We start from the raw sequence: 106,275 nt of genomic DNA on the forward strand, positions 1-106,275 counted from the left end.
ATAATACGAAGAAGTAGTGGCACAGGCTGCAGCCAAATTAAGTCTATGCTTGTTTACACCCATCTGTCGGGCAGACCTCCTCAATGACGTCACGTACCTTTCTATAAAAACAAGGTACACCCAACTACTGAAGAAAACACGCATAATAATCTAACTGCAAAAACTAAAGCAGGAAGCAGGAAGCACCAGTGACTCTGTTAATAAAAAAGTGGTCAGATGACACAGATGCTAAGCTACAGGACTGTTTTGCTAGCACAGACTGGAACATGTTACGGGATTCTTCAGATAGCATTGAGGAGTACACCACATCAGTCACTGGCTTCATCAATAAGTGCATCGATGATGTCGTCCCCACAGTGACCGTACGTACTTACCCCAACCAGAAGCCATCGATTACAGGAAACATCCGCACTGAGCTAAAGGGTAGAGCTGCCGCTTTCAAGGAGCGGGACTCTAACCCGGACGCTTATAAGAAATCCCGCTATGCCCTCCGACGAACCATCAAACAGGCAAAGAGTCAATACAAGACTAAGATTGAATCGTACTACACTGGCTCTGACGCTCGTCGGATGTGGCAGGGCTTGAAAACTATTACAGACTACAAAGGGAAGCACAGCCGCGAGCTGCCCAGTGACACAAGACTTCCAGACGAGCTAAACCACTTCTATGCTCGCTTCGAGGCAAGCAACACTGAAGCATGCATGAGAGCACCAGCTGTTCCGGATGACTATGTGATCACGCTCTCCGTAGCCGATATGAGTAAGACTTTTAAGCAGGTCAACATTCACAAGGCCGCAGGGCCAGACGGATTACCAGGACGTGTACTCCGAGCATGTGCTGACCAACTGGCAAGTGTCTTCACTGACATTTTCAACATGTCCCTGACTGAGTCTGTAATACCAACATCTTTCAAGCAGACCACCATAGTCCCCGTGCCCAAGGACTCTAAGATAACCTGCCTAAATGACTACCGACCCATAGCACTGACGTCTGTAGCCATGAAGTGCTTTGAAAGGCTGGTCATGGCTCACATCAACAGCATTATCCCAGAAACCCTAGACCCACTCCAATTTGCATACCGCCCCAACAGATCCACAGATGATGCAATCTCTATTGCACTCCACACTGCCCTTTCCCCACTGCCCTTTCCCACCTGGACAAGAGGAACACCTACGTGAGAATGCTATTCATTGACTACAGCTCAGCATTCAACACCATAGTGCCCTCAAAGCTCATCACTAAGCTAAGGATCCTGGGACTAAACACCTCCCTCTGCAACTGGATCGTGGACTTCCTGACGGGCCGCCCCCAAGTGGTAAGGGTAGGTAACAACACATCTGCCACACTGATCCTCAACACGGGGGCCCCTAAGGGGTGCGTGCTCAGTCCCCTCCTGTACTCCCTGTTCACCCATGACTGCATGGCCAGGCACGACTCCAACACCATCATTAAGTTTGCTGACGACACAACAGTGGTAGGCCTGATCACAGACAACGATGAGACAGCCTATAGGGAGGAGATCAGAGACCTGGCCGTGTGGTGCCAGGACAACAACCTCTCCCTCAACGTGACCAAGACAAAGGAGATGATTGTGGACTACAGGAAAAAAAAGAGGACTGAGCACGCCCCCATTCTCATCGACGGGGCTGTAGTGGAACAGGTTGAGAGCTTCAAGTTCCTTGGTGTCCACATCACCAACGAACTATCATGGCCAAACACACCAAGACAGTCGTGAAGAGGGCACGACAAAGCCTATTCCCCCTCAGGAGACTGAAAAGATTTGGCATGGGTCCTCAGATCCTCAAAATATTCTACAGCTGCACCATCGAGAGCATCCTGACTGGTTGCATCACCGCCTGGTATGGCAACTGCTTGGCCTCCGACCGCAAGGCACTACAGAGGGTAGTGTGTACGGCCCAGTACATCACTGGGGCCAAGCTTCCTGCCATCCAGGACCTCTATACCAGGCGGTGTCAGAGGAAAGCCCTCAAAATTGTCAAAGACTCCAGCCACCCTAGTCACAGACTGTTCTCTCTGCTACCGCACGGCAAGCGGTACCGGAGTGCCAAGTCTAGGTCCAAAAGACTTCTCAACAGCTTCTACCCCCAAGCCATAAGACTCCTGAACAGCTAATCATGGCTACCCGGACTATTTGCCCTGCCCCCCCACCCCATCCTTTTACGCTGCTGCTACTCTGTTAATTATTTATGCATAGTCACTTTAACTCTGCCCACATGTACATATTACTTCAACTACCTCAACTAGCCGGTGCCCCCGCACATTGACTCTGCACCGGTACCCCCCTGTATATATAGCCTCCCTACTGTTATTTTATTTTACTTCTGCTCTTTTTTTCTCAACACTTTTTTTGTTGTTGTTTTTTATTTATTTTTATAAATGCACTGTTGGTTAAGGGCTGTAAGTAAGCATTTCACTGTAATGTCTGCACCTGTGGCCAATAAAATTTGATTTGATTTGATTTGAACTGCACTGGAATACTTTGTGACAAATGTATTGTAATGTTTGTAGATTTTCCTATATTGTTTTACTTCCACTATTGGCCAGCTCAGTTTCAATTTCAGCGTTTTCCTCCTTGGCCATCATATATTTTATAAAGGATAGCAATCAATGTATCTATGCTCTGGACTTGCATTTTGTAAAAAGTTGTTCATTCAATCCCAGACATAGCCTTGAAAGAAAGGGAAATGTGCTACCTCCTACCCGGACAGTTTCTGATTGATAGAGGCTTCTCTGGTGAAATAAATTATTGTTGAAGGTCAAGGCTGTGTTCAAATAGTAGCTGTACAGTGCTGTATGTGCAATTTCACAGGATTTGTTTTAGAGTGGGTGAGAAGGCACTGTGTTTGCAAGACAACCTATGGCGATTGACTTTCTGTCTCTAACGTGTCATGGTGAGTCATCTCAAAATGTATATTTTGATGGAGTTTCTTAGATGTGCCTCTGACTGCAAGGCAAGGGTCAGAGGAGAACACTGTAGTAAGCACTCATCACATAAATGTAATCTGCACAAACATATTCTACAAACCCACAATACAAGGCGAGACTACACTACTTGAGACACACAAATCATGTTTTGTAGGTCTTGTAAAATGCAACTGCTCTGTAAAATGTCCACCAAGATACTCTTAGTTCTCTGTTTGGTACCTGAAACATCTTCCATAAGATAAGTGCCAGTGTGGCACACCCAATAACTTACAAACTAAAGGGCCACCACCAGACTGTTTTGCTGGTTGGCTGCATTTTATTATATGCCCAGTAGATGGTGGCAATGGGCTATTCATATGCGTTGGTGAAGTGTGTTGTAGTGACAGCATTAGGACCAAGGCAAATACAGTGGTAGTTATAGAACTGAACAGGACAACAAAAAGGAAACTTGAAATACCTTAAAAGTGTAATTTGCTTCGAATTAGGCCAATCGTTTTTTTTTTCAATCTCTTACCATTCCGACCCGGCTTCTCTGTAATATCACTCTCCCCCCTCACATCTCTCAGTGTTTCCTGATTTTACTACTTCCTGTCCATTTCCTTCCATCTTTGCTTCCATCTTACCCAGACAATGCACACTGATTTAGTTTATGGTGATTGTCCTGGGAAGAAGATAAATGAATGAGACATCATTACATTACGCGTTTAGTATGTGCAAACATTCAAAAGTCCAGGATTCACTTGGAGCCACAGACTGCCTCCTCCCATGTCTTTCAGATGCCAGACTTTAGGAGGTTGAAAAGTACTGATCATTATGGCGTGGGAGTGAAACCAGCAGCTCCAGTGTCCTTGTGGGAGTACAGTGTGGGGGTCTCTGGGGTTCTGCTAGCCTCAGTGAAGGGCTCCTCCTCCTGGATGCTGTGTATAGGCCTACTCCTATTTGGAAGCCTACACGTGCAGAATGCCACGTAGCCTGTGGTGTGTGTAAGTGTGTGCTGCCAAGATGCAGTTCTATACTCTTGAGTTGAGTTGAGTAATCGAAACCTGCAGTGTATGAAAGAAAAAACATTGACATTTTATATCTTGATGTTTATTTGTCTGCAGTGTAGAAGTGGCAGCCTAGTTTCAAATGCTTGGTGTAGTTGGAAATTATGAACACAAGATAATTTGACTGATATTGCAAAGGGGATGTAGATTGGGAAATGGTGACTGGATAAAATACTTGAGGGAGTAAAACATGTTGGGGTGTATGTGATGGAGAGGAGGACATCATAATAGTATCACCACTAAGCAGAGCAATTTGAACAAGGATGTTTAGAGGTAGGGAAAACATATCCCACTAGGCACAGACGTCATTTCAACGTCTAGTTTTGATTTACGAAATCACGAAATTCCCTTACGTTGATTACTTTTATAAACTACAATCAGTTTTTCACTCATCACATATATTTATTTTTTTATTTTGTATTATGTGTAAACAATGTTGATTCAACCTGTTTTTGCCCAGTGGGATATCTTTGTCTTGATATAGAAAGGTGAAAATATCTTAAACACTGGTATATTTCTTCCACATATCCAAACAGGATGGCTCTGATCTACCAGTTGAAGTTGTTTACCTGAGATATTACGCTGTAGTTGATGTCAGCTCCTGCTGCCTCATTTCCTACTGCTGACAGAAGTTTCTAATCCAATACTTTTTAGAAGTTGCAGTGATTGAATAATTCGTAGTGTGTCCACTAGGATGTCTGTGCCCAAAGTCGGAAAGCGAGAATTCGAGCAACGTGGACAAAGGAACTTGGCTAATGGCTTGCATATGTGGTTCCACTGGCTAGGGAACACTGTGCAGCCTTTCCCGGAGAGAGAGGAGTCTGCATGGAGCGATTCAATGAATTACTTGAAAAACAACAGTGGCCAGTACAGATGGTTCTGTCGGTCTGCTGTTCGGTGGAACAGAGGAACCAACCAAGAAACACCTACGCATATTTTCACTTTTTGGGGAACTATTGGTATGCTGAATCATAAAAGTCTTGGCAATGACAGCCAACTAATCAAATCATGTTAAAAACATAATCAAAATGAATAATCAAAATTCCTTCCCTCCTTTTTCTCTGGAAAGATAGGCCACCTGTTGGATTTGACTGGAAATAGGACTCTACTGCTATAGCATATACAATTAATGGGAAAATACATACCATTTTATATTTGAATGCTTTAACAGCTGAATGGAAAACCACGTTTATAAGAGTACTAGCCTGCTCCAGGGAAAAAACTATAAAAATATGTACGATTGTTTACGTGTCTTTTGAGGCTGCTTTTGTTTATGCAATTAACATAATTTGACACTGATATACTTTCCAGGAAAGTACTTCTACCCATACAAAAATTTATTTGTTGTGGCAAACCTCCCGCAAGTTTGTGGCAAATGTTCTCCAAACTACAGTGTCTTCAGAAAGTATTCATACCCCTTGACTTATTCCACATTTTGTTGTGTTACAGCCTGAATTCAAAATGGATTAAATTGTTGTTGTTTTTCTCACCGATCTTAACACAATACCCCATAATGAAAAAGTGAAAATGTGTTTTTAGACATTTTTGCAAATTTATTGAAAATAAAATACAGAAATGCTCATTTACATAAGTATTCACACCCCTGGGTCAATACATGTTAGAATCACCTTTGGTAGCGATTACAGCTGTAAGTCTTTCTGAGTACGTCTGTAAGAGCTTAGCACACCTGGATTGTGTAATATTTGCCCATTATCCTTTTAAAAATTCTTCAAGCTCTGTCAAATTGTGTGTTGATCATTGCTAGACAGCCATTTTCAAGTCTTGCCATAGATTTTCATGCCGATTTAAGTCAAAACTGTAACTAGGCCATACAGGAACATTCAACGTCGTCTTGGTAAGCAACTCCAGTGTATATTTGGCCTTGTGTTTTAGGTTATTGTCCTGCTGAAAGGTGAATTTGTATCCCAGTGTCCTCTAGGATTTTGCCTCTGCTTAACTCTATTCCGTTTATTTTTATCCAAAAAAACTCCCTAGTCCTAGCCCATAACATGATGTAACCACCACCATGCTTGAAAATGTGAAAAGTCGTACTCAGTGATGTGTTGTGTTGGATTTGTCCCAAACATAACGCTTTTTATTCAGGACATAAAGTTTATTTCTTTGCCACATTTTTTGCAGTTTTACTTTAGTGCCTTATTGCAAACAGGCTGCATGTTTTGGAATATTTTTTATTCTGTACAAGCTTCCTTCTTTTCACTCTGTCATTTAGGTTAGTATTGTGGAGTATATACAATGTTGTTGATCCATACTCAGTTTTCTCCTAACAGCCATTAAACTCTGTAACTGTTTTAAAGTCACCATTGGCCTCATGGTGAAATCCCTGAGCGGTTTCCTTCCTCTCCGGCAACTGAGTTAGGAAGGACGCCTGTAGCTTTGTAGTGACTGGCTGTATTGATACACCATCCAAAGTGTAATTAATAACTTCACAATACTCAAAGGGATATTCAATTTCTGCTTTATTTTTTATTTTTACCTATCTACCAATAGGTGCCCTTCTTTGCGAAGCATTGGAAAACCTCCTTGGTCTTTGTGGTTGAATCTGTGTTTGAAATTCACTGTTCGACGAGGGACCTTACAGGTAATTATAGGCGTGGGGTACAGAGATGAGGTAGTCATTCAAAAATCATGTTAAACACTATTATTGCACACAGAGTGACTCCATGCAACTTATTATGTGACTTGTTAATTTTTAATCACTGGACATTGATCACCGGATATTCGGCCAGTCTGCACAGCGCGTTATCGACCCAGCGCGTTATCGACCCAGAACATATCAGTTTTTCCGCCGGAATCACTGAATCACTGGACCTTTAACTCCGGATTCATCGCTACCAGCTGGCTACAACAAAACGGACGTAGCACACGCTAGCCGTGGCCTCTTACTTACTAGCGCTTCACCACCGGACCTTATGATAACTCAGCTATACAGCTGATATCTGCTGGACTGTTCCTTTTTACGGTACTACATCCTGTTTATGTTTAGCCTCAGCCCAAACATGGTTAGTTTATTGTTGTTTCGGTTATTTCTAATTGTACTATATCACTGTAGACCCCCCAGCCTAGCTAAACATGCCTTAGTTAGCTCCTTTGTTCCTCCCCCCATACACTCAGAGACCGACTCAATTGATGCCTCTAGAGATACTATCTCTTTCATTGTTACCCAACGCTTAGGTTTACCTCCACTTTACTCATATCCTTCCATATCCTTGTCTGTACATAATGCCCTGAATCTTTTCTATAACACCCGGAAATCTGCCCCCTTTATTCTATGTACCCAACGCACTAGAAGACCAGTTCTTAAAGCCTTTAGCCGTATCCTTATTCTAGTCCTCCTCTGTTCCTCTGGTGATGTAGAGGCTAACCCAGGCCCTGTAGCCCCCAGTATCACTCCTACTCCCCAGGAGCTATCATTTGATGACTTCTGTAATCGCAAAAGTCTTGGTTTCTTGCACATAAATATCAGAAGTCTACTTCCTAAGTTTGAGTTATTCACTGCGTTAGCACACTCTGCCAACCCTGATGTTCTAGCAGTGTCTGAATCCTGGCTCAGGAAGGCCACCAAAAAATCTGAAATTTCCATCCCCAACTATAACATTTTCCGTCTAGATAGAACTGCCAAAGGGGGTGGAGTTGCAATCTACTGTAGAGATAGCCTGCAGAGCTCTATCATACTATCCAGGTCTGTGCCCAAACAGTTTGAGCTTCTACTTCTAAAAATCCACCTTTCCAGAAATAAGTCTCTCACTGTTGCCGCTTGCTACAGACCCCCCTCAGCCCCCAGCTGTGCCCTGGACACCATATGTGAATTGATTGCCCCCCATTTATCCTCTGAGTTTGTACTGCTTGGTGACCTAAATTGGGATATGCTTAATACCCCAGCCATCCTACAATCCAAGCTAGATGCCCTCAACCTCACGCAAATTATCAACGAACCTACCAGGTACAACCCTAAATCCTTAAACATGGGTACCCTCATAGATATCATCCTGACTAACATACCCTCTAAATACACCTCAGCTGTCTTCAACCAGGATCTCAGCGATCACTGCCTTATTGCCTGCGTCCGTAACGGGTCCGCGGTCAAACGACCACCCCTCATCACTGTCAAACGCTCCCTAAAACACTTTAGCGAGGAGGCCTTCCTAATTGACCTGGCCCAGGTATCCTGGATGGATATAGATCTCATTCCGTCAGTAGAGGATGCCTGGTTGTTCCTTAAAAGTAATTTCCTCTCAATCTTAAATAAACATGCCCCATTCAAAAAATACAGAACTAAGAACCGATATAGCCCCTGGTTCTCCTCAGACTTGACTGCCCTTGACCAGCACAAAAACATCCTGTGGCGTACAGCATTAGCATCAAATAGCCCCCGCGATATGCAACTTTTCAGGGAAGTTAGGAACCAATATACACAAGCAGTCAGGAAAGCAAAGGCTAACTTTTTCAAACAGAAATGTGCATCCTGTAGCACTAACTCCAAAAAGTTTTGGGACACTGTAAAGTCCATGGAGAATAAGAGCACTTCCTCCCAGCTGCCCACTGCACTGAGGCTAGGAAACACTATCACCACCGATAAATCTACAATAATCGAGAATTTCAACAAGCATTTTGCTACAGCTGGCCATGCTTTCCATCTGGCTACCACTAACCCGGCCACCAACTCTGCACCCTCTGCTGCAACTTGCCCATGCCCCCCCCGCTTCTCCTTCACACAAATTCAGACAGCTGATGTTTTGAAAGCGCTGCAAAATCTGGACCCCTACAAATCAGCTGGGCTAGACAATCTGGACCCTTTCTTTCTAAAACTAGCCGCCGAAATTGTCGCAACCCCTATTACTAGTCTGTTCAACCTCTCTTTCATAACGTCTGAGATCCCCAGAGATTGGAAAGCTGCCGCGGTCATCCCCCTCTTCAAAGGGGGTGACACTCTAGATCCAAACTGCTACAGACCTATATCCATCCTGCCCTGCCTTTCGAAAGTATTCGAAAGCCAAGTTAACAAACAGATCATCGACCATTTCGAATACCACCGTACCTTCTCCGCTATGCAATCCGGTTTCCGAGCTGGTCACGGGTGCACTTCAGCCACGCTCAAGGTCCTAAACGATATTATAACCACGATTGATAATAGACAGTACTGTGCAGCCGTCTTCATCGACCTGGCCAAGGCTTTCGACTCTGTCAACCACCGCATTCTTATTGGCAGACTAAATAGCCTTGGTTTCTCAAATGACTGCCTCGCCTGGTTCACCAACTACTTCTCAGATAGAGTTCAGTGTGTCAAATCGGAGGGCCTGTTGTCTGGACCTATGGCAGTCTCTATGGGGGTGCCACAGGGTTCAATTCTTGGGCCGACACTTTTCTCCGTGTATATCAATGATGTCGCTCTTGCTGCTGGTGACTCTCAGATCCACCTCTACGCAGACGACACCATTTTGTATACATCTGGCCCTTCATTGGACACTGTGTTAACAAACCTCCAAACGAGCTTCAATGCCATACAACAATCCTTCAGTAGCCTTCAACTGCTCTTAAACACTAGTAAAACTAAATGCATGCTTTTCAATCGAACGCTGCTAGCACCCGCCCACCCGACTAGAATCACCACTCTCGACGGGTCTGACCTAGAGTATGTGGACAACTACAAATATCTAGGTGTCTGGTTAGACTGTAAACTCAACTTCCAGACTCACATAAAGAATCTCCAATCCAAAGTTAAATCTAGAATCGGCTTCCTATTTCGCAACAAAGCCTCCTTCACTCATGCTGCCAAACATGCCCTCGTAAAACTGACTATCCTACCGATCCTTGACTTCGGCGATGTCATTTACAAAATAGCCTCCAACACTCTACTCAGCAAATTGGATGTAGTCTATCACAGTGCCATCCGTTTTGTCTCCAAAGCCCCATACACTACCCACCACTGTGACCTGTACGCTCTTGTTGGCTGGTCCTCACTACATGTTCGTCGTCAAACCCACTGGCTCCAGGCCATCTATAAATCACTGCTAGGCAAATCCCCGCCTTATCTTAGCTCATTGGTCACCATAGCAGCACCCACCCGTAGTCTGCGCTCCAGCAGGTATATCTCACTGGTCATTCCCAAAGCCAACACCTCCTTTGGCCGCCATTCCTTCCAGTTCTCTGCTGCCAATGACTGGAACGAATTGCAAAAATCTCTGAAGCTGGAGACTCTTATCTCCCTCAATAACTTTAAGCATCAGTTGTCAGAGCACCTTACCGATCACTGCACCTGTACACAGCCCATCTGAAATTAGCCCACCCAACTACCTCATCCCTATATTGTTATTTATTTTGCTCTTTTGCACCCCAGTATCTCTATTTGCACATCATCTCTTGCACATCTAGCATTCCAGTGTTAATACTATTGTAATTATTCTGCACTATAGCCTATTTATTGCCTTACCTCCATAACTTGCTACATTTGCACACACTGTATATATATTTTCTGTTGTATTTCTGACTTTATGTTTTTTTTTTACCCCATATGTAACTCTGTGTTGTTTTTATTGCACTACTTTGCTTTATCTTGGCCAGGTCGCAGTTGTAAATGAGAACCTGTTCTCAACTGGCTTACCTGGTTAAATAAAGGTGAAATAAAAAAATTAAAAAAATTGTTAAGCACATTTTTACTCCTGAACCTATTTAGGCTTGCCATAACAAAGGGGTTGAATACTTATTGATTCAATTAATTTGTAAAACTTGCTACCTACCAAAGTTTTCAGGCGAGTGTCTGACTTAATAATTAAACTTTCTCTAAACTAAAAAATGGTGTTAGCTAATTAATGCCTAGTTAACAATGTCATGTTTTATGTGATAGAGTGAAACACATTTTGTTGATACCAGTTTCAATCTGTCAGCGCCACTGACTGGCTAGCGCTTAGCTAGCTGGCTAGCGCTTAGTGAGCTAGCCAATGTTAGCTATCATATTTTTGCACAATTCATGTGATAGCTAGCTAGCTAACTAATGATTCGCTTAAACACTTATATTTTTAGGTGAATACATTTCTGTCTTTTAATACCAATATGGACATCAATATGCTAGTGTCACTGTTCAGTAGCATGTTAGCTAGCACAACAGCTAAGGTTATAACAATATGAGCTTACTTGACATTAAAGCAAGACTTTCCTTTGGAGATGGATACCCTTCCTCTACCCATTGTGTTGGAAGATACTGTATTGGGAGGAGGATGCATCAACACCATGGAAAGATGTTTGTGGTGCACTCCCTCAAAACACTTTTCTTAGGTGATAAATGAGTGTGTCATCTTCAAGCTTGGTAAGGTATGCAAATGCTTGTATTATTCTCATAAATGTAGCCCATACATTCATTCTTTGTAACAATTAGATATTTCATTGCTTTGAACTAGTAGCTAGCACATCTTGATCATGTGTTGTTCCTAAAAAACTGATTTAGGCCTTCAATCAATCTGAGGACAGAGAACTATATGTTCACCAAGTCAAAGCTTCTTGCATGCATGGCTTTGAAATGAAAGCTAACATGAATTCATTTTTTAATTGCCATATTAGGCATAACACATGTTTTTGTTGGTTTTCTTCCACCCAAGCCTTATACACCTGAGTCAGGAAGAAAAGACAACTAGTAGACAACTATCTCTTAATGATGAAGTCCCCATTCTAGATTGAATATCATAATTAGTTGATTAGTTTGAACTAATTGTGTTGAAGCTTGGCTGGAGAAAAATCTTGTACACTGTGGCTCTCTAGGAACAGTTGGCCACACATTTAAAGGTAGTTTTAGTAGGCCTACGTCCCAGTTTATGTTAGATACATCATTTTATTCGGCAGGTAGCTTAGTGGGTAAGAGCGTTGTGCCAGTAACCGAAAGGTCGCTGGTTCTAATCCCCGAGCCGACTAGGTGAAAAATCTGTCGATGTGCCCTTAAGCAAGGCACTTAACCCTAATTGCTCCTGTAAGTCGCTCTGGATAAGAGCGTCTGCTAAATGACTAAAATGTAAAATGTAAATGTACAAGGCAGAAACATTGTTTTCTTGCTGAAGAATCATAGAAAGCCAGTTTCAGTGGGAAGCATAGAAACATCAAGGACCCTGTTTTTCCAAAGCCGAACCCGCCCATTAGCTGCTGAGTCTACCTTTTAAGATGCCAAAATATAAAATGTTTTCAGTAGTTGTTTTCAGTATCCTAATTTTGTTTTTGTTTTTTCTGATTGTTTCAGTGCATGCATTCAACAAGCTTTGGATGAAGGACTTCCACAGGGCCGCCATCTCCAAAGTTCACTCAAAACGTCAATAGTTCTGAACTGGGTTTGATTTCATTTTTTCTGTTTTAATTATTTCAATGTTGTTAATTATCTTTTAAACTTCCATTGGTTGAAAGCTATTGCTCAGTTATCACTTGGCTCATGTAAATTATGTAGTTGCCCCTTTAAATTTCCTACGGTCAACATCATCAGAGTGTTCAGATTTCTCTCATGTAAATTTTGTAGCTACATAAAAATATGAAATGAACAATTTATTTGTGAAATATCCAGTCTTTGCTCTTTTCTTCATTACCATGCTGATGATTTCAAGTTGTATTGGATTTATTTTGATCTGTTAAGACATTGAATACGTTGTTGAGTATATTTTGTACATTTAGTGTGTTTAGTTTAGTTCTCTGTGAGAAGCAAGTTCATTTAAAGTTATATGTGATTTGGTTTATGTAGTTAACACCCATCAACCAAAAACCTTATCTAATTAGCATATTCATTCTGAGTTTGCCACAAACTTGCTGGAAATTGGCCAAAGGTTTCCCACAACTGTTTGTTAGAAGCCTGTTTTTTCGGTAAGGGTACTGTTCCTTTTGAGGGCCCTGTAAATTGAAGTAGATCATTGTATCCCCATAGTTGTCTTTGTTGCTTATTTTGGATTGAACTGTGTATATTGACTATATCCAATGGCTACTCCACTTCACTGGATCAAATATCTGCTATTTAATTCCAAGACAGTTTGAGGGCACATTTTGGGGAAGTGAAATAATGCCTCTTGGCTCTGATTTGCCTTTATAGAGCTTACACAAGGAATTATGTGAAGTCATGTGACGCTTGTCGGAAAGCAGATGTGCAAAGCAGACTATTTTATAATTCAGTACTGGCTGGCCTATTCTATGAAGTTGGATTTTTCCACAGTGTGTGATCTATGTCAATGACAAATTCTAAGCCAATTTAGGCAAAAAATACAATATGGTAATTTATTATAATGTTAGGAGGTTATAAACAAGTGCTTCTTTCCAGATTTCCAGATTTTGTCTCTTTGTGTGGTTGATGAAAAGAGCTTTGTGGACACATTGATTAGTCTTTCTGCAATGTACAATACTGTTTAATTAATGATGACTAATAGAAAGTGCCCAGTGTCCAATGGAAAACATTCCTATTACAAAACTATGTGACAGATAAGAAAACAGATGCATTACATTGGTTTGCTACAATCTGTCCCCTAGTGTAAAATGTGGGTGTGGATATAACATGGCTCCCTTAGTTTCAGGATTCTTAGTGTACATTGTACTGTATGCATTTTGATAGTGTACAGCAGTGTTGGCTGTGGATTGAGAGATTAGATTGTGTTGTGTTCTGATGATTTTTCATATGGTACTGCAGTACAGTCGTGGCTACTGTGGTCAGTCATGTATAAAAATGGCTAGACAGAGAAAAATGAAAACCATTGATTAAGATTTCCCAACCATATATTATGTCCCTAGGCCAAGTGTTAACAACAGGCAAGTGTTTTCATTGGCATACTGCAAGGGAAAAGTAAAGGTCTAGATTTGTCCAGGGCTTTAGGGGTCAACGTGGTCACACTGTAACCAGAGCAACAATGAAACACTCCCAAGTGAAAGAACACAGAGACCTCAATGTGTTTATTGCATAGAATAACTGCTACATAAAATCATATTGCAAAGCTTGAAAATAAGAGAATCACATTGCCAAAGAAGGGCCAAAAAGAAAGACGGTATTGGAAAAGTATAACTGGAATATTTTGTTCAGTTTTAGTTCATGGGACTCGGGAGTGGACGTTCCAATGACATGTTGTAAACCCAACATGCAATCCTGTTTACGTTTCAGAGCTTCTCCTGTGAGAAAGTTGATATGCAGAGACCATTTTGGCACAATAGGTTGCACTTTTGTCAAAGTTCATCCAATAGAGTAAGTGCTATTTGTCATAACATTTGCGTTCCTGTTGATCTGGCTAAGGAACTTGTTATTTTCTTATCACATACTATGAGAAATAGGCCATCAGAATCTTCCCAACTAATGTCTGACTATAAAATACTGTGTGTGAGTGTGTGTGTGCGTGTGTGCGTGTGTGGTGTTTTCTCCCAGGATATTATCCTGGGTGGGGTAATTGCAGAAAGGCATTGTGACTGTGATGATGTGCTTTTACTGTGATGTGTTTTTCCAAGACCGAAGCAGTCATTAGCAATGTCCACACATCAGTGATTCCACCTTGATTACCCAGACTGGTCTCACCATATTATAAGTTGTGCAAATTTGTACAGTATTGTACCTTTTGCAAATTCGTAACATATTGTACGAATTGCCATTTGTAATATATCAGGGTGACATAGGTATTTACTGAGGGACCTGTTGAAATGTTGATTCATTGAGCCACTATGTATCCTAGATAAATGTATGTTAAAGCAAATTAAACATTCATATTTCATATATAAATGATGAATATTTGTCATTTTACTCCATGGTTAGTAAAACTACACATCTGCACCTCTTTCTAATAACAAAACACAAAGCCTTATGTCAGTGTCACGCCCTGGCTTTGGGGAATCTTTATGTTGAGCCAGGGTGTGGAGTTTCTGTTACATTTTCTATGTTTTAGTTTCTAGATCGTGTGGATCTATGTTGGCCAGGGTGGTTCCCAATCAGCGGCAGCTGTATCTCGTTGTCTCTGATTGGGGACCATACTTAGGCAGCCTTTTGGCATGTTAGGTTGTGGGATCTTGTTCCGTAAGGTGTTGTGTATAACCTAGGACTTCACGTATCGTTTCGTTTGTTGTTTTGGTTCGTGTGTGTACTAAATAAAGAATGTACGCTTATCACGCTGCGCCTTGGTCCGCTTCATCTGTCAACGATCGTGACAGAAGATCCCACCACCAGAGGACCAAGCAGCGTGCCCAGGAGGAGAAGAGGGCGATGGCTCAGGTGGGCGAATGGTGGTCATGGGAGGACATATTCGCGGGCAGAGGGCCATGGGCAAAAGTAAATGCCCAGGCAGGAAAGGAGAAACGGCGCCAACCGTGCCGACGACGGACACGCGAGAGGCAACCCCAAGACATTTTTTTTGGGGGGGGGGCACACGCCGTGGACGACGGGGCTGCTGGAGGCAGCTACAGGGCGAATCGGCGGACTAGGAGAGGAGGCCACCAGGTTAGGGGGCTATTGGTCACGAGGGAGAAGGAGAGTGTAGAGGCACGGCGAGAGGAACTGGTTAGGCAGCAGAGGGAGCGGAGGTTTATGAGGAAACCCAGTCCCGCTCCTCGCACCAAGCAAGTGGTGTGTGTCACCAGTCCGGTCCGGCACGTTCCTGATTCCCGCACAAGGCCAGTGGTGTGTGTTCCCAGTCCGGCCCAACCTGTTCCTGTCCCCCGCACCAAGCCTGTGGTGCGCGTCGTCAGCCCGGTCCAGCCTGTTCCTGCTCCCCGCACCAAGCCAGTGGTATGCGTCGCCCGCCCGATCCGGCCTGTTCCTGCTCCCCGCACCAAGCCAGTGGTGCGCGTCGCCAGCCCGGTCCGGCCTGTTCCTGCTCCCCGTACCAAGCCAGTGGTGCGCGTCGCCAGCCCGGTTCGGCCTGTTCCTGCTCCCCGCACCAAGCCAGTGGTGCGCGTAGCCAGCCCGGTCCGGCCTGTTCCTGACCCTCGCACCAAGCCTGTGGTGCGCGTCGCCAGCCCGGTCCGGCCTGTTCCTGACCCTCGCACCAAGCCTGTGGTGCGCGTCGCCAGCCCAGTCCGGCCTGTTCCTGTCCCCCGCACCAAGCCTGTGGTGCGCGTCGTCAGCCCGGTCCGGCCTGTTCCTGCTCCCCGTACCAAGCCAGTGGTGCGCGTCGCCAGCCCGGTTCGGCCTGTTCCTGCTCCCCGCACCAAGCCAGTGGTGCGCGTAGCCAGCCCGGTCCGGCCTGTTCCTGACCCTCGCACCAAGCCTGTGGTGCGCGTCGCCAGCCCAGTCCGGCCTGTTCCTGTCCCTCGCACCAAGCCTGTGGTGCGCGTCGCCAGCCCGGTCCGGCCTGTTCCTGTCCCTCGCACCAAGCCTGTGGTGCGCGTCGCCAGCCCGGTCCGGCCCGTTCCTGCTCCCCGCACCAAGCCAGTGGTGCGTGTCGCCAGCCCGGTCCGGCCCGTTCCTGCTCCCCGCACCAAGCCAGTGGTGCGCGTCGTCAGCCCGGTCCGGCCCGTTCCTGCTCCCCGCACCAAGCCAGTGATGCGCGTCGTCAGTCCGGCACGGTCCGTGCCTGTTCCACCGGTGCCTGGTCCGGCACTGGTCAGCTGCTCCACTCCGGAACCAGAGCAATCCGCTCCACCGGTGTCCAGTCCGGCACGGCCCGTGCCTGTTCCACCGGTGCCTGGTCCGGCACCGGTCAGCTGCTCCACTCCGGAGCCAGAGCAATCCGCTCCACCGGTGTCCAGTCCAGCTCCGGCCAGCGGGACCAGACCAGGGGCGCAACGGGGGGGTAGAGAGAGAATGGTGGTCACGCCCGGAGCCGGATCCGCCTCCGAGGCGGAATGCCCACCCGGCCCCTACACTGTTGTAGGTTGGTTGGCGCGGTCGCAGTCCGCGCCTTTGGGGGGGGGCTACTGTCACGCCCTGGCTCTGGGGACTCTTTATGTTGAGCCAGGGTGTGGAGTTTCTGTTACATTTTCTATGTTTTAGTTTCTAGATCGTGTGGATCTATGTTGGCCAGGGTGGTTCCCAATCAGAGGCAGCTGTACAGTGGGGAGAACAAGTATTTGATACACTGCCGATTCTGCAGGTTTTCCTACTTACAAAGCATGTAGAGGTCTGTAATTTTTATCATAGGTACACTTCAACTGTGAGAGACGGTATCTAAAACAAAAATCCAGAAAATCACATTGTATGATTTTTAAGTAATTAATTTGCATTTTATTGCATGACATAAGTATTTGATCACCTACCAACCAGTAAGAATTCCGGCTCTCACAGACCTGTTAGTTTTTCTTTAAGAAGCCCTCCTGTTCTCCACTCATTACCTGTATTAACTGCACCTGTTTGAACTCGTTACCTGTATAAAAAACACCTGTCCACACACTCAATCAAATAGACTCCAACCTCTCCACAATGGCCAAGACCAGAGAGCTGTGTAAGGACATCAGGGATAAAATTGTAGACCTGCACAAGGCTGGGATGGGCTACAGGACAATAGGCAAGCAGCTTGGTGAGAAGGCAACAACTGTTGGCGCAATTATTAGAAAATTGAAGAAGTTCAAGATAACGGACAATCACCCTCGGTCTGGGGCTCCATGCAAGATCTCACCTCGTGGGGCATCAATGATCATGAGGAAGGTGAGGGATCAGCCCAGAACTACACATTTACATTTACATTTACGTCATTTAGCAGACGCTCTTATCCAGAGCGACTTACAGTCAGTGCATACATTATTATTTTATCGAACCCACAACCCTGGCGTTGCAAACGCCATGCTCTACCAACTGAGCTACATCCCCTGCCGGCCAAATCCCTCCCCTACCCTGGACGACGCTGGGCCAATTGTGCGCGCCGCCCCATGGGTCTCCCGGTCGCGGCCGGCAACGACAGAGCACGGCAGGACCTGGTCAATGACCTGAAGAGAGCTGGGACCACAGTCTCAAAGAAAACCATTAGTAACACACTACGCCGTCATGGATTAAAATCCTGCAGTGCACGCAAGGTCCCCCTGCTCAAGCCAGCGCATGTCCAGGCCCGTCTGAAGTTTGCCAATGACCATCTGGATGATCCAGAGGAGGAATGGGAGAAGGTCATGTGGTCTGATGAGACAAAAATATAGCTTTTTGGTCTAAACTCTACTCACCGTGTTTGGAGGAAGAAGAAGGATGAGTACAACCCCAAGAACACCATCCCAACCGTGAAGCATGGAGGTAGAAACATCATTCTTTGGGGATGCTTTTCTGCAAAGGGGACAGGACGACTGCACCGTATTGAGGGAAGGATGGATGGGGTCATGTATCGCGAGATCTTGGCCAACAACCTCCTTCCCTCAGTAAGAGCATTGAAGATGGGTCGTGGCTGGGTCTTCCAGCATGACAACGACCCGAAACACACAGCCAGGGCAACTAAGGAGTGGCTCTGTAAGAAGCATCTCAAGGTCCTGTAGTGGCCTAGCCAGTCTCCAGACCTGAACCCAATAGAACATCTTTGGAGGGAGCTGAAAGTCCGTATTGCCCAGCGACAGCCCCGAAACCTGAAGGATCTGGAGAAGGTCCGTATGGAGGTGTGGGCCAAAATCCCTGCTGCAGTGTGTGCAAACCTGGTCAAGACCTACAGGAAACGTATGATCTCTGTAATTGCAAACAAAGGTGTCTGTACCAAATATTAAGTTCTGCTTTTCTGATGTATCAAATACTTATGTCATGCAATAAAATGCTAATTAATTACTTAAAAATCATACTATGTGATTTTCTGGATTTTTGTTTTAGATTCCGTCTTTCACAGTTGGAGTGTACCTATGATACAAATTACAGACCTCTACATGCTTTGTAAGCAGGAAAACCTGCAAAATCGGCAGTGTATCAAATACTTGTTCTCCCCACTGTATCTCATTGTCTCTGATTGGGGACCATACTTAGGCAGCCTTTTGGCATGTTAGGTTGTGGGATCTTGTTCCGTAAGGTGTTGTGTATAACCTAGGACTTCACGTATCGTTTCGTTTGTTGTTTTGGTTCGTGTGTGTACTAAATAAAGAATGTACGCTTATCACGCTGCGCCTTGGTCCGCTTCATCTGTCAACGATCGTGACAGTCAGACAGTTATATAACTTCAGACAGTGCAAGAAAAACATAACACATGGTTTTCTGTTATCCAACTCTGGAGCAGATCCATTTGGAGGGTTGGTGTCACGTAGCCTATCCATCCATTTCTTGCATGAGCACCGGGCTTGTCTAAAAACGGAATTAGAAACTTCAAATGTTCAACTCCTCCTACCCACTCTTAGCGCATCTGCAAACCTCGGAACAGAACGATGTGAGGTTGCGTGGATAATATAGCAACAATACTGATGCAGGTTTTTCAGGATTTCATTTGGTGTAAATTAGACTTACTTTAAAAAGTAATTGAATGTACTTTAGTTTCAAAGGGCAAATGATCGACCACAGAAATTTAAATATTTGTAATTATCAGTCATAATCTATTTAGTTGAATTAATTGTATCATGGGCGCGTGTAAATTTGGCAGTTTTTACGCGTGTGCGCACGTATGTTTATTCATTTGGATACTGCAAGCTGTCCAATCTCAGCGACATCCACCAGAGACAAGGCCAGTAAATAACCAAGTGCCAGGTATACGACAGACAATACAATGGGCGCACAATGGTAAAGTTTTTAGCCTTCTGAGTCACGGCTCGGAATATCGACCACCAAAGCAAAGAGGCGCCAATAAAGAGCAGGAGAGACCTGTCACCATCATTAGCGATGGGGAAGCCAACAAGCCTTCTGACTCCTCAAGACAGCCTCCCTCATCTACCCACACAGTGTCCGGTGCAGGAGCGCGCCCGCGCTGGCTACCACCTCAAGTTCCAAGGCCCCCGAGGGGACAAGGGCACCAGCATCAGGATGTCCATCCAAGTGGCCATGCAGAAACTAAGGCAAATGGCACGACGAATGGGACACAGGACAAACCGTCCCCATCGCCGAGAAGAGAAGACATGATGGCAGGGGATGATCCTTACAACCCATACAAGACCTCAGATTCAGATAATCCTTACTACAATTACTATGACGTGTACGAGAGTCCCAGGCGCAGAGAGAGACCTGGATATGGCACAGGGTACCATCAGAACGGTAAGAATGCGGACTATTGGACAGCATGTTTGAAGGGTTGGAATTTGGAATGCATTTGCTGCAGTGCCAGAATAACTTTTCCAGTGTGTTATAGATTTTTCTTGATATTACAATAATTTGTGATTAAAACAAATACATCCCCTCTAGGTCTGCCTGATCTTGTGCCAGACGCATACTACATTCAAGCCTCCGTATATGTCCAGAAAGTTCCTATGTACAACCTCAGATGTGCAAACGAAGAGAATTGCTTGTCAAGGTATTATTGGAACAAACTCTATGGGATTTAAAGAGAAGGTTATTGTCCAACGAGTCAGAATGTGTGTGAGTCGTAACTCTTGAGTGTTTGCGGTTTAGGTTTAACGTAGAGCAGCAGACACATCCCACTGGGCGCAAACTGGTTGAATCAAAGTCAACGTAATTTCAATGGTGGAAAAAGTACCCAAATGTCATACTTGAGTAAAAGTAAACATACCTTAATAGAAAATGACTAAGTAAAAATGAAAGTCGCTCAGTAAAATACTACTTGAGTAAAAGTATGAAAGTATTTGGTTTTTAAGTATCAAAAGTAAATGTCATTGCTAAAATATACTTAAGTATCAAAAGTAAAAGTATAAATCATTTAAAATTCCTTACATTAAGCAAACCAGACGGCACGATTTTCTTGATTTTTCTAGTTTATGGATAGCCTGGGGCACACTCCAATACTCAGACATAATTTACAAAGGAAGCATGTGTGTTTAGTCAGTCCGCCAGACCAGAGCCAGTAGGGATGACCAGGAATGTTCTCTTGATAAGTGTGTGAATTGGACCATTTTCCTGTCCTGCTAAGCCTTCAAAATGTAACGAGTGCTTTTGGAAGTCAGAGAAAATGTATGGAGTAAAAAGTACATTATTTTCTTTAGGAATGTAGTCCAGTAAAAGTAAAAGTTGTCGAAAATAGAAATAGTAAAGTACAGATACCCCCAAAAAACTACTTAAGTATTACTTTAAAGTATTTTTACTTAAGTACTTTATACCACTGCGTAATTTGTCAAGGTATTGTGATGTGGAATCTGCGGAAAATACATTGGATTTGAAAAAGTAATCAACATAAACTGTTGTTTTGAGGGTGAAATTTCGACCACAGAATTATGTCATCATTGTAATCAATTTTCAACCTTGTAGAAAATAGGTTGAATTTGTACCTTTGAAACAATGTCACATCTTCAAAGTTATATCCAATATAAACAACACAACAGTAAACATGTCATCCCCCACAAATGATGCACCCCCCCCCCCCCAAAAAATAATAATAATAATAATATATATATATATACAATAGTCTGGCAGCACCTCCTACTGGAGAATTGATCTGTCTACAGCTATCCATTTGGTCTCCCATCCACGGTTTTAACCAAGCCCAGCTTAGCTTCTATATTTGTAACTGACTACTACCAATTTGAGATCGTGAGAATAATTATTGAAAGACCTCTTTATAACTAAATATATTCACTGTTGCAATCAAAGTCATTCCAAGGGGTAGGTTTAACAGATCAAATGAAATGTAACCATACTTTATAAGTCATATATAATTAATGAAACAATTTAGGCCAATGTAGCATTTGCAAAGTCATCAACAGCTATTGTTTCAATTCAACCCAGGGTTCAACTAAAAATAGACAATAAATATTGTGCTTCCCACAGTTGTGTCAAGTTGGCTGGATGTCCTTTGGGTGGTGAACCATTCTTGATCCACACAGGAAACTGTTGAGCATGAAAAGCCCAGCAGCGTTGCAGTTCTTGACACAAACCGGTGCGCTTGGCTCCTAATATAATACCCCAATCAAAGGCACTTAAATATTTTGTCTTGCCCATTCACCCACTGAATGGCACACATACACTACCGTTCAAAAGTTTGGGGTCACTTAGAAATGTCCTTGTTTTCGATGAAAACATACATGAAATGAGTTTGAATAGGAAATATAGCAAAATGCATAGGACATGTAGTCATTGTCAAGGTTAGAAATAATTATTTTTAATTTAAATAATAATTGTGTCCTTCAAACTTTGCTTTCGTAAAAGAATCCTCAATTTGCAGCAATTACAGCCTTGCAGACCTTTGGCATTCTCGTTGTCAATTTGTTGAGGTAATCTGAAGAGATTTCACCCCATGCTTCCTGAAGCACCTCCCACAAGTTGGATTGGCTTGATGGGCACTTCTTACGTACCATACAGACAAGCTGCTCCCACAACAGCTCAATAGGGTTGAGATCCGGTGACTGTGCTGGCCACTCCATTATAGACAGAATACCAGCTGATTGCTTCTTCCCTAAATAGCTATTGCATAGTTTGGAGCTGTGCTTTGGGTCATTGTCCTGTTGTAGGAGGAAATTGGCTCCAATCAAGTGCCGTCCACAGGGTATGGCATGGTGTTGCAAAATGGAGTGATAGCCTTCCTTCTTCAAGATCCATTTTACCCTGTACAAATCTCCCACTTTACCACCACCAAAGCACCCCCAGACCATCACATGCTTGACAGATGGCATCAAGCACTCCTCCAGCATCTTTTCATTTGGTCTTTGTCTCACAAATTTTCTTCTTTGTGATCCGAACACCTCAAACTTTGATTCGTCTGTCCATAACACTTTTTTCCAATCTTCCTCCAGTGTCTGTGTTCTTTTGCCCATCTTAATCTTTTCTTTTTATTGGCCAGTCTGAGATATGCCTTTTTCTTTGCAACTCTGCCTAGAAGGTCAGCATCCCGGAGTCGCCTCTTCACTGTTGACGTTGAGACTGGTGTTTTGCGGGTACTATTTAATGAAGCTGCCAGTTGAGGACCTGTGAGGCGTCTGTTTCTCAAACTAGACACTCTAATGTATTTGTCCTCTTGCTCAGTTGTGCACAGGGGCCTCCCACTCCTCTTTATATTATGGTTAGAGCCAGTTTGCGCTGTTCTGTGAAGGGAGTAGTACACAGCGTTGTACGAGATCTTCAGTTTCTTGGCAATTTCTCGCATGGAATAGCCTTAATTTCTCAGAACAAGAATAGACTGACGAGTTTCAGAAGAAAGTTATTTGTTTCTAGCCATTTTGAGCCTGTAATCGAACCCACAATTGCTGATGCTCCAGATACTCAACTAGTCTCAAGAAGGCCAGTTTTATTGCTTCTTTAATCAGCACAACAATTTTCAGCTGTGCTAACATAATTGCAAAAGGGTTTTCTAATAATCAATTAGCCTTTTAAAATGATAAACTTGGATTAGCAAACACAACGTGCCATTGGAACACAGGACTGATGGTTGCTGATAATGGGCCTCTGTACGCCTATCTAGATATTCCATAAAAAATCTGCCGTTTCCAGCTACAATAGCCATTTACAACATTAACAATGTCTACACTGTATTTCTGATCAATTTGATGTTATTTTAATGGACAAAAAAATGGCTTTTCTTTCGAAAACAAGGAACTTTCTAAGTGACCCCAAACTTTTGAACGGTAGTGTACACAATCCACATCTCAATTGTATCAAGGCTTAAAAATCTTTCTTTAACCTGTCTCCTCCCCTTCATCTACACTGATCAAAGTGGATTTAAGAAGTGACATCAATAAGGGATCATAGCTTTCACCTGGATTCACCTGGTCAGTCTATGTCATGGAAAGAGCAGGTGTTCTTAATGTTTTGTACACTCAGTGTATATACAGGGTCAGTTCCAATACCATATTTACAATTTGCAGGGATGCTGGAGTGATAGAGGTAGTTATGTATAGGGGTAAGGTGACTAGGCATCAGGATATATGATAAACAGAGTAGCAGCAGCGTAAATTATGATTGTATGTGAGTGTGTGCATGTGTGTAGAGTCAGTATAAATGTGTGTACATGTTGTGTGTGTGAGCAAATCAAGTGTGTGTGTGTGTGTTTGTATGTGTGTGTGTGTGTGTGTGTGTGTGTTGGAGTGTGATGGAGTGTCAGTGTGTGTGAGTGTGTTAGCTATTTAGCAGTCTTTATTTTGTTATTTTATTTTTATTTATTTTAGCAGTCTTATGGCTTGGGCATAGAAGCTGTTCAGGAGCCTGTTGGTGTCAGACTTGATGCACCGGTACCGATTGCTGTGTGGAAGCAGAGACAACAGTCTATGGCTTGTGTTATATACTGAACAAAAAATATAAATGCAACATGCAAAATGTCAAAGATTTTACTGAGTTACAGTTCATATAAGGAAATCAGTCAATTTAAATAAATAAATTAGGCCCTATTCTATGGATTTCACATGACTGGGCAGGTGTGCAGCCATTGGTGGGCCTTGGAGGCATAGGTCAACCCACTTGGCAGCCAGGCCCACCCACTGGGGATCTAGGCCCAGCTAATCAGAATGAGTTTTTCTCCACAAAAAGGCTCCCCCCACCCACCTCCTCCCCAGACGATCCTGCAGGTGAAGAAGGTCCTGGGCTGGTGTGGTTACACGTGGTCTGCGGTTGTGAGGCCGGTTAGACGTACTGCCAAATTCTTTAAAACGACGTTGAAGGCAGCTTATGGTAGAGAAATTAACATTACATTCTCTGGCAACAGCTCTGGGGGACATTCCTGCAGTCAGCATGCCAATTGTACACTCCCTCAAAACTTGAGACATCTGTGGCATTGTGTTTTCTGACAAAACTGCACATTTTAGAGTGGCCTTTTATTGTCCCCAGAACAAGGTGCCCCTGTGTAATGATCATGCTGTTTAATCAACTTCTTGATATGTCACACCTGTCAGGTGGATGGATTATCTTTGGCAAAGGAGTAATGCTCACTAACAGAGATGTAAACAAATTTGTGCACAGAAATTGAAATAAATAAGCTTTTTGTGCGTATGGAAAATCTAAACTCATGAAACATGGGACCAACACTTTACATGTTGCGTTTATATATTTGTTCAGTGTATATAGGCCTAGGGTTTCAAGCTTTCGTTGATTTCAAATTTCATCTTCAAGTTAATCATGAATATGTTCGAATCACCATCTCAACCAGATATCAAAGTTAAAGAATAGGACTAAATCAAATCAAACTTTATTTAAAGTGCATTTAAAGTTTGATTAGATTAGATTTAGTCCTATTCTTTAACTTTGATTTTTGGTTGAGATGGAGACGTGAATCCAACATATAAATTATTAATTTGTAGACAAACTAGATGTTGAATTGTGTTTAGTTGTCAATGCAACCAAATTTCAACATTTGAAGGAGATGTATCTTCTGTTGGGATAGCTCCATATCTGCCACTAATGTATTCTGGCTTTAATTCCAGTTTGTTTACAAATTAATAATTTATATATTGGATTCACATCTCCATCGCAACCAAAAATCTAAGTGAATAGGACTAACTCAAATTAAATCAAACTTTAAATGCACTTTAACTTTGATTCTTGGTTGAGGTGGAGACGTGAATCCAACATATAAATTATGAATTTGTAGACAAACTGAAATTTGTTGACAACCAAACACAATATCACTTTTGCAATACATGAAATAGCCTATTAACTTGTTGACAAGTTAACAAATGATATGTTGGATTCACATCTCCAACTAAACCAAAAATTAAAGATAAAGAATAGGATTAAGCCAGTGGCTCAGATTAAACTATCCAAGCATTAGATATCCCTTAAATGTTGATATTTGGTAGCGTTGTCAACACGACACAATTCAATATTTTTTTTGTAATACAGTAAATAGCCTTAAGTTAAGGCTATCTTACAAAATAATGTAACAGTGTTTATTCAACCTTATAATGAGTAACACATCCATGGCCACATTTTGAGGTTAGCCTACTGTAACTATAAATGTCTTCTTATGTAATCATAGAAAGCCTGCATGTTCAAGATAGCAAAAGTCGCAGGTCTATGGAGATCTTCACAATTGCTTTAATAATCTGTGCAGAATCTTGAACAGCATTGATCCCTTGCACTATGTACTTTAAATGTAATCTCAACTGCAATCCAGGTCATTTGGTTGTGCTATTTGATGAAGCACAGTGATTAAAGGGATAGTTCACCCAAATTACAAAATTGTATATTGGTTTCCTTACACTGTAAGCCAGTGGTCACCAACCAGTCGATCAAGATCTCCAAGGCATTCCTAGTCGATCGGCAAATATGTATTTAAAAAAAACAAAGATAACGCGTTGCGTTCCTATTTTTATTTATTTATTAGTCTTGCGCTGTTGGCGGTAGGTGCACCCAATTCAGCTGCCCTGCGCGCTGGGTAGGTGAAGTGATCCCATTTTGAACCATTTCATGTGTCAGAAGGTACAAACTCTGCCTTCCCGGCAGGCCCGGAGAGCAAATTAAATTTTTTTCCAACTGCTTACACACAAAATCTTTTCATGTCACACGATTTTTGAAACCTCTCACTCAAAGTGCAAAACTACACACCAAATCTCCAAACCATAAGCTATTTCTCAGCCTTTGACTCAGTTGTCAATTGCATAAAACACTTTTTTCAAAACACTACACACAATTCTCTACCTAAAACACAAAAGTCTAACAGGAAGTGACTTGCTTTCCTTTTCCAAACACAACCAATAAAAATGCTACACTTATTCACCAGGTCACACACACACTCCTCACATGTGTAAACACTAATTGCTTAACTGATCACTAACCAATCACTGCTTTACTGTTGTATAGGCCTATAAATAGGTCAAAGGTCAGATTATCTGTTTTGAACAATGGATGCCAACAATTGACAGAGAGCAAGAGGAGTAGGAGGGAGAGGCAGGGGACAACAACGAGGACAAATTCAAAGATGAAGAGTTGGAAGAGGAGTAGGAGGAAGAGGAAGAAGAGGACGAGGGCAAAGAAGAGAAGGAAGGAGAGCCATCTCTGATGAGATTAGGGCAACACTTGTTGATCATGTGATCAACCACGGTTTGACCATGAGAGAGGCTGGACTGAGAGTCCAGCCCAACTTGAGTCGATTTACAGTGGAGTCCATCATTCGAACCTTCAGAAATGAGAACAGGTATGCAACTATCTAATGACTATTTTAGAATTACAGTAATGTACTGTAAAATACGCATGACTGCATAGTATTGCGTAAACATTTGTAACTCTGAGCCATCCATTTACTGCACTGCATTGAATGAATGAGATTGGTTATCATGCTGCACTACCTTTTTTGTACATTGTTTACAGTTCCTATGCTGAACACATACTGTGTTTGAATTCTGTACAGAGTGGAAAGGCAAAGACATCATGGAGGACGAGGATGCTTGTTTACAGATGTACAAGAGACTGCAATTATAAATATGGTTTTGGCCAACAATGCAATTAGGATTCGAGAGATAAGAGAGCATATCTTGAATAATGACACCGTATTTAACAACATCAATGCTGTAAGCCTGTCGACCATACAACGCATCCTCCAACGGCACCAAGTGACGATGAAACAACTTTATAAGGTGCCATTTGAGAGAAACTCATACAGAGTCAAGAATCTGCGACCTGACTTTGTAGTGATATGTATGCAACACTACTTCCAGTACTTCAGACATACCATATTTACTCATCTGTATGATGCAATTCTCACAGATGATGCAATCTCTATTGCACTCCACACTGCCCTTTCCCACCTGGACAAGAGGAACACCTACGTGAGAATGCTATTCATTGACTACAGCTCAGCATTCAACACCATAGTGCCCTCTAAGCTCATCACTAAGCTAAGGATCCTGGGACTAAACACCTCCCTCTGCAACTGGATCCTGGACTTCCTGACGGGCCGCCCCCAGGTGGTAAGGGTAGGTAACAACACATCTGCCACACTGATCCTCAACACGGGGGCCCATCAGGGGTGCGTGCTCAGTCCCCTCCTGTACTCTCTGTTCACCCATGACTGCATGGCCAGGCACGACTCCAACACCATCATTAAGTTTGCCGACGACACAACAGTGGTAGGCCTGATCACCGACAACGATGAGACAGCCTATAGGGAGGAGGTCAGAGATCTGGCCGTGTGGTGCCAGGACAACAACCTCTCCCTCAACGTGACCAAGACAAAGGAGATGATTGTGGACTACAGGAAAAAAAAGAGGACTGAGCACGCCCCCATTCTCATCGACGGGGCTGTAGTGGAACAGGTTGAGAGCTTCAAGTTCCTTGGTGTCCACATCACCAACAAACTATCATGGTCCAAACACACCAAGACAGTCGTGAAGAGGGCACGACAAAGCCTATTCCCCCTCAGGAGACTAAAAAGATTTGGCATGGGTCCTCAGATCCTCAAAAAATTCTACAGCTGCACCATCGAGAGCATCCTGACTGGTTGCATCACCGCCTGGTATGGCAACTGCTTGGCCTCCGACCGCAAGGCACTACAGAGGGTAGTGCGTGCGGCCCAGTACATCACTGGGGCCAAGCTTCCTGCCATCCAGGACCTCTATACCAGGCGGTGTCAGAGGAAGGCCCTCAAAATTGTCAAAGACTCCAGCCACCCTAGTCATAGACTGTTCTCTCTGCTACCGCACGGCAAGCGGTACCGGAGTGCCAAGTCTAGGTCCAAAAGACTTCTCAACAGCTTCTACCCCCAAGCCATAAGACTCCTGAACAGCTAATCATGGCTACCCGGACTATTTGCACTGCCCCCCCACCCCATCCTTTTTACGCTGCTGCTACTCTGTTAAGTATTTATGCATAGTCACTTTAACTCTACCCACATGTACATATTACCTCAACTACCTCAACTAGCCGGTGCCCCCGCACATTGACTCTGCAACGGTACCCCCCTGTATATATAGCCTCCCTACTGTCACTTTATTTCACTTCTGCTCTTTTTTTTCTCAACACTTTTTTTTGTTGTTGTTTTATTTTTACTTTTTTGTTTAAAATAAATGCACTGTTGGTTAAGGGCTGTAAGTAAGCATTTCACTGTAATGTCTGCACCTGTTGTATTCGGCGCATGTGACCAATAAAATTTGATTTGATTTGATATCCTTTTGTCTGTTACAGAGAGTATTGGAGATGGATGCCCATGTAATTCGCCATTAATTTATTTATGTGGATGAGGTTGGCTTCAAATAGGACAGAGGGCAATTACCAATGTCCCTGGACAGTGTGGGGGTAATATAACTATGTGTGCTGCCATCACTCAAAACGGGGTCCTCCATCACAATGCCACACTGGGTCCGTACAACACCGGCCATATGCTCACTTTTCTGGATGCAATTTACACAATGCTTGTCCCTGATCCAGATCAGGAGCCTGCTAGATTTGTGGTTATATGGGACAATGTTAGTTTTCACCGGGCTGTTCTGGTCCAAACTGGTTTGCCACCCATCCACAATTTGTAGTTTTGTACCTACCCCCATATTCACCTTTTCTAAATCCCATAGAGGAATTCTTCTCAGCCTGGTGCTGGAAAGTGTATGATCGCCAACCCTATGCCCGCATGCCGCTTCTCCAGGTAATGGAGGACGCATGTGGGGACAGAGGTTACTCTGTCCAAGGTTTGATACGCCATGCTAGGAGATACTTCCCTCGATGTTTGGCAAGATAAGTCGTATCTTGTGATGTGGACAAAGTATTGTGGCCAGACCCAGCCCGGAGAAGAGATGAAGCGTAGCTTAGCACTGGTGACTGCCCCCCCCCCCTATCAATTCCTGGACAGCCCCCCCGGGACCCCACACACAATTTTGTTCTTTACTGTATTCTAAAGAATACAATTTTGGTTTACATATGTTTATGGTTTTGTTGTATGCTACTGTATATAACAGTAATGTTTGGCCTAATAAATATTTTCTGTTTCTACATTGCATTGGTGCTTACAGTGTACTTGTTACCCCTCTCAGCAGATTATTTTCACAGTAGAACATTGTATTGAAATGTAGATATAAGCTTATGAAAGACCAAAGAGCTTTATATTTAGAACAGTGGTTACATGGTATATCCACAAATTTACTATTATGAAAGAAGTGTTTGCCATTTGATGCAAATGCTTCATTCTGACATGTGTTTATGGCATTTTGAATGCAGTGTTACATTTTGAAGGAGATGTGAGGCATTTTGCATTTTTTGTGTGCAGTTTTGGGAATTTGTGTGTAGAGTTTTGAAAAAAGGAGACATAGTTTTGAAAATGTGTGTAAGCAGTTGGAAAAACTGTGTGCACTACAGGCCTACCGCTGGCCAATCGGATGGCTCAGATTACCATGTCTGCAGTAAAGTTGCAGGCTTAAAAGAAAGCTACAGCAAAGTTGACACTTAGATTTCAAACATTTTAAAACCATGACGAGAGACTGTCAACGAACACAGCAAATAGCTGCTGTTTTTATGAGTGCGTTCATGTTTAAGTTCTTACTCAGCAATGTAAACACTTTTTTTTTATTCAACACTTTTATAGGCTATCAAAATGTGCGTTCTTCCTACTTCCACTCGCACTACAACCAACACTGCAGCTGTAATGAGTAGGAAAGTGTATAGATAGGCTTGTGTTTATTAGATGAATATTTCACTTTCTCTGTTCATGGGAGAACAACATGAATTTGTGCATGAGGCAGGAATAATGCGGTGCGACTCGCGTTTCGCCACCAGCTGGAAGACACCCTTTTTTGGTCAGTGTCAGCGGAGGAAAGGGAGAGCGGAAGGACGTTGAGAGGCGGACTCCAGTCTCCTCCTGCTCTCTCCCTCCGCTGAGACTGACCATCAGATGCAGGCACCATCAGCCCAGTAAAATATTTAAATGTATGCTGACACAGCTGTGCCTCACAAGTAATACAACAACTGATCTATTACTGGTGTGATCATATAGCCTACCTTAAATTTGAAATATAATTGGCTGGGCAATTCCAGCAAAGCCAAAATGCGGTGATAATGTATTGGGCCTATAGTGTACTGCACAAACCTCATTGCTACAGTACTGTTTTTAATAAGTTAATGTTTCATAGGCTTACGTTTTTTAAATAATGTAAAAAAAATCTGAGCGGTAGATCTTGGGTTGCATTTTGACTCAGAAAAGGTTGGTGACCACTGCTGTAAGCAGTCTATGACAGCAATCATGATGACAGTAATCCAAGCTTTGGTTTAGTTTCCCTGGCACTGTTTCCACATGCTAACGTTTTATCATTTGTTGCACAAATTCCATTCAAGTCATGGGACCGATATATAAGTGCCAGGGACACTAAACCAAAGCATAAATTGCTAAAATACCTTCTCCTTGGACTGCTTACAGGATAAGGAAACCAATGTGTCATTTTGTAATTTGGGTGAACTGTCCCTTTTAAGTTATTGTAATATCTGACATTGTATTACTATTTTACTTTGTTGTGCTTTTAAATGTTTGAAAGTGCAGTGATAACACATTTACATGACAACTAAATCAAAAATCAAACATTGTTTTTCCATTGGAATTTGGTTGTGCTTTTAGATGGTTGAAAGCATAGTGATAACACATAGGGAATTCAACAAACTTCTACATGTCTTTTTGAGTCAGTGAATAAAGGCTGAAATCTCATTGATCAACGTCTCAATGAAATATTACCGAAATGTCCATGTTGAAATGACATAGTGTGCCCAGTGGGATGCATTTGGTGGATAAATAGAATCCTGCCACCATTTGGTTGTAGTGGTAAAATTCAACAAATCATTTAAACGCTCTGCAGTTTACATAGAAAAATCATCACTCGCCAGACTGTAAACTCATTATCAAAACTAACCCAAACAACCATATCCTTTTTGAAAGGAATCACTCCTCCCTCTTCCAAACCTTTCCCAGAAATGTAAGATCATATGCTTTCTTGAAAAGGAGGTACAGTGTATATCGCTTATAAATGTACTCAATCCCATTCTGTGTCCAAAGTGTATTCAGTTCTGCATTCAGTTCTGTATTCAAGTGTATTCAGTTCTCATTCTGTGTCCAAAATATGATGTTGTTTTGGGGGGCAGTTCGGCCTACAGAGCGAGAGACTATGACACCCGCATGCTGCTGAGGTTCCCACAACGTGTGAAGAACCAGGGGACAGCTGACTTCCTGCCAAGCAGACCGCGCTACTCCTGGGAATGGCACAGTTGTCACCAGTGAGTCTCTCTCAATGTCTGTCTGTCTATATGCCTTTTCACCTCTCTCTGGAACTGTGTGTTTCTCGTGTCTCCATTTCTGTCTGCCAGTTACACAAACACTCAGTTTTTTTTCTTCCACTCTATTTTTTTTCTCCTCTCTCTCTCACAGAGTGGATTAATGTCCATATTTTGATAATCAACATACTGGTCTCATCAGACAGATTTGTCTGGCAATATATAGCAATGCAAAAGTGTATGTCAATGTATTTGAATCAATTTCCACTTTAAAATATTTGACTCCAACCCATAACTTCTACTGCATATGAGGAATGTGATGCTGGATGTGTAGCCAGAACCTTCAGAGGGAAAAGTCTGTAACCTTGTCTTACTGAATACATTCAAAAGTGTCCAGCTCTCTTGATTCCACAGAAGTCTGCATTTCACATTACCTCAGCCCATAGCTATGCTCTGAAGTAAGTCACATACTGTACCAACATCAAGTATGGGGTACATATTGACTTACATCCTGCAGCTTGTTTTTGTACAACTGATTTGTAGGTCTGTCTCATTGACTGGACCTGTACCTGAAACTGTATAAAAATGCATTCCTCTGCATTGGAACATTATTTTCTCAGTTAAGTGGCTTTTCTACAGCACCTGTTTGATTGAATGCCAGCCAAAGTGATGACAAAGTGATTGAATCAGTTATTTAAACACTGATCAAATTCCATTGTCCTGCTTCTCTCCAGGCATTACCACAGCATGGATGAGTTCAGCCACTATGACCTGCTGGATTCAGGTGGCAGGAGTGTGGCTGAGGGACACAAGGCCAGCTTCTGCCTGGAGGACAGCTCCTGTGACTACGGCTACTACAGACGCTTTGCCTGCACCTCACACACCCAGGTTACCGACACAACACGTGTTTCTTTATGTCATGTTGACCAATCGAATCAAAGGGATGTCCAACTTTTACTATTTTGTCTGTAGATTGTATGGCTGAAGCTGTTCAGTACCAGGCTATGATATCCAGCAGAGATGCTTACTTACAGTTGAATACTCTGTAATGGCATGTGAGTGCTGCTTACTGTTGTCTAATCATAGGGCCTGAGTCCAGGATGTTATGATACCTATAACGCAGACATCGACTGCCAGTGGATCGATATTACAGATGTGAAACCTGGGAACTACGTCCTGAAGGTTTGTCACAAAAACAGATTACATTATTGGCACTTTGGTGCTGAATACCATGTCCCAAGGTATTCACACACCAGCTCTGAGAAGCAAAAAGGCTGATTTGAAATGCCTTGACTGTGTTTTGAATCAATGTTTATCCGTCCCCTGTTACTACTGTGTTGCAACTGTTTTTGACCAAATTTTCATTGTTTTTATGAAATATTTGTACTCCCACTCCTTTCTTTCTTTTTGTGTTTTAGATCAGTGTGAACCCCAGCTATCAGGTTCCAGAGTCTGACTACAGCAACAACATTGTGCGCTGTGAGATTCGCTATACTGGCAACTATGCCTATGTTTCAGGATGTCAAATCTCACAGTGAGTCTTAAAACTCCTCATCTCATTTTACAAACCATTGTGCATGCCTTTTAGTGCAGGAGTCAGGAGTAGGCGTAGGTATAGGAGTAGGACTGGGAAACCGGCCCATGATGTTTCAACACATGATTACTCAGCATCTTATTCACTGTGCCAGACAGTAATACATTTATAAGATTATTGTGAACATCTAACACATAATCATAACTCACATTACAGGATGTATTATGCCATTTGTTTCTGTGTGTGCTGTATGTGATGAAATGCTTTATTATTTTCTTCTCAGCTATTAAGAGGGGGAAGTCATTCTCCAAACCACTAAGAATCATTCCATGACAGCCAAGAAAACGTCTTGAACAAAATGTGGATAAAGTACACATGGATAACTGAAAATATGTAAGAATGGTCATAGTCTTGTCAAATTGACATTAGTTTTTCAGGTGAACATAAACCAAAACTCAGAGGTTCATGTTATGCCTATGTTAAATATGTTTTTGTAAAGCCATTCTATAAGTGCAATAAACTATTAATTGAATTTTAAAGTATATTACATTACAATAGTTTAGACAGGTTTTAAAAGGTGTAAATCAAATAAATGGAATTTCAGATGTTAAAAGCTCACAAATGAGAAATTATTTGTTTTTACATATCAATTACACAATATTCAGCACCACATTGTATGGAATCCATCTTCAGCTTGCTTGAAGAGCACAGAATGTAGCGCATAGTAAAATACAGATTTTTCAACCATGGCATTTCCCTCATCGTTTTATGTGTTTTATGTCAAACATATCATCAAACATATCATCCCTTTCACCCTATTATTGTTAATATTATTATTTACATTTGCTTGCTATTAGTAGCTTGTATGTTTACAACTTAAGTTCAAGGTCACTTTAGATTATTTTTATGACCCTAAGGGTTTGAAAATTAGTAGATATAAGCAATACACAGATCAGGTACATACTGTGCCCCTACTCTAAATCTTTATTTGTTTTGTGAAATGCTTGTACTTATGGTTAGTCTGATAGCTGTCTCTTTTATCCTGTTTTGTTTGATATTTATGCAATGAAAGTAGATATTACTGCAACGTTTTTATGTATTCCAGGAAATCTACTTGAATAAATCATCGTGAGATTCATTGTGATTTTCAAGCTGGTTTTCACGCAGTTGATTGATTTTAGAAACATATTGGTAGTCTCGCGTTTGTAATAACTTTCCACCCCCAGTAGATGGGAGCAGTGTGACTTTTTGGCACTTCCATACCCTTCAGTCGAAACGAGAAGAAGAATCCATTCCAACACTAGCCGTAGCTAGCTAACTGGCTACCAAAACATCCCTATGTGTCTGCAAGTTAATATATAACTCAGGATTGTATGCATTTAGTCTCGGGTTTGTTTTGCCAAAATGCATAACGTCAGGATTTCCATTCCATCGTTCCGCTCAGAGGACAATCCGATGGAGAAAGGGTACACGGTAAGATCTTGAATGTATGCACCAGTAAGCCTCCGCAAAACAACAATCATAGCTAACATTGAAAGTTTGCAACAAATGGTTGAAAACAAACCAATAGCATATTTATTAACTTTGAGTAATGTTAGCGAAACAGTCAACCAATGCTGTCAACTAACGTTTATTTGACGTGACTAGACAGAGTGGGAGTAGAGAAGACCCGGTTGGGTGCTATCCATTCAATTTCACCAATTTTACAGACAGTAAAAAACGATTTTGACGATAACTCTTGACAGGATGTGAAACATCGATCAACTGCTTTAACAAGTTTCCTGACCTCCCGAGTGTTTCCCTTGATAGCAAAGTCACTAAAGCACCATTTTGTGTAACTAATGCATTGTGTTGAAAAATGCAATGTTTTAAATGGCCATGACTGTCAAATGTGAATTGATTCAAGGCATATCTCTGTACGTTCATATGTCACATTTCTCCGAACCATGATGACTGTTTATTTTCATCACCAGGTCTTTAAAATCGAGGTGCTAATGAATGGTAGACAGCATACAGTGGAGAAACGCTACAGTGAATTCCATAATCTGCATAAAATAGTGAGTTTGTGTACCATTGACTGACTTACACTACATCACCAAAAGTATATGGACACCTGCTCGTCAAACATCTCATTCCAAAATCATGGGGCATTAATATGGAGTTGGTCCCCCCTTTGCTGCTATAACAGCCTCCACTCTTCTGGGAAGGCTTTCCACTATATGTTGGAACATTGCTGCGGGGACTTGCTTCCATTCAGCCACAAGAGCATTAGTGAGGTCGGGCACTGATGTTGGGCGCAGTCGGCGTTCCAATTCATCCCAAAGGTGTTCGATGGGGTTGAGGTCAGGGCACTGTGCAGGCAAGTCAAGTTCTTCCACACCGATCTCGACAAACCATTTCTGTATGGACCTCGCTTTGTGCACAGGGGCATTGTCATGCTGAAACAGGAAAGGGCCTTCCCCAAACTGTTGCCACAAAGTTGGAAGCACAGAATCGTCTAGAATGTCATTGTACGCTGTAGTGTTAAGATTTCCCTTCACTGGAACTAAGGGGCCTAGCCCGAACCATTAAAAACAGCCCCAGACCATTATTCCTCCTCCACCAGACTTTACAGTTGGCACTATGCATTGGGGCAGGTACCATTCTCCTGGCATCCGCCAAACCAAGATTCATCAGTCGGACTGCCAGATGGTGAGGCGTGATTCATAATTCCATAGAATGCGTTTCCACTGCTCCAGAGTCCAATGACGGCGAGCTTTACACCACTCCAGCCGACACTTGGCATTGCGCATGGTGCTTGGCCATGGAAACCCATTTTATGAAGCTCCCGACGAACAGTTATTGTGCTGACGTTGCTTCCAGAGGCAGTTTGGAACTCGGTAGTGAGTGTTGCTACCGAGGACAGACGATCTTTACGCGCTTCAGCACTTGGCGGTTCCGTTCTGTGAGCTTGTGTGGCCTACCACTTTGCGGCTGAGCCGTTGGGGCTCCTAGATGTTTCCACTTCACAATAACAACACTTACAGTTGACCGGGGCAGCTCTAGCAGGGCAGAAATTTGACGAACTGACTTGTTGGAAAGGTGGCATCCTATGACTGTGCCACATTGAAAGTTACTGAGCTCTTCAGTAAGGCCATTCTACTGCCAATGTTTGTCTATGGAGATTCCATGGCTGTGTGCTCGATTTTATACACCTGTCAGCAACGGGTGTGGCTGAAATAGCCGAATCTACTAATCTGAAGGAGTGTCCACATACTTTTGTATATGTAGTGTATATTCCTGGTGTAAGAACAGAGCCCACAATACTTTCAAAACATATACTGAGCCATCATAGTCAATAATATGATAAGGCTGGACTAGGTTAGGGGGGTGATAATTAGTGGAATAGGCTTAATATATGGGTGAAGGATATGAAAAGCATAATCGTTGGAATTTGGCTTGAGCTAGGCTTTGAATGTTTCCTCTACCCTAATCCATGCCCTGTAACCATGCTCAATGTGATATCTGCTTCTTTAAGCTGAAGAAGAGCATAAAGCTGCCTGAGATCCCCTCTAAGCATGTACGGAACTGGGTTCCCAAAGTTCTGGAGCAGAGAAGACACGGTCTGGAACTCTACCTACAGGTAATGAAAAACGCCGACAGGCCTACACTGACTATTTCCTCTAACCCATCTTTTGTATCAATACAGCTCATTGAAATGGTACTTACATTTTTTCCGACTTACATTTGCTTTTGTTTCTTGTGTCCATAATTCAACAGACTATAATTATGGAGAATGAAGTTCTCCCAAAGATATTCCTGGATTTCCTCAACATCCGCCACTTTCCCTCACTGCCAAAAACAGAAAGTTGTGGGTGAGTTTTTATACTATGTGCCCTATATACTTGTAGAACATCTCTCCTCTCCTCTGTGAAAGAATAGAGTTCCTGCCTTTATATAAAAATCCCCAAACTGATTCTGAATCTTCTATGTTTTTCTTTCATTAAAGGTCATTTGAAATGGAATCTGAAGAGTCAAGGTTTGTTAAGTGATTTTGAAAGGTTCATCCATTTTGAATGTTATATTGTTTTTGTGCATCTCTGAGTGATGTTCTATCGATTCCCTAGGTCATTTAATGTTTTCATGTGTTTCTAAGTTATTGGCGTTCAAGCAGGCAGAAACCCAGCCGGTATTACGTAGCACCGTGATAAAGTTGCTCTCACTACACTTGGAATACGACTTTTAGATCGCCAAAACCTATATCATACATGTCAGATTTCAATACTGGCCAATGTCATAACTCGGGAGGATGTCTTCTCTCAAATGAGCCATTGATAATATTTTTGTGATATTCCTACCTCGATATTTGTAATTTAATGGAGGGTCTAGCACATTTTTTCCTATTTAGTCCAGGGTGCATTGTATGGTGCAGTTGCCAGAGATATTATAAAGATATTATAGAAAGGAGATAGGAATCCAATGAATGCAGGTTGAACATGGTGCGATAGCTGTAAAATCGCCTAAACAAACTGCACTAACTAGATACGTTACATGCTGATATTGTCTTTGGTATTATTGTGTGTAGCTACGTTTGCTAGCTAGCTAGCCCATAGAGAGAGCATTGCATTGTGGATTTTGTAATCGACTTGAGCTGCAACGGATTTCCACAACGATTTTCCATGTTTCTACCAACCTTGTTATAACGCCAAAATGAAACATTTGTTCACAAAAAAATATTCATCTAGTGTTATTTAACACTGTAAATTAAAGGAATTAGTGGTTTTTAGTGGATTTTACCTTTGTATAGTTTATTGAGTTTATAGTAGTTTATGTGATATAGGTTAATTCCAAAGTATAATGTCAAAATAGCTAACTAGTCTGCATAATTTTGTCAGAGTACTGGCTTTATCAGGCTTGTGGCCCTTAACTCCCTTAATTGATCCTTCTCCTCTCTGTAGTAAACTGACCCATCAGCCAACCATGCTCTACCAGCGAGACCCCTACCTGCTCCCATCCACCCACGGTAACATATCTTTACACATCTTCATACTGCCCATGAATAGACAATCAATATCGTTGCAATATTAAAGTGAGATCTCTTTGCATAATATTTAATTATGCAAATACAATAGCGAATCATTTGAAGGGGAAATATTGTATAGAACAAATCAGTTTTACTTTGCTTTTTTCTCCTCATAGATACATTTTCAAATGTTGTCATAGAAGGAGTGATACATGGAATATTTTACCCAGACCTTCAACCAAGGTAGAGTTACTGAATGCCAGCTTGGAGGACTTACTACTAACTCTTGAAGACAAAGGGATGATTCAGAAATGTACAGTTTCAATTTTGTAAACGTTATTCTAATAGTTGTGTGTGTGGATATATACCATTTTTATCTATTCATAGTAATTTTGTAGTCTGTTTCCCAGCATTAATGGATATGTTGATTTATATTTTAGAGCAAAGGCCTCAAAGAAATGCCTTTTCTGAAGTATTGTTACTCAAAGATGAACACTACTGTATCATGGTTGCAAAGGGAAGGAATATTACTGAACATTTTTTTAATGTACCAGTAAACTACCAGAATTTAACTTTCAAGGATTTTATTTAATCTACTACAAGACATCTAGTGGCCCTTTTGGGTACTTCAGATTATCACAGGTGTCTAATTATCTCTTGCCCTCTGTCCCTTACATTAAAAATAAAAAAAATAATCAAATAAAAAAAATTATGACAACGCTGTCAAACATTATCCTAAATGTTAACGATCAATTTAGTGAATAACATTGGTGTTTAATATTATATATGCTTTTTTAAATTAAATAGGCTATTTTCTCTTGAACCATATGGCCTATCCACTAGAAACTCATGGACAATATGGACACAGATATAAAAAATGAATACTACACTGACACTCAGTTTATTAGGTACACCACCCGTTAACGAAAAGGAATCGCTCCTACAGACAGTGAGTCACATGGCTGTGGCTTGCTATATAAAGCAGGCAGACGGGTATCGAGGCATTCAGTTACTGTTCGGTTGAACGTTAGAATGGGCAAACCAAGTGACCTAAGTGACTTTGAGCGTGGTATGATCGTCGGTGCCAGGCGTGCCGGTTCCAGTATCTCAGAAACGGCCGCCCTCCTGGGCTTTTCACGCACGATAGTGTCTAGGGTTTAACAAGAATGGTGAGACAAACAAAAAACATTCAGTCAGCAGCAGTCCTGTGGGCGAAAACAGCTAGTTGATGAGAGAGGTCAAAGGAGAACGTCAAGAATCGTGCAAGCTAACAGGTGGGCCACAGACAGACATATTACAGTGCAGTACAACAGTGGGGTGCAGAATGCCATCTCGGACCACACAACTCGTCGATCCTTGTCACAGATTGGCTATTGCAGCAGAGGAGCACACCGGGTTCCACTCCAATCAGCTAAAAATAAGAAGAAGTAGCTGCAGTGGGCACGCGATCACCTACACTGGACAATTTAGGAGTGGAAAAACATAACCTGGTTTGACTAATCCCGGTTCCTGTTGCGTCATGCTGATGGCAGAGTCAGTATTTGGCGTAAGCAGCATGAGTCCATGGACCCATCCTGCCTGGTGTCAACGGTAAAGGCTGGTGGCAGTGGTGTACCGCCGTCCAATCTGCAGCAACTGCGTGATGCCATCATATCAGCATGGACCAACATTCCTGTGGAACATTTCCAACTTGTAGAATCCATGCCCCAAAGAATTCAGGCTGTTCTGGAGGCAAAGGGGAGTGCGACCCGGTATTAGATGGGTGTACCTAATAAACTGGCTGGTGAGTGTATATATGAATACATTTTTAAAAAAGTTATTCAAGTATAAATTACCATAGATTGCCATAGATGACCTGTTAATTACCAGAATTAACTTGGGTAAATTACCAGTAGCTTTACAACCCTAATCATGATGTTATGACAAAATCTGAGCTAAGGCATATGCATATAGACTCAGCCTAATGGATCTACTAATGGTATTTCACTAAAATGAAGGTGAGACCTCGAGCAGTTTTACACTGTGATATGTTGGTGAAATAACCTTACTAGATCAAACAATAAACTCTAATATATTAGCTATGAATGAATGAAGGACAACCGATCAAATGCGTCAAACGGGTGGTTAAAAAGCTGAAATATAAAAAGGGAAGCTGAACTTGTCTGTGTCAATGTAATAAGATGTATTTGTTTGTCTGCCTTATCTCAACTTTGAGTGTGTCTATTGTAAAGAAGAACAATGTGGTTCATTGTTGCTCTTTTTGAGCGTGGGACTGCTGCTGTAAACCTACAACAAAGGGCCATTTAAATGCCAGAGTTTTGATCCAACTTAGCGACTCAATCACTACAGATCTAAACTCTTAGTGGTGCTGGAATGTTCCGCTGATGATAATGCTGTGTGTAATGCACAGTTGATACTTTTTCGTAGTAAGTAGAGCTTAGTTGGTCTAACATTACTTTGTACTTGTCATTCATTAGACAATTATGGATGGGTAATACAATAGATACACTAAAAGATATGAGGATGGTCTGGACATTCTATTGACTAGAATTCTCTGCCATCCTTGATATTTCTATCCAATTTGTTCTCTGAATTGAGACCAGGTGGACACTAGTGCACTTAAAGTGAATAATTTTTCATTTTTAAATGAAAGGTAAACTTGGGTTAGTTGAGAAGTCATGTATAGAACTATCCACTTCAACTGAGATAAAATCATGCACTGTGTTAAAAATCCAGTGATTCATGTATCTTGTGTATATAGCTTGTGTACCTTGTATCTGTACAGTACCAGTCAAATGTTTGGACACCTAATCATTCAAGGGTTTTTCTTTATTTTGACTATTTCCTACATTGTAGAATAATAGTGAAGACATCAAAACTATGAAATAACACATATGGAATCATGTAGTAACCAAAAAAGTGTTAAACAAATCAAAATATATTTTATATTTGAGATTCATCAAAGTAGCCACAGTTTGCCTTGATGACAGCTTTGGACACTCTTGGCATTCTCTCAACCAGCTTCATGAGGTTGTCACCTGGAATGCATTTAAATTAACAGGTGTGCCTTGTTAAAAGTTAATTTGTGGAATTTATTTCCTTCTTAATGCATTTGAACCAATCAGTTGTGTTGTGACAAGGTAGGGGTGGTATACAGAAGATAGCCCTATTTGGTAAAAGACCAAGTCCATATTATGGCAAGAACAGCTCAAATAAGCAAAGAGAAACAACAGTTCATCATGACTTTAAGACATGGTCAGTCAATCCAGAAAATTTCAAGAACTTTGAAAGTTTCCTCAAGTGCAGTCGCAAAAACCATCAAGCGCTATGATTAAACTGGCTCTCATGATGACCGCCATAGGAAAGGAAGACCCAGAGTTACCTCTGCTGCAGAGGATAAGTTCATTAGAGTTAACCTCACAATCAAATGCCGACCGTATTATCTCCCAAGACAATTTTCTTCGGTTATAGTCATGGCCGTGTATATCCCCCCTCAAGCCGATACCACGACGGCCCTCAAAGAACTTCACTGGACTTTATGCAAACTGGAAACCACATATCCTGAGGCTGCATTTGTTGTAGCCGGGGATTTTAACAAAGCAAATTTGAGGACTAGGCTGCCGAAGTTCTATCAACATATCGACTGTTGTACTCGCGCTGCTAAAATCCTCGACCATTGCTATTCGAACTTCCAGGATGGTTATAAGGCCTTCCCCCGCACTCCTTTCGGCTAATCTGACCATGACTCCATTTTGCTTCTCCCTTCCTACAGGCAGAAACTCAAACAGGAAGTACACGTACTAAGGACTATTCAACGCTGGTCTGACCAATCGGAATCCACGCTTCAAGATTGTTTTGATCACGCGGACTGGGATATGTTCTGGGTAGCTTGCGAAAGTAATTTCGATGAATACACTGAAACGGTGACTATCAGGAAGTGTATAGGTGATGTTGTGCCCACTGTGACTATTAAAACCTACCCTAACCAGAAACCGTGGATAGATGGCAGCATTCGCGCAAAACTGAAAGCGCGAACCACCGCATTTAACCATGGCAAGGTGACCGGGAATGTGGCAGAATACAAACAGTGTAGCTACTCACTTAAACTGGCAATTAAACGGGCAAAACATCAGTATAGAGACAAAGTGGAGTCACAATTCAACGGCTCAGACACGAGACATATGTGGCAGGGTCTACAGACGATCACGGACAACAAAAGGAAAACCAGCCACGACGCCGACACCGACGTCTCGCTTCCAGACAAGCTAAACACCTTCTTCGCCCGCTTTGAGGATAACACAGTAGCAAGGCTGCCTTCCCAGACGGCATCCCTAGCCGCGTCCTCAGAGCATGCGCAGACCAGCTGGCTGATGTGTTTACGGACATATTTAATCTCTCCCTTTCTCAGTCTGCTGTTCCCACATGCTTCAAGATGGCCACCATTGTTCCTGTACCCAAGAAAGCAAAGGTAACTGAACTAAATGACTATCGCCCCGTAGCACTCACCTCTGTCATCATGAAGTGCTTTGAGAGACTAGTCAAGGATCATATCACCTCTATCTTACCTGTCACCCTAGACCCACTTCAGTTTGCTTACCGCCCCAATAGATCCACAGACGATGCAATCGCCATCACACTGCACACTGCCCTATCCCATCTGGACAAGAGGAATACCTATGTAAGAATGATGTTCATTGACTATAGCTCAGCATTCAACACCATAGTACCCTCCAAGCTCATCATTAAGCTTGAGGCCCTGGGTCTTAACCCCGCCCTGTTCAACTGGGTCCTGGACTTCCTGACGGGCCGTCCCCAGGTGGTGAAGGTAGGAAACAACACCTCCACTTCGCTGATCCTCAACACTGGGGCCCCACAAGGGTTCGTGCTCAGCCCCCTCCTGTACTCCCTGTTCACCCATGACTGCGTGGCCAAGCACGCCTCCAACTCAATCATCAAGTTTGCAGACGACACAACAGTAGTAGGCTTGATTACCAACAATGACGAGACCGCCTACAGGGAGGAGGTGAGGGCTCTGGGAGTGTGGTGCCAGGAAAATAACCTCTCACTCAACGTCAACAAAACAAAGGAGATGATCGTGGACCTCAGGAAACAGCAGAGGGTGCACCCCCCTATCCACATCGACGGGACCGCAGTGGAGAAGGTGGAAAGCTTCAAGTTCCTTGGCGTACACATCACCGACAAACTGAAATGGTCCACCCACACAGACACTGTGGTGAAGAAGGTGAAACAGAGCCTCTTCAACCTCAGGAGGCTGGAGAAATTCGGCTTGGCACCTAAAACCCTCACAAAGTTTTACAGATGCACAATTGAGAGCATCCTGTCGGGCTGTATCACCGCCTGGTACGGCAACTGCACCGCCCGCAACCGCAGGGCTCTCCAGAGGGTGGTGCGATCTGCCAAACGCATTACCGGGGTCAAACTACCCACCCTCACCTACAGCACCGGATGTCACAGGAAGGCCAAAAAGATAATCAAGGACATCAACCACCCGAACCACTACCTGTTCACCCTGCTATCATCCAGAAGGCGAGGTCAGTACAGGTGCATCAAAGCTGGGACCGAGAGAATGAAAAACAGCTTCTATCTCAAGGCCATCAGACTGTTAAATAGCCATCACTAGCACTTTAGAGGCTGCTGCTGCCTATTGAAATCACTGGCCACTAAATTCCATTCCTTACTAGTTTTGTGTGTATTTGATATATGTTGTAGAATTGTTAGATATTACTTGTTAGATATTACTGCACTGTCGGAGCTAGAAGCACAAGCATTTGCAGCCCAAATAAATGAGTTTGAGTAACACACACATCTCAACATCAACTGTTCAGAGGGGACTGTGTGAATCAGGCCTTCATGGTTGAATTGCTGCAAAGAAACCACTACTAAAGGACACCAATAAGAAGAAGAGACTTGCTTGGGCCAAGAAACACGAGCAATGGACATTAGACCGGTGGAAATCTGTCCTTTTAGCCTGATGTCTTTGTGAGACGCAGAGTAAGTGAATGGATGATCTCCGCATGTGTGGTTCCCACTGTGAAGCATGGAGGAGGAGGTGTGATGGTGTGGGGGTGCTCTGCTGGTGACACTGTCAGTGATTTATTTACCAGCATGGCTACCACAGCATTCTGCAGCGATACGCCATCACATCTGGTTTGCGTTTAGTGGGACTATCATTTGTTTTTCAACAGGACAATGACCCAAAACACACCTCCAGGCTGTGTAAGGGCTATTTGACCAAGAAGGAGAGTGATGGAGTGCTGCATCAGATGACCTAGCCTCCACAATCACCTGACCTCATCCCAATTGAGATGGTTTGGGATGAGTTGGACTGCAGAGTGAAGGAAAAGCAGCCAACAAGTGCTCAGCATATGTGGGAACTCCTTCAAGACTGTTGGAAAAGCATTCCTCGTGAAGCTGGTTGAGAGAATGCCAAGAGTGTGCAAAGCTGTCATCAAGGCAAAGGGTGGCTACTTAAACAAATCAAAATATTTGAGATTTTTCTAACACTTTTTTGGTTACTACATGATTTCATAGTTTTGATGTCTTCACTATTATTCTACAATGTAGAACATAGTAAAAATAAAGAAAAACCCTTGAATGAGTAGGTGTGTCCAAACTTTTGACTGGTACTGTATGTCCTGTACAGTATGTATCTTGTGCCATGACACCCTACCATTAATGACACTGTGGAGTTGTACTGTAGCACTTTAGGCAGAGCACAGTAATCTGTAAAATATAATGATTAAGACTGACTGCAATAAAGCATGACACTTCAATAACGGTTTCTCTTTTTTCTCAAATAATGAGTGAAACTTCCTGGCATTTATGTGTGGACTACATATTCATAAAACTTTTACATTTACCCCATTTTAAGGTTTACCCAAAATCTGAAACATGCATGATCATGAGCTTTCAAGTTCAAAACACTGAGAATGCAAATTTTGTTTCACGTTCATAGAATCACGTTATTAGAAAAGTACCAACTGCATTTTGGAATGCAAATGGTGACAATGTTTGACTTATTACCATAGGTTTCATAATGCACAATGTCATAATTTGGTCTCACATAGTAAAGCTAGCATATAAAGTTAAGCTCCACCACTTTTCACAAGTGGAGTTACCCTCAATCAAAAATTGACCTCATTAAAGTTAGGCATAGCAAAGAGATACATTTTGTGAAGGTGCATGTTGGATTTAACTTGAGTAATTTAAAATAAAAAATGATGATACTTCTGACAATATACAAATAAGGCAAAAATAAACAATCTTGCACAACCTCGGAATGTATTTATTTGTTTGTAAAACAGGAGGATCAGTCGTAACACAATCAGAAACTTGCCCCTGCACAATTTTAAAATAGAATGCAGGCTTTTACAAAACAAAAATAAAACGTTTTAACATTTCAAATGTTCCAAAACCATTGAAATAAAAATCCATTGACAGTCTAGTGCCTCTCACTGTCATTCAAACACATTCATTCATTTACTAATACATTTTCTCACACACAAACAATACTCCTAGAGCTCATCGTGGCCGACTACATCCGTGAGGTCCTGGTTGGCCTCTGTCTCTGGTTCCTTCATGTTGGCAAAGGCCACTTCCCTGGTCAGCTGCTCCAGAGGAGGGAGGCCCACCGCCAGGTTACGCATAGCTATGGCTGTCATCAGAAACCTACAACACAGAGCGCATGGTACCCTCAAAGATATGTGCCTTATATTTACTATCTATGACATGTACTCCTTCATATAATGCTAATGTCTACATTAAAGGGAATTCAATTTCAACATTTTTCAACTTCATATTCATCATCTCCAGCACCACCCCAACATTAACATACACTACATGGCCAAAAGCAGCCACACACAAGCCTAAGATCACCATGCACCATGCCAAGCGTCGGCTGGAGTGGTGTAAGGACCAACTCCATATTAATGCCCATGATTTTGGAATGAGATGTTCGATGAGCAGGTGTGCACATACTTTTGGTCATGTAGTGTATGTGAAAATGGCACGTTTCTATGTTTTGTAGTAAAAAAGATAGAGGAAGATAAGTGACATCAACCAATTTGTAGACAATTGGTTAAAATCTCATGATGTATACCGATGATGTCATTGGAAACGCTTATCTTACTATGTTTTTTACTACAAAACATAGAAATGCGCCAAGCTGGTGCAGGATACCAGTGGAAAGTGGAGTAATCGCATGGGTTTTAAGAGAAGATAGGATAATTACTATAATCCCCATGGGGAAATTGTTTGCGGCTCTGTGTACATTAAAACATCATCAACCAAGGACATCGAGACAAATACAGACATAACTACTAGTTTTACTAGTCATGGGTTTTGGTAGTTGCAATGAAAACAAAACACTCACGTTCGCAGTAAACCGGTTCAGCCTTTCGAACACATTGGCTTCTTCACTTCCTTAATTCGTTCCTGTTGTGTGCGTTAGTTCCATTTGTGTGTACAGTGCATACGGAAATTATTTAGACCCCTTGACTTTTTCCAAATTTTGTTACATTACAGCCTTATTCTAAAATGGATTACATTGTTTCCCCCCCCCCCCCCCCCTCATCAATCTACACACAATAACCCATAAGGACAAAGCAAAAACAGGTTTGTAGAAAATTTCGAAAATGTATTAAAAATAAAACACTGAAATATCAAATTTACATAAGTATTCAAATCAAATCAAATCAAATTTTATTGGCCACATGCGCCGAATACAACAGGTGCAGACATTACAGTGAAATGCTTACTTACAGCCCTTAACCAACAGTGCATTTCTTTTTAACAAAAAAGTAAACATAAAACAACAACAAAAAAAGTGTTGAGAAAAAAAGAGCAGAAGTAAAATAACATTAGGGAGGCTATATATACAGGGGGGTACCGGTGCAGCGTCAATGTGCGGGGGCACCGGCTAGTTGAGGTAGTTGAAGTAATATGTACATGTGGGTAGAGTTAAAGTGACTATGCATAAATAATTAACAGAGTAGCAGCAGCGTAAAAGGATGGGGTGGTGGGGCAGTGCAAATAGTCCGGGTAGCCATGATTAGCTGTTCAGGAGTCTTATGGCTTGGGGGTAGAAGCTGTTGAGAAGTATTTTGGACCTAGACTTGGCACTCCGGTACCGCTTGCCGTGCGGTAGCAGAGAGAACAGTCTATGACTAGGGTGGCTGGAGTCTTTGACAATTTTGAGGGCCTTCCTCTGACACCGCCTGGTATAGAGGTCCTGGATGGCAGGAAGCTTGGCCCCAGTGATGTACTGGGCCGTACGCACTACCCTCTGTAGTGCCTTGCGGTCGGAGGCCAAGCAGTTGCCATACCAGGCGGTGATGCAACCAGTCAGGATGCTCTCGATGGTGCAGCTGTAGAATTTTTTGAGGATCTGAGGACCCATGCCAAATCTTTTCAGTCTCCTGAGGGGGAATAGGCTTTGTCGTGCCCTCTTCACGACTGTCTTGGTGTGTTTGGCCATGATAGTTCGTTGGTGATGTGGACACCAAGGAACTTGAAGCTCTCAACCTGTTCCACTACAGCCCCGTCGATGAGAATGGGGGCGTGCTCAGTCCTCTTTTTTTTTCCTGTAGTCCACAATCATCTCCTTTGTCTTGGTCACGTTGAGGGAGAGGTTGTTGTCCTGCCACCACACGGCCAGGTCTCTGACCTCCTCCCTATAGGCTGTCTCATCGTTGTCGGTGATCAGGCCTACCACTGTTGTGTCGTCGGCAAACTTAATGATGGTGTTGGAGTCATGCCTGGCCATGCAGTCATGGGTGAACAGGGAGTACAGGAGGGGACTGAGCACGCACCCCTGAGGGGCCCCCGTGTTGAGGATCAGTGTGGCAGATGTGTTGTTACCTACCCTTACCACTTGGGGGCGGCCCGTCAGGAAGTCCAGGATCCAGTTGCAGAGGGAGGTGTTTAGTCCCAGGATCCTTAGCTTAGTGATGAGCTTTGAGGGCACTATGGTGTTGAATGCTGAGCTGTAGTCAATGAATAGCATTCTCACGTAGGTGTTCCTCTTGTCCAGGTGGGAAAGGGCAGTGTGGAGTGCAATAGAGATTGCATCATCTGTGGATCTGTTGGGGCGGTATGCAAATTGGAGTGGGTCTAGGGTTTCTGGGATAATGCTGTTGATGTGAGCCATGACCAGCCTTTCAAAGCACTTCATGGCTACAGACGTCAGTGCTACGGGTCGGTAGTCATTTAGGCAGGTTATCTTAGAGTCCTTGGGCACGGGGACTATGGTGGTCTGCTTGAAACATGTTGGTATTACAGACTCAGTCAGGGACATGTTGAAAATGTCAGTGAAGACACTTGCCAGTTGGTCAGCACATGCTCGGAGTACACGTTCTGGTAATCCGTCTGGCCCTGCGGCCTTGTGAATGTTGACCTGCTTAAAAGTCTTACTCACATCGGCTACGGAGAGCGTGATCACATAGTCATCCGGAACAGCTGGTGCTCTCATGCATGCTTCAGTGTTGCTTGCCTCGAAGCGAGCATAGAAGTGGTTTAGCTCGTCTGGTAGGCTTGTGTCACTGGGCAGCTCGCGGCTGTGCTTCCCTTTGTAGTCTGTAATAGTTTTCAAGCCCTGCCACATCCGACGAGCGTCAGAGCCAGTGTAGTACGATTCAATCTTAGTCCTGTATTGACTCTTTGCCTGTTTGATGGTTCGTCGGAGGGCATAGCGGGATTTCTTATAAGCGTCCGGGTTAGAGTCCCGCTCCTTGAAAGCGGCAGCTCTACCCTTTAGCTCAGTGCGGATGTTTCCTGTAATCCATGGCTTCTGGTTGGGGTATGTACGTACGGTCACTGTGGGGACGACATCATCGATGCACTTATTGATGAAGCCAGTGACTGATGTGGTGTACTCCTCAGTGCTGTCTGAAGAATCCCGGAACATGTTCCAGTCTGTGCTAGCAAAAAAGTCCTGTAGCTTAGCATCTGCGTCATCTGACCACTTTTTTATTAACCGAGTCACTGGTGCTTCCTGCTTTAGTTTTTGATTATAAGCAGGAATCAGGAGGATAGAGTTATGGTCAGATTTGCCAAATGGAGGGCGAGGGAGAGCTTTGTATGCGTCTCTGTGTGTGGAGTAAAGGTGGTCCAGAGTTTTTTTTCCTCTGGTTGCACATTTAACATGCTGGTAGAAATTAGGTAGAACGGATTTAAGTTTCCCTGCATTAAAGTCCCTGGCCACTAGGAGCGCTGCATCTGGATGAGTGTTTTCCTGTTGATTTATGGCCTTGTACAACTCATTCAGTGCAATCTTAATGCCAGCATTGGTTTGTGGTGGTAAATAGACAGCTATGAAAAATATAGATGAAAACTCTCTTGGTAAATAGTGTGGTCTACAGCTTATCATAAGATACTCTACCTCAGGCGAGCAAAACCTCGAGACTTCCTTAGTATTTGATTTTGTGCACCAGCTGTTGTTTACAAATATACACAGACCGCCACCTCTTGTCTTACCGGAGTCAGCCGTTCTATCCTGCCGATGTAGCGTATAGCCCGCTAGCTGTATGTTATCCATGTCGTCGTTCAGCCACGACTCGTTGAAACATAAGATATTACAGTTTTTAATGTCCCGTTGGTAGGATAACCGTAATCTTAGGTCATCCAATTTGTTCTCCAATGATTGAAGATTGGCTAATAGGATTGATGGGAGCGGCAGTTTACTCGCTCGCCGTCGGATCCTTACAAGGCATCCCGACCTACGTCCACGATATCTCCGTCTCTTCCTCATGCGAATGACGGGGATTTGGGCCTTGTCGGGTGTCTGTATGATATCCTTCGCGGCCGCCTCGTTGAAGAAAAAATCTTCGTCCAATACGAGGTGAGTAATCTCTGTCCTGATATCCAGAAGCTTTTTTTGGTTATAAGAGACGATGGCAGAAACATTATGTACAAAATAAATTACAAATAACGCGGAAAAACACACATAATAGTACAATTGGTTAGAGGGCTGTAAAATGGCAGCCATCTTCTCCGGCGCTGTTATTCTCATTCAGACCCTTTATTTGTTGAAACACCTTTGGCAGCGATTACAGCCCTGAGTCTTCTTGGGTATGACGCTACAAGCTTGGCACACCTGTATTTGGGAATTTGTCCCATTCTTCTCTGCAGATCCTCTCAAGCTCTGTCAGGTTGGATGGGGAGTGTCACTGCACAGCTATTTTCAGGTCTCTCCAGAGATGTTTGATCGGGTTCAAGTCTGGGCTCTGGCTGGGCCACTCAAGGACATTCAGAGACTTGTCCCGAAGCCACTCCTGCGTTGTCTTGGCTGTGTGCTTAGAGTCGTTTTCCTGTTGGAAGGGGAACCTTCACCCCAGTCTGAGGTCCTGAGCGCTCTCAACAGGTTTTCATCAAGGATCTCTCTGTACTTAGCTCCGTTCATCTTTCCCTCGATCCTGACTAGTCTCTAAGTCCCTGCCGCTGAAAAACATCCCCACAGCATGATGCTGCCACCACCATGCTTCACCGTAGAGATGGTGCCAAGTTTCCTACTATGTAGGCCTGATTGGTGAAGTGCTGCAGAGACGGTTGTCCTTCTGGAAGGTTCTCCCATCTCCACAGAGGAACTCTGGAGCTCTGTCAGAGTGACCATCGGGTTCTTGGTCACCTCCCTGACCAAGGCCCTTCTCCCCCGATTGCTCCGTTTGGCCGGGTGGCCAGCTCTAGGAAGAGTCTTGGTGGTTCCAAACTTCTTCCATTTAAGAATGATGGAGGCCACTGTGTTCTTTGGGACCTTCAATGCTGCAGAAATGTTTTGGTACCCTTCCCCAGATCTGTGCCTCGACACAATCCTGTCTCGGAGCTCTACGGACAATTCCTTCGACCTCATGGCTTGGTTTTTGCTCTGACATGCACTGTCAAGCAAAAATCAGTTGAATTGACCACAGGTGGACTCCAATCAAGTTGTAGAAACATCTCAAGGATTATCAATGGAAACAGGATGCACCTGAGCTCAATTTCAAGTAGTAAAGGATCTGAATACTTATGTAAATAAGGAATATTTTATTATTTTTAATACATTTGCAAAAAAAAAAAAAAATAAACTGTTTTCGCTTTGTCATTGTGGGGTATTGTGTGTAGATTTTTGAGGACCATTTTTTATTTAATCCTTTTAGAATAAGGCTGTAACGTACAAAATGTGGAAAAAGCGAAGGGGTCTGAATAATTCCTGAATGCCCTGACCTGTTCCGTTGCGTACCAGCTCCTGCAGTTCAAACAGCTTAGTGAAGTTCCTCTGTAGTGCTGCCTCTGTGGTGTCGACTTAGATGTACATGTAGCAGGACGGCCCCTCAGACACTGTGTACACCTTTTGGTAGGCCCCAGCAGGAAGATGCTCACACACACACACAATGAGTACCCCTAGCAACATCATGGCAACTGGAATGTGAAACTTATGTTTAGCAGTGAGTTCCACACCATTATAATGACTACAGTAATCCAGTTGAATCCAGTTGAATGGTGTCATTACAGGCTGGCTATAGCAGGTGGGGTGATGAAGGAGCATACCTGCTTCTGCTCTCCAGGTTGGAGCGTGTAGTTCTTCTTCTCATCCACTATCTCAACATTCAGCTGGCCCTGCAGCACCTGCATACTGGTGTTGCCCAGGTCGTCACTGACATACAGTGCTATGAAAAAGTATTTGCCCCCTTTCTAATTTTCTCTACTTTTGCATATTTGTGATACTGAATGTTATCAGATCTTCAACCAGAACCTAATATTAGATAAAGGGAACATAAGTGAACAAATAACACAACAATTACATATTTATTTAATTTATTTCATAAACAAAGTTATGCAACACCCAATTCCCCTGTGTGAAAAAGTAATCGCCCCCTTACACTCAATAACTGGTTGTGCCAGCTTTAGCTGCAATGACTCCAACCAAATGCTTCCTGTAGTTGTTGATCAGTCTCTCACGTCGCAGTGGAGGAATTTTGGCCCACTCTTCCATGCAGAACTGCTTTAACTCAGTGACGTGTGGGTTTTCAAGCATGAACTGCTCGTTTCAAGTCCTGCCACAACATCTCAATTTGGATTAGGTCTGGACTTTGACTACGCCATTCCAAAACGTCCAATTTGTTGCTTTTTAGCAATTTTCATGTAGACTTGATTGTGTGTTTTGGATCATTGTCTTGCTGCATGACCCAGCTGCGCCTCAGCTTCAGCTCACAGACGGATGGTCTGACATTCTCCTGTAGAATTCTCTGATACAGAGCAGAATTCATGGTTCCTTCTATTAAGGCAAGTCGTCCAGGTCCTGAGGCAGCAAAGCATCCCCAAACCATCACACCACCACCACCATGCTTGACATTTGGTATGATGTTCTTACTGTGGAATGCAGTGTTTGGTTTTCGCCAGGCATTACTGGAACCATGTCGCCCCTGCCCAGTCATGTGAAATCCATAGGTTAGGGCCTAATTTATTTATTTCAATTGGCTGACTTCCTTATATGAACTGTAACTCAGGAAAATCGTTGAAATTGTTGCATGTTGCGTTTATATTTTTGTTCAATATATATACAAACACTGAATATACCAAACATTGGGAACACCTTCCTAATATTGAGTTGCACCCCGCCCCCAGGGATGGTGCCGCATGTTGACTCCAATGCTTCCCACAGTTGTGTCAAGTTGGCTGGATATAATTTGGGCGGCGGACCATTCTTCATACACACAGGAAACTGTTGAACATGAAAAACCCAGCAGCGCTGCAGTTCTTGACACAAACTGGTGCACCTGGCACCTTAAACCATACCCAGTTCAAAGGCACTGAAATGGATCATAGCTTTCACCTGGTCAGTCTGTCACGGAAAGAGCAGGTGTTCTTAATGTTTTGTATATAAAGTTTCTTCAAGTGCAGTGGCAAAACCATCAAGCGCTATGATGAAACTGGCACAGGAAAGGAAGACACAGAGTTACCTTTGCTGCAGAGGATAAGTTCATATACACACATATATATATATATATATATATATATATATACATATATATACACATATATACATACACACATACAGTATATACATACATACACATATACATACATACATATATACAGTGAGGGAAAAAAGTATTTGATCCCCTGCTGATTTTGTACGTTTGCCCACTGACAAAGACATGATCAGTCTATAATTTTAATGGTAGGTTTATTTGAACAGTGAGAGACAGAATAACAACAACAAAATCCTGAAAAACGCATGTCAAAAATGTTATAAATTGATTTGCATTTTAATGAGGGAAATAAGTATTTGACCCCTCTGCAAAACATGACTTAGTACTTGATGGCAAAACCCTTAATACTTGGTGCCAAAACGTTTCTTGTAGTTGGCCACCAGGTTTGCACACATCTCAGGAGGGATTTTGACCCACTCCTCTATGCAGATCTTCTCCAAGTCATTAAGGTTTCGAGGCTGACGTTTGGCAACTCGAACCTTCAGATCCCTCCACAGATTTTCTATGGGATTAAGGTCTGGAGACTGTGCTTCTTCTTGAGCCACTCCTTTGTTGCCTTGGCCGTGTGTTTTGGGTCATTGTCATGCTGGAATACCCATCCACGACCCATTTTCAATGCCCTGGCTGAGGGAAGGAGGTTCTCACCCAAGATTTGACGGTACATGGCCCCGTCCATCGTCCCTTTGATGCGGTGAAGTTGTCCTGTCCCCTTAGCAGAAAAACACCCCCAAAGCATAATGTTTCCACCTCCATGTTTGATGGTGGGGATGGTGTTCTTGGGGTCATAGGCAGCATTCCTCCTCCTCCAAACACGGCGAGTTCAGTTGATGCCAAAGAGCTCCATTTTGGTCTCATCTGACCACAACACTTTCACCCAGTTCTCCTCTGAATCATTCAGATGTTAATTGGCAAACTTCAGACGGGCATGTATATGTGCTTTCTTGAGCAGGGGGGCATTGCGGGCGCTGCAGGATTTCAGTCCTTCACGGCGTAGTGTGTTACCAATTGTTTTCTTGGTGACTATGGTCCCAGCTGCCTTGAGATCATTGACAAGATCCTCCTGTGTAGTTCTGGGCTGATTCCTCACCGTTCCCATGATCATTGCAACTCCACGAGGTGAGATCTTGCATGGAGCCCCAGGCCGAGGGAGATTGACAGTTATTTTGTGTTTCTTCCATTTGCCAATAATCGCACCAACTGTTGTCACCTTCTCACCAAGCTGTTTGGCGATGGTCTTGTAGCCCATTCCAGCCTTGTGTAGGTCTACAATCTTGTCCCTGACATCATTGGAGAGCTCTTTGGTCTTGGCCATGGTGGAGAGTTTGGAATCTGATTGATTGCTTCTGTGGACAGGTGTCTTTTATACAGGTAACAAACTGAGATTAGGAGCACTCCCTTTAAGAGTGTGCTCCTAATCTCAGCTCACTACCTGCATAAAAGACACCTGGGAGCCAGAAATCTTTCTGATTGAGAGGGGGTCAAATACTTATTTCCCTCATTAAAATGCAAATCAATACATAATATTTTTGACATGCGTTTTTCTGGATTTTTTTGTTGTTATTCTGTCTCTCACTGTTCAAATAAACCTACCATTAAAATTATAGACTGATCATTTCTTTGTCAGTGGGCAAACGTACAAAATCAGCAGGGGATCAAATACTTTTTTCCCCTCACTGTACATACATACAGTTGAAGTCGGAAGTTTACATACACTTAGGTTGGAGTCATTAAAACTTGTTTTTCAACCACTCAACACATTTCTTGTTAACAAACTATAGTTTTGGCAAGTCGGTTATGACATCTACTTTGTGCATGACACAAGTAATTTTTCCAACCATTGTTTACAGACAGATTATTTCACTTATACAGTATCTCACAAAAGTGAGTACACCTCACATTTTTGTAAATATTTGAGTATATCTTTTCATGTGACAACCCTGAAGAAATGACACTTTGCTACAATATAAAGTAGTGAGTGTACAGCTTGTATAACAGTGTAAATTTACTGTCCCCTCAAAATGACACAACACACAGCCATTAATGTCTAAACCGCTGGCAACAAAAGTGAGTACACCCCTAAGTGAAAATGTCGAAATTGGGCCCAAAGTGTCAATATTTTGTGTGGCCACCATCATTTTCCAGCACTGCCTTAACCCTCTTGGGCATGGAGTTCACCAGAGCTTCACAGGTTGCCACTGGAGTCCTCTTCCACTCCTCCATGACGACATCACAGAGCTGGTGGATGTTAGAGAACTTGCACTCCTCCACCTTCCGTTTGAGGATGCCCCACAGATGCTCAATAGGGTTTAGGTCTGGAGACATGCTTGGCCTGTCCATCACCTTTACCCTCAGCTTCTTTAGCAAGGCAGTGGTCGTCTTGGAGGTGTGTTTAGGGTCGTTATCATGTTGGAATACTGCCCTGCGGCCCAGTCTCTGAAGGGAGGGGATCATGCTTTGCTTCAGTATGTCACAGTACATGTTGGCATTCATGGTTCCCTCAATTAACTGTAGCTCCCCAGTGCCGGCAGCACTCATGCAGCCCCAGACCATGACACACCCACCACCATGCTTGACTGTAGGCAAGACACACTTGTCTTTATACTCCTCACCTGGTTGCCGCCACACACGCTTGACACCATCTGAACCAAATAAGTTTATCTTGGTCTCATCAGACCACAGGACATAGTTCCAGTAATCCATGTCCTTAGTCTGCTTGTCTTCAGCAAACTGTTTGCGGGCTTTCTTGTGCATCATCTTTAGAAGAGGCTTCCTTCTGGGACGACAGCCATGCAGACCAATTTGATGCAGTGTGCGGCGTCTGGTCTGAGCACTGACAGGCTGACCCCACCCACCCCTTCAACCTCTGCAGCAATGCTGGCAGCACTCATATGTCTATTTCCCAAAAAAAACCTCTGGATATGACGCTGAGCACGTGCACTCAACTTCTTTGGTCGACCATGGCGAGGCCTGTTCTGAGTGGAACCTGTCCTGTTAAACCGCTATATGGTCTTGGCCACCGTGCTGCAGCTCAGTTTCAGGGTCTTGGCAATCTTCTTATAGCCAAGGCCATCTTTATGTAGAGCAACAATAATTTTTTTCAGATCCTCAGAGAGTTCTTTGCCATGAGGTGCCATGTTGAACTTCCAGTGACCAGTATGAGGGAGTGTGAGAGCGATGACACCAAATTTAACACACTTGCTCCCCATTCACACCTGAGACCTTGTAACACTAACGAGTCACATGACACCGGGGAGGGAAAATGGCTAATTGGGCCTAATTTTGACATTTTCACTTAGGGGTGTACTCACTTTTGTTGCCAGCGGTTTAGACATTAATGGCTGTGTGTTGAGTTATTTTGAGAGGACAGCAAATTTACACTGTTATACAAGCTGTACACTCACTACTTTACATTGTAGCAAAGTGTAATTTCTTCAGTGTTGTCACATGAAAAGATATACTCAAATATTTACAAAAATGTGAGGGGTGTACTCACTTTTGTGAGATACTGTAATTCACTGTATCACAACTCCAGTGGGTCAGAAGGTTACATACACTAAGTTGACTGTGCCGTTAAACAGCTTGGAAAATTCCAGAAAATGATGTCATGGCATTAGAAGCTTCTGATAGGCTAATTGACATAATTTGAGTCAATTGGAGGTGTACCTGTGGATGTATTTCAAGGCCTACCTTCAAATTCAGTGCCTCTTTGCTTAACATCATGGGAAAATGAAAAGAAATCAGCCAAGACCTCAGGAAAAAAATTGTAGACCTCCACAAGTCTGGTTCATCCTTGGGAGCAATTTCCAAACACCTGAAGGTACCATGTTCATCTGTACAAAGAATAGTACGCAAGTATAAACACCATAGGACCACGCAGCCGTCATACCACTCAGGAAGGAGACGCGTTCTGTCTCCTAGAGATTAACGTACTTTGGTGCGAAAAGTGCAAATCAATCCCAGAACAACAGCAAATGACCTTGTGAAGATACTTTTGTACCTATATCCACAGTAAAACAAGTCCTATATCGACATAACCTGAAAGGCCGCTCAGCAAGGAAGAAGCCACTGCTCCAAAACTGCCATAAAAAAGCCAGACCACGGTTTGCAACTGCACATGGGGACAAAGATCATACTTTTTGGAGAAATGTCCTCTGGTCTGATTAAACAAAAATAGAACTGTTTGGCCGTTATTTTCAGAGGAAAAAGGAGAAGGCTTGCAAGCCGAAGAACACCATCCCAACCGTGAAGCACGGGGGTGGCAGCATCATACTGTGGGGGTGCTTTGCTGCAGGAGGGACTGGTGCACTTCACAAAATAGATGGCATCATGAGGAAGGGAAATTATGTGGATATATTGAAGCAACATCTCAAGACATCAGTCAGGAAGTTAAAGCTTGGTCGCAAATTGGTCTTCCAAATGGACAATGACCCCAAGCATACTTCCAAAGTTGTGGCAAAATGGCTTAAGGAAAACAAAGTCAAGGTATTGGAGTGGCCATCACAAAGCCCTGACCTCAATCCTATAGAAAATGTATAGGCAGAACTGAAAGAGTGTGTGCGAGCAAGGAGGCCTACAAACCTGACTCAGTTACACCAACTCTGTCAGGAGGAATGGGCCAAAATTCACCCAACTTATTGTGGGAAGCTTGTGGAAGGCTACCCGAAACGTTTCACCCAAGTTAAACAATTTAAAGGCAATGCTACCAAATACTAATTGAGTGTATGTAAACTTCTGACCCACTGGGAATGTGATGAAAGAAATAAAAGCTTAAATAAATCATTCTCCCTACTATTATTCTGACATTTCACATTCTTAAAATAAAGTGGTGATCCTAACTGACCTAAGACAGGGAATTTGTACTAAGATTAAATGTCAGGAATTGTGAAAAACTGAGTTTAAATGTATTTGGCTAAGGTGTATGTAAACTTCCAACTTCAACTGTATGTGTTAATTGTAGGGGTGCCCATGCGGCTGGGGATCAGAAATGTCCCGTGCGAGAGAGGCAAGTTGAGGTTTCCAGAGTTAGAGTAGTGCAGAAATTGTCATATGCTGAGGCAGTGAAGAAAGTAGAGGAAGATGGGTCAAGGTGGAGGGATCCTGAGAGGAGTGGTGTGAGTAGTAGATCTGTACCAGTACAGAGGGATAGGCCAACAAGTGATATATGTTTCGGTAAGATTGGATTTTAGCATTTATAGCAATGGTTATCAACTGTACTGCAGGGATGGAACGTAAGTCACAGAAAATGGAGGTTGTGGTGGCAGCTGCAGAGAGGTATTTGGGTGTGTGAGACTTGACATCAGAAGAGTTACAGGGTGTGTTAAGTGGTGGTGTCCCATCCTTTCAGGTTGTTGGCCTGAGGTAGGACTAAGTAGATTTAAATAGTGGAGTAGGGTGGTGTTATTTTATTATTATTATTATTATATATATATGAAAAAATAAACAAATACCCTACCATCTAACACTACACTCACAATATATATATATATATATATTGTGAGTGTAGTGTTAGATGGTAGGGTATTTGTTTATTTTTTCAAGCAAAGTATAAGAGAGTTGTACTCCAGTCTAGTAGGTGGCAGTAATGCAACATTTATTGGATGCCAACAGCGGTTAAACCTCATCGAAGAAGAAGAATCTGCCCCCAGCGGTTGGGATGAGAAGAATCTTTGGGTCTTTGGAGATGGTTAATAAAACAAATCTAAATTACCTCCTGAAAATAACATTGGATTGTTTCTGGGAGTGGTCATTGGTCACCTACACATTTGTAAAATATATAAATCTGGTTAAACAATCCTCCAATATAAACATATGCCCACACTAGCTAGCACCAGGTAGCCTGTCCAACTCTTGCATATCACCTATAATACAGTAGATGGCAATAATGCGCAGAAGCGCGTGAGGCACATCATAGTTAGCAGGCTAGAAGAAGACAAATTGCAAGCCTGTGGAATCTGCATCGTTTTAGCTATGAAAAATAGAAAGACAACTTGACAATTGTTCTTGAGATATCCTTTTAAACATTAATAATGATGCTCAGGCTATTGGTAGATCGTATTTGGCCGGATTAACTAGCATCGCAATATCTGGTGCTAAATTACCTCTTTGTCTTTGTTCCAAAAATTTCAACTGAGAATGCTTGTTGTTTAGTACAGTAGTAGCTAGCTACGCCTGGTGACCTGTCACAGCTGAGCTTGCTAGCAACATAGCTAGGCTTGCTTAAATTAATTGACAACAAAGCTTGCTAGCCGACGGGTTTGCCTTGTTATAGATATATCAGGTAAATTACATTTCTGTATATCGTAAATTATCTAGCTATTACATTTATTAAATACCCGATCGCACGCTAAGGGTAGCTAGCTGTGTTGTGTATGTAGCTAGCTAAGGAGCTGTGGCAACAACAAAAACAATGATAGCTGAACAAAGTGCCTGAGGTTGTTAGCTAGCTACCATAGGATTGTTGATGTCAGAGAACAGGATTTACTTGTGTTCATAATTTATGCTTTCGACATACACTATATATACAAAAGTATGTGGACACCCCTTCAAATTAGTGGATTATGCTATTTCAGCCACACTCGTTGCTGGCAAGGGTATAAAATCGAGAACAAAGCCATGCAATCTCAATAGACAAACATTGGCAGTAGAATGGCCTTACTGAAGAGCTCAGTGACTTTCAACGTGGCACCATCATAGGATGCCACCTTTCCAACAAGTCAGTTAGTCAAATTCCTGCCCTGCTAGAGCTGCCCCGGTCAACTGTAAGTGATGTTATTGTGAAGTGGAAACGTCTAGGAGCAACAATAGCTCAGCCACAATAGCTCAGTACACAAGCTCACAGAACGGGACCGCCGAGTGCTGAAGTGCGTACAGAGTAAAAATCGTCTGTCCTCGTTTGCAACACTCACTACCGAGTTCCAAACTGCCTCTGGAAGCAACATCCGCACAATAACTGTTCATCAGGACCTTCATGAAATGGGTTTCCATGGCCGAGCAGCTGCACAGAAGCCTAAGATCACCATGCGCAATGCCAAGTGTCGGCCGCCGCCATTGGACTCTGGAGTAGTGAAAACACGTTCTCTGGAGTGATGAATCACGCTTCACCATCTGGCAGTCCGATGGACGAATCTGGGTTTGGCGAATGCCAGGAGAATGCTACCTGCCACAATGTATAGTACCAACTGTAAAGTTTGATGGAGGAGGAATAATAGTCTGGGGCTGTTTTTCATGGTTCGGGCTAAAGCCCTTAGTTCCAGTGAAGGGACATCTTAGGGAAATCTTAACGCTACAGCATACAATTTACATTCTAGACGATTCTGTGCTTCCAACTTTGTGGCAACAGTTTGGGGAAGGCCCGTTCCTGTTTCAGCATAACAATGCCCCTGTGCACAAAGCAAGGTCCATACATAAATGGTTTGTCGAGATCAGTGTGGAAGAACTTGACTGGCCTGCACAGAGCCCTGACCTCAACCCCATCGAACACCTTTGGGATGAATTGTAACGCCAACTGCGAGCCAGGCCTAATCGCCCAACATCAGTGCCCGACCTCATTAATGCTCTTGAGGCTGGATTGGAAGCAAGTCCCTGCAGCACTGTTCCAACATCTAGTGGAAAGCCTTCCCAGAACAGTGGAGGCTGTTACTTTTACATTTTACATTTTAGTCATTTAGCAGACGCTCTTATCCAGAGCGACTTACAGTTAGTAAGTGCATACATTTTCATACATACATTTTACTGTTATAGCAGTAAAAAGGGGGACCAACTCCATATTAATGCCCATGATTTTTGAATGAGATGTTTGACAAACAGGTGTCCACATACCTTTGGTCATGTAGTGTATATGAACAACTGTGAATGTTCTCCAGGTCTGAACCTAGATGATAACTTTTTCAGAAATAGTTACTCATCAACAACAAAGTGACCTAATCTAGTTTACCCCTGAGTAGTGAAACTCATATGAATTACAATGCATCCATGCATTTGAGGTTGCTGATGGTCTTGTTTTGTGTGTAGTGTGCAGGGGAGAGATGGGCACCCTGGGCAGCCGGATGCAGGCCTCCTCCCAGGATCCAGAGGAAGCAGTTGAGACTGCATGTGCCAGTGGCAAGCATGGATGTGAGTGCAGAAAGAGGAAACGGACTGCACACTGCGACTGTGACAGTGAGCCTGATGAGGAAGATGCCTTACTGGACACACCACGGAGGTGAGAAGAGCCACACACATCACACTGGAAACACACACATACACACAACTTCACGAACACAAGTGACACACACACACACAGAGCAGGCCAGAGTAAGAGAAAAACACACTAAAGGTCTACACAAACAGAGCCCCGTTTGCGGCGAGCTCTACGTAGTTCCACGTACATTTGTGCGGCTGAATTTTTGGAACGCGACGCAAATGGACCTCCGTCAGCTCTGTTTGCGTAGACTGTGTAGAGAGCCCTTTACAGCACAGGTGAGGTATTCACACATCTCTCATGTCTTTCAAATGGCCAGCCTGTTTCTAACCTAGGCCTGCCCTCTGCTGGTTTTATTTTGGAATTGTAACAGGAAGAAGCTAAAGAGCACTTCTAAGTACATCTATCAGACCTTGTTCCTGAACGGGGAGAACAGTGACATCCGCATCTGTGCCTTGGGGCAGGAGTGGAACCTGCACAAAGTCTACCTCTGCCAGGTTAGTGCACTGTTCTGTGTACACTATACACTGTAGTCTCTACAAAGCCAATGCCTGTGACTCATTCCACTCCCTCTCTCTCTCCTCCCTGTGTTTTAATTATGTAGTCGGGGTATTTCTCCAGCATGTTCAGTGGATCCTGGAAGGAGTCCAACATGATGGTCATACCGTTAGAGATCCCAGACCAGAACATCGACACAGAGGGTGAGGACTTAAGTCACTGTCAGGCAGTGTTGTAGTCGAGTCACTAAACCTTGAGTCCAAGTCGACTCCGCTGTGCTCGAGTCGAGTCTAGAAGTCCCTATGGCTGGAGTCCAAGTATGAGTCTTCAATGGTCGAGTCACGAGTTAAAACCCGATACTAGTATTGTTTTCAATTTCGTAAAGCAGTTTGTGTTTCTTAACCAGGCAAAGCTAAATAGTTGGCTGGTGGTTACGGGGAAGCAAGACAGTCGCTTGCGCAATGTGTCGCTTAGCCTATGATTGGAGCGGAGCCTGCCTGCTTGTCTGCGCACAATCATCGCTTGCTCCCCTGCAGCTCACCAGCTGATGTAGGCTGCATGTGCCGGGTGTGGCTCATCCTTCCCACTGCTAGAGAATAGAACCTTTGCAGATCTGCGCACCCAGTGCTGCTAATATTCTGTTTATCATAGTAACCTATTCAGTCGAAGTGCAAATACAAGTCACAAGAAGGCGAATCCCATTCACCAATGGTCGAGTCCAGGTTTAGTCACAAGTCGTGAAAATCGGGACCCAAGTACTACAATACTGCTGTCAGGAACAAAATACTACAAATCGCTTTGTTTATGTCACTGAACTCCTTTTTTGCAGTTACTATACTCATTTATCTTTGTGGTGTGTGTGTGTCTTTAGCTCTGCAGGTAGTGTTTGGATCTCTGTACCGGGATGATGTTCTGATCAAGCCCAGCAGGGTGGTCAGTATCCTAGCAGCAGCTTGTATGCTCCAACTGGTCAGTAGATTATCATTATCACACTACAGTATATTTTACATAGAATGTAACAGTATACAATGTAGTGATAATGTTGAGATGATAGTGATATGTGTGAGTTGAAAGTTAAACTTGCTGGAATGAATGAGAATAGATGATCAAAGGCGACAATAAGCCATGCCTTGTGTCTTTGCAGGATGGTCTGATCCAGCAGTGTGGTGAGACCATGAAGGAGAACGTCAGTGTCAAGACCGTGTGTGGCTACTACTCCTCTGCCAGCATCTACGGCCTGGACTCTGTTATGAAGAAGTAAGCCCCATCATTACACTCCTGTTGAATAATATTACACATTTAATCATTTTCTTCTCACTGTACATGCTTATGCTTGTGTGTCTCCTGCAGGTGTCTGGAATGGCTCCTCAATAACCTCATGACTCATCAGAATGTTGACCTGATGAAGGAGCTGGGGTGCGTATCTTCAATGTTTTCATATTTTTCCCTATACACTATATATACAAAAGTATGTGGACACCCTTCAAATTAGTGGATTTGGCTATTTCAGCCACACCTGTTGCTGACAGGTGTATAAAATCGAGCACACAGCCATGCAATCTCCATAGACAAACATTGGCATTAGAATGGCCTTACTGATGAAGAGCTCAGTGGCTTTCAACGTGGCACCGTCATAGGATGCCACCTTTCCAACAAGTCAGTTGCTCAAATTTCAGCCTTGGTGGCACAAAATAATCAAAGGTCTGACTGCACGGACATGCTTGGGAAAAATGGTTACAACGGGGGACCAGAGTGTTTGTGTCTCCATCACCTAGGACTTGACATAGGTTCATCAAATCAAAAATTTCTGTCAGTTTTTGCTCAATCTTGCATGCTGTCTCAAACAGCTGTAACTGTATATGCATTTGTAAATCAGGTCCTTTCTTGAGTTGGGCTCTGGGAAGTATAAATCGTGGAGCATCTGAGCTTATGGTTGATTGTGGAGGAAAGGGGTTGAGTGTGTGTGTATCCCACATCTGTTGCAAGGGGGTAAGGATGTTAGGGAGAATATAGGATGAACCACAATAATTGTTTGCTAAAATAATAATTGCTTGACAAAAATGTAATGTAATACAATGGCAATCCGGGTTATAGGTAACAATCCTTCGCATGAACTGCCAACATTATTACGGATATTAATTGATAATGATGGAAATTAAGATATGCAAGATATTTGAATAGATATATATTTTTAATAGCTATAAATATATATATAAATAAATAAATATACAGTGAGGGAAAAAAGTATTTGATCCCCTGCTGATTTTGTACGTTTGCCCACTGACAAAGAAATTATCAGTCTATAATTTTAATGGTAGGTTTATTTGAACAGTGAGAGACAGAATAACAACAAAAAAATCCAGAAAAACGCATGTCAAAAATGTTATAAATTGATTTGCATTTTAATGAGGGAAATAAGTATTTGACCCCCTCTCAATCAGAAAGATTTCTGGCTCCCAGGTGTCTTTTATACAGGTAACGAGCTGAGATTAGGAGCACACTCTTAAAGGGAGTGCTCCTAATCCCAGCTTGTTACCTGTATAAAAGACACCTGTCCACAGAAGCAATCAATCAATCAGATTCCAAACTCTCCACCATGGCCAAGACCAAAGAGCTCTCCAAGGATGTCAGGGACAAGATTGTAGACCTACACAAGGCTGGAATGGGCTACAAGACCATCGCCAAGCAGCCTGGTGAGGTGACAATAGTTGGTGCGATTATTCGCAAATGGAAGAAACACAAAATAACTGTCAGTCTCCCTCGGCCTGGGGCTCCATGCAAGATCTCACCTCGTGGAGTTGCAATGGTGAGGAATCAGCCCAGAACTACACGGGAGGATCTTGTCAATGATCTCAAGGCAGCTGGGACCATAGTCACCAAGAAAACAATTGGTAACACACTACGCCGTGAAGGACTGAAATCCTGCAGCGCCCGCAAGGTCCCCCTGCTCAAGAAAGCACATATACAGGCCCCTCTGAAGTTTGCCAATGAACATCTGAATGATTCAGAGGATAACTGGGTGAAAGTGTTGTGGTCTGATGAGACCAAAATCGAGCTCTTTGGCATCAACTGAACTCGCCGTGTTTGGAGGAGGAGGAATGCTGCCTATGACCCCAAGAACACCATCACCACCATCAAACATGGAGGTGGAAACATTATGCTTTGGGGGTGTTTTTCTGCTAAGGGGACAGGACAACTTCACCACATCAAAGGGACGATGGACGGGGCCATGTACCGTCAAATCTTGGGTGAGAACCTCCTTCCCTCAGCCAGGGCATTGAAAATGGGTCGTGGATGGGTATTCCAGCATGACAATGACCCAAAACACACGGCCAAGGCAACAAAGGAGTGGCTAAAGAAGAAGCACATTAAGGTCCTGGAGTGGCCTAGCCAGTCTCCAGACCTTAATCCCATAGAAAATATGTGGAGGGAGCTGAAGGTTCGAGTTGCCAAACGTCAGCCTCGAAACCTTAATGACTTGGAGAAGATCTGCAAAGAGGAGTAGGACAAAATCCCTCCTGAGATGTGTGCAAACCTGGTGGCCAACTACAAGAAACGTCTGACCTCTGTGATTGCCAACAAGGATTTTGCCACCAAGTACAAAGTCATGTTTTGCAGAGGGGTCAAATACTTATTTCCCTCATTAAAATGCAAATCAATTTATAACATTTTTGAAATGCGTTTTTCTGAATTGTTTTGTTGTTATTCTGTCTCTCACTGTTCAAATAAACCTACCATTAAAATTATAGACTGATCATGTCTTTGTCAGTGGGCAAACATACAAAATCAGCAGGGAATCAAATACTTTTTTCCCTCACTGTACAGTGGGGAGAACAAGTATTTGATACACTGCCGATTTTGCAGGTTTTCCTACTTACAAAGCATGTAGAGGTTTGTAATTTTTATCATAGGTACACTTCAACTGTGAGAGATGGAATCTAAAACAAAAATCCAGAAAATCACATTGTATGATTTTGAAGTAATTAATTTGCATTTTATTGCATGACATAAGTATTTGATCACCTACCAACCAGTAAGAATTCCAGCTCTCACAGACCTATTAGTTTTTCTTTAAGAAGCCCTCCTGTTCTCCACTCATTACCTGTATTAACTGCACCTGTTTGAACGCGTTACCTGTATAAAAGACACCTGTCCACACACTCAAGCAAACAGACTCCAACCTCTCCACAATGGACAAGACCAGAGCGCTGTGTAAGGACATCACAAGGCTGGGATGGGCTACAGGACAATAAGCAAGCAGCTTGGTGAGAAGGCAACAACTGTTGGCGCAATTATTAGAAAATGGAAGAAGTTCAAGATGACGGTCAATCACCCTCGGTCTGGGGCTCCATGCAAGATCTCACCTCGTGGGGCATCAATGATCATGAGGAAGGTGAGGGATCAGCCCAGAACTACACGGCAGGACCTGGTCAATGACCTGAAGAGAGCTGGGACCACAGTCTCAAAGAAAACCATTAGTAACACACTACGCCGTCATGGATTAAAATCCTGCAGCGCACGCAAGGTCCCCCTGCTCAAGCCAGCGCATGTCCAGGCCCGTCTGAAGTTTGCCAATGACCATCTGGATGATCCAGAGGAGGAATGGGAGAAGGTCATGTGGTCTGATGAGACAAAAATAGAGCTTTTTGGTCTAAACTCCACTCGCCGTGTTTGGAGGAAGAAGAAGGATGAGTACAACCCCAAGAACGTGTATATATATATATATATGTGTGTATTATTTATATATATATATATATATATATATATATATATATATATATATATATATATATATAATACACACACACATACTACAGTTCAAAAGAGCCGTCCGTTCAAAATGTGCCTTTTAAAATGATAAACTTGGATTAGCAAACACAACGTGCCATTGGAACACAGGACTGATGGTTGCTGATAATGGGCCTCTGTACGCCTATGTAGATATTCCATTACAAATCAGCAGTTTCCAGCTACAATAGCCATTTACAACATTAACAATGTCTACACTGCATTTCTGAATTTGATGTTATTTTAATGGACAAAAAAATAGCTTTTCTTTCGAAATCAAGGACATTTCTAAGTGATCCCAAACTTTTGAACGGGTGTGTGTGTGTCAAGCAATGTAATTGTCTGCATCACTTCCAATCCCCCATGTTTTTTTTCTCTCGCAAAAAATAAATGTCCTCTCACTGTCAACTGTGTTTATTTTCAGCAAACATAACATGTGTAAATATTTGTATGAACATAACAAGATTCAACAACTGCGACATAAACTGAACAAGTTCCACAGACATGTGACTATCAGAAATTGAGTAATGTGTCCCTGAACAAAGGGGGGTCAAAATCAAAAGTAACAGTCAGTATCTGGTGTGGCACCAGCTGCATTAAGTACTGCAGTGCATCTCCTCCTCATGGACTGCACCATATTTGCCAGTTCTTGCTGTGAGATGTTACCCCACTCTTCCATCAAGGCACCTGCAAGTTCCCAGACATTTCTGGTGGGAATGGCCCTAGCCCTCACCCTCTGATCCAACAGGTCCCAGACGTGCTCAATGGGATTGAGATCCGGGCTCTTCGCTGGCACCATCGAGAGCATCCTGACTGGTTGCATCACTGCCTGGTATGGCAACTGCTTGGCCTCCGACCGCAAGGCACTACAGAGGGTAGTGCGTACGGCCCAGTACAGCACTGGGGCCAAGCTTCCTGACATCCAGGACCTCTATACCAGGCGGTGTCAGAGGAAGGCCCTCAAGATTGTCGAGGACTCCAGCCAACCTAGTCGTGGACTGTTCTCTCTGCTACCGCACGGCAAGCGGTACCGGAGCGCCACGTCTAGGTCCGGGGGGCTTCTCAACAGCTTCTACCCCCAAGCCATAAGACTCCTGAACAGCTAATCATGGCTACCCGGACTATTTGCACTGCCCCCCCACCCCCACCCCATCTTTTTACGCTGCTGCTACTCTGTTAATCATTTATGCATAGTCACTTTAACTCTACCCACATGTACATATTACCTCAACTACCTCAACTAACCGGTGCCCCCGCACATTGACTCTGCACCGGTACCCCCCTGTATATAGCCTCCCTACTGTTATTTTATTTTACTTCTGCTCTTTTTTTCTCAACGCTTTTTTGTTGTTTTATTTTAGTTTTTTATTAAAAAATAAATGCATTGTTGGTTAAGGGCTGTAAGTAAGCATTTCACGGTAATGTCTACACCTGTTGTATTCGGCGCATGTGTAAATAAGATTTGATTTGATTTGATTTGGCCATGGCAGAACACTGACATTCCTGTCTTGCAGAAAATCACGCACAGAACGAGCAGTATGGCTGGTGGCATTGTCATGCTGGAGGGTCATGTCAGGATGAGCCTGAAGGAAGGGTACCACATGAGGGAGGAGGATGTCTTCCCTGTAACGCGCAGCTTTGAGATTGCCTGCAATGACAACAAGCTCAGTCCGATGATGCTGTGACACACCGCCCCAGACCATGACGGACCCTCCACCTCCAAATCGATCCCGCTCCAGAGTACAGGCCTCGGTGTAACGCTCATTCCTTCGACGATGAACACGAATCCGACCATCACCCCTGGTGAGACAAAACCGCGACTCGTCAGTGAAAAACACTTTTTGCCAGTCCTGTCTGGTCCAGCGATGGTGGGTTTGTGCCCATAGGCGATGTTGTTGCCGGTGATGTCTGGTGAGGACCTGCCTAACAACAGGCCTACAGGCCCTCAGTCCAGCCTCTCTCAGCCTATTGCGGACAGTCTGAGCACTGATAGAGGGATTGTGCATTCCTGGTGTAACTCGGGCAGTTGTTGTTGCCATCCTGTACCTGTCCCGCAGATGTGATGTTCGGCTGTACCGATCCTGTGCAGGTGTTGTTACACGTGGTCTGCCACTGCGGGGACGATCAGCTGTCCTGGCCACATCTGCAGTCCTCATGCCTCCTTGCAGCAAGCTTAAGGCACGTTCACGCAGATGAGCAGGGATCCTGGGTATCTTTGTTTTGGTGTTTTTCAGAGTCAGTAGAAAGGCCTCTTTAGTGTCCTAAGTTTTCATAACTGTGACCTTAAATGACTACCGTCTGTAAGCTGTTAGTGTCTTAACGACCGTTCCACAGGTGCATGTTCATTAATTGTTTATGGTTCATTGAACAAGCATGGGAAACGGTGTTTAAACCCTTTACAATGAAGATCTGTGAAGTTATTTGGATTTTTACGAATTGTCTTTGAAAGACGGTCCTGAAAAAGGGACGTTTCTTTTTTTGCTGAGTGTGTGTAATATATATATACTTATTTTCCACCATAATTTGCAAATAAATTCATAAAAAATCCTACAATGTGATTTTCTGGAGAAACAAATTCTCAATTTGTCTGTCATAGTTGACGTGTACCTATGATGAAAATTACAGGCCTCATCTTTTTAAGTGGGAGAACTTGCACAATTGGTGGCTGACTAAATACTTTTTTTCCCCACTGTATGTGTGTGTGTGTGTGTGTGTGTGTGTGTGTATATATACTGTATATATGCGAGAAAAAAACATGGGGGATTGGAAGTGATGCAGACATTTACATTGATGGAGGTTAAAATCTATCTGCAATATTAAAGCTGATCTACCCCCAATAAAAACATAAAAAATTATTGTGAAATTGTGAAGTGGAAATGTCTAGGAGCAACAACGGCTCAGCCCCGAAATGGTAGGCCACACAAGTTCACAGAACGGGACCGCTGAAGCGCGTAAAAATCATCTGTCCTCGGTGCAACACTCACTACCGATTTCCAATCTGCCTCTGGAAGCAACGTCAGCACAAGAACTGTTGTACATACTGGTAATAGAGGTTTACGTGTTGTGTGGTCAGTGAGCAGTGTTTGTGTCTGTGCTGTATCTGCAGAGTGGACGTGATGGAACCGCTGATCCAGTCATCTGACCTGTTCGTCATGCAGGTGGAGATGGACGTCTACACCGCCCTGAAAAAGGTACTACTGCAGCCATTTGGGCTGTCTCTACTGTAAGGAAGACTTATCTCCCCATTCCCCATCCCTTCGTTTTCATTCATACCCTCTCTTTGTAACCCTCCCTCTCCTCAGTGGATGTTCCTGCAGCTCAATCCATCCTGGGACGGTCCCATCAAGCAACTGCTGGCTGACGCTGACACCTGGCTTTGCAAACGCAGAACTGGTACGTTCTGTTCTACAGTGCATGTCACAGCTAGCTACACGCCTATCTGAACAAAGGGTTGTAGAATATACACAGAGACGCTGGTTGACCAGACTTTTCTAATGGCCCTTATGTGCATGCTGTTGCAGAGTTGGGAGAGGAGGAGCCCTTCTTAAAAACAGAGGACGGCACTCCCTTTACTCCTGTCTTCAGACATGTGCGCCTACAATACATCATCAACGACCTGGCGTCTGCACGCATCCTGGAGAGAGACAACATTCTCCCACCTGGTAAGGTTGATGATTGGATAGTGGTTTATGTTTCACATTCACGTATGACTGTTTTAGTAGTCATTTTGATCTACTCTGTACAACTCCTCATACCACAGATTGGCTGACCTCCATGTACAAGAGCCAGTGGTTTGCCATGCTACGGACGGAACACGACAATGACAATGGGTGAGAACTGGAGCTCCAAAGCTGCAACATCGCACCATGACAACATTAATGCCAATCTGCGACATTCAGTGACTGAAAATATATTTCTGCTTGTATAGAGCTCGGCAGCTTGTAGTCCTAAAACTCGGAAATGAGTTACCTCTGGTTCGATCAGCCATTCCTATGGCGAAAATGAATGGGGAAAGAATAGGGTTTTGGGATAAACGCCAAAAATAAGGTCCGAGGTTAACACAGGCTTAGGAGATCGTTCTATCAGACAGTTAACATGAACTTTATGAATTATGAAGCCTTTATGTGCTTAGTGGGGGGGGGGGGTTTATTACATAAATGCTTCGAAATTCACAAAAAGTGACGTTAGCTGACAAAGATTATCTCCGAACAAAAGGTATAAGATCTCCTAAGTCTGTGTTTACCACAGACCTTATTTTTGGCGTTTATCAAAAAACGGCATTCATTTCTACATAGGCTTTGTCCAATGAACCATGGCGGAGTTGGTGCTGACAAAAATACGCCATTATTATTTCTCTCTATGCTAAGACATTTGTGTTTGTAGTCCACAGGATGCCAACAAGGAGGAGTTTGAGTCAAGCAGTATGAGGTGTGGCAGGAAACTGACCAAAGATGGAGATGTGAGTCAGACCATTAGTCTCTGTGTAATAAGGAAATAATTTATTCTGAATCATCATGCAATAAGAACTTAAAATCAAATAAAAGAGAATGTTTTAACTTTTTATTCTTGCTTAGTACTGTTGGAGGTGGACGGGCTTCAACTTTGGCTTTGACCTGCTGGTGACCTACACCAACCGCTTCATAGTGTTCAAGAGGAATACACTGAGCCAGCCATGTGGGGGAGCTGTGAGTCTGCAGCCTCGGAGGCATCTAGCATACAGGTAAGTGTTCCACGCTGCAGACAGGACCTAGGCTATGATCAGCACAACACGCATAGGACAGCTACAGATTTCAAAGGTTGGCAATGCATTGTGTGTAGTAGCAGTAATGGTATAATTATGTTCTGTATAACTGCCATGTGATTTACCTGTGCTCTACCAGGCCTGACTAGCCCCTCACCTGTCATTTGCTGTTTGTCTCTGTTCAGGTTACGCCTGGCCTCCTTTGATAACAGTGGGAAGCTGGTGTGTAGTCGATCCACTGGTTACCAGCTTCTCACCCTGGAGAAAGACCAGGTCAGTCAGACCACACATAATCCACGTTCTGAAATGTTCCTCCCCTCTTGAAATTAACACATCACTATCTTAAGTATTGCCTGAATCAGATTATATAATTATGGCTGTAACTTACATTCTGTGCTCTCCCTGTTCCTGTCTCTCTTCCAGGAGTATGTGGTGATGAACCTGGACAGTCGGCTCTTGTCGTTCCCCCTCTATGTGTGCTGTAACTTCCAGTACACATCTCCTCATATGGACCGCCGTCCTGATGCCCCTGAACCAGAGAGCAGCGCCCGCAGTTTATCCTGATATCAGCTCCACACCCTCAGCCCAGTCCCCTTATAATATAGGCTAGTCCTGTCCCAAACCAGCATCTTCCATGGCCCCTCTCTGATCTCAGGCTGTGGCCCACAGCTTCTACCCCACACAACCCTGGCAGCTGCATGCTCTTTAGCCCAGTCTGTTGTGTTTTGGGATACGTTGTGTTTTTCAAAAATATTTATCATTCTTCAGTTTTCATTTTATAACATTCATTATTTGAAGGTTCATTTTTTATTTCATTCATTTGACATGCCTTTTTTGTATAATTTATTGTGCTTTTTTTATGAAAGAAAAAACCCACAAAAAACCTTACACTGCCAATATATTGTCCACACCAGTGGGCTGTGGTGCTATCAGAAGTGTGACCATGGTCATCTCTCACAGGGAATTATCAGTTACTATCCATTACTAACACGTAAATATTGCTAATTGAGTATGTTGGCCACTATAGTGGGTCTGAATTAGATGTGAATTTCAAATACCTACAGCAGAATATGGTGCTGCTTTTAAACTTTCAAAATATTTGTTTAATTTCTAGTCTACATTTTGGATAATTGTAATATACATGCCATAATGTGTTGGACAAATATATTTATTTTGGACCAAAGTGGCATGGCAGTCTTGACAAAATAGTTTACTGATCTACTGTCAGTTTGATCTACAGTGGTGGCTTATCTTTACACTGTGCAGTCATTCATGATATAGTACTATTTGTATTGTTGCGTTGTCGAGAAGAACCTGCAAGTAAGCATTTCGTTGGACAGTGTATACCATGTGTATCCTGTACATATGACTAATAACTTGAAACTTGTGCTGTAATATCCTCACTGAAATGCTGTCAATTAGTTTTTTTTACCATTAGTCTGCATATATTTGTACATTATACAGATTTCACTATGCTGTACATGCTTAGTTATTAAAACTGGTGTTTTCAAAAGCTGTATATGGTGTGTGCATTACTATTCACGTTTTGATGAATTGCCAAAAGACGCAGCTAGATAAAGAAATTCTGGTTAAAAGATATTACCAATGCAATTCCACCCTTTTCACCATTGTTTAAATGTTTATAAAAACAGAGGGAAATAATCACAGAACAGGTTAAATATATTAAGAGCAGTCACTGAGGCAGAATAAAGACTAAAATCATACAACAGATAGGCTATCAAGACATGTAATAAATCACCCTCACACAGTTCACATATTGCTGTATTTTGATGTTAGACAATTCTGTAATGGCACAGGCCTGCTGAGTAAATTCATCTGGCCTATCTCTGGTCTTTAGGTTCAACCAATAAACAGTAAGTGTTCCACACAGAAACATGTAGGCCAGCCAGTTTGCAAGGGATCTGTAGTCTCTTCTGATTAAGCAGAGGTATCTCCCCGACAGCATGGACTAATCTTTTACCAGGACTCAAATCTCATCCTTGCCAGCTGTAAACCCCACATGAACCCCTTTCCTTTCCCTCACTGAGGTATTGGATCTGCCATTTCAGTGTTTCCCCTAGGATGTTTTTCAGCAGAGGTAGTGTGTGTGTGGGGGATGAATGGGGTCTTCCTGGGGCTTACATCTATTATAAAAAAAATGCATATAGGGGAAACACTGCATTTCTAACTGTTTAGACTTCTTCGCTGTTATTAGAGTCGGAGAGTAAACTTTATGAACCCCTTTGTCACTGTAGTATGGAGTCCAAGATGTCTCGTGCATCTGCTGTACGCTCTCCCCTTCTCACTGTGGAATAGAGTTCAGGTTCTCTTTGAGTCTGTGTGTCATGCTGGGTATCAGGTTGACGTGGTCGTCCACACAGCTGCCCACACAGTTCTCCATCAGGGACCGCACGGCTGGCTCCTTGGCACCAGAGTCCAACAGGTCCCTGGCCTTGTCATTGCAGTGCATGGTGCACCTGGTCAGCCGGTCCTGGGCATGGGGAGACAAAGATAATCACAATCAAGCTACACATTCTCTGTATCGGCTGTCAAATGATATTCAAGGTTGTTGTCAACTAAAACAAAAAAGCACATGATACTCACCTGAAATTTCTCTAGTTCATTGGTCACTAGTCCTTGGGCCTGAGCCAGAGGGGTGTGGCAGCGTTCAATACAATTGTGCACCTGCGACATGGAGTCTGTGGAGCGTTCGCAGCACTCTGCACTGCACTTAAACATGAGACCCTGGGTACATTATGCACAAGACAGATTTGAACTGTGCACCTGATATAAGCCTAAGTGTTGACAATTACAGGTTGCAAATAATGTATGCTTGGAGAAAGAGAGGGCGGTTTGTAGATAATGCTGATTCCATGACCACTTACTTGCATCTTGCGAATGTGGTTCCGTTCTAAGCTTTGAACCATATCCTCTATGGTTTTCTGTACACGAGCTTGATGTGCCTCTGCCATCTCAAATGTTACTCTCAGTAGCGTGGCTATTTAAGCTCAATTCTAACTGTTAGAAGATAACGTTTAGCTACGATGCACAGCTGAATAACAGCCACACCAATTACATACAGAATGTTATTACAAGATTGGAAGCCTTATTACGTTACTGTTTCAACACAAGGTCACCTCCGTGAAAGCATGCTTCTTCGTTCAAATGCAAACAACGTCACATCTGCTCTAGTTCCGGCTTATCTTGGTCATTTCCGGTTCCCAATATGGTCGCGACGTGACCGAAGTCTCCGCTTTGAAGTCCCAACTTTAAACTTACAACACTGTGCGGGTTCTATATTTGTTTCTCAACAACTTATTTGACTAAATTACGAGTTAGATAAGTAAATAGCTTGCTTCGTTTTAAAGATCCTCTGTAAACTCGTAGCTAGTAAAACTTCATCGTGAACTCCTTGTGAAGTCTTCACCACTGCTGACATTTGAAATGGTGAGCAGTGCACACTTATCAGTTATCAGACCTTTTTAATTGTCTGATTTTAGCAACTAACTAAGTGGGGTGATATCGTTTATGTTGTTAAGATATCAAACAGTAAACAAAAATGCCAATCACCATGAAAGACTGCTCCTCAAAAGATCAAGTGTGCTGCCCTTTGACCCAGAGAGATTAACACACTTCTTGAAAACACTGATGGTACACATGTCACCACCAGCAGCAGTCTATGCTGTCTGGCCTTAATTGACCCAGCAATTCACACAATCATATTAAAGTGACATGTTTCTGACTACTGATCAGTTGTGAATGTGTAGCCTATGTTATTTTTGTCATTGAATTATGGTTTGTTTAATCTCTACTCAGATAACCTTTCTTGGAAGGAATTGAATGCACATGATGATTTCAAGAACCCTGTCAATCAGGGCACTCCTGTTCTTGGGGCTCTGTCAAGCTGGACGGAGGAGTTTAGCCTCAGCTCCAGAACGCAGAGATCCACCCAAGAGGATAGGTAAGCCAATCCCAGTCTAGACTCCACATTCCATTGTCTTTGTCAATGGCATCCAGTGTTGTGTGGCTACGCAGTAGCACATCAGTTCTGCATAGGTGTGTTAACACATCTCCATGAATTTAGTTATATTGGCCCAGAGAGCATTTCTATTTCACATATTTACATGACACACATTTTTAAACGTATTAATTGTTCATTTTACTCCCCTTGGACTTCGAATGACATTGCATTGTGGTTCTGTTCTATTAACAGCTGTGGTTGGAGCGGGCATCGGTGGCACAGCAACAGCTTACTTCCTGAGACAGGAGTTTGGGGCAGCGGTGAAGATCGATGTGTTTGAGCCAAGCACTGTGGGGGGGCGCTTGGCCACCCAGAACATTGGGGACTATGAGTACGAGACGGGGGGCGCAGTTATCCACCCCCTAAATCTGCACATGAAGCACTTCCTTGAAAGACTAGGTGAGACATGTTAGCCTATCAGAGATACACTTGCTTGTTCCTGAAAGAGTGCAGTACACATGCACAGACAGACTAATGACACCCATCTTTATTTCTCCCATGTTTCTCTCAGGTCTTTCCCAGAGGCGGGATGTCCCTGGAAAAATGGCCATCTTTGATGGAAAGGAGCTCATCTTTGAAGAGAGTGACTGGTTTATTGTGAACTTCCTGCGCCTGCTTTGGCGGTACGGGTTCAACTTCCTGCGGATGCAGATGTGGGTGGAAAGTGTTCTGGATAAATTCATGAGGTGAGACTTCAGTTTCTGCTACCTGTCTATTTACAACTCAGCAGTCAAAACCTTTATTATGAAATAAGTATGTTATTAATGAGAGAAGAGTGCTAATTGTAGGTATGTGATGTTTTGGTTCTTGTTTTTCCAGAATCTACCAGTACCAGCAGTTTGGCTACTCCTTCACCAGTGTGGAGAAGCTCCTGCATGCAATGGGTGGTGACGATTTCCTCACACTAGCCAATCAGACGCTGGAGGAGGCCATGTTGGGGGAGGGCTTTTCTCAGAGCTTCCTCAACGACGTCGTGGCACCTGTCACCCGTGTGAACTATGGCCAAAGTGTCCGCATCAATGGCTTTGTGGGTAGGTTTTTAGGCAACAAAATAAATGCACACCAAAGTGGTTTGATAAGTGGTTTCGAGTGCTCTTATGTGGCCATCCAATCAAATCTATTTTATCTTGAAAACATAAGGAAACTGAACTAATCCTTGTGAAATGTGTGATGTTGTCTCCAGGGGCGGTGTCTCTAGCAGGGGCAGATCCAGGCCTGTGGGCAGTGGACGGAGGAAATAAGAAGGTGTGCTCAGGACTCCTGTACCACAGCAAGGCCGAGCTCATCCCAGCACGAGTCACTGCTATCTCTGTCAAGCTGCGACCATCTAAAGCAGGTACATACACTGAGTGTACGAAACATTCAAGTGACATCAATAAGGGATCATAGCTTTCACCTGGGTTCACCTGGTCAGTCTATGTCAGGTGTTCCTGCTCTTTCCATGACATAGACTGACCAGGTTAATCCAGGTGAAAGGTATGATCCGTTATTGATTTCATTTGTTAAATCCACCTCAATCCGTGTAGATGAAGGGGGGGAGACAGGTTAAGAAGGATTTTTAAGCCTTGAGACAATTGAGACGTGTGCCATTCAGAGGGTGACTGGGCAAGACAAAATATTTAAATGCCTTTGAACGGGGTATGGTAGTAGGTGCCAGGCGCACCGGTTTGAATGTGTCAAGAACTGCAACGCTGCTGGATTTTTCACACTCAACAGTTTCCCTTGTGTATCAAGAATGGTCAACCACTCAAAGGGCATCCAGCCAACTTGACACAACTGTGGGAAGCATTGGAGTCAACATGGGCCAGCATCCCTGTGGAATGCTTTGGACGTCTTGTAGAGTCCATGCCCCGACAAATAGAGGCTGTTTTGAGGGCAAAGGGGGGTGCAATTCAATATTAGGAAGGTGTTCCTAATGTTTTGTACACTCGGTGGATATACACATAAATGTCTCAAGTAACTAACAGCACAGGTACTTGTTACATAAACCTGAAAGTAGGCTAAAATCTGTTCTGTAGCTGCTAAGGGTCTACTCATTCTCTCTTTCTCCTGTTCACAGGTACCACAGCCAGTCTTTATGAGGTAAACTATGTTGGGGACTCTGGCTCCGCCCATTCCCTGTATGACATAGTGATTGTGGCCACACCTCTCCACCAGGGAAAGTCTGACATCACCTTTGCAGGCTTCTCCCCGCCCATTCCCTCCCAATACCCTGGGCGCTACCACCAGACTGTCACCACCCTGGTCCACGGTCTCCTTAACGTGTCCTACCTGGGGACCTCTGAGAAGCCTTCTACCTTCAGTGTGTCAGAAGTTCTCACCACAGACACCAAGGGCTCCATCATCAACAGCCTGAGCTCTATTGACCCTGTGCACATCCCACCAGGCTACTCACGCCCGCCAGCCAGCGAGAGCAAGGTGTGGAAAGTGTTCTCTCCTCAGCCTCTGTCCCAGGAGCATCTCCAGGACATGTTCCTATCATGGGACTCCATCTCAGAAACGAAGTGGCTGGCGTACCCTGCTTACAGTCCACCACACCGCAGGACCCCTCCATTCATCCTCCATGAGCGCCTGTACTACCTGAATGCTGTGGAGTGGGCAGCCAGTGCCATGGAGATGAGCGCCATCTCAGCCAGGAACCTGGCACTGTTGGCACATCACCGCTGGAACTCCCAGGTGGGCAGAATCGACCAAGAGGATCTGCACACACGTCTGAGGGGAGAGCTGTGAAAAGGGAGGGAGGGAGAGAGGGAGGGAAAGAGGGAGAGAGGGAGGGAAAGAGGGAGGGACGGAGGGACGGACAGACAGCAGAAGGGGAGAAGAGTAAATCATGAGAAATTGCATTAATATCAGTCTGAGATATTCCACACCAAAACACTCCTGTCTAGGTGAACACTAGTCTGGGGTGTTCTGCCCAATTATGAAGCTATATCCATTGACCCACTATATTGATATATTTTGTATTGAAAAAGTCAACTTAAATAATATAGACTCTAACATTAGCACATCATTTTCAGCAAATGATATTCAGGAGATATTCTTGCACTGTGCTGAATAGAATGATCACTGTGACAACAACATAGCAAACTATGCTATACTGCAGGGTAAAAGTACAATTATTGTTTAATAGATGTATGTGTTGAACAGACAAGGCATTGGGTTTTCACATATATAGCTGCTCTAGATGGTACTGCTAACTTTCTGTATTTCGTAATGTTTCAAATACATCTGGAAAATGTACCCTGTGGCTACTCTAGACCCATCTATACATGTCTTCATGCTGCGTCTCAAGCTCTCTACCTCTGGCGTAGTGTTGAAAAGGTTGTAAAGCAAATTGGTTGGTGAAATTTAAGTGGTTGTGCAAAAAAAAACGGTTCTTGCAAGGAAAATTGGCCAAAAGATTATTGCAAAGGTTTTGGTGTTATACAATTATGAATACACCAATGAAGAACAAACCCCTATTCGCACTGATCATTTGATGTCGTTTGAAAATGTATTGTAGTCTATTTACATATTTCTAAATTGTGCCTTTGAAATTACTAAGCAATGCTCTTTATATCTGGGAATCAGCCTTTCTACTTGCTTTCAGAAAATATTTTGTCTCTGTTTTTGGTATGTTTGTCATCTATGTGATGAGCAAATTGTGCCATAAAACTAGTCTTCCATTGGGACCAACGTCAAATATAAGAACACAAAGTACATCTATTTTACTGTGAGTGACAAGTATCCTTCAGAAAATATAGTCTTCTATTCTGGGAGGTACATTTCAAGTTTCTCTGTAATTACTCTGAGAATAACCATAGTTGGTTTAGCCTTTCTAATGCACTTTTAGAGGTTTTTAGGGTTTCTATGCGTTTGTGATAAAGAGTTAGATACTGTACAACCATAGTAAATGGTGCACTTTAATATATAGAATAGTATGACAAATTTTACAGCAAATTCCTAGATGTTTAGACATTAACTATATTGATGGAAGAGGGACAGTATTTTGAAGTCAGCTGAGTTGACTCCCAAATGTTGGCACAGATTAAATGCAAGCTTTTCTAAACAAATTTGAAATCAGAGTTTGTAATTGCGATATGTTTTATGCTCTATTTGACATGGTCTTCTATGGATTTTCAGGAAAAATTAAATGACTTCAATCTTGTTTTGTCCATTTTTTTAAAGAATGGGACTTGAAATCAATGTTTACAATCAGAATAAAGAGGTAACACACTGAAGTGATGAATGTCATCTTTAATTAAACAATACATACTCTGCCAGGCCCCGAAGATGCAAATAGCCTCATGTTCTTCAATAAACTGGACATTGAAAGCCCAAACCACATTTTCTTATTTGCAGATAGCGCCATTTGCCCTGTGTTGTGGAGTAGTTCAACTAGTAATTTAACTACATTTTGCAGTAGCTTGGCAGTAGTTTAACTAAATTAAAATCATCATATTGTTTTCGGTAGTATAACTACTTCAACTACCCACTAAATCTTTTGCCAAAAAATAAGAAAATAAACGGGTAAGTCAACACACACTCACTGGCTGTCACACAGATCTCATTGCACTGTTGACATCTGACTCCAGAGTGATGTGTTCTTGAAGTAATGTTTCATAACTTTGTATTATATGACATTAAAGATATAATTTTTCTTGAGGTAGTTTTGATGTATTGAACTACTTTTTAAAAGTAACAATTTTCTCTTAAGGGTAGCTTTACCTTCCAGTGTGAAGTAATTGGTAGCCTTGTAAACTATATTTTGAAAGTTGCTTTATATTTTGAAATTGGTCAATAAAAGTAAGGGTCACATTGCTAGATAACAAAAATATTACTGAAAAAGGTACAGTAGCAATGATATTGTGAGAGATCATTGAGGGGTTCAAATGTCATACAGATATCATTCACTGTTCCCAAACAAATTAGAATTAAAACGGAATGCTCTGTACCAAAAATGACATCATCAGGTCTGTGCACAATGGATGAATTGTCTCTCTGAGGTGGTCTGTACCCCACATCAGAACACAGTGTCAGTGATACACAATAATAAATAAATAAAATATTCCAGAAAGGAAATTAGGTTTGCTTTTGACAACATGGACAGACCGTCCTACAACACCCCCCCCCCCCCCCCCCCCCCCCCCCGCCCCCCAGGGGCATCTGACAGGGGAGCCGACAATGGGTGACATTCACTCCCTGAATAATGACACGTCTGTGTTGTGGCCGGGATGTGTCACCCAGATGCCCCCAGGTAGGGAGGGACAATGGTACCACAGCCGCCTGTCCATGCAAAGCATGTGATGAGAGAGACAGTATAAAAGGGCCACTGGCCGACAAAAAAACAATACCCAGTTTGGACTGACCCTATACCACCTTCTATAACCAACCACAGAGCCAAGATGAGAGTCGAGGTGCCCATATTCCTCTTTCTGGCCGCAACAGGATTCCATGCTGGTATGATAATTGTGTGGTTTATATTCTTAATGTCATAACATCTCCAATATATTTTGGTTTAAATATCCGTCAGTTGTGGCATTTGATGAAGCATTGTACTAAGATGAATGCTGTTTCATGTTGTATTGTGCAATGGTAATGTAAATATGGCCTTTAGCCTATTTTTATGTGATTGGGTTTCTATTGAATCCTTACATTTGATGGATAACATGGCCTGAGAAAAATATGAGTTGGTGAGATATAATCACATATAATTTGTGTTGGATAATATAATATTCAAATTTGATAATAAATTGCCTTCTGACATCCCCAGTTCTCGCTGCATCCCTGGAATTGGCAGAAAAAGAGGACACATTTGCTGAGGATGGTAAGAAAGCCCATTATGGATGATGATAATGATGATGATAATGTTGATAATGATGTTGAGTGCATTCCTGGCAACTCATATAGGTTTTTCACTTTTTCCAGTGGGGCTGGAGCAGCTAAGTGACCTGCAAAAGAGAGGTACAATTATCAATATCTCAGAGATGCTTATAAAGGAGCTTCTGCTCCATGCACAGCTACTGCCTTATCGTTAACAGCTGCAATGAATTTGACTGAATTTATCTAACTCAACTGGATTTTTTTGATGTACTCAAGGGCATAAAATGGCTCGTAGTGCTAAAGTTTGCATTAAGCAAAATAAATTCCCTCCCTTTCTCTGTCCTCAGATCAGGAGCAGTTCGAAGCAGCTCAAATGAATGGTAAGACAGTGACACAAGCAATGATTCAAGTCTATGACCTGTCTGAAATTGTCTCGCCATATAATTTGTTTTCATTTTAATTAACACGATGAAGGAACAATCATTTCCATATTTCCTTCCATCTACAGAGGATGCACATAGTGAGGATGTACGCTACTTGGGTAAGGGAATCCTACCCTTATAAAAACAAATAAGGGGACATCAGAGCCATTGTCTGTGTTTTTGTGCATTTGGCCTATTGATAGTGAAATAATACGATTTGACTTCTTGTTTTCCTTTAACAAATGTTATTTTTCATATGTCTACTGTAGAGGCTGTTCAAGATGAAAATACTGGTAAGGACTGTAGTCTGCTGTAGGCATGTGCATACTTATTAATCAACAATATTTATATTTTTATATTATCTTTATCTTTTAACTCTGCATTGTTGGAAAATGACTTGTAAATAAGCATTTCACTGTTAGTCGACACCTGTTGTTTACGAAGCATGTGACAAATAAAAATGTATTTACCATACGTTTTTGAAAATGTAGGCCTATTTTTAAAATGTTACAGAGGAGAATGACACTCAGGAGGAGGAGGACATGGGTACGAGCATATTTCACATGTTGAAATTACAAAAAATTGGTTACTGATGGTCACGTGTTTTGCTTAGTTTGTTCAGATTACATGATTTTACTCCTTTCGCTTTCCAGCAGACAGAGACAGAGACGTTGAAGCAGACGAAGAGGGTAAGGAAAGGTTGAATGCATGGTGTTCAAAAACACACCTGTAGATGGAAATAAAGTGTTAGAAGACCGACATGAGGGTATCAGCAGGAAATTCAATGGATGTATGATTATGCAATTCAAAATATTATGATGATTATGAAGATTATATATTTGAGATTCATGGAGGTACATGTATAAGCCTAACTCTCCCGTTTTCCTACAGAGTCTGAGTCTGATGAGGAAATTGATGGCGAGTATTTACCTTTTTCAAAATACACTACATGACCAAAAGTATGTGGACACCTGCTCGTTGAACATCGCATTCCAAAATCATGGGCATTAATATGGAGTTGGTCCCCCCTTTGCTGCTATAACAGCCTCCACTCTTCTGGAAGACTTTCCACTTGATGTTGGAACATTGTTGCGGGGACTTGCTTCCATTCACCCACAAGAGCATTACTGAGGTTGGGCACTGATGTTGGGCGATTAGGCCTGGCTCGCAGTCAGCGTTCCAATTTATCCCGAAGGTGTTCAATGGGGTTGGAAACACAAATTCGTCTAGAATGTCATTGTATGCTGTAGCGTTAAGATTTCCCTGCACTGGAACTAAGGGGCCTAGCCCGCCCCGAACCATGAAAAAAAGCCCCAGACCATTATTCCTCCTCCACCAAACTATACAGTTGGCACTATGCATTCGGGCAGGTAGCGTTCTTCTGCCATCCGCCAAACCCAGATTCGTCAGTCGGATTGCCAGATGGTGAAGCGTGATTCATCACACCAGAGAACGCGTTTCCACTGCTCCAGAGTCCAATGGCTGCGAACTTTACACCACTCCAGCCGACGCTTGGCATTGCGCATGGTGATCTTAGGCTTGTGTGCAGCTGCTTGGCCATTTTTCATGGCCAAGCAGGTGTGATGAATCACGCTTCACCATCTGGCAATCCGACTGACGAATCTGGGAAACCCAGTTCATGAAGCTCCCGACAAACAGTTATTGTGCTGACTTTGCTTCCAGAGGCAGTTGGGAACTTCGTAGTGAGTGTTGCAACTGAGGACTGATTTTCACTCAGTGGTCCCGTTCTTGTGTGGCCTACCATTTCGGGGCTGAGCCGTTGTTGCTCCTAGACGTTTCCACTTCACAATAACAGCACTTACAGTTGACCGGGGCAGTTCTAGCAGGGAAGAAATTTGACGAACTGACTTGTTGGAATGGTGGTATCCTATGACGGTGCCATGTTGAAAGTCACTGAGCTCTTCAGTAAGGCCATTCTACTGCCAATGTTTGTCTATGGAGATTGCATGGCGGTGTGCTCGATTTTATACACCTGTCAGCAACGGGTGTGGTTGAAATAGCCGAATCCACTAATTTGAAGGGGCGTCCACATACTTTTGTGTATATAGTCTTGTTGACTGCCTGTCTTGTTGACTCTGGGAGTAGAAGTTCATATAGCTACACACACTATGTTATATAATATCCCCCTTTTTTCTATTCACAGATGAGCTCATTGAGGACAAAGCCAGAGACAAAGTGAGGACAAAGCCAGAGACAAAGGTGATCATTTCTTAATTTGACCCCTCTAGTGTCCATGTTCCATCAAAATGTGTGTGTGTGTGTGTGCCTGCATGCGTTTGCTCTAGCTGTTGTTGAAGTTATTTAATATTTTCCACTCCTCATAAAATGTGAAGATGCTGGGGTTTGACTTGATTCAGATGAGATTGTGTCCCAAGTGGGATGAAATTGACTGTAAAGGAATGAGCTTCATCAGTTTACCCTCTAGTTACACTCTACATTTCCATCTGATAAAACTGGAATCTTACAACACACAGTAAACACAAATGTACCACAGTTGTATAATAGCGTCCTGGCAGTGCAACATGTTTTTATTACACTCATGCGAACAAGTAATGACATCTTTGTTGTCCTAAAAACGGTGCTTTGTAGTGAGCACATCAACATCATATGTTGAATAATAGTTTTATAGTTAACAAGCTACTTTTACCAAAAGACAGTGAAAACTGTTTTTATGAACTATGCCAGTCAGTCCGAGTCACTGTAAAAATATAAATGTTATACACAAGCATTCTTTGTATGGTCAAGATTTACTCTTTGTGAGTTTATGAGGAAAACCACATCATAGAGCTAGACTTTATTAGTGACCTCATAACCAAAACATTCCATGGAAAGACTGTCCTAGACCACGAGTCACAAGATGTCAAACTAGTTGAATTAGTTCAACTAGAAGTCCTAGGTTTTACTGCACAACTTCTAGGACACTGACAGCAGTGGCAACATGATTGTTTGTTTGAATGTTGGCCCCCTTGCTTTTACACTATTTAGGACAGAAATCCAGGGCACTCCAAGACGCCTGTCCCCAGATGCTCATCTGTGCTTGATTTATTTTGCATCATATGCTGTGTCCTGGGTTATTTCTGGACCCGAGATGCACCGTTCCTTTCCTAGCCTGTATGAGTCAAGGGAGGCACATTTTGGACAAACTATAGGACCAAGGTCATTATCTACATGTTCAGTCCTTCATTTTAGGCTTTGGGTCTTGATTCCTGAAAATAAATTAATATCATGTATTGTAATCATTTACAACTAGTTTCTAGATCATGGTGTTAACCTTTGTGTGAAAATGCACTTTACTGGGCATGAAAGGAGCCCTTACGTCCTGTATCAATGACTTTTCACAGCTTCTGTGCTAGAACGAGTCAGGTCAGGAGATGATGGGGGTTGGTTGAGGAATCATACACGTGGCTTTGAGACTCCTGGGGGAGTAGGATACTCGTGTGTGTGTGTTGGTCAGAAAACCTAAAGGAATCAATTCTCACTTTATCTGTGTCACAGCTTAGGTTGAGTGAGCCTGCAGGAGGCATCATGTGAGGAGGCGGAGCCTGCAGACCTCCCCCCACCTTCCATTACAGAACCTGAAGAACACTGTGCATCGGAAGAGTTTACTGTCAATAAAGAGAAACATCTCACCATTATATTACACTCCTGTGTGACTATCCTTATGCAATAGGTATTTATTTGAAATGTCATGGTTTATGAAAAGTGAGTCTTTCAAAGCACCTTAAAAAAAACATTCAAAGAAACCTGTACAGTGAGGGAAAAAAGTATTTGATCCCCTGCTGATTTTGTACGTTTGCCCACTGACAAAGACATGATCAGTCTATAATTTTAATGGTAGGTTTATTTGAACAGTGAGAGACAGAATAACAACAAAAAAATAAAAATGAAACACGTCAGAAATGTTATGAATTGATTTGCATTTTAATGAGGGAAATAAGTATTTGACCCCTCTGCAAAACATGACTTTGTACTTGGTGGCAAAACCCTTGTTGGCAATCACAGAGGTCAGACGTTTCTTGTAGTTGGCCACCATGTTTGCACACATCTCAGGAGGGATTTTGTTCCACTCCTCTTTGCAGATCTTCTCCAAGTCATTAAGGTTTCGAGGCTGACGTTTGGCAACTCGAACCTTCAACACCCTCCACAGATTTTCGATGGGATTAAGGTCTGGAGATTGGCTAGGCCACTCCAGGACCTTAATGTGCTTCTTCTTGAGCCACTCCTTTGTTGCCTTGGCCGTGTGTTTTGGGTCATTGTCATGCTGGAATACCCATCCACGACCCATTTTCAATGCCCTGGCTGAGGGAAGGAGGTTCTCACCCAAGATTTGACGGTACATGGCCCCGTCCATCGTTCCTTTGATGCGGTGAAGTTGTCCTGTCCCCTTAGCAGAAAAATACCCCCAAAGCATAATGTTTCCACCTCCATGTTTGACGGTGGGGATGGTGTTCTTGGGGTCATAGGCAGCATTCCTCCTCCTCCAAACACGGCGAGTTGAGTTGATGCCAAAGAGCTCCATTTTGGTCTCATCTGACCACAACACTTTCACCCAGTTCTCCTCTGAATCATTCAGATGTTCATTGGCAAACTTCAGATGGGCATGTATATGTGCTTTCTTGAGCAGGGGGACCTTGCGGGCGCTGCAGGATTTCAGTCCTTCACGGCGTAGTGTGTTACCAATTGTTTTCTTGGTGACTATGGTCCCAGCTGCCTTGAGATCATTGACAAGATCCTCCTGTGTAGTTCTGGGCTGATTCCTCACCGTTCTCATGATCATTGCAACTCCATGAGGTGAGATCTTGCATGGAGCCCCAGGCCGAGGGAGATTGACAGGTCTTTTGTGTTTCTTCCATTTGCAAATAATCGCACCAACTGTTGTCACCTTCTCACCAAGCTGCCTGGCGATGGTCTTGTAGCCCATTCAAGCCTTGTGTAGGTCTACAATCTTGTCCCTGACATCATTGGAGAGCTCTTTGGTCTTGGCCATGGTGGAGAGTTTGGAATCTGATTGATTGATTGCTTCTGTGGACAGGTGTCTTTTATACAGGTAACAAACTGAGATTAGGAGCACTCCCTTTAAGAGTGTGCTCCTAATCTCAGCTCGTTACCTGTATAAAAGACACCTGGGAGCCAGAAATCTTTCTGATTGAGAGGGGGTCAAATACTTATTTCCCTCATTAAATGCAAATCAATTTATAACATTTTTGACATGCATTTTTCTGGATTTTGTTGTTGTTATTCTGTCTCTCACTGTTCAAATAAACCTACCATTAAAATTATAGACTGATCATTTCTTTGTCAGTGGGCAAACGTACAAAATCAGCAGGGGATCAAATACTTGTTTCCCTCACTGTAAATACACAGAGAAAATAATGAAAATACAAGGTAATAGCTTTCAATTTGTATTTATTTTCCCTCCCCCAGTCTGAGTAGACTGTATGCCGTCTGTGCATAACAAACCAGTATTTTCTTTGGTGACTAAAAAAACAACTTTAAGGCAACTACAGCATAGATAAGTCTAAATGCATTTAGTACTGCAGCAGCCCAGTACTGCAACTCTTGGTGGCATCACAGCAGTACACCACCCCCCTTTCCAACAGAGCATCTGGTCAAGGTCCACACACCACCAGGTTTAGGGTAGTAACCTGCCACCTCTCACACTAATCTCATCAACCAGATATAAAACATATAGCTGAGAGAGGGTGGCAAGAGCAACCCGATGTGTATGCAAGTGTACATTCCACAGAGCAAGAGTACAGGGAAGTTACTTGTTACAATTCTGCAGTTAAATTGCAAAACAGAGACTACAGAAGGCTTGAGCAGCACTAACGCATTACACCATCTAGTTTGATGCAATCAAGTTTAACAGGAAATGTAAAGGTCTTTTCACGAGTGTTACATTTGTTCAGGTTTACCTCGTGTTTTCAGTAGAGGTCTGCTACCACCATGATTAATGCCAAAACTAACCCAGAATATATACTGATGTATGGAACTAGATGGTTTTATCCTTCACTTGCTTCAAAACAATTGAAAGTGACAATTTCAACTTCTTACAATGATGCCATTAAAACAATTTTATTTAAAATAACTAGCCACATGAAAGTGTGACTGATTCAGACCACTTAAACATTACTTAGAAAAATGTGCCATTTTAGCCAATGAATAAATTATGATTTGTCCCAAGAGCCAGCGTGGTAAGAGCTAGGCTAGGTCAGGTCCCGTAACACCTGCTCTGTGCTCAAAGAGCATATGGCAAGTAGAGAAACAAAGGGGTCTACTCAGTCTGGTTTCATGTTGAGCGCATTTCAGTTAAATTAGGTAGTCTGACACTACATAAAAAAATCTATTGCATTACAATAACGCAGAGCCAATGACTAACAGCTAAAGTACAGAAAATCAGAGGGACCATTGTAACAAGTTGAGGAAGCTGAGACAATCAGCTCAGAGGGGCTTGCGCATCGTTTCCTGTACTTCTATACAGACCAGGGTTCTGTTCAGTTGCTGAGTGACAGTCAAACTCTGTTCGATCAGGAAAGGGCGAGGGGAAAACAAGCGCTCCTGCACATGAGGAAAAACTATTCCACACACAATTCTTAAACTTGTTTAGTGACAAAAAGACACGCAAACAAATTTTTTGACAATGGCATGTAAAGGAGAACACCCCAATAATCTCAATTTTCAACCTAAAAATACTGCTAATTCTAGGTTACTTTGAGCATAATTTTTTTTTAAATTATGTATGTCAGGAGAAATAGATATTTCAATAAAGGCCAATACTGCATTGTAATTGTGTCATATGAACTTGTAAAATAAGATTTAAAAAAAAACAGGAACATGGTTGTATGTACATAATTACACAATAAAAAAAACGGAAGTAGTGGAGTATCAGAAAATGCTTTGATTACCAGTAGTTATTTACAAGATCATGAGCATTGAAAAGCAAATAAATACAGCCAAGTCAGACAAAATGTATGTCCCATTGGAAGTGATCTGGCGGAACAACCAACCATCACTTAAGGTTGAGAATGATGCAGCCAAGAACCACAGGCCAATATCATAACATCATTTTTTTCCCTTTAACATTTCTTCATGTATTTTTTCCTTTGGGTATGTTGGTTAGGGGCATATACCCGCCTTCCAACCCCTTCTCCTTTTCACTCCCCCTCCTCTCCCCTGGTGCGAGCGGGCGTTTGTTCCTTCTCCTCCCCTGTTGTGGGGTGCAGGAAGCCCTGGGCTCACAGGATGACATAGATGAAGAGGGCCATGATGGCAGCGCTGATCAGGCCAGAGATGGGCACAGTCACAAACCAGGCCATGAAGATGTTCCGGAACAGACGCCAGTCCACACCCTTCCTGGACCGCAGCCAGCCAACCGCTACCACAGAGCCCACCTGGAAACACACACGATTGACGCACTGACCTTTAATAAACACTTAGGAACCATGGCCCATTAAGACGTGGACAACACTCCCCCTGACAGTAGCTGAATGGATTCTGTTTACGTCTTGGTTTGAGAGTTTTAAAGTGGAAATTAGAACCAGTTTGAACCGCCAATCTCAGACATCCTGTTTACTGCTCCCTCCCCTCCACATCAGACCAGTGTCTGAGGCTGAACAGCTTACCTTGCAGTGGGTGGTGGAGACAGGCAGGCCAATGTTGGAGGCAACCACAACGGTCAGAGCTGAGGCAAGTTCAATGCTGAAACCACTGCAATGAAAATAAATCCAGATTGAGTCAACGGTTGGTTGTCTGTCTATGTACCTTTGTCATTTCATGGATAGTGAAGCGTGGGGGTGTTTTTGTGAAGTCTCATGTCTGTGGGGAATGTTGTTGTAAAGGTGCCATTTGACTGTTTGATTTAGATTTGGCAGTCTGGTACATACCTGGAGGGAGTGATTGGGGTGAGGTCCTTGCCCATGGTCTGGATAACCCTGCGACCCCACACCCAGAGCCCGAGGCAGATGCCAACTCCTCCATATAACAGCAGCCAGATGGGTGTGGGGGCGCTGGAGTTCACCGAACCACTATTGTACACCAGCCACAGAGCTACCAAGGGACCAATGGCATTGCTGCAGGAGAAGAGACTAGGTTACGCAAATACAAACCAGATACAAAAAGTCCCTCTACATGAACATAAGCAGCAACCCTACTACTAGTCAAAAAAATATTTTAAAAACAGCAGTAAAACGCCTATTCATCCAAGATGGAACATCTCCCTACCTGACGTCGTTGCCTCCATGGGCGAAGGAGCCGAAGCAGGCGGTGAGGATCTGGAGGAACCTGAAGAGCTCGGAGACCTCTGGGCGGTCATGGTCATGGCCATCCTCCTCCAGAGAGCTGCGGCTGCTGCCAGCGTCCTCCTCTCCCATCTCCAGAGTCACCTCTGCCTCCCCCAGGCCCTCAGGAGCCCCGTGCTCGGCCACAGCGTTGCAGTAGCTTGTGTAGCTGTCCATGCGCACACGCTTCTTCTTCTCCTCTGTACCCTTGTCCTCGCTGGCGTGGAACTCGCCCTCTTTGGGCCGGAAGTCCCCGTGCATGCCGATGATGGCCATGGTGTAGGAGGTGTAGCTGTTGTTGCGGCGGATGGGTCTGTCGCCTGCCTCGCCCATGCAGTCGCCCACTTTGGTAAGGTGGAGCTTGTGTAACAGGTCCTTGTAGAGGCCGGAGTCCTTGTGCACCGTGTGGTACTGGCTGTAACCGTTGCTGGGGACGTGGGCAGGGCCGTCGCTGAACTGCACATCATTGCTGAACTGCACTTTTGAGACTGATTAAAAATACATTTTAAAAGTAAGCAACAGTGCAGTCAGTCATGGAGGAGAATGGATTACCATTATTATTCAGAATATTTTTATCCCATTTTTTTAACTTTTCCCAACCACTTTACCAAGGCAGCCAGAACCTCCCCATGACTCTCACTTACCATTGGTGTTGCCGTTCTCAGACTCCTTGCCTTCCTTGTTGTCGCCATCATCAGAATCTCCAATGCCAAAGGTTACCCTGCGCTCCTCTTGGGGAGGCTGGGAGAGGGTGTCTGGGTCAGCGGGAAAGGCAGGGGAGAGGGGTGAAGGGGGCTCCTCAGGGACAGGCTTCAGGATGGTACAGGGTACAGGCTCCTCCCTCAGTTCCCTCTTCTCCATCAGGGGGCTCTCAGAGGGGCTGGAAGACTTGATTTTTCCTGGAGGGGGAAGAGAGTGGAGTTAGACTGCCTGGGCCGAGTCCAAACACGAATACGGTACAGTGAGGGAATATGAGACGGCACATTTGGTTCTTATACACCTCAACATTTAAGATTTACACAATAATTCAAATCAAAGGTTATTTGTCACATAGGTGTTTAGCAGTTGTTATTGTGGGTGTTTTGAAATGCTTGCGAATTGCATAACCAGCTGAGAAAAAACAATAGCAGCTGCCCTAGTTACTATAGGGGTAAACGCATTTGAGGGAGCCAAAGTGTTCATAAGTGCAGGTAAAAAGGGCTAATGACTGTTCTTATTTGAGCATATTTACATTGTGCTATTGATTAAAACCTTGACATGTAGGCATATGTAGATAAGGTCTGAAAGTGGATGTATCCTGCATGACTTTTTGTTTGCGGTTTCAGATACTCAATGCAAACATATGTCCACCGCGTGAGTCCTAAGAACGGTTTGGTCTGCTACCTAGCCAGTTGACCCGATTGCGTCATCCAAACGGGTTAGGACAGGAGTCGAGGCAGAGTTTATTTTCGACTTGAGCCACGTCAGTCGAGATCACCTGCACAGTCTTAACCCTGTGATTCAGTGCCAACTTCACGTCAATACCTTAAGTCAACCCATGGCTATTCTAGTCGAGGTAAAGGCCAATGAGTCGATCACTATGACCCAATTAAGCGCCTCTATTTAGTGGAATAGGACCCTACCAGACAGATCTATCATGGATATACAGATGTACACCAGAAGCCCCACCAATGGCCCCTTATAGTAAAGTTAAGATAATACAGACTATATTAAAATCTAACTTTTCACTTTTGTACCCATTCAAATAAAAGGGAGGCTATTTAAGAAACTTTTTCATCCTGGATTTCAGATCATGTGATAAGACTCCTTTTCACTATTAAGAGACAGGTCTACTTTTGACCAGAACAATTATCTTCCTGCATTTTGAGCTAATTGTCAATTCAATGTGGATTTGTATTAAAAGATCAAACTTGAGAACTTCCAAGACAAGCCAGCACACATAATTAATGTGTAAAACATCAACATGCCTGCAGCCCTGAATCTATTTGCTGGATTAAACCCTTGGCATGAATGGTTGAGGCCACACACATGCAGTATTAATCCCTATGACACTTTTAGTGCCCAATGTAAGGCATCAAGCTAACAGCACCCAATCAAAACATATTTTCCAGGTGAGACCATGGAATGAGTACCTCAAATTCTCTATCTAATAAAACCCTAAATGATCAACTTTATAAGAGGTGTGCCAAACTGAAGGGGAAATTAAATTGACTTACCTTCAATCTTCTTCTTGAGGCGTGGGCAGACGATGAACCAGACCAACAGGGCGGTCAGCACACCACAGGCCAAAGAGATGAGCAGTGTGCCCCACCATGGGATCTTGTCAAATCCAAGCACTGGAGTGACACAGAGGGGGGGGGGGGGGGGGGGGGGGGAATAGAGAGGAAAGATCGTTTTGAAAAACAAGGCAACATGTGCTACAGTTCTAAAGGTTTACAGTAGAAGACCGTAGGTATTCAGACTAATATTTTATCTGGACCTGGGGCCTCACCTATAGTTGGTAGAATTACAGTAGCACATTCTTATTATAAATATTCACAATACAAAATATTTCTATATTATACAATATCAACCATAACACAGTAAATAATATAATTCAATAGGATAACAAATTAACATACTGAGTACAGAGAAAAACATTTAAGAGGGTAAAATGCTAGAACGCTCATTTGGACATCTATTCATTGCACATGGTCATATTTCCAGGGAAAATGTTAGTATTACCTCAAACACACCTTCACCACTAGCTACAAGGATGGGCCACAGCAAGTGGCAAATGTCCCAGTTAAATATGGCACGTTAGTGTGCCCATAGATCTGAACAGTTACGCAATGTCGTGGGGTGAGAAAAGCATGTGAATGACGAGGGATGTCGCAGTGACATGGACAGGGAGTGCCTTAAAAGGCTAGGTGAGAGGACTTAAATAAAAGGAGCAGACTTTTTTTTTTTTTTTTTTTTACAGTGTCCGCTGTAGCATAAAATACATCTGTGTGCCAAGACTGCGGTAGTGTTTGTGGGGGTGCCAACACGGTCTTGTGTGTGCTGCTGGCAGGGAAAAGGACCACTACAGATTTCCCTGGGGGAACAGCAGCAAGCGACATGTCGGAGAGTCAGCAACATGGTCAGAGTAAAAAACTAAAGTGCTGCTCGAAAATTAAAGCTTCACGTTTGCGGTAACCTTGACCACACGTAAAAAAATAAATAGAAAAAGCCAAACTGTAGGCTGGGATGTGAAAAACTAAAGGAAATGGAAGGCCAGGGCCCGAGATAACGTGTCTCGTTGTGGTGTTCATTAAAGAGCAGAGTCCATCATGCTCTCTCCTGTGTAGTCTGTACTGACTCATTCTCACATGCTTCAGGCCGTGGCACATGAGCAATGAGTATTTAGTTACGCAACAAACTCACCCCCTCCGGGAGGGGAGAGGCAGAGGAGGAGTGGAAATGGCAAGGGGGGGCGTTAGAATGTTTTTCTTCTAAGAACAGCGGAGGCTTCTTCCATTAGACTAGTCTAGAATGACTCAGTGGCCAAAACAGGTGCGGCCGGTAGACATTTGTGTGGGGTAGGAGGGGGTGAGGGGTGGCTGGTGCCAAATTAACAGTGGGCAAAAATAAGTGCCCCCTAAAGAGGAGAATGGGGGGGGGGGGGGGGCTAGCAACGGGCCAGTCATAATAAACACACCCACAAAAAGGGGCGAGTCTACACCACAGACTTCCAGTGGGATGAATGATGGAGGTCACAGGAAGTGGAATTTAAAAAATCACTGCTCGGTTCCAAACCACTCCCTTGTAAACCTCTGCATCCCGTGGCCTACATTACACAATAACATGGTCTGTCATTTTTTCCCCCAAGAGCGGTTGAGCCCCAGCCCTCATGATCGTTAAATGACCAATTGTATAGTTAGGATGGGTGGCGTCGGCCAATTATCCTCTTTATGGTCCCAGTCTGTAACGCCTACTACTAGTAGCGTAAACAGAATGTTGATAAACTAAAAACAGAATAAAAAAGCTCAACTTTTCCTAACTGAACGAACATAAAGTAGGCTACAAACTATTTCAGTTGCATTAAGCGTTGCTTGCCTATCAGAGTCTATCATGTTCTAAAATCAGTAATTTTAAGGGCCTTATACCACAGAAAACGATAAACTCATTTCTCAATTGGCATATACTCCGGTAATGAGCTGGTGTCCACTTATTGAGCCCCACCAAAAAGTTAAATTTGTGCAAACAGGCAATGTGCCTTCTTATCAAGATGTACCATTCAGACATTTAGAGACAGTCGTATTCTGGCATGTAGTGTATTCTGAGTCACAGCTCAGTTTAATAAACCCATTCTTCTCGGCTGTGCCACTGATCAGTCGTTTCTACTTTCCCGATTGTTTAGTGTCCCCTAAACAAACAAGCCACCCACTGTCTCTTTTTCAAAGGGGAACCGAAGCAGAAAATTAGCATTCTGGCTAAAGCATACTGAAATGCCGGGACATGGGGGTGTCCACTGTTTGAAAGTGCACAGTTTGTAGTGAAGGCCAGGCAGGTTATCCAAGTAAGTGAAGAAATGATTTGATTCTCTAACTAGAGGGGACCAATATTTGCTTGGTTGGTTCAACAAATCAAATGTAGGCTAAATGTTGACATGGTCATAAATTGGTGACAGACCTTTCCTCTGTTGGCAAAGCCTTCAACTGTACAGCTTCCTAATCACTAAATAGAGCTGTGCTAAAATAAGTTGGGGTGATTTACAAGGTGTGGACCGCCAAGGCCTCTTCTGTAAATTATCCACTCTTGAGTTACATTCATTTTTCACCCATTCCAACTGAGGTCTCTGGCACTAGGATCTGATATATTGTGTATAGGAACACGCTTGCGGGATTGCCACGTTAAGGTTAAACCAAAGGAACAGAGTCCTAAAACAGGAGACAAAATGTACAGTTCTCAGTCTTGACTCCGCCTCCATCGTCACCCATTGAATTTAAAAAGGGGCTGTATTAGACTAGCAGATCAGTCACCGCTATACTACTGTTATACAACTCTAGAACCAAATGCAGCCAAAACACACAAAAAATGGTGGTGCAATCCATTACTTATCCTGTGATTTCTGTGGTTTAAAAGACATCCTGATGAGAGGACAGTTGAAATGTGTTCTGAAATAGTATAACCCATTTGGATACATTGCACCTGAATGAACTGTGCAAGAAAAGGAAAGTGGGGGAAGGGGCTAATCATGGACTCCTGTCTTGTTTTGAATTCTTAATCCAGGCACTTATAACATGAGGAAGTGACTGACTAAGTGTGGCTAAAGATCAGAACTAGCCTCGTAATAAGCCAGCTCCAGTTACAGGCAGTGGCCAGAGTCTAAAAGTGTGCCAGTATGTGTAAAGACACGTCCTCCTCAGCGCGTGTGAATACAGTAGGCCTACATGTCATTATGTCATATCTGGTTCTCCCATTAATCACTCCCTGAGCTCTTCTCAGTTGTGTTGAAATGTATTGAGCTGGATTCCTGGAATGCAATCTCTGTATGGAACTTCATGTGAGGTGCCCCAGAGTAAAAGGTCCCCATGTACAGTACACTCACGTGTAGGTGTGAGTGACAACAGTACATTATGTGACTGAGTGCATGTGGTCTCCTCTGAGTGAGTGTGCTGATGTGCGTATATACACATCAAGTCATACTCTGGCCTGTAGCCTTCATTTAATGGCCCAGGCCAGTTGAATTCTTGAACTGTTCGGTCCTGTAGGTAGAAGAAAACAAGGAGCAAAAGTGGCTCATTTAATAAGAGTTTCAAAACTAAAAAGTTAACAACAATATAGCAGACCTTAATAATCGCAGTGCTCTCAATGAGGGCCCTATAAAAATCGTTTCTCTTCTTCTCCAGGTTTCTGTTTTTCGCTCCCATAAATCACACCTTTTTTTTAATAGAAAAAACTAAAATTGGATATTGTAAGTCCACACCAATGCTTAAACCACATCAGGATATCACTTTTGAGGTCTGGGGGGGGGGGGGGGGGGGGGGGGGGGGTCTAAGAAATGTGGGTGTAGTTACACTTTAATGCAAATGTGCACCAGCTAGAGACTTGTTTGGTTAGCTGTGTTTCTGTTGCGCTCGTGTGATTGCAGGGTTTACAAAACAAACGGCCAATGGATTGACACAAATAATAATGATCTCATTCTGCCAGGTAGGCATAGGCTACTTAGTAGCTAACATTTAATTGAGAACGTTTTTGGGAAAGTCGTTCCATCTACCAACAGACGGTTATCATTAGCATTATCGCTAACAGGTACACATAGTGTAGACCAGACATGTACAACACACAGACGGGGGCATTCCTGTGCCGTTTCAGAAAGTTGCAGGAAAATACAAAATCACTGATGCTTTTTGTTCATGTCTTATTATTAACTTGGGCAAATTAATGAATGTTCTAATAAGTTTAATACATTATTTATGTATTCCATTTTAATGTCTGGATTCCGTCCGAAAAACAGATTTTATAGGGCCCTACTCAATGAGACTACTGACGGAGACAAAAGACACCCAGCTGCAGAGTAAACATCCTCTTTACTTCCACTTTTCCTCCTCCATGTGGGAAAGGGACAGACATTGACATCAAGAATAAAAGAGAAATCCTATTTCCAGCTCCCTGTTGTGAAGTGCTCCTCTCTGTAATTTAATTCGGTCATGACCCACATAACCACATTCAAGAAAAGACCCAAAACACAACAGGTTAAAATAACAGGCCTTCTCCGAGAACAGTAAACATTCTGGTTCAGTCTTGAAAAAGTGTGGGTATCCGACTGGCTGAGGGAGCAGTTTATTTTAGGCTGTAGGCAGGCATGCATGGTGAAGGTAGACTGGGACAACGATACTCACTTGGAGCGCCAGTGAAGATGATGGAGAACAGGTTGATCATCATGGTGACAGCATAGAAGACAGGAAGGGCCTTCAGACCGTTGGGCACCGGGTCTTTCTACAAGGGGACAAACAGAAATGAGAAACACTATGCTCCCCATTGTACTGTCAGGTTACATTTTATGGCAGAATAGGAGGTGTGTCAGTACATTTTATCTAACATAAATGGCCTGTGAGATTACATGCAGAATAATACCCCTTTCCAAAGAACAAGGAGTGTCTTTATTCTATGTTTAATATAATGACCTTGTTATGATGTCTGGGACATCATCTATGGTCTGGCACAGACTACAACCATTTCCAACAGGAAGCTTCATACAATTTAAGAACATCAGATTTAGATAGAAGCAGATTTTAGTCAGCTTACCTTGTGCAAGATGAACATACGAACAAAGTAGAAAAGGACGCCTGACATGATGCCAGACAGAAGGGGGGAGAGAAACCAGGAGGCAACTGTGGAGATTACAAAAATTAGCATTGCACAGTGCTCTCAGGAAGAACACCAGACACTGGCATTACTCGTACAAAGGTGTCTGAATTAAAACATGCCACATAATAGAAGCTGTTCATTTTACTTTGACTATAGGGATCACTTCAAAGTAAGCTGTGGTCAATGGAAGCTGCTGACTCACCAATCCGAAGGAGTTCCAGCCACCTGACCCCCTGTTGACCTCTGGCCACCAGAGAGAAGCCAATGGTAGCACCCACAATGCAGTGGGTCCCTGAGATGGGCAGCTTGAGAAATGAGGCCACCAATTGCCATACCGCAGAACCTGAGAATCAGCATAAAAAGTCAAATTGAAAATGTGAACAGTTCCAGCACTATTTCAACATTACATCATAGTACAACCATACACAAGATGTCCAAATCGAAAGAAATAATTTGCTTACCTACAAAAGGGTATTATAATAATTTGTGTCACTCACCAAACATGGCACTGACAGAGCCAGCCATCAGCTCGTGTTCGGAGCCATTGTACATGCCCACGTCGATGATGCCCTTGCGGATGGTCTCGCTGACCTTTGCTCCAAGAAGCACAGATCCAACGGTCTCAAAGATAGTGGCCAGGATGCAGGCCTGCCGCAAGGTGACCACTCCAGAGCCCACTGCCGTGCCAAACGAGTTGGCCACATCATTGGCCCCCACAGAGAAGGCTAGGATGAAGGCGATGATAAAGCCAACTATGAGAAGCCACATGTAGTCTGTCAGTGGCCCATCAGTGACCTGGGCCATGATCCCCAGTGTGGTACCCGCCAGGGTAAGAGTGGCAAGAGTTGTCGAAACCATTGTGCCTGATTGATTGCTCTAAAGATTGAGGTGTCACGATATAAGGGAATGTATATCAAAATAGATGTGATATTTGCTAGCAGCAAAATTAAACGAGGTATCAATGTGTGTATACAATTACTTCTCTTTGAAACCCTAACCCTCAAGGTTTTGAAGGTTAACTAAACTTACTGAGAGTTTATGTGTTGTCCTGACTGAACCACAATAAATTATGGAGAGGTAAAGTGTGATGTATTGCTATCGTGTAATTTTACTAGATTTGTTAGGGTTTCTTTGGCTTTGGGCAATCATACAGACTGAACAGACACGCATTGTTCAACAGTCACTGTAGGTGAATGGCAGAACATCCTGAAAGAGAAGAGGGAGAAATGTCTTTGTTATGTAACCATCCCTTCTTCCAACTTTACAAAGCTTTAGCAACAGTATGCCTCAGATCATTCATGGCTATACAATATTGAGTCAGAGGGGACCAGCTGCGGGTAAATTTATGATGGTCAAATCCTACCATGGCAAATACGGTTCAGCTATCTGAAAAAACAACTTGCATGACTCCACAAGTTTACCATTTTGCAACACTACTCAAAAGAGCAGTAGTAGCAATAGCTAACCTGGAGCCTGACCATATCCACTTCTTCTTTATCGAAATGAAAGTGTGGCCAGGCCATTCAATAAGAAAGTCAGTGTGGAAAATTGCACCTTTTTTTTACGCCAACACTTTGCTCTGTCCACGGCATGAATACAACTAGTTACTTAGCAAAATATGAGCTGGTGAGCTACTAGGTATGCAATTGAGCAAACGTCCTTCCCAGAATGTATTGTGCAATGACTGAATGGGTACCCCTATAGATACAGGCTGGCTTGCCTGAAGACAATGCAATAAGGAAGCCATTTTGGGGGATGTCGCAAGAAGAGACTAACCAAAGGCAGCTAGACAACATAACAGAAATTGCCAACATACTCCTAGCCAACGTTGCAGAGAAATGTATACACGACGATGCAACATAACACTAGCCATCTAACGTTAGATAGCCAAGAATTCTCAACTCCACGATACCCCATAGAGTTGAATGCCGAGGCGTCGAGTGTAGGCTACCTCCGACTACATAGAGTCGGTATCTGTCGATACTTGTAGTAAAAAAATACATATAAAAAAAACGTATTTCATACGAAACTTGTACGCCTGTTCGCCCTGTGTAGTTTAGTCCTGCAATCCGTAGTTTTTGATACCTTTATTCTGTGACCTCTTAAATTGCGCCGTACAATGACTGGGCTGTTCATTCTGCGTTAAACAACGCCGGCTCCCCTTGGCGGATGGCGCGTAAAATGATATATTTGTTTCTTTTAGTCGTTATTTCTACACTTCATACAAAATACATGTGATGGGAACAATGTCAAACTGACGTAAGCGTTTACCAATCTGTTAAACAATAGTGGCAGATTGTTAAACGCTATTGGCAGTTTGACATTGTTCCCATCACATGTATTTATTCACATGTATGTATTTTGTATTAAGTGTAGAAATAACGACTAAAACAAACATACATATACACACACATCATTTTACGCGACATTCTTAATGGCTAGCTAACAGACCGATTGCGTCACCCAACGAAAATAATGCAACTACACAGGACAAACATAGGTAAAGTTAACTAACTACACGTTACTAATGAAATAATTTACATACAGGCTGGCTTGCCTAAAGTATCGACTGATACCGACTCGACTGTAGTCAGAGGTAGGCTAAAGTTACACTCCGCCAAAAAACGAATCGCCTCGGCACCCAACATCGCCGGGTATCCTGGAGTTGAGAATTATTGGCTAGACATTTAACAGGATGGGTAACATAGCTATAAAAAGTTGTGCATATGTTAAAGCTGCAGAGACATCTAGTTATAGCTACGACGCAGAGCACTTGTCATAATTCATTCAATCATGACTCGCACCAGAGCTCGCACCAACATGACCCGCAATGTCGAATGTTCATTACTACCTAACGTTAGCTATTGTCAGTCGTCTACCTAGCTCTGTTTACCAACGTAATTGTCAATCCCCGCCATATAAACTATACTAGAAAGCCATGTTTCGTAATGGCTAGCTATCTTTTGTTAGCGACTCTTCATTATTATAAAATGAATGACATGACCTACTAGCTGCTAGATACAGTATAGCTTGGTAGCGGACTTCATAATCCTCACGATGTAGGGTCAATTTGACAGAACCATTTTTTGTTCGTTAGTTAGGAATAGGTTAACTATCATCACGATTGAACAAACGTTTGCTTAACTATCATCACGATTGAACAAACGTTTGCTAGCGTTAGCCGGCAAGCTATTGACAAAAATGGCAGTCACAGTACCGTAACCAACGTTACGAAATACGAGAAAACGTTAGTTACCAATTAAAACCGAAATATTTAGAAGAAGAAAAAAAAGACAAGTTTAACTTACCACATGTTAGTTGTCAATGTTGAAGAAGACTAGGACATTTTTAGCCCGCGAATAACTTGTTCAGGTAGCGCACGCGGGATCAGGAAACAGACAAGTCACAGAAAACGATTCGTTTTAACTTAAAAATTATATATATATATATATAACTATGTAAAGCAAAAAAATATATTAACGTACTCTTGCCGTTTAGTCTGTTATATTCCTGTAAAAACCGAGTTTGATTGCGTCACGAGCCGTTATATCCGCATGTATAAATTTCGCCAGTAGAATGTCGGGTGCTTGCCTTTATGTAGAATCAGGGGGTGGCGCTTTGGTAACACCCTTCGTCATGCCCAGCCCCCATCCTGAATACCTGTCAATCATCGAGCTACACTGTATCCTCATGTTTACATTTTAGTCATTTAGCAGACGCTCTTATCCAGTGCGACTTACAGTTAGTGAGTGCATACATTATTTTTATTTATATTATAATTTTTTTCATACTGGCCCCCCGTGGGAATCGAACCCACAACCCTGGCGTTGCAAACGCCATGCTCTACCAACTGAGCTACATCCCTGCCGGCCATTCCCCTCCCCTACCCTGGACGACGCTGGGCCAAGTGTGCGCCGCCCCATGGGTCTCCCGGTCGCGGCTGGCTACGACAGAGCCATGAAGAGCCACACAACAGCACATTTGTCATCAATTAATCATGGTGCACCCGATTAGAGAACAATCACCCCATTAAAAGGTGGTAACCATGTGGCGTGTGGGATACCACATTCACCATATGAATGGTGTGATTGGTAAGATGTTTCCACCTTTTAATGGGTGATTGTTGTCTAATCGGGTGCACCGTGATTCATTGATGACAAATGTGCTGTTGTGTGGCTCTTCATGGCACCTTCCCACGCAATAAAGTGTAATGTTATAGATTGTACAAACTCAAAATGGGCAAGCACCACATTTTCCAATAGCATGTGGTAGGCCAAGTTGAACTAATTTTAAAATCACTGTTATGACCGCAGTGGAGGTAACTCTGCAGCAGAGGTAACTCTGGATCTTCCTTTCCATGAGAGCTAGTTTCATCATATCGCTTGATGGTTTTTGCGACTGCACTCGAAGAAACGTTCAAAGTTCTTGAAATGTTCCGTATTGACTGACCTTCATGTCTTAAAGTAATGATGGACAGTCGTTTCTCTTTGCTTATTTGAGCTGTTCTTGCCATAATATGAACTTGGTCTTTTACCAAATAGGGCTATCTTCTGTATACCACCCCTACCTTGTCACAACACAACTGATTGGCTCAAACGCATTAAGAAGGAAATAAATTCCACAAATTCACTTTTAAGAAGGCACACATGTTAATTGAAATGCATTCCAGGTGACTACCTCATGAAGCTGGTTGAGAGAATTCCAAGAGTGTGCAAAGCTGTCATCAAGGCAAAGGGTGGCTACTTTGAAGAATCTCAAATATAAAATATATTTTGATTTGTTTAACACTTTTTTGGTTACTGCATGATTCCATATGTGTTATTTCATAGTTTTGATGTCTTCACTATTATTCTACAATGTAGAAAATAGTACAAATAAAGAAAAACCCTTGAATGAGTAGGTGTGTCCAAACTTTTGACTGGTACTGTATATATATTTCTTAGGGGCTAGATCAGCTTCACTATTGCAGATAGATTGTAGCTTCCATCAATATAATTGTCTGCATCATTTCTAATCCCCCATATATATATTTTTATATATATATATATATATAAATATATATTTTTCTTTATTATTTTCCCCTAACCCTACCACCCCTCCCCTAATTGGAGTAAGCTAATGGACAACAACACTTAGGCTTCTATTTCCAGTTTATACATACTACATAAACTCTACGGACACAATGCATTTTACAATAAAAAATGAAAAATGTATGCACTCACTAAAAAACTGTAAGTCGCTCTGGATAAGAGCGTCTGCTAAATGACTAAAATGTAAAATGTACAATAGTTATCTTCTGTTTGTTTTTAATCCCATCCTTCAGCTACCCTCAACCCCTCTCATCTATCTCTTAACATAGCTGTCAATTTTTTGGTCCTTAAATGAAACTGGTATACTTTTTTATTTACCACAATTTTATTTATCACAATTTATCACTGCAATTTGATAGGCAGAGATTATTATGATTTCTCAATCAATTGTGATATGAGTTTTATAAAAATAGACAATTTTCCTTATGGTTGATCTACATTGGAGTCACATCCCTTCTTTGTCGGCTTACATTTCAGCACAGACTAATATTCATTCAAATCTTACAGTATTTGTCGTGAAGTGTAGTGGGGAGGCTAAACTCAAATATCCACAATGATCGTTCATTTGATAAAAGCACAAAATTTGGCAGAGAGGTAGATGTACAAGATTCAGATTTTGGGCCATCACAGATTTGCCTCCTGGGGTCCCAGGAGTCATTCCTGTCAGTCGTGTGCTGTTTACTCCTGCATCAAAGTTAATATGGCATGCTGCTCCTTCCAGGATTTGTTTATTTATTTATTTTATTCAACCTTTAGTATGTGGGGATGTTCTGATTAGTGGTGTAGTAGAGGGTAAACGCACATAAACTCTGTTTATACACCTTTTTTTTTCTTTTGCGCAAGTGTTTACCCACCTATAGCGGAAAACTGCATCGAAAATATAGGGAGCGTTACCTTCAGGGATGCAAACTTGCCCCTTTTTGGCAATATTCGCCATTTTAATCTCAAAATAGGTAATCCGTGTGATTATCCCACTGTTTGCTCACAAACCTTACTTTCTCTGGTGGCTGTGTCATCATGCACTCCACGCAAAAAACGTTGTTCCTGACTGGGAAATTTGGAATCCAACTCGAGGTAAGCAACCTGTGTTATATAAATAATGCCGCAGTTATAGTTGATAAGAAGAAAATTATAGATGCATGTACAGTGAGGGAAAAAAGTATTTGATCCCCTGCTGATTTTGTACGTTAGCCCACTGACAAATAACTGATCAGTCTATAATTTTAATGGTAGGTTTATTTGAACAGTGAGAGACAGAATAACAACCAAAAAATCCAGAAATACACACATCAAAAATGTTATAAATTGATTTGCATTTTAATGAGGGAAATAAGTATTTGACACCCTCTCAATCAGAAAGATTTCTGGCTCCCAGGAGTCTTTTATACAGGTAACGAGCTGAGATTAGGAGCACACTCTTAAAGGGAGTGCTCCTAATCTCAGCTTGTTACCTGTATAAAAGACACATGTCCACAGAAGCAATCAATCAATCAGATTCCAACCCCTCCACCATGGCCAAGACCAAAGAGCTCTCCAAGGATGTCAGGGACAAGATTGTAACCTACACAAGGCTGGAATGGGCTACAAGACCATCACCAAGCAGCTTGGTGAGAAGGTGACAACAGTTGGTGTGATTATTCGCAAATGGAAGAAACACAAAATAACTGTCAATCTCCCTCAGCCTGGAGCTCCATGCAAGATCTCACCTCGTGGAGTTGCAATGATCATGAGAATGGTGAGGAATCAGCTCAGAACTACACGGGAGGATCTTGTCAATGATCTCAAGGCAGCTGGGACCATAGTCACCAAGAAAACAATTGGTAACACACTATGCCGTGAAGGACTGAAATCCTGCAGCGCCCGCAAGGTCCCCCTGCTCAAGAAAGCACATATACAGGCCCGTCTGAAGTTTGCCAATGAACATCTGAATGATTCAGAGGAGAACTGGGTGAAAGTGTTGTGGTCAGATGAGACCAAAATCCAGCTCTTTGGCATCAACTCAACTTGCCGTGTTTGGAGGAGGAGGAATGCTGCCTATGACCCCAAGAACACCATCCCCACCGTCAAACATGGAGGTGGAAACATTATGCTTTGGGGGTGTTTTTCTGCTAAGGGGACAGGACAACTTCACTGCATCAAAGGGACGATGGACGGGGCCATGTACCGTCAAATCTTGGGTGAGAACCTCCTACCCTCAGCCAGGGCATTGAAAATGGGTCGTGGATGGGTATTCCAGCATGACAATGACCCAAAACACACGGCCAAGGCAACAAAGGAGTGGCTCAAGAAGAAGCACATTAAGGTCCTGGAGTGGCCTAGCCTGTCTCCAGACCTTAATCCCATAGAAAATCTGTGGAGGGAGCTGAAGGTTCGAGTTGCCAAACGTCAGGCTCTAAACCTTAATGACTTGGAGAAGATCTGCAAAGAGGAGTGGGACAAAATCCCTCCTGAGATGTGTGCAAACCTGGTGGCCAACTACAAGAACCGTCTGACCTCTGTGATTGCCAACAAGGGTTTTGCCACCAAGTACAAAATCATGTTTTGCAGAGGGGTCAAATACTTATTTCCCTCATTAAAATGCAAATCAATTTATAACATTTTTGACATGCGTTTTATGGATTTTTTTTGTTGTTATTCTGTCTCCCACTGTTCAAATAAACCTACCATTAAAATTATAGACTGATCATGTCTTTATCAGTGGGAAACGTACAAAATCAGCAGGGGATCAAATACTTTTCCCCCTCACTGTATGTTTCAATAGTGAAAATTATTACACACAAAGATATTAACATTAGCTAGTTAACATTACCACCCTTCAATAAATAATGGTGTATGTTTCTCATATCGAAATTAATGACTGTTAAATCTGCAGCCTATCTCCACTGCGCTGTATCAGCCGAATGGACAGTGTCCTACACACTAAAGCAAGGCCACATGATAGATAGGGTAATTCACCTATTACAAACAGCCTATGTGAATGCAGCCATACACACAGCTGTCTTACCAAAATAATGCAAACCAAATACTGAAAGTAGTAGCCTAGTTATTCATGCATGCAAACAAAAATACTGAATAGCAGTTTAGCTTAGAATATTGACACAACTGCGAATGCAAACAAATGAATGCAAACAGAACAAAACAGTGGTACCAAGTAGGCCAAGTAAACTAAATATCAGATCGATAAATGCATGACACAAATCTATATTTAGGCTAGTTACATTAACAGTAAACAAACACAGTAAACAAAAGGCGGATGGAGATCCAAATAACCAAAACATAGCCTACAGCCTGTTACGGTGAGATGCCAAACAAATAAGCCTATAGGCCCGCTTCAGACATGGAAAATCCTGCCGTGCATGAGTCCTGCAACACATTGTGATATGGCACAATACACTTCTGTGGATTAAATTCGACCCACGTAATCCATTAAGCAATGCCAGCCTACCATAAACATGTTTCCAGAGTATTAAGATTGTTCAAATATGTATTATGTACTT

The 106,275-nt window shown here is 42.9% G+C and overlaps 6 protein-coding genes across 6 annotated transcripts; 4 read left to right on the forward strand and 2 right to left on the reverse strand.

Annotated features, from left to right (window-relative positions):
* Nucleotides 1–19,167: 19,167 nt before the first annotated feature.
* On the forward strand, nucleotides 19,168–34,734 carry LOC311127219 (protein-lysine 6-oxidase-like). Its single transcript, XM_084159015.1, has 7 exons — nucleotides 19,168–20,067; nucleotides 20,215–20,323; nucleotides 31,954–32,085; nucleotides 32,817–32,970; nucleotides 33,169–33,264; nucleotides 33,501–33,616; nucleotides 33,900–34,734. The coding sequence occupies exons 1-7, from the start codon at nucleotides 19,440–19,442 to the stop codon at nucleotides 33,904–33,906; spliced, it is 1,242 nt and encodes a 413-aa protein (XP_084015141.1). The 5' UTR covers nucleotides 19,168–19,439; the 3' UTR covers nucleotides 33,907–34,734.
* Nucleotides 34,735–34,877: 143 nt separating this feature from the next.
* On the forward strand, nucleotides 34,878–39,296 carry LOC311128027 (sorting nexin-24-like). The gene is made up of 7 exons (XM_084159966.1): nucleotides 34,878–35,089; nucleotides 35,590–35,673; nucleotides 37,134–37,238; nucleotides 37,376–37,470; nucleotides 37,605–37,634; nucleotides 38,554–38,618; nucleotides 38,795–39,296. Exons 1-7 carry the CDS (start codon nucleotides 35,021–35,023, stop codon nucleotides 38,863–38,865), a joined length of 519 nt encoding a protein of 172 aa, XP_084016092.1. The 5' UTR covers nucleotides 34,878–35,020; the 3' UTR covers nucleotides 38,866–39,296.
* Nucleotides 39,297–59,513: 20,217 nt separating this feature from the next.
* LOC311128703 (germ cell-less protein-like 1) lies at nucleotides 59,514–73,320 on the forward strand. The gene is made up of 15 exons (XM_084160937.1): nucleotides 59,514–59,882; nucleotides 61,616–61,805; nucleotides 62,158–62,281; nucleotides 62,389–62,485; nucleotides 63,154–63,251; nucleotides 63,427–63,539; nucleotides 63,633–63,698; nucleotides 70,177–70,261; nucleotides 70,373–70,463; nucleotides 70,592–70,732; nucleotides 70,831–70,900; nucleotides 71,454–71,529; nucleotides 71,645–71,790; nucleotides 71,997–72,084; nucleotides 72,235–73,320. The coding sequence occupies exons 2-15, from the start codon at nucleotides 61,630–61,632 to the stop codon at nucleotides 72,373–72,375; spliced, it is 1,512 nt and encodes a 503-aa protein (XP_084017063.1). The 5' UTR covers nucleotides 59,514–59,882; nucleotides 61,616–61,629; the 3' UTR covers nucleotides 72,376–73,320.
* LOC311128704 (protein FAM136A-like) lies at nucleotides 73,309–74,996 on the reverse strand. The gene is made up of 3 exons (XM_084160938.1): nucleotides 74,697–74,996; nucleotides 74,416–74,556; nucleotides 73,309–74,302 (listed from the first exon to the last, which is right to left on the reverse strand). Exons 1-3 carry the CDS (start codon nucleotides 74,781–74,783, stop codon nucleotides 74,114–74,116), a joined length of 417 nt encoding a protein of 138 aa, XP_084017064.1. The 5' UTR covers nucleotides 74,784–74,996; the 3' UTR covers nucleotides 73,309–74,113.
* A 29-nt stretch (nucleotides 74,997–75,025) lies between these two features.
* LOC311128702 (prenylcysteine oxidase 1-like) lies at nucleotides 75,026–79,979 on the forward strand. The gene is made up of 7 exons (XM_084160936.1): nucleotides 75,026–75,258; nucleotides 75,628–75,772; nucleotides 76,025–76,231; nucleotides 76,344–76,518; nucleotides 76,652–76,863; nucleotides 77,016–77,168; nucleotides 77,892–79,979. Exons 2-7 carry the CDS (start codon nucleotides 75,652–75,654, stop codon nucleotides 78,560–78,562), a joined length of 1,539 nt encoding a protein of 512 aa, XP_084017062.1. The 5' UTR covers nucleotides 75,026–75,258; nucleotides 75,628–75,651; the 3' UTR covers nucleotides 78,563–79,979.
* Nucleotides 79,980–87,466: 7,487 nt separating this feature from the next.
* On the reverse strand, nucleotides 87,467–101,256 carry LOC311127659 (sodium-dependent phosphate transporter 1-B-like). The gene is made up of 11 exons (XM_084159503.1): nucleotides 100,997–101,256; nucleotides 98,186–98,894; nucleotides 97,891–98,031; nucleotides 97,626–97,711; nucleotides 97,220–97,316; nucleotides 92,570–92,689; nucleotides 90,998–91,252; nucleotides 90,298–90,841; nucleotides 89,961–90,146; nucleotides 89,700–89,784; nucleotides 87,467–89,468 (listed from the first exon to the last, which is right to left on the reverse strand). Exons 2-11 carry the CDS (start codon nucleotides 98,544–98,546, stop codon nucleotides 89,313–89,315), a joined length of 2,031 nt encoding a protein of 676 aa, XP_084015629.1. The 5' UTR covers nucleotides 98,547–98,894; nucleotides 100,997–101,256; the 3' UTR covers nucleotides 87,467–89,312.
* Nucleotides 101,257–106,275: the final 5,019 nt, after the last annotated feature.

Source organism: Coregonus lavaretus, assembly GCF_964263955.1.
Source record: "Coregonus lavaretus genome assembly, chromosome: 4".
Lineage (NCBI taxonomy): Eukaryota > Metazoa > Chordata > Actinopteri > Salmoniformes > Salmonidae > Coregonus > Coregonus lavaretus.

Coding starts and splice junctions, on each gene's coding strand:
- LOC311127219 (XM_084159015.1), top strand. CDS start 19,440: ATGGGCGCGTGTAAATTTGGCAGTTTTTACGCGTGTGCGCACGTATGT. Junction 32,086..32,816: donor GAATGGCACAGTTGTCACCA/GTGAGTCTCTCT, acceptor GCTTCTCTCCAG/GCATTACCACAGCATGGATG. Junction 32,971..33,168: donor CCTGCACCTCACACACCCAG/GTTACCGACACA, acceptor GTCTAATCATAG/GGCCTGAGTCCAGGATGTTA.
- LOC311128027 (XM_084159966.1), top strand. CDS start 35,021: ATGCATAACGTCAGGATTTCCATTCCATCGTTCCGCTCAGAGGACAAT. Junction 37,239..37,375: donor GTCTGGAACTCTACCTACAG/GTAATGAAAAAC, acceptor ATAATTCAACAG/ACTATAATTATGGAGAATGA. Junction 37,471..37,604: donor CCAAAAACAGAAAGTTGTGG/GTGAGTTTTTAT, acceptor CTTTCATTAAAG/GTCATTTGAAATGGAATCTG.
- LOC311128703 (XM_084160937.1), top strand. CDS start 61,630: ATGGGCACCCTGGGCAGCCGGATGCAGGCCTCCTCCCAGGATCCAGAG. Junction 63,699..70,176: donor GACCTGATGAAGGAGCTGGG/GTGCGTATCTTC, acceptor CTGTATCTGCAG/AGTGGACGTGATGGAACCGC. Junction 71,530..71,644: donor AACTGACCAAAGATGGAGAT/GTGAGTCAGACC, acceptor ATTCTTGCTTAG/TACTGTTGGAGGTGGACGGG.
- LOC311128704 (XM_084160938.1), bottom strand. CDS start 74,783: ATGGCAGAGGCACATCAAGCTCGTGTACAGAAAACCATAGAGGATATG. Junction 74,557..74,696: donor ACCACATTCGCAAGATGCAA/GTAAGTGGTCAT, acceptor TAATGTACCCAG/GGTCTCATGTTTAAGTGCAG. Junction 74,303..74,415: donor ATGAACTAGAGAAATTTCAG/GTGAGTATCATG, acceptor CCCCATGCCCAG/GACCGGCTGACCAGGTGCAC.
- LOC311128702 (XM_084160936.1), top strand. CDS start 75,652: ATGCACATGATGATTTCAAGAACCCTGTCAATCAGGGCACTCCTGTTC. Junction 76,232..76,343: donor GCACTTCCTTGAAAGACTAG/GTGAGACATGTT, acceptor TGTTTCTCTCAG/GTCTTTCCCAGAGGCGGGAT. Junction 76,864..77,015: donor CCGCATCAATGGCTTTGTGG/GTAGGTTTTTAG, acceptor TGTTGTCTCCAG/GGGCGGTGTCTCTAGCAGGG.
- LOC311127659 (XM_084159503.1), bottom strand. CDS start 98,546: ATGGTTTCGACAACTCTTGCCACTCTTACCCTGGCGGGTACCACACTG. Junction 97,712..97,890: donor GCTGGAACTCCTTCGGATTG/GTGAGTCAGCAG, acceptor TAATCTCCACAG/TTGCCTCCTGGTTTCTCTCC. Junction 89,469..89,699: donor TCTCCACCACCCACTGCAAG/GTAAGCTGTTCA, acceptor GTGTGTTTCCAG/GTGGGCTCTGTGGTAGCGGT.